Raw genomic sequence first — 129,564 nt, 5'->3', positions numbered from 1 at the left:
TATAGGTTGGTTAGCACTAGATTTGACTCGGTCAGTGTGGAATATCATCTGTTCCTGGAGACTTATTTTTTGCTATTTCTCTTATTGCAGCTTCTACCTCCCTTTTTAGAATGGGGTTCATCTTCATATGTCTCTTCTTCATATGTTTCTTCATTCCATGTGTCCTTCATGTTATCATCTCTTTTATATAACTTCTTGTATTGCATCGAGTGCCTTTTTATTCCTTCCTTATGTTGAATTATGTTATTTTTATTGTCATAGATCATCCCTTTCACACTACTGTACCTAAGTATTGCAATATGATTCCACTTTAACTATCATGACTGCATCCCGTGGAATTCTGGGTAATTCAGTTTCGCTTAGTTTACTTCAATTATTTAATTTAATTTAGGAAGCAAGGAAGAACTAGAACTCTCTGACCAAGAATTCTAAGTAGCCACCTCTAAACTGCAAATCCTAAGATCCTGTAGGACATTATTATAACAGTTAAAGTGGACAGTATGATGTAAAAGGGAATGTGAGACTTTTTGCATGCTTTGTCTCTTATCACTGAGATGTGGCTTTTCCCACTCCAGTAGTGTTCAATCTGAAGTAAAGTCCACTGGCAGATCTGCAGGCCCACTTTCAGGATACTTCATTCAGTTTCCCCCTTCCAACACAACAGTGGTCTGACTGGGAAAGAAAAGCCTCCTTGTATGTACAGCACTGTGTAAATTTACAGCGCTTTATAAATAAAGATTATTAATAATAATAATAATCCTTACCTGTCTCCCCTCCCTGCCAGCCATACACATGCTTTAATAATTCTGTATTTCAGAGGAAGAGACTGGGTTTCCCGGAGTTTGGTGATAGGTATCCCATTCCTATATCTCAGCACCCCTGTGGTTCATGGCAACTCATGACAACCCCTATAAATGATGCACCTCCAAGTCACTCTGTTATCAGCATTCCTGCTCAAGTCTCCCAAACCCAGGGTTGTGGTCTCTTGATAGAATCCATCCACTTGTAATAGGGCCTCCCTCTTTTCCTACTGCCATCTACTTTGCTATGCATTCTTGTCTTTTCTAGTGAGTCATGTCTTCTCATCATAGGTCCAAAGTACTCAGTTTAGTCGTCTTGGCTTCCAGGGAAAGTTCAGGCTTGATTTGCTCTGGGACCCATTCATTTGTCTTTTTGTTAGTCCAAGGTATCTGCAGAACTCTCTTCCTGCACCACAGTTCAAATGAGTTGACTCTTTACTATCAGCTGTCTTCATTGTCCAGTCTCACAAGTATACATAAACCATCCTGACTTTGGTATTCAATTATATATCTTTAGAACTCAGGATCTTGTCTAGTTCCTTCATAACTTCCCTTCCAGGTCCCAGTCTTCTAGTTTTTTGACTGCAAACTCTCTTCTAATATCTGAGTCAAGGTATGGAAAATCTTACACTACTTCAATGTCTTCATTATCTACTTTAAGTTTTATAAAAATATATATTTATATAAAATTTAAAGTAGATAATGAAAATAATGAAAATAATGGCCACAGATGATTCATATATTTTAAAGTTTATATAAATGTAAGTATATATTTATATAAACTTTATATAAATCATCTGTGGTCATTATTTTTGTTTTCTTAATATTCAACGGAGTAGTTCTGAATAGACCAATATAGCAGCCTCCCCACAATCTGTGCCTTCCAGATGTATTGCACTACAACACCTATAGTCTAGGATCTTGCCTGATTTAAAGAGGGTCTTATCATTGTTGACTTCAACCTGGAGGGATGGTACTCACCATAGAATCATAGAATCATAGAGTTGGAAAAGACTGCAAGGGTCATCCAGTCCAACCCCATTCTGCCATTCAGGAAATCTAAATAAAAGCATCCCTGACAGATGGCCATCCAGCCTCTGTTTAAAGACCTCTAAGGAAGGGGACTCCACTACACTCCGAGGGAGTTTGTTCCACTGTCGAACAGCCCTTACTGTCAGGAAGTTCCTCCTAATGTTGATGTGGAATCTCTTTTCCTGCAGTTTGCATCCATTGCTCTGCATTCTAGTCTCTGGAGCAGCGGAAAACAAGCTTGCTCTCTCCTCAAGTTGACATCCCTTCAAATATTTAACCTTCTCTTCTCCAGACTAAACATCCCCAGCTCCCTAAGTCATTCCTCATAGGGCATGGTTTCCAGACCCTTCACCATTTTAGTTGCCCTCCTTTGGACATGCTCCAGTTTCTCAATGTCCTTTTTGAATTGTGGTGCCCAGAACTGGACACAGTGCACAGGGAAGAGAGATTGCTGAAATTTTCCAATACAACCATCCTTTTTCCTTCCTCTTCTCTCAGTCACTTCCTCACCAGTAAGAGAGCCTTTATGAACTACAATTCCACTTTAACTGTCATGGCTGCATCCTATGGAACCCTGAGATTAGCAGGCATAGGTTGAATTCTAAGCCAAAGAGCGCTCATATGCCTCACTAGACTACAAACCCCAGGATTTCATATGATGTTGCATGGTGGTTAAAGTGGAATTAAAGGGTGTATTTACAATGCAGAAATAAAGCAGTTTGATATCATTTTAAATGTCATAAGTCTATCCTTCAGTCTATTCTGGGATTTGTAGTTTGGTGAGACACCATAACTCTGACAGACCAGACTGAATACCTCAAGAAACTACAAATCCCAGGACTCCACAGAATGGAGCCATGGCAGTTAAAGTGGTGTCAAATTGCTTTGTTTCTGCAGCAGGGAAGAGCTGACAGTGTTATAACTGTCTAGTGTGAATAGGGGAGTACTGGGATCTGCCACACAACCCAGTTATAACATTACTACTCCATTTTATCTGCCATAGCAGCATCTTATTAAATCCTGGTGTTTGACATTTGGCAAGGTACTAGAGGAGCTCTCTGGCTGAGAAATCTCAATAGCCCTCCCTAAACTGCAAATCTCAGGTTTGTGAAAGACATTGTCATGGCAGTTAAAGTGGAATAACCAAAAGTCCCTGGAGAGGGTTTCCCCACTCTCCCTTCTACCTTCTCAGCAAATATTTCCCTCCTTCTCTGAACTGATTGCTTTCAGAAAAGTTCTCTTCCCCTTGACACAGCTAAATGTAGAAGATCAGGAAAAACTCTCTAGAGAAAAGTTTTAAAGTCCCCAGCTATTGCATCATGGACTCAATGTAACTTAACATGTAAGGAAGGGGAAGAAGCAGTGGAAGGCAAAATTCAGACAGTTGGATGTATCAACGACATTTCCAGAGTGTGCGCTCTCTCTCATACACATATATACATATACACTACTGGAATGGGCTGACTGAATTGTTCATAACCCAGGAGATATGCAGGGAAATAGTAGTGACAATAGCAAAGTTGAGGGTTCACGTAAGTGCACAAAAGCTCATTCTAAAAAGGATGACATACGTGAATTTAAAAGTGGCTCAAAAGGATGGGCAGAAAATACAGAAGAAAAATAAAGACTTCAAAGACACCCCAAAGTTGGAAAAACTGGGGAAACCTGCCCCTCATGTCCAGAAGAATGACCTACAGAGATTATTTGACTTGATAGACTCTGCACTAAAAGTGGTCCCTCTTAAGGCAACCCAGAAGAAAGTATAAAAATTCGAAGCATAAAAGTATGTGTTAAGATCACCACCAACAGAAAGCTCCCACTGAAGTCTACGGCTGCATCTGCACTGCATAAATAATGCAGTTTGACACTGCTTTGGCTGCCATGGCTCAATGCTATGGAATTCTGGGATTTGTAGTTTTGTAAGATATTTAGCCTTCTCTGTTAGAAAGCTCTAGTGCCACAACAAACTATAAAACCCAGAATTTCATAGCATGGAGCCATGGTAATTAGTGGTGTCAAACTGCATTATTTCTGAATTCCAGATGCAGCCTCAGCCTCACTTTTCTGAGGCTGAGAGAGTGTGAGCAGGGATTCAGATGCAGACCTCCAGAGTCATAATCCAATATTCAAACCACTACAGCACACTGGCTATCGAGTTCTAGCCCAGTAGTAACTTAAAATGTTCACAAGAGCATTTAAAAATGCAGTTTAGATATCCAAGAGAAGGTGGCTGAAAAAAATCCCAAGGGAATATGAATCCAGCAAACAGAACAGCTCTAAATGTGAATGATTTTCAACATCTCTCACTCTTTGCAATGCTAGAAATTTGGAGAGTAAAGGAACATTTCATCTGGAATCTAGAATTCTTATTTGTGTAGGCTACCTCTATATTTTAAAGTCCAGTACAATATTCCCTCTTCTCACTGCTGCCTGATATGCTTATACTTTCACTAACAACATTTATTTCAATTCAGGTCAAGACAGTTAGAAAGTTAACAAATGACAGCAATATTGTTGACTATAACTAATTACATTTTGGGTAACAAGGGTGTAATAAGACTAGATTTTAAAAGCAATATTGCTTTGTTGTGGAATGAGTACCATCCTTTGTCTTCAAAAGCTACTTTTAAGGGCACTTTGAAAACATTTTGAGAAGATGTTTTCAATTGTTATGCCTAAACGTATGCAAATCACATTCAAAAAAGGAACAGAAAGTAATAGAAAACTAAAGAAGAAATCATGCAGCAAGTAATGTAACAAGTTAACCTTTCCATCACCATCAGGAATAATAGTACCAGGTTACTTTTAAAACAGTGCAATGACCAAAGGAACAAATTACTTTTTGAAAAGTAACTCTCAAAGCTTTGGTTTGAGACGGAACAGAGCGGCTTTTGCTCATATGCACTGTTGCCAGGAGTGTAGCTACAGAGTTACGGTAAGGACAAAATAAGGGCATTGGCCTCCAAACAGGAGTCCTGAAATTTTCCTTTGGTTCCTGCATTTCTAGCATTGCAGAGAGTGAGCCATTGAAAATCATTCACACTAGAACTCTTACATTGCTGTGCTTGCATTCCCTTAGTTTGCCCCTTTTCTTTGGATGCCTAAAAAGTATTTCTAAATTCTCAACTGAAGTTTTAAATTAATGCAATGCTAGAAATTTGGGGACTGAAGGAAATGTTTATTGGGACCAGAGTTCTTATTGGAGGATCAATGGCCTTATTTTGCTTCCCCTCTTATAGTAGACCCTGACTGCTGATATGCTTAGATGTCTGGATTGAAATTCCACCTATATATGCATCAAAATTTATTGTGGGGAAAAGTTTTTCGTTTTGTTTTTTACATACAGAGCACTGGAAGGGTACATCCATGTCAACAAACCTATTGGAAAGGGCCATAACTGCACAACAGAGGCCATCCTTGCATCCACAATATTCCCAAATTTGACCCTGGTGTCTCCAAGCTGCACTCTGAAAGATTGGTTTGAAATCTCAAAGAGATAAATGTTGCTCAGTGGACCAAAGTGGTCTAAGGCAGCTTTCTTCTGTTATCAAGAAAGAGAACTCAGGTCTCTAAACCTGAGCAACCTCCATTTGTACTGGGTATCTTACTGCCCTTATTGGTTAGCTCACCCTACTGATACCAGTGGTAAACCTTCTAGGCACTTATGCCATTAAGTAAGATATCCTCCATTGTAATCTTGTGCCACTTGTCTCATTTCTCCGTCTAATTTTTTTGACAGTAGCAATATAGTTCATTTGTAACAAGATGGGCTTTTCCTGCCCCCAAGGCTTTGAAAATCTGTGTGTCAGGGTACATTTCCTTCCCTGTCTCAAATTTTAAATGCAGTCAAGCCTGCAGCTAGTATTTTGAAGCTCTTGTTGGAATTGTTCAGTGGTTTAGAAACCAAGATCCCAAAGCCCACCTATCTGGCTAGGTGTCTCCATTGCTCTGTTTCCAATTGTGAACACACAAGAATTGCATGGGGACGTTCGAATGCATTAAATAAATTTCCTGAGAGAAGAGTTGGACTTGCTTTAACTTCATGGAATATTGACGGATCTGCTAAAATGAGACTGAGAGGAACGTGGAATGCCTCCAAATTCAATTACTGTTCCATAAAACAATGATTGGCTACAGAAGGTTGCATATTTCCAAATATAGAGGTTTCTTTCTTTCTTTCTTTTTGAAACCCACATTCACTGGAAAAGGAGAATAATTAGAGTGGCCATTCCTTGGAAGTGAAACTAAAATATGAAAATTTACTTATACGATGGGGAAAATCTATTAAATTGTCTACCTCATTGATATTAAATACTTTTGTACAGGCAAGGTAAGCTGCCCTTTAGAGATGAGATGACTTCACAAAAATTCAAATGTCAGCAAACAGATCTTAATGGCAAATTTTGGTTCTGAATTGACGTTCCAATTTTTGAATTAAAATTTGGTGACAGAGTATGAAGTCTACCTTTTTAACTGGCTAAATGAAGTTAATATAAAATGTAGCTAATGACATTGGAAATTGCCTATCAAACATGGCCACTTGTTGGTTGTTAATAAATGTCAGCTCTGATAACTCTAAGATATTGGCTGTTATTACTGTCAAATCTAGTCAAATATTTACTGTTATGCATAAGATACATTCAACAACTACTTGTCTGCTTTTAGACAATCAGTAGTGAAGAGATACTGGATATATATGTATTTAAATGTATGTATGTATGTACAGCAAATAGAAAGGAGACAAGCTCCATGTGCTGTCTGGTTATTGTTTTAAAAGAACAACTCGGTATTCCAGCCCCCTTTGAAAAGTGTTGTCGACAACTCCTGTGATTTTTGTTGAATGCCCTGAAGAAGGCCTGCTTCTATATAGGCTGAAACATTTAGGGCTTTTAAAAAACAAATAATTGACCATCTAACAGCATGTGGAGCATGTCTCTTTTCTGTTTGCTACTGCTTTTAGATATTGTCAAATACTGGATGCCATGTGTTAGTGGAGCTTGGAAAAATTACTTTGTGGACTACAATATCCAAAATTGATAGTCCATGCTGATTGTGGTCTAAAAGGCTATGAGGTATTTGACAGCAAGAACAGGCATAACTGTGTTAACAAAGCCTCTGACAAAGATGCTCCTTTTTACACCTGCCCTTCTTACTTTCTGTCAAGCTGGGAGGTTTTTTTTTAGCAGCAACAGCACTGCAAAGATGGTGAAGCAGGGCTGGAGAAAGACAGACTTTTAGTATCGGTTGCAGCAGCATGTCTACAGCAAACAATGCAATAAAGGAAAAAAAATGGGATTCTATTCTACCTGATCCTACTGCAGCTGTGTGTGCCTCCCTACAACAGTCAAAATAAACTGCAGATGCCTCCAGAAGCCCTTACTGAGCATGACTTTGAAAAGTCAAATGCAAGAAATTTTGTCAACTGTTCATTCTGTGATACATGTGAGGTGGTAGGGGGTGTTCAACTTATATTTATTGGACAGGTATGGACCCATCGGCCATATTTCCAGACACTAATACTGTCAACTGAAAGGTATGCATTGGTCTTTGAAGATGTCTGCTAAGAGTCCAAAATGGACATGAAGTTTAGATTTGAGGGAAGGCCAATGAGATTCCACCACAGAAATCCACTAGGTTAAACAGATAAAGACCAAAGACAAAATTATTCTATCAATGGAAGAGACAAACCACAGTGTGGTGCAGTGTTTGAATGTTGGACTATGACTCTGGAGACCAGGGTTCAAATCTCAGGGGCCATATAAACCCACTGGATGACCTTGGGCAAGTCACACCCTTCTGGCCTCAGAAGCTGGCTATGGCAAACCACTTCTGAAGAAACGTGCCAAGAAAAGCCTTGGTAGGGTCTCCTTAAGATCACCGTAAGTTGGAAATTACTTGAAGACACACAACAAGAAGATGAATCCCCTAAACTAAGATCCCCCAAGCTCTGAATTATGTAGAGCAGGGGCAGGAAAACTTTAGACCTCCAAACTGACCTCTCATAATGACTGGGGTTTTGAGTTGAACTCCAAAATACCTGGACAGTCAATGTTTTCCTTCCTCTGGACTAGACAGTGGAGTTCTCTAAAATGTTGATTCAGGCTGTGGTTTGAAGAAATGGGGCCCTATGCAGAGCTGAGTCATGGTCTGATGGAATCCAAGTGGGTTTCACTTAGCATCTTCAGGCTTAGCTTGTAGCAGTACTAGGCAGCTGAGTCCAGGAGCTTAAATCTCATACAATGCTGCATCACTCCTGAAAACTTAATTAAAAATGTCAGTTCCCAATGAAAAAGAGAAAAGGACATAAAGCCCACCAACAAAAATGATAGAAATAAAAACCAAGATGATATAGTATCCAATAAACACATAAATGGATTATGCAAACACGTTACAAAAAGTTAAAATTGAGACATTACAACTGTTAAAGTTGCCAAAATGTTGAGCTTTATTAAGTATCCTGAAAACTGAACTGGGAATTCTGATTTGTATATTTGGCCTTTTATTTGAAATTAATTTGACTGCACTGTTTAATGAACATTTGTTGTTTTTCACTTGTCAAATATTTTATTTTAATATAATAATTTTAAACAACCAAATTTAATAATCTTTTTTAGTAAATACACATGAAAAAACACATGATAATTATATGGGTCAGTGTCTGCAAAAACATTTGGAGGCTACTTTATCTTTTAACCCTGTCCAACAGCTGTTGGGCTTAAGGCTGTTAAACTGTTGAAAATCATCACAGCTAGGTTTTAATACTTAAACTTGGGAGACTCAGGTCTAATCACTGCAGAAATAATGCAGTTTGATGTCCCTCTAACAGCCATGGCTCAATGCTACAGAATCCTGGGATTTGTCATGTTGTGAGATATTTAGGCTTCTCTGTCAGAGACCTCTGGTGTCAAAACAAACTACAAATCCCAGAATTCCATAGCATTGACCCATGGCAGTCAAAATGGTGTCAAACAGCATTATTTCTGCAGTGCAGGTTAGACTACAATTTCAAACTCTTGCTCAGTCATGAAAATCCTGGGACCAGTTACTGTCTGTTGGCTAAACCTACCTTCACAGAGTTGTTAGGAGTATAAAATGTTGTAGTGGATGGCTGTATATTTCTCCCTGAGCTCCTTGGAGAAACAGTAGCATCCTAGCCTTGGGTTCTTTAACTACATCATAATGTCAGACTATCTTACTTGCAAGTTAGATGTGGGTGCATTATAAATTTCGTTGTTGTTGTTGGTGTTGTTGTTGTTGTTGTGTGCCTCCAAGTCATTTTTGACCCTGAGGTGAACCTATCACAGGATTTTCTTGGCAAGTTTCTTCACAGGAGAGTTGCTATTGACATCCTCTGAGGCTGAGAGAGTGTCCAATGTCACCCAGTGAGTTTTATGCTATAGCAGGAAATTGAACCCCAATCTCCAGAGTTGTAGTCCAATGCTAAAACCATTACATTTGTTTAATGAACATTATTTCGTTTACCCTAACACTGAGTCTCAACTCTGAATCTAACTGAATGTTAAATTTCTCTGCTAGTTACTACTTACATATGCTGGTGCCCATTTATTTATATCTCATGCATTCAGCCTCACAGGGCTGTCTCTACTATTAGAGGGAGTGAGGTGGCAGGCATGAGATGTCACAGGACATAGCTGCGTCTGCCCACAATCTCCTAAGGAAAGGCTGCTCTTCCACAATTCCTGTGTGCCATGCAAAGAAACTGTTGTCCTAGAAATGTACCAATTTCATATTGGTAGAACTTTGAAAGGTTCTGTTTTGGACTGCAGCACCTAGATTCTCTCTGTCAGCATAAACATTAATGTTTCCAGTTCTCAGAGCAATTAACCAGGCAGTTTTCAAGCCCTATACAAATTACCCAGTGAGATAAATCAGACTGTGTGTGTGTGTGTGTGTGAGAGAGAGTGAGTGTATAAAAGAAGGTGCATCTACACTGTAGAAATAAGGCCGTTTGACACCACTTTAACTGCCCTGGCTCTGCCTTATGGAATCCTGAGATTTGTAGTTTTACAAGATCTCGAGTCTTTTCTGCCAAAGAGTGCTGGTGCTCTAAACTACAAATCCCAGTATTCTGTAGGATGGAGCCATAGTAGTTAGTGGCATCAAACAGCATTATTTCTACAGTGTACAATAATGAGAGGTAGAGGTTGGCCCAAAGTGGCCCATTGAATCTCATGGCTCAGTGAGGACTAGAACTAAGATCTCCCAAGTTCCCGCCCAATACTTTTAACAGATACATCACATTAACTTTGTTGGGGGACTATTAGGCCATGAACTGTTGGCAGTATAGCTTCAAGCATTGGAACAGTAGGACTTCATATGTGGCCCTTGGGACTGGAGTCAATGTACAAGTCTCTCAATCATTCTTTTTGCATCAGACTCCTTTCCTTGATAGTGGAACAGTGGGTCAAGGAGTCCAAAGGACTGACATGGGAATTAACCCAGGCTAAGTAAAGACACCACTGAAATCTGGATTAGAGGGGCATATTTAGAAAGGATAAAACAGAAGATCTTAGCAAATGGGAAATTATTGAATTATGCATTTGAGAGAACTTATCAATGACCATATGTGCTTTATTGACTACAGCAAAGCCATTATAGATCACAAAAAGCTATGGAATGCTCTCAAAGAAATGGAGGGCCACTATATTTGACTGTCCTGATGAAAAACCTGTACTCAGGACAAGAGGCTGCCATCAGAACTGAATATGGACTTCCTGCTGGACTCGGTGACAATGGTGGATCGCCTCTAGGAAGGGTCCTGGAGATCCTTGTAAACATAAAAACAAAGCTACTTAATAAGGGGGTCCTATCCCTTGCAAAAGGGGGGGGGATTACCTTACTCTCAAAGAGCTCCGGAGCACCCGAAAGGCGAGACAAAGAGCTGGGAAATCAGAACTGAATATGGAGAAACAGAATGGTTTTCACTTGGCAAAGGGGTCAGGCAAGGCTGGATGCTATCACCCAATTTATTCAACCTGAATGCAGAAAAGATCACACAGAGAGCAGGCTTAGAATCAAAGGCAGTGGAACTGAAGATTGGAGGAAGGAACATTAACAACCTAAGATATGCCAACAGCAGTACTATTAGCAGAAACCAACAAAGACCTGGAGCAATTACTGAAGAAGTCAAGGAGGAAAGTGCTAAGGTAGGCTTACTATTGAACATTAAGAAAACAAAAACAATGGCCATGGAAGATCTAAAGGAAATCACACTAGATAATGAGAGTATTGAAACAATCAAAGTTTCCATACCTTGGATCAAATACTGCCTCATCCACAGGGTCATCATAAATTGAAGTCAACTTGAGGGCAGCTAACAACAACATTCAAAGAAGAAAGGGGTCCTTATAGTGCCTAGCAATCAAAGTGTGGGGAAGTTACTTGTTGGACTACAACCCTCAGAAGCTACCAAATAACAAGGCTATTGGGAGTTGTAGTATAAAGACTCATTTTTCCAAGCTTTGCTCAGAAGTGTCAAGGCTGGTGATATGTGAAAGAGCTGACAGATTAAGTAAAATCCAAATAGCAGAGTCAGCATTTGAAAGCCTTTGACTATTTTACCAAAGATGATGAAATACTTACAATCACCCTATGTGACCTTCAATTTCAGTCTTCTCTACTTAAAAAAAATGATGAACTACAAGCAGAAGCAAATGTTAAATGAAAGAAATAATTCATTCTTGTGATTCTATGTAAACCACTGGGTCGTTTTTGTTGATTATGCCTCATTGAGTGTCCTAATGGGGATGCTCCTTTTTTTACAAAGTCTTTCATAGCCATTTCAGTTCTGACCTGAAAATGGGGAGAAGAGATCAAAGTTTGAGAAAAGTTACTTTTTAAACTACAGAGTTTACTTTTTGTTTTCCTTGGATTCCCCAGACACCATAGTCAAGAGGCTGAAGGATGGCTGAGTATTGCATTTGTAGGAACTTGTCCAAGGAAGCCCTTCTGCTTTCAGGTCTTGAAAAATTTATTTTTTTCTGGACTATATTTCCCCCAAAATCCTCCTTCCAGCATCAGGTAATACGTCCAAGCTCTGGGACAGATAAATCTGGCATCACAGAGTAACACATGGAAGTGTAACTACAGAAGTCAAGAAGTCTGCTCAGAGAGTGCACCAGTTCTACCATCTTTGCCTTGGACTTCATGTGCCATTGACTGGATCAGCTATTCACACTAAACACAGACATCTCTGTGTGTCCTGCAAAACAAAGCATTTGATTAGACTGCCTTTGCCAGTTGGAAAATTATAAAGAAAGGGCAGTGGATAAGACTGGCTGACCTTCAAGTCAGATGTTAACAGCTTTGGACAAGTGTGGGATTTTTACACCCCTATCTGCAGCAAAATCTGATGTTTAGTGCCCTAACTGTGAACAGGTCATCCTTAAAGCTCTGAACATCCTAGGCAAAAAAAGAAAGAAAGAAAATGAAAAAAAGAAAGGGCCCTGGGGGAAATTGTACCGGTCCTAATCCCTTCTGCCATTCTGCATATTCATGGAACATTGTCATAACACATCAGGCAGTTCAGTTGGACAAAAGATCTGTCGGCACTCCCCCCTCCCCATTCCTCTGATGAGCCACGAGACAAATGCTGAGTAAACACTTGGAAACCATTCATTGGGCCATTCTCATACCGATGAGAAAGGCCCGGGTCTTTCTTGCAGACCCAGAGCTGCTCAACCTAATAAAGTACGGCCCACGGCCTGTGAAAAGAGTAGCCTATGAATGTTGAAAACATGGATTATCTCGTTGCACTCTCCTTGTAGCCAACAGTGCTTACATTTGGAAGTGCACTTGGTCTGACACGCAATTACAAAAAGGAGGGGTGGGTGGCACTGGTGATGGAGGTGGCAGACGGAGCTTGGAAAGATTACTTTTGGGGCTACAACCCCCAGAATCTCCCAGCTAGCATGGCTGCTTGAGCTGTCTAGGGGATTTTGGGGAGTATAGTTCCTAAAAAGGACATTTGCAATCTCTGACAACAGGAGCAGGGGCGATATTTGGGAAATTGTACCTATAGTTTCCTTGCTAATCCTTCCTCAGCAAGGAATAGGCCTCCTCTTGCTAATATGAAGCTGGCCAGGATTTGTTTTAGGAAGAATTTTGGGAAGCATTGGCCAAATGTCAGAATGGTCTCCTAAACACATAACCTGCAGGGTGCTTTATAAAATTTTGAACATTCTTAATTGTGGTTTGTCTTCCCAAGCATCTTTTGAGGCTGACCACTTTTATAAAGTGGAAACTGAAGAAGAGAGGTCAAATTGTGAAGATCATGGAGGGAAATCCCTTGCAGAGGTAAAATTTAAAGTCTAGTCACTCTAAACCCAGCCAAAATTCTCCTAATATTTTTCTTCATATATGAGTCCTAATTAGGTCACAGATTCAGAAATCTAGTTAATTCTGGAATTTAGGGAAGTTACATACTTGGACTACAAGTCTACAACTCCCAGAATGTCCTAGAATTCATGGCTGGGGATTTCTGAAAGTTGTTATTATAATTTTTAAAAATAATCTTTGCTAATTCAATCTTCTAATCTCTGCTTAATTTAAGAAGATCTCCTATTTTACATTACTTTTGTTCCAGGTCTTAAGTGGGCACAGTGTGGCCCTTCTGTTGTTGTTGGATTGCAGGTGCCATCAGCCCTAGCCAACATGGGCCATGGTGACAAATGTTGGCATTTGAAATACAACAACATCTGGAAGCCCACATTTTCCCTGTGCCTGATGTAGGAGCTAACAACCTACTATGCATGTCATAAAGCCCTACAAATTTATGTGTGTGTTAAAAAAAAATAGTTGATGGAGAGAGAAATTTATAGCAAGGAAATATGGCTAAACACCCTTTCCTAAAATTGCTCCTTTTTGTTATAAAAAGCAGCATAGCATCAGCACATTCATATTTCACAGGCACTTTGGCCCGTTACAAACAGGCCGTTTTGTGCGTGTGGAGTGTGGGGCAGTGCGGATGTGACGTCTTCGCTCAGCGCCAGGGCGCATAATGCGCCCTTTCCGCAGAGCAGGAAGGAGCTCAGTTTCGGAGCTCCTTCCTGGTTTGGTCCACTGGGTGCAGCCTTCAGACGGCTGCGCTCAGCGGACCAAAGGAGAAAGGGGCCAAGCGGCTCCTTTCTCCTCCTCCCCGCCGCCGCGGGGTGTCCTTGGGGCTTGAAGCCCCAGGGACACCCCTTTCCAGGCTGCAGGGAAGCGGCCTTTTGCCGCTTCCCCACTGCCCAGAAAGCGCTGGATCGGGGCCTCAGCGGCTGCCGTTCTCACTGCTGAGGCCCCGATACTCCGAGGAAAGGGCGGGTACAGCCTGCCCCAAATGGGCGGTCTGTAACCCGCCTTTGTCCCTTATATGCTCACATTACACCATATGACTAGGGATGCCCTTACACTGTAGAAATAATGCAGTTTGATGCCACCTTAAGTGCTATAGGTACATCCTATGGGATCCTGGGATTTGTTATTTGCAAGATGTTTAGCCTTCTCTGCCAAATAGGGTTGGTGCTTACAAAACTACAGAACCCAGGATTCTGTAGGATGGAGCCATGGCAGTTAAAGTGATGTCAAACTGCATTGTTTCTACAGTGTAGATGCACCCCTAGGCCTAAAAGAGCTATTGTCTTAATTGCTTGGCTATTTGTGATGAGATTTTGCTCTCTCATAGCACAGTTCTTTCTGAAATTATTTTAGTTTCAGAGGCAGTTTATCTGAAGTATTCAAGAACACTATGTCAGAAACACAAGCCCATATCCCTGTTTGACATTAATCAATTCGATTTTTCTTAGGAGGAATATGCTGTAGACAGCAACATAGACTGGGCAAAGCTCATAGCAATCAAGCATAAGTAGGAGGGATGTGCGTGAGATGCAGGTGAATTCCAAATTCAGAACTATTAGCAAGGTTACTTAAGACAGACGGAATGTGGAATCCAACAACACCTGGAGAGCCACAGGTTCCCCATCCCAGCCGAAAAAGCATTTTTATGAACAAGACTTACAGCACAATCCTACATAGGCCTGCTCAGAAGTAAGCACCATTGCATTCAAAGGGATTTATTCCTACACATGTGGAAAGAGGCTTGCCATTTTAAATTGCTTTGTGATAGGAATTTAAAGAACCAACATTGGTCTACAGTTTAACCCTGAAGTCTAATATTTGCAATTTTATGCATGCAAGCAGCATCCTGTTAAATATTTTCAAATGGTATGTAGAAAATCCTTCTCAAAACTGGAGACCTTCTATGTGCCACGACCAACTGAATGTTCAGCAGGTGGGTCCAAGAGAGAACACATTTGTGATTATGACACTTAGCGGTTCGACAGACCACCCCTAAAGGGTGGGCAGGAGCTGCCCGTTTTTGTCCGGACGGAGGCCGCAGCAGCCAAACCGCACACCCTCCCTCCTCAGCAAAAAGAACCCACCAAAAGAGGGTTCTTTTTGCTGCATGCGGTGGGTGTCATGAGTGCGCCATTGATGCATCATGCGTTGATGATGCAAGCATGGCAGCACGACGTGCGGATGCTGCACCGTGCTTGCGTCATCATGGCGACCCCTGTGTGGACAGGAAGCCATCATGATGCTGTCGCCACCACGCACTAGAATTCAGAACCATGAGGTCGCTCTGCAATCCCGAGCTCTAATTTTGGCCCGAGGCTGATGCTTTGCGCCACTCTGTACCAGGCCTTGATATCTAAAGTAACATCTCAAGTAGGGTAACATCTATCCTCAACATGTTTTACTCTAAGCTAAGCAATCAGCAGACTTCCTTTTTCCAAGCACTACTGAAAGAGATGGGATTGTTACTGTTTCCTCTTTTTTACAGTTTTCAGTCTATTTTAATTGTATTGTAATATCATTTGAATGCTACTGTGTAAAGGCCGGATCAGAGCTATGGCATAAGGCTGCTGCAGCCCCAATCCAGCTAGGAAAGGGGCGGCATCCCACTGCCCCTTCAGGGCGGTCTGTCGAGCTCCTCACTTTATTTTTTTCTCTATTTCTTTTTAATTTTATTTTTAAACCTTAAACTGCATTCCCGTAACTCTGGAATGGCATTAAGAATAAAATGTAAATTTAAAATTTAAAAACCCAAAAGACACACAGGATAGGACATAGGTCAGGGTTGAGGGGGAATATGGAAGAGAGCACAATGGCAGAAACAGCCCAGTCGCTCAGTTGCAGAAATGTGTGATAAAGGCTGAACTCAAACTGGTGTGTTTCCATTTTCATTAACTAACACAACTGTGGCAAGTTCGTTGAAAAATAAATAAGCCAACAACATCAATGCATAACAAATTGTAGCAGATGAGAGAAGGTTCAGGGCATTTTTTAAAAATGTTACTGGGTGTCCATTCTACCATTTGAGAGGTTCATGAGTGGAGGCTGTTCTCCTCTATACAATCCTGACATTCAGACTGTGTTGAAAGTGTTTTCCCCTCTCTTCTTTTTTTTTAAAGGAAGAGATCAATACAGAACTAGAACAGAACAGAACATTAAGATCCTAGAAATTTTGTTATCCTGTCCATCACTAGAAAATAGATGAATTAAAAAGAAGAAAAATTGCTAGAGTGCTTAGCAAAACTTATAAAAGTTGGCTAAAAACACAAGTGATCTTGTTTATTCACCAATATGTGTACTGTTTTCATAACAAAAATCATATTCATGTTTTACTATTTTGCTGTTTTATTTTTCCCGTGTTAAACTTATTGTTTTGCATTGTTTGAAAAATCTTTATACTTTCTTCCCCACCTTCAGTCCCTATATAGGAAAATAAAATAATAATAATAATAAATTAATTAATTAAAAGGGGGGGGGAATCAAACAAAAAGGACCCCACAACTGACCTGGGATTGTGTGTGAGAGAGAGATTTGTGAATCGTTTTTATTTTTGGTTTGGAGTAACATGCAGAAAACATTGAAACAAGGGTGGTAATCAACATGGTTCACATATTTAACTGGGTATCCAAAAGCTAAAAACTTTAAAAATGCCTTGGAGAGATTAGCTGGCTCTTCTGACATTATAATCTGTTATATAAGGAGACCTACTCACATCTTCACAGACCACTAATGTATCTGAGAAAACATTGCTCACAGTTCTGTCCCCTAATACTAGAGCTGAAAGGAACTTGGACCCTCCCCAGGAATCCTGGCTCCCACAGCTTTGAGCCAGATAGGACAGAGAGGCTCATAAGGATAACAAGCAAACCATCCAGTCAGCCACTGCAGTGCACTAAAGTTGCAGCTCTCCCTGTAGAGCCATTAGTAGCATTAGCAACCATTGTTGTTTGCTCAAGAGAAGTGGAGTTTTCTTAAATTCAATTGTCTGACTGTGAAGGAAAATAACATCCAAGTGGAGAGAGTTGCATTAAACACACACTTTTTACACAATGGTGTATCCCACCTCCTCTCCCTAAGGCTACCAACGCTTGAAATGATAATATTTATTTTCTTAAATAAATATCCAAATGGTGGGCTTCTATCTTCCGTAAAGGTAAACCAAAGCTTGAAGCGGAAGGCTTATTTCCTAGCCTGGAACATGAAATACTTGTGGCTGTAAAAGATACTTGGCCTTACAGCCAAACTACTGATGTTATCATAAGAGTTTATCACACAGGGGAAAATGGGAGTTTAAACAATGATTAAGCCATGAAAACCATGGAATTGACATTAAAATGTACTTAAAATGACATTAATGCAAGTGCTGTTATCCCATGAAGAACCAGGGAATAACCAGGCAAGAAACAGCAAAAAGTCATTCACGAGAAAATTCCATGAATGAGTTACTGTTGTTTCTTGCTTGCTTATTCACAGGATAATGGCACTTTAATCACGCTTTGTCTCAATGTCATGTACAGATTGCCCCTAAGGGGCAGCAGGATCAGGGCCATGGCAACCTCGCGCCGTGGTCCCAATCTGGCCTCTGCAGCTCCTTTTTGTGCCCTCTGTGTGGCTCTATGACACTGTTTCAGTGCTGCATCATTTGGATGCTGCCGGAGGTGCGTCATGATGGTGGCACACACCATCATAGTGCCATGGGGTGAAGTTACAGCAAGCATCGTCAGGATGCTGAGCCCTGACTCCACCCACAGGCCGGCACAAAGTGCCAGTCTGTACAGGCCCTCAGTGTCTCTCAGGATATCTGACATGGGAGACTGGGATTTTTCATCTTAACGTGCCAAGGACTAGTACCATATTTGTTCTCACTGATTACAACTGTTTATTTCTTTTCTGGATATTCACCATGAGTCAGCAGCTGATGGCTCACAGATGCACACCAGTCCCTTGACCACCACTTTGAATAGTAATCTAAATGGAATAAACACATCACTCCTTATTCACCTTTTCCAACTAAGAGCGGTAACTCATGTTTAAGGAGTCAACTGTGAACAGCATACATGTTGGAAGAGGAATGAAAAAAAATTACTTTTGTGCAGTCAATGACAAAATTTAATTGAACATGTTGACAGAACCCATGCTTTAGGTCAAACTTTTCAAACCTAGCTGTCTCCAGAGGCCTTGCAGTACAAATCTCATAATCCTGAGTCATCACTCAGATGGAGGGATTTGTATTCTAATTCTTTCTCATCCACTGAGAAAGGGTACTTGAAAATTTTTAAAAACAGCATATTTCCAAGAGTCCAGTAACAAAATGCTGGCACTATGGGATAACTATTAACAAGCCTAAGTGCCATTCTCTGTAAATCCCATGATTTCTTTTTAAAATGTACAATTTAATTAACTGACAAATTATTTTACACCAAGACAAAATAACCTTACCTACAACCAATTATCCCCACTACTAACAATAAATGTTAAATAATTAATTTTTAAACCTAGCATTCCAACCTCTGAATGAGTAACATGACAACTTCATAAATGTTACTATACTTTATGGCATCTGATTTAAGCATCTTTGATTTTAAACCATTTTGTTCCACTGTGAGGTTTGTGCTTTGGCCTTTATTCAAAGTGAAATAATGTACAGACCATAGAAATGGATTTTCTGTTTGTGGATACTCTGTGGTTTTCACTCAGGAAAATTGATTTAGGTGCAAAAATGCAGATTAAGAATATAATGCAATTGGAAAGGGCATGGGTGGTCTTTCCATTAGGCAGAAGGAGACAACCACTTCAGCCAGTAGATTTTAGGTGTCACAAAATTGCAGCAAACTGTAAGTCAAGTACTTGGGTATAGACACACTGCACAATGATAGCAGTTTGATACCACTTCAGTTGCCATGGTTACATCCTAGGGGATCCTGGGATTTGTTGAGCTAATTAGATGATAGCAAGTTACCCTGGAAAGAGAGGGACTGGGGGTCAAATTATGTAATCAGACATTCAAATTGTAAAATGGGGGAAAAGACCTCCACTTTCTAGATTAGAAAATAATTCTATATCTTTCACCAAACTACAAATATCAAGATTCCAAATGATGGAGTCAAGGCACTTAGAATGGTATCAAGTTGCAATAATTGGACAGGTGGATACTTTATGTGGCTTTTTTTTTTTAATTTGCAGAGTTGAAGAATGATACTTCTGGGAATTTCTGCCTCGTATGCTAAAATAACATGGCTCACTTGGGAATACTATATATAGGAGGGGATTTGCTGTTTTGCAAACTGCAAGGGTATTGGTTGGTACCTGGAAAGAGCTGAACATCTCCATCCCCAGCTGTTGTGATTCTAAAACTCAACACAAGGTGATCTGACCATGACAAGAGAGTAAAATTTCCCACTCCAAGACCACTACCTCCCTTTCCAATTAAGAAAACCAAGTCAAGAGTGTTTGCTGCTACATGGGATGAATCAAGGACATGTTAGAACATCCCAATGGCAGCCATGAAGTCTTGATTCAAGCATCTTAAAATGTATATTGAGGACCCCAAAGACTAACATATTGGGGGATTCTTGGCACAAAATCTGAGGCAAAGAAATGTGTCTCAGTCTCTGTTGATATTTCCAATGGAAGTTTAATTGGAATCAACTTTGTTGTTTCAATACATCACTCTACCATTAATTATTCCATTAGTCTATAACTGATGTGAGCCCATCCAACCATTGCTCTCAAGGACCTATAACTGAGACCAAATGGATATTATTATCTTTCAACTCAACTTGATCTCTGATACCTGAGCAAACATTTATCGCATGAGCCTTAATAGACATGGGCATGTCTGCTGTCTCTCAGGTGGATCTTGGATAAACAAGGTCAGCTAATCTCACATGCTCAAGTAAAATGCTGTCAGTCAACCCAGAAGGTCTTGTTCCAGGGTCAACTATGTTCTAAAGGCTTTCCAGGCTGAGTTTGACATGTCAGTCTCCTGACTTGCAAAAAAGCATTGTTTTCTCACATCAGTGTCAGGTATCTAACATTTGGGATTAGTTGTCAAGTTCCATAATATGTTGTTTTTATTATTTTTTAAAATGTACAATAAAGCAAACAAATAAGTTGAGATCATGCCACTCACCACACAGACAAAAGCAAATGCCAATTATATATTTTGTTCCAATAACACATTAAGTAGTTGCTATGCTGGGTGAAAGACAGGATATAAATAAAATGAAATAAATAATAAATAGTTCCAGGAACAAGTGCTTACGATACAATCTGTTGGTAACCTTCTCAGATGTAAATCCTGTTGGAGTAATGAGAATCACCTGGCCCTCCAGATATTGTTGGCCTACAATTCCCATCAGCCCCAGCTAATACAACCCAAAGGGAGGAATGCTGCATGATCCCCAACCACATCAAATTGAGTTACATGATATTTTCATTTAAATGGGTGTAGGACTGCATGCCAAGTACACATGATGTTTTCCTTTCTTGCCCCAGCAAAGAGTTCTGTGGCTATAGGAATGCACTAATTGTACCAGCCATTATTCTTAACATCTTGTTGGTTCTGCCATTGGCAAGCTAATTTTCTTCTTGAAATGATTCTGAGATCAGTTGTTATTGTTCATAATTGATTTTGAACAATCTTCTAATTAAATTACAACTGGTATATCAGAAGATTTAATGACAATCTATAGGTAGGGAGGATGAATAATGATATAGTCATGCCTATAAAAGCCAGTGTGATGTAATAATTTGCATGCTCAACTAGACACTCAACTATGGAAACACCTTGGGTTACCCTGGGAAAGTCACACTCCCTCAGCCTCAAATGAAGACAATGGCAAACCTCTTCCTAATAAACCTTGCCAAGAAAACCCAATAATAGGGTTGCCATAGGTCTGAGTCAATGTGAAGGCACCTAAATAATAATAATAATAATAATAATAATAATAATAAAACCTATTTCCTTTCAATACTTAATGACTAGTCAAGAACTAGGTGTGTCAGTTGCATGGATTACAAACAGTAGCTCCCCAGCAAGAATCTCATTCCATTCACCTTCTTAACATAGGTATTGCATCTATTCAGGTCTTAAAAACTTTACTTTTCTCCACTACAGCTCCCAGAATCCTCCAGCCAGTCTGGCCAGTGGATCTATCTAAATTTCATACATGGTTTACTGTGATCCAGGGTTGACCCCCATCCCATGTTTTCATCAGGTGCTGTCTGTGATATGAATTACTCATATCAAAAATAAGAGTAGAACTCAAGAAGAAAACACAACCAGTCATCATACTAAAATATGATCAATATCTCAACAGAATTTATTGACAATATAAGGAACATTTTGATTTGTGCTACTAAGCATAATATACAGAGTACCAGCTGAACTATGGTCTGAAGGCAAAGGCATAATAAAAAAAGAATGCAGACAGACACTTTCAATAGACAAGGAGAAAGAGAAGAAACCATGGACGACAGATAAAATGCTACAAGCAATAATGGAAAGAAGAGAAACAAAATAAAAGGGAGACAGGGACAAACTAAGAACCATGAATGCAACAGTACAATGTCTAGTGTGTAAAGCAAAGAAAACTACTACAATGACCAGTGCAGAGAAATGGAAGACAACAACAAAAAGGGAAGAACAAGAGATCTATTCCACCAGATCCGTGAAATCAAAGAAAAATTCAAAACAAGGACAGGGACACTGACAATAAAGATAACATAATTCAAGATCAGGAATGAATAAAAAGATGTTGGATGCAATATACAGAAAACTTATATAAAAGAAATGAAAAAAATGACAAAATTTAAAAACAAAAAAATAGGGAGTAGTCAGAAGTTCACTTCTAGTTTTGCAAAACAGGGCAAGTGTGTGTGTGTGTGTGTGTGTAAAACACAGAACATATTAAATATTATACAACCTTAAAAATTGGTGGGGGGGGAGGCCTGTTGCCTATTTATAAGGGGAATTGCAGTTGCTGCAGACTTCCAGGATAGGCAGTTTTAAAAAAAGCATTCTGGGGAGTCTAAGGAGTTCAGGTTGCCAAAATAGCCATAGAGGTCCACATGTGGCCCCCAGACTCCATTTTGCCCATCCCTCTGCCATATAAAGCAGATGGAGTGACATTTTGCCAGCATACTTATGTGCAAAACACCCTGTGCACCTCTGTGGTTAGTCACCAGCCATTTGGGTGTGGGCTGCGGGACAACACTGACATGGTGTCCACCTGCCACTGCACTGTCCATTACATGCCACATGCAAGGAACTACTGGAAACCTCCTGACACAATGTTGTAAAAAGTAGATCAGTTAGCCTAATCCCAGGTTATACCAGTGTGAAGCTCCAAGAAGATTCTGGCCAAATAATAATAATAATAATAATAATAATAATAATTTATAGCCCACCTTTTCATGGGGAATCAAGGCAGGTTACAACATTTAAAAACAGTGTACTACATATCAAATCTAGTTAAAATTAATCCCCCGCCCAACTGCCCATCCCTGATTATAAAACTAAATTAAATTATTTACAATATAAAAACATTGTGATCAACAAAGTTGGGGGGAAATATAAGAAGGACTCTATAATAGGAGGGAATCAGCTGCATCATGCTCGGAGAGGGGAGGCTAGCTTGGAAAAGCCTGCCGGAATAGATCCATCTTAACGGACTTTTAAAAGGCTGCCAGGGTGGTAATGTGGTGGATCTCCTCTGGCAGGTTGTTCCATAGCTTTGGAGCAGCAGTGGAGAAAGCTCTCTGGGAAACTGTGGACAGTCTGGATTTTTTAGACTGAAGTAAATTCTTCCCAGAGGACCATAAAGGGCAGGGCAGACAATATGGGAGAAGGCGCTCCTGTAAGTAGTCAGGACCCAAGCCATGTAGGGCTTTAAAGGTAATAACCAACATCTTGTACTGTGCCCAGAAACTAATAGACAGCCAATGGAGGGATTTCAAGACAGGTGTTATATGATCAGTTCTTGAAGAACCTGCAACCAGTCTGGCTGCCATATTTTGTACCAATTGAAGTTTCTGAACTTGGGATGAGGGTAGCCCAATGTAGAGCGTGTTACAGAAGTCGAGACGAGAGGTTACCAGTGCATGTACTACAGTTTCAAGGTCTCCCAGCTCCAGGAAGGGGCACAGCTGGCATATCAGCCGAAGCTGATAACAGGTGCTCCTGACCGTTGCACCCACCTATGCTGTCAGCTGAAATGATGAGTCAAGGAGCACCCCTAAGCTACGGACAGAGTCCTTCAGGGGAAGTGTGACCCCCATCGAGAACTGGTTGACATATCTCCATTCCCAGATTTGGGGTCGCTATAGCAAGTATCCCCGTCTTACCTGGATTCAATTTGAGTCGGTTTTCCCTCATCCAGTCCATTACCGCCTCAAGACAGGCATCCAGAGGAGAGATGCCATCCTTAGTCACTGCATCAATCCGAGACATAGAGAAATATATTTGGGTGTCATCAGCATACTGATAACACCCCGCCCCCTGTCTCAGGATAATCTCACCCAGCGGCTTCATGTAAATGTTAAACAGCATGGGAGACACCAGATTTTAGCTCTCTTTTAGAAGAGCAACTGTCTCCCAGCATCACCATCTGGAATCTGCCTGAGATATTTCTGTTTAAATAATAGTAATTCCAAATTTGCATCTCTAAATAAGTATCGTTGTTGTTGTTATTGTTGTTGTTGCTGTGTGCCTTCAAGTTGTTTCCAACTTATGGTGACCTTAAACTGAATCTGTCATGCAGCTTTCTTGGCAAGTTTCTTCAGAGAGGGTTTGCTTTTGCCATCTTTTCAGGCTGGGAGAGTGTGACTTGCCCTGGATCAGTGGACAAGCGAGCCTTCGAACACTGGTCTTCAGTGTTCAAACCACTACACCATGCTGGCTCTGTAAATAAGTATCAGCAGATTCTATTCAAATCTGTATAATCTTTTGCACCTATTTATAGGTGATGTAGTTCCTCTGATGATTTGTAGCTGGCCACTCTGCTAAACATGCCTTATTAATGCTAGACTAGGACTCTAGGAGACCAAGGTTCAAATCTCTATTCAGCCATGAAAACCTGCTGGGTGACCGTGGGAAAGTCACAGTCTCTCAGCCTCAGAGAAAGGTAAAACTTACTTTGAAGAAATCCTGCAAAGAAAACTATTCAGTGGGATCATCATAAATCAGAGCTGAATTGATGGCACATAACAACAGCAAACTGTATATGGGTACTACTTCTGCAAACCTATTTACAAAATGATTCAATATAAAATTAAAACAGCAATATCAAAGCCAGTTTTTAAAAAATCAAATAGTTAGAAAGCAAAACAAGCAAGCAAATAAAACAACACACCAGTGGATAGTATCTAAAGACATTGTCCTCATTAGCAAAAGGATACTTCAGTGCCTTAGCCAGCAATCATATTTTGCAACATGTGCAGACTCACTTTTCTGTTTTGTTCTGTTTCTGTTCAAATAAGCTTCTCGTCAGAAACTTTGTTTGACAGAATCATTACAAGCAGAAGTTCATGAAACACAGTAAAAGGAGCCCACCATAAAAGAGAGGGATGACCTAATGCTTAGCATCTTACCCCTTTCCCTCCCTTTTTATTAAGCAAAAGAGACGACAAGTATTGAGGCAGACTTAAAAGATTCGAAGATGTGATGACAGGTCTTATTCTGGAGAAGAAAAGAGTGAGGTGATGGGATTTTGTTCCAGACTAAATCTTTATGGCAGGTAAGTCTTCAATATGTAAAGGTCAGAAGCACAGAGCAGTTCATTTTAGAATAATAAAAAGCTTTTGACTTTATTAGGCTTTTACAACCTCTTTCTTCTTCTTAGAGAGACAACTAGAGGGCTTTGATTTCTTTCTTTTCTGTTTTTAATGGAATTTGGCTTGCAGAAACATGTGGTTCCCTATTTGAGATGTTGAAGCAGTTTTGCATTAGGGACACATTTTCAATTCTGTAGCAAATATTTGGACTCACCCAAAAAATGTATAAACACATTTTAAAAGATGGAGATCTGTACAGAACAGAGCTAAGCAGTAGTCTCAGAGATGCTGCTGGGGTTTTGTACAAGAGCAAATTTCATATACACAAGAATTTTATATAGGACTGATACCCTGTCGTTCCACCAATGTCTCCAAGGCTGCATCCACACTGTAGAAATAATCCAGTTTGACTTCACTTTAACCATTCGGCTCAAAGCTATGGAATTCTGGGAACTGTAGTGGCACCAGAGCTCTCAGCCAGAAAAGGCTAAATGTCTCACAAAACTCCAGTTCCCAGGATTCCATAGAATTCAGCCATGGCAATTAAAGTGCTGTCAAACTGGATTATTTCTGCAGTGTGGATGCAGCCCAAGAGTCTTTTCATAAAACAAAAATTAAAATTAAAGGCCAAAACACACAAAAAGCACAGTCTTTTGCAATTTTAAAATATTTCAGTTGGAGCTGGCATCCTATTCCATGAATACCACAGGCTATACAAGCTGAAAGCCAGAATGGTTTACCAGGTTCAAATCCCCACTTGGCCGTAGAAACTCACTGGAGGTGATCTGACTATGACAAGGGAGAACTGCTAACTCCATGTATTTTTGGGTAGTACAGAGGCATGATGAATGGAGAGAGATGGGGAACAGATGGGGAGGATACATTATTGCAGAATCTATAGGAGAGGTGTCCAGCAACTCTGTAAATATTATTATACTGGATCAGTTTGAGTCAGTGAGTACCGAGGATGTAGACAAGCTTCTTGGTAGTGTGAAGAAGACAACCTGCTCACTCGATCCTTGCCTGTCTTGGCTGGCTGTCCAGGGGGGAGATGCAACTAAGGTGCTATTAAGGCACATAATCAATATATCTTTTAGGGAAGGCCATTTTCCATCTAGTCTAAAAGAGGCAGTGGTTAAACCATTTTTTAAAAAGCCTTCCCCAGACCCCCTGGACAAAAACAACTACAGGGCGGTCTCACTTTTGACATTCTTAAGCAAGGTGATTGAGAAAGCAGTCATAATTCAACTCCAAGCAGTCTTGGAGGAAACTGATAATCTAAATCCATTTCAAACTGGATTTAGGACAGGATACAGAGTTGAGACTGCCATAGTAGCCTTAGTCGATGATCTCCGTCTGGGAATCGACAGGGGAAGTGTGATCCTGTTGGTGCTCTTGGAACTCTCAACAGCCTTCGATATCATAGACCATGGTATCCTTCTGGAATGCTTGGCAGAGTTGAGAATCGGGGGGCACTGCATTGCAGTGGTTCTGTTCCTATTTCTCAGGCAGATTCCAGATGGTGATGCTGGGAGACAACTGCTCTTCTAAAAGAGAGCTAAAATCTGGCATCGCTCAGGGCGCCATACTGTCTCCTATGCTATTTAACATTTACATGGAGCCACTGAGTGAGATCATCCGGAGATATGGAGCGGGGTATTATCAATATACTGATGATACCCAGATATGTTTCTCTATGTCTCAGACTGTTGCAGTGACTAAGGACAGCATCTCTTTTATGAATGAATGTCTTAAGGTGGTAATGGATTGGATGAGGGAAAACAGACTCAAACTGAATCTGGATAAGATGGAGGTACTTGCTATAGGGACCCCTAATCCGAGAATGGAGATAGGTCAACCAGTTGTGAATGGGGTCACAGTTCCCCTGAAGGACTGTGTTCACAGCTTGGGGGTGCTTCTGGACTCATCTCTACAGTTGACAGCACAGATAGTCACGACAGAGGAAGACCTGTTATCAGCTCTGGCTGATACTTCAGTTGTGATCCTTCCTGGAGCTGGGCAACCTAGAAACAGTGGCACACGCGCTGGTAACCTCTTGACTTGACTTCTGCAATGCACTCTTCATGGGGCTACCCCTGTGCCAAGTTTGGAAACTTGAACTGGTGCAAAACATGGCAGCCAGGTTGGTCGCAGGTACATATAGAACCAACCATATAACACCTAAGCTAAAATCACTCCATTGGCTTCCAACTAATAATAAATAATAATAAATGATTTATTTATAGCCCGCCCAATCACAAAGGATCCAGTGGGGTTACAACAATAAAAACACATAGAAAAATACAATAAAATTAAAAAAATGTCACTTCCCAATCCCCCATCCCAATAATCAGCATTTAAAAACAATAAAATACAATAGTGCTAAAATTATGGGAAGATTTGGTGGACAGAGCGATGTGAATCACAGTATACAGGGAGAGGAGCTAGGTTGGGAAGGCCTGCCAGAAGAGATCCATCTTAAGAGCCTTCTTAAAGACTGTAAGAGTAGAAATGTGGTGGATCTTCTCCAGCAGGTCATTCCATAGCTTCGGAGCAGCAGTGGAAAAAGGCCTTCTGGGTGACTGAAGTTAGTCTAGATCTTTTAGACTAAAGTAAGTTCTTCCCTGAGGACCTTAGTGTGTGGGACAGACAGTATGGAAGAAGGTGTTCCCTTTAGTTTCTGGGCACAGTACAAGGTGTTGGTTATAACCTTTAAAGCCCTATATGGCCTGGGTCCAGACTACTCGTGGGAGCGCCTTCCTCCATATAATCCACCCCGCACACTCAGGTCCTCTGGAAAGAATTTGCTGCAGAAGACGACCAGATTGGCTGCAGTAACCCAGAGGGCCTTTTCATCTCCACTCCTAGGCCATGGAACAACCTGCTGGAGGAGATCCATCACATTACCACTCTAGAAGCCTTTAAAAAGGCTGTTAAAATGGATCTCTTCTGGCAGGCCTTTCCAGATTAGCCTCCCATCCACTGATATTGATGGCCCCCATCTACTCCTAGAACAATAGAAGTCTCGCCTCCAATTAACTTCAATTTTAGCTTATATTTTTTCTTTTAATTACTATTTTATATTGTCATTTATTTTATATTGTTATTGTTTTCAGTTTACTATTTTTATGATTGGTAGGGGGGTTGGGGTAGGGGATTAATTAGAAATGTGAATTTTAATTGTATATATTATATTTTAATATTATTCTGTTTATTGTGACCTGCCTCAATCCGCAGGGAGAGACAGGCTATAAATAAAATATATTATTATATTATATTATATTATATTATATTATATTATATTATAATGGGACTAGAGGTATAGCTTCCAGAAATTGCAGCCCTGTAACAATTGTAGTGGGTGTACCTTAGAGGTGGAAGTTTTGTCTTTGCAAAGGTTATAAAATCAACCTTGTGAAACCTTTAAATTCCCATATCACTACAGAAGAGGTACTACCCAAGACTGTATTAAAGAATAAGTATTCTTGATATCAAAATTGCTGCTTTTAATTGTCTCTTTGGCAGCTGTGGTTCAAAACCATAGTGGTTACCACAGAACAGAAATTAATCTAGGAGGAAAAACTGAAGGTCTGAAATTAACACATACTAAATATTGCCTTTAAAGATCTCTGACAGAAGGTCATATACTCCCCTGAAATGAGTCATTTCAACCACATACTGAAGGCACATTTATTAAGGTCACCTGTGCTGTACCGCTTTAATTAAGGATGCCCTTTCACTAACTTATAACAAGCATGTCATTCAAACTGTAAATCATCAAATCATTTATTTTCATGCAAAGCTCAGTAAAGTTCGTGTTAGAAAAGGTCTCCGCCACCAGCAGCCCCAGCACAATGTCTTTCTCCAGAGAGAAATAAGGAAACACAGCCAGAAACAAAAGTGTTATTGTCTTTATAAGCAACACTGACATTTCAAATAGAAAAAAGAAACTATTCTCTTAAAAAGGAAACTTATCAAATAGCATTTTTTTTACTAGAACCTTATTGAAGAACTATGGTAGTATAAAAATAGTTATGCAAACAGTTGTGCTTTCTCGTGGATTGTGTAAATTGGTCTCGAGTGCAGTTAGTCTTCCCATAGACATGAACCCAAACTCCTCTCTACTTTTGATGAGGGGTGGTGGGTATGTAGCTAACAGACCTTTGTCCAACAGAGGAGGGCGAGGCCACTGCATGATTGAGTGGATAGCTGCAAGAGTCAGTGTAACTACATTGTGTTACACTGTTGGAGAGCCAGTGTGGTTTAATTGTTTGAGCATTGTACTATGACTCTGGAAACAAGGGGTGTAATGGGCTCTACATAGGACTGCCTTTGAAAAGTGTTCGGAAAATTCAACTGGTTCAAAGAGCTGCTACCAGGCTGTTAACAGGTGCCAATTACAGAGCCCATACAACTCCCCTGTTGAAACAGCTTCATTGGCTGCCAGTTCGTTTCCGGGCACAATTCAAGGTACTGGTTATATCCTACAAAGCCCTACATGGCTCAGGTCCACATTATTTGGCAGACCGTTTCTCCTGGTATGAACCTGCCCGGACTCTGAGATCCTCTGGAGAAGCCCTTCTCTCCATCCCAACACCTTCACAAACACATTTGGTGGGGACACGAGAGAGGGCCTTCTCAGTGGCTGCCCCTAGACTCTGGAACTCCCTGCCCAGGGAGATAAGAACGGCTCCTTCCTTGATGGCTTTCCAACAGCAGATGAAGACCTACCTGTTTAAACAGGCATTTAAGGAATCACTATAAGAACAGGCAGGAATGCTGGACTAGTTTAATCATTCTGTTTAATGCATGTCATTTATCTATTTATTTTAAAAATGTTTTAATTGTACTTTTTTGTTTGTTTGTTTGTTTTTTAATTGCTGTGAAGCCGCTCTGAGTCCCAGTCCTGGGAAAAGAGCGGGATATAAATAAATAAATAAATAAATAAATAATAAAATCCTCATGATCTAGGGGTGCTTTATTCCTTCTCCCTTCTAAACCAGCATTCTACTTAAGTTTTAGTTTAACTTTTTAGGGGAGGGGGAATATTAAATAAACCTCTTAGTGGCCCAGTGTGTGTCAAATTAGCTGTACACCATGTAGAATCCCACCTTCTTCATATAAGCCCATCTCTAGACACATCTTCAGTCTTTCTAAGCTTTTTTTTTTAGCCTGTAGATAGATCCCGAGCATTTACTGTCTCTTGGATTACCTGCCCTTTCCCTTCATATTTACTGCCAAAAACATTCAGGTCTTTCAAGTGTCCAAAACATTTCGGATACATTATTTTGTTGCAATCTTTCTAATAACCATGTAAGGTGTACTAGCACTGCCTGAATACTGCAGACAGAAGCTTAGTCACAGAATATTGCAGACAGAAGCTTAGTCACAGAGAACTTTATTTAAAGCAATGCATGTTTCTAGGGCAATGGCTAGACTCAATGAAGGAACTGACTATGCCAGCTAGACTGATGAAGCCTAGTCTCCCAAACACTGTGTTAAGGCAACTCTTTGTAAAGTTAGTCCTGCTGGTTGATGACTGACTTCAGCACTAGATTTGCTCTTATCTGCTGACCCTTATAACAACAAGAAGTAGAATAACCCTCCTCAAGTTTCAGTCTGGAGCCTCAAGGACAGGATATCTTTATGGCAAGAGAGGGCAAATTGTGGCCCTCCAGATCTTATTTGACTACAGTTCTCATCTGTCTAGCTGGCATGGCCAATGGTAAGCAATGATGTGCAGCAACACCTGGAGGATTAGAATATCCATTGCCACTTTAGGAATCACACCAAAGTACCCAAAGCTGCAACAAAAGTTTTGTCACAAGGAGGGATTTTATATTTTCATAATCACCACCTTGAAGCATCAAGCTGACCACAGAATTTAAAAAGTAATTCTGGCTCTGTAGATGCACTAATTAAATGTATTATATTCAGAATGATTAAATCTTAACAATAAAGGGTAGAGCATAGAATTCCAGTCACTCTTTACAAAACAAGCACTCCTCCTTGTGGCAAAATGAAGCACTGAAAGAAACTACAGCCACCTTTAAAGCTTCACCACATATTAGCACTTTCTTTGACAATGCAACCAGAGGGCAATCTGTTATATCTGTAGTAGCCAAGTATAAGGATCTCCAGGTTCTTTAAGAAGAGAAGGGAAAAGAAAGGGGGATAATCTCCTTTCAGGACATGGCAATTTCACCACAATAAAAAGTATGTCTGTAGTTTTAAACTTGTGCTCTACAACTGCTTTTGGCTGAATCTCCAAATAAGTCCAGATCAGGTCACATTGCTCTGAAGCAATTGGGAAATGCAGAACTCTAGCTGCATTAAAACAAGAAGCTGAACAGTGTGTCTTCAACACTACCATATAGAGAAAGTGCTAGAAAGGAAAGTTGCTGAACTATGGGCAGCTCTAGCTTCCATTGCAAGGCGAAATTCGCCAGTCTCAATGTTGCTGGGAAGAATGATGAACTGTCTATATTGAACAGCTTCTTTAAGTTCATAGATACATAGACTTTGTGCACTATGTAATCATAGCATTATGATTCCTCTTTGATTGCCACTGCTACCGCCTAAATAATCTTGGAATTTGTAGTTTGGTGAAACACTAGAGGACTCTGGCTGACACTACTAAGTACTACTCTCTAAAATGCAAATCCCAGGATGCCACATGGTAGAACCATGACAGTTAAAATGGAACTATAAGGTTATAATTGTATAGTATGAAAGAGTCCTTATCTTTCTTCAGCCTTCTTTTTCTCCTGTCTTCATCCACCCTTCCTAATGATCTCCCAATCTAGTTGTTTTTCTTTTCCCTTATTTCATGAGTTTGCATGCCTGGTTGTGCTGTTGTTCAGTAGTTTAGTTTAGTGTTAAGCAATGCACTTCTTTATCCCTTGACCCCCTTTCCATTTCAGCCTCATTTCTTTGGATTTCAGTTTCTGATGTTTTATTTTTTTCTTCACTTTTTGTCTTGAAATTGTAAGGGACGTGAATGACATGAATACACATAAGATGGCAACACAGCCCCAGAAAAGCAACACATATTTCTTTTTTGTATTATTATTATTATTTTGGTGGTTTTTTCAGGCTATGGGGCAATATTGTAGTAGAGTTTATTCCTGACATTTCACCATCTGTGGCTGGCATCTTCAGAGAATGCTGACATGGAAGAAAGTGGGGTATATGTGTGTGAGAGAGAGAGTGACCCTGGGTAGGAAGGAGTGGTTTTCCTGATTGATCTGTGTATTGTTTCTCTTTTGCCAAACCCTTCAGTGGAGTAGTACTATCTTCGGGATTTGCTTAGGGGCCACACCATGCTGTCCAAATACTTTTAGGATTGTGCCAACATAAAAGCAGCATGTAATGGCAGAAGTGAACACTTAACTCACTGTACATGTTTTATTGTAAGTTTCATAATTTTTTAAACAAAAGCTTTAAACCCTGTTACTTTGTCTGCAATTTGACAGGGTTTACTGTATATGCCCTGTATACTTGTGAATCCATATAGATCCTGTTTTAACTTCCTAGTAGACCTCAATGGGAGGCACATGGGTTTGGATTTGGGATCTGGATCTGGTCATACTAGGTCCAATTTAAAAACCCCAAAACCCCAATTCTCCCCGCAGTGATAAAAAGTGATCAACCTTTAAAAAAAGATTAAACACCAAAACATTTTAAACTATCCAATAGGAATATGTTAACATTTCAGGCAGATTAGCACAAGAAATGAATCTTCCTCTAGAGGAGGGGGGGACAGGAGTGATGGTATCAGTCAGTTTGGTATCGGTATCAATAGAGGGGGGGAGGCAATTGTGATGAATCTAATGAATCTAACCTAGTCTGGGAATATTCTACTGTCATGATCGTGGTGCCTTCTGTGTGCCTCCAACTGTTCAGGATAGATGTTAGATGAACATCTCACACACACACACACACACACACACACACACACACACACTTCTTGAGATTAGGTAGACTGCTTCTAACACTCATCCCATTCTTCCCTCCATGACTCCTGTTGTGTAATTCCAAACAAAACTAATATGTATTGGAACAAATTAACATTTGCAGATACAAATAGGAAATGAAACCAAGCCAACAGTACAGTTAAGTAAGTTTATTAAAGAATAGATAAAAAATTTCTAGGCAAAGAAAACAAGAATGCAAAATAGAACATGAAAAATCCAGTACCAGCAACACCAGTCTACTTAAACACTACACTAATTAATCTAGAACATCCAAGTCCCTTGCTGGCATTCCACAGACCATCTCACCTAGGGACAAATAACAAAAAAGCATTTACAAGGCTTTATACTTTATGATTAGTAACGAAAACAGGCAAAAAGCCATCAGTGACAGCCATTATCTTGGAAAGATAGTAAGTATTCATGGAAGGGCAATCTTTTCCTGAGAGACGGATTCATATGTGTAATTGATGGGAGGGGACAGCATGGTTAGGACCAACTGAGACCACTTTATCAGCCATTTCATGTTTGCCCAATTTTTAGAGCACCAATGCCACTTCTATCAACTACATGCTGGCAAAAATAATATACCAAGTAGGATTACTAGACTCATATGTTCACAGGCACTGACCTCTTAACTTCATTATAACTGGTGGAGATTGCATGGCAGTGATTCACAAGTAAGTTAGTTTCGAACAAAACTTATTGACATATCTCTCAGAAGCCTTTTTTTAAAAAAATGTTTTCTACTCTGGAATTATACACTGGTTTATTCATTACTGATAATGAGGGAAAAAGGAGAATTATTGTTCAGACAATACTGCTAACCTAAAATTCAATGTTAATAACATCGTTCTAAAACAGAAACAACTGCATAGCAAGGCGGCTTACATTTATTCCTGGTCATATCCTTAAAATCTGAACACTGCTCCTCTAGTACCAATACAAACAGAACTTTTGTTAATGGTTATCTTTATGAAAGGATCTTCTCAAAGACTTTGTTGGTAACTCTCAGTCAGTACTATACTGAAATATATAACAATAGCTAGGATCAGTGGAGCTCACACCAAATTCCAGTTGAGGTTTCCCTACACAGGGAAGTAGGTTGATAAGCAGTAAAAGTCACAATCCAAAGAGGGATTGTGTATTGCATTCTGCACATAAACTGGGGAGTTTTCAGGCTCCATCATCATGCATTTCAGGAAGCACTTTTCTGTACATGTCTTCAAGTCTTTTTGGATTGAGGCCTGAAGTTGATTCCACTAAATTCCTTTTCTTTTTCTTGCTGTGATGGACAACCACTTCAAATGGATTATATCTCTCCTTGGTAGAGACAAGCTAAAATTTGATTTGTGCCCTACTGGGCTGAAATACCGTAAATGTTATACACAACAGTACCCAATCAAAGTCTTACAGGTGGTCTTTAAAATAAGAGAGAGGAAAATTCAGAGTGGAAGAGGCAAAGGCCTAAATCCAGCATTATACTAGTGTCTGACTGCTTTCCTTCACCTTCAGAGCCCTCCGCACCATCCCAAACCCTGCTCAGATGGGATTCAGACCCCTGGAAGAGCTTCTGAGGATACAAAAGGGATATTGTCCCCTTCTTTGTTCTGTTGACAGATGACATTCTGTCATGCAATCAGCCTACTGGATCCACAGAGGAAAAAAAGAGGTACTTGGTCCTCTCCAGTGTCTACGCTCTATCACTCACACCCATTCAGTTTGCTCCCTGTATGGCAGCAAACATGTTCACCCTTGGAAGGGCCAATGTATTTTGGAAGCCCACCGAAGGGAATTGAAACCTGGGAAGAGGCAATTTGTAGTAGGGAAACGGCAAGTGGGTTATATAATCTCTGTCCCCTGCTAGAGTTGCTTTTCTTAAAAAATAAAAAGGTAAGCCATTGGGATTTTATTACCCATATTTACATGTAAAGCTTGCAAACTTGCCTCAGGTGAAGAAGTAAGTGTTCACTTTCCACAGCTCAGACAGAGGAAGTTAGGTTTTCTCTTTCCTACCGGTTTCCTTCAACATCCTCTGAACACCATTTGTGTAATACCACTAATGATTTATAACACTGTTTTCCCATCATATCTAGACTTTCTGATAATCTGATAAGATGACTAGTAGGTCTCTTCTCTCTGTGATATTGAAATAACTGATTTGTAGCGTTATATTACTTTACACATATGTATCTCTTCAGAACTAGTAAAAAGCAGATATTCCTGTCAAGGATGACAAGAAATAAAATGTTACTGTTCTGGATTTATAATAAACTGAAGTGTCTTTGTATTGGGAGAAAGGCGGGAATATAAGAAAAGAAAAGAAAAAATAATAAAAGTAGAAAGAGGAGAAACAAAAAAGGTTAAACAAATGTTTATATTTGGGATAGTGGTGATTGTGGATATCTCAGGCCATTAGGATAGGCTAGAACAGCCAGAGTTTCAGGTTCCACAACTTACTGAAGTTCATATTCTACTTCCTGTACAGGATAGAACAAACAGAGTGGAATGTATGTATTCTACAATGTATGTATTCTACAATAATAGATAGGGAAGGCTTCTCCACCAAAACACCCGAGTCTCTCCCTAAGGTATGCATGTACAGATCAAAGAATATTAAATCATAACTACTGGAAAAGAGAAATATTAGCAAACCACAGTAGCCTAAATCTGACATGGTATTGAAAGTATGCCTATGGAATCAAACTTTTTTCTCTTTTCCTCCTTTCCAGTAGCTATCCAAATACTAGCTTTGAAAGGTACCTATCCTTCTGAAGCAGGTTTTGGGAATACAAAGGCAGTGGCTGGTATAGGAATTCAGTGACTGCTGAGCACTGGATCCTGCCCATTATATCTATCAGGCACCAGGCTCATTCCTTTCTCACTAGATAACCTAGTTTTCAGTGTCATCCAAATTTATCGTTTAAAGCCATAATGAAGTCTCCTAGGGCATTACCAAATTGTAAATCACTCTGCACACAAGAAAGAGTTTTCTCGCGCTTTGTTTTTTTCCAGCTTTGCTGAAGAAGTGTGCAGCATGCAGATTTCAGTCACTATCAAGGACTACTAATATAGAATCAGGGATATATTGTTAATTTCAAAACAAGTTTTCAAACTCTGTTCCTAAAAGTCCAGAAAATGTTCACTATGGGGTGCAATAAGCAATCAGGAATAATGGACAATAAAAACTCATCCATAATTATTTATAATGGAGCAATTGCTAGGTCAAAATAGACCTTCTCAGTGCCCCACATGATTTGATAAATGCCAGCCAAAATCCTCTGCTCAGTGCATGGATTCTAGGAAAGACACATTTGGGTCTCTTCATAAACAGAACATAAGAAGTAAAAAATGAAACCCACTTCTATAGAATAAGACTGTGTGATGATCTGTATACTTGCCAAGAACAGTTGGCCATTTTTTCCTCTTCTCTTTTCAATTTTTTGGGAGTTAACAAAATAATACTGGGTATTCTGTGCACAAAAATCTAATTGTATGTTATTACATATTCTCACAAAACTTTGAACTTCTAGAAGAGACAAAGCAAGAAACACAAAGATCCACATGTTCAAGGCCAACTGCAGTCCCTTAATTATATTTTAATTAGATGACAAAATAAAATCACTAAATTCTATTATTCTTTGTGAGATATACACATAAACAGGAAGAATAATTCATAATTGTTAACACAGACAGTTCAAATGGCAGTTTGATACCCACAAAGAAAAATCTTACTGAACAATCTCAGGGGTTAACACTAAATAAGCATGACATTTTAGGTCTAAATCAAATTGTTTGTCCCAGTAGAGAAGACACACTGAATCTGTGGTAACTTCATTAAGTAAACACCTATATAAATTCAAGTGATTTTATAGGCTTATTCTAGATAAGACTAACAATTTGATTTAGGCTTTAAATTTTCCAGGTTCTATCCAGCATAATTTTAAAGTGAAAGAGTAGTAACTGCAAACAGATCTAAGTAACTAACTCCTGTGAGTTTTTTCCCTGTGTAGTATTTAAACTTAAGGAAGGTGCCATCAGAACAGCTGCACAAATATGTCGGCCATGGTTGTGCAATCTAGTTATCGATTTCTCTAAACCTAATTTGCTACCAGCACAGTACTAAATTTAAACAATAAGGATCTAATATATTTACTTATAAAATAAAGAGATTTCTTTTACATTGGTCAAACTATATCATATGTATGACTGAGTGAAAATGTTCCTCACATTACACAATTTTACTGGGGGAAATAAGCATAAAATATTTTCTTTCACAATATCTCAAACAAATACACTTCAAGTCAATGAATAAATAAGCAATTTTGTTACAAACCGTTTCATTGAAGAATTTTATCATGCAGCTAGAGATAAGTGACAGAGGAAAGTTGATATAATAGCTGCTTTCTCAAATTACCTGAACCATTTGAGCACCACAAATATCCAATGCCCAAGTTACTTGTAAATACAGAAACACCTAAAATAAATGTATACATAATCTGATAACTAAGTCCTAAATACACTTATTTGGATCCAACCTATGGCACCTAGTACCCAAAGAAATTAGTGGGTGTTAAATTACTAAACTTTTACATTGATTTCAATGAGATCCAAGTCCATTTGGATCTTAAACTGTAATCCCTGTAAACCTCAGATATTGCAGCTCCCTTTTCTCATTAAAAAAAGGAGCCACTCCATCCTCAAACTGGCATTTTCTGTTTTGTATGCAGGATGGTTTCCTCTTCTGAGATTTCGAGTGTAAAGAGAATAGGGATGGTGAAATGAATGGGTCAATCTCCAAGCAGCATGACTGATACTGACACGTCCTGTAAATTACTGATTAGCAACCAGATGATAAGTAATAATTGCAGAATTAAAAAGGTGTACTCTGTTTTCAGCTGAAAATGCTTGTCCTTCAAAACAGTAAATACCATGCGACTTTTTTAAAGTCAAAAAAACCTATGCAATTTTCTCTGTTTGGTCCAAAATTCAAAAACAAAAGAAAGAAAATCACTGGGTCATTTCACTCATATTTACAATTTCAATGTGTAGAATTCCAATAGAAAAAATAAGAACAAAGCTATAGCTTTTGATAGGTTTTTTTTTGGGGGGGGGGGCAAGGAGAAGAAGAGAGCCAGATGCTCTCTGGAAAAGAGCTATGTTAATAAGCACTTGATTACTAGCTTTGTTTTGCAGTTACAAGTTTTCACTAACTTCAAGTCAGTTGCAATGCATCAACTTAATGACAAACCATATTTTCATATAATTAACAATTTAAAAAACTGCTTTTAACACAGAAGTATTTAAAAAGGCATATCTGTCACCATTATAAAATGGACTATTGTAGCAGCTCTTAAAGCAAGATTCAAGCATGTTTGGAAACAGCATTCAAGTAGAGAACTAGCCTTCTTTATCAAAGATGTTCACAACTTTATCAAAAACCTGAAAGAGAAAAGACATTATGGAACAGCTTTTCTACATGGATTCTGTAAAAGCTAAGGTATTTAAAGACTTAAGAGTAAATTAGTGACACAATTGTTTCTTTCTTCTATGCCCATGAGGCCTATTCTGGAAACAAGTCTTCTACAGTGTAGAGGCAAACTGGCATAAAACTCAACATAAGGCAACTGGGGTGAAGACTGAAGTGAGAGTAATGACTGAACCAAGTTGGAAATGTTCTTATCACTGTCAATCCAGGCTGCTGAGGGAATACTTGCTGGAACATGTGATGTGACCAAGGCACTATCATCCATTCTCCAGAGCGGTTTTGTATTTTTCAAAATGTTTTAAGTGTTTTTATAATGTGATAGATGTATGCATGTGTTTGTTAAACATTCTTTTTTTAATGAAAGCATGTATGCAATGACAGATGGATGAGAGAAACAAGACTGACTGCTGAAGGAGTTTGTATTCACTGGTGTATATAAACACACAAATAAATCTGTCATTCTATCTGATATAAAGTAAAGCCTGCATCTTATTACTATTTCTATTTATTTCTATAGCACCATAACTGTATGTCTTCATCCTACTAACTGTCCCCTTGGTAGTGTCCCAGTAACATTGATCTGAGAATCTGTCATTTGCAGAATCAGTATCGGTCAACAGCATGGGGAATTTTGCTGCAGCAGAACTTACCTCCTTTGAAACCCTTTAGGCTAAAACACTACCAACCAATTTGCTGTTGTTGTCACAATTATTACGAAAATCTGACCACAACTCTGGTGGTTCTACATGATACAGGATTTGCTAAAACATTCTCCTGAACCACAGAGCCCTGCAAAACTGCCGTACTGATCACCCTACCCCTTGTCCACCTCTAATATGTAATGAGGATTGAAAACAGCTCCAAATCTTGCAAGTTAAGCTAGTAGAGAAGAAAAAAAACTTTCTTCTGCTAAGGAGGTAATAAGTCACCTGACATTGGCATTAGAAGTTTCCAATACCAACCTTTCTATTGTGCTACAGAGCCTATGACTAGGCTATAAGTTAAATACATTTAAATCAGTGGTTTATAAACATACATGAAGTGCTCAACTGTTAAATTCTTTCTGTTTTAATACAAGACCAAAAATAAACTGGATTTCCCCACATGCTCAGAAAATGTTGTTGTTCTTTGCCTTCAGACTGTTTCTGACTTATGGTGACCCTAAGGTAAACCTATCATGGAGTTTTCTTGAGCAGATTTGTTCAAAAGGGGTTTTGCCTTTGTCTTCTTCTAAGGCTGAGAGGATATGACTTGCCCAAGGTCACCTAATACATTTCCAAGGTAAAGACGGATTCGAACCCTGGTTGCCAGTCATTGTCCAACACTCAAACCACTACCCCATTCTAGATCTCAGGAAATATGACCAGTTTCAATCTGAGTTTCTGAAGTTCATCTGTGTTTACTGGACCTTGAAAGAAAATTTAAAACCAAATCTTGGTTCTTTTCTACTTACTTCATCGACAGATTTGGAAGCATCCACTTTCCTAACTTTGCCCATTTTCTTATAGAGGTCTATTATGGGTTTGGTAGACTCTAGATATGTATGAATTCTAGTGGAAGGAAAAAGAAAAGAATGAGACACAATTGAAAAGCATCAGAAAGCCAAATAGTGAAAGCCTGCATTGACACAGTACCTCTTCTCCAAACTTTCTCTGTTGTCATCACTTCTGCCACTGCTCTTCCCTCTTTCAAGGCAGCGAGTAATACAGATCTTCAAACAAAAGTGAAAAGAATTATCAGAACATGTGATAACAAGCAGTAGCAATTAATTCCATCTTAATATACAGCAGAAGCAGGCATAGACTGTGGCCTGAATGTCAACTAAGGCATGGTACAGACCTCCCAAAAAGGGAGGCCTGCAAGTGCCTGTTTTTCCTCCGCAGGGAAGCCAAAGCCACCAAACCGCATGGCTTCCCTGCGAAGGAAAAAGAACTCGCAAAAAGCAGGTTCTTTTTGCCCCACAAGGCGGATGTCACAAGTGTGTATACATGCAAGTGCATATACACGGGGCACCACCATTGTTATGGTACCGCACCATACTAGGGTTAGGAACCATGCAGTTGCCGTGCAGTCCCTTAACCCTAGTACAGCGCCAACATGGTGCTTTAGTGCGGTGTGTACCGCGCCATACTCTGTTGTTGTTTTTCTTGGTGTTGGGTTTTTTTTTGCACCACACAATATATAAAAAAGGCATTTTTTTAAAAAAAATGCCAAAGTCTAGCAGCAAACTGCTAAATGCAATCCTTCTATTAAGAAGGAAACTCTTTATTGACTTCATTCTTGAAAACATTTTATTAGCACATATTTACAAGGCTAGGAAATGTGTTATTGCAAACTTTTTTCAGGGATTTTCTTCCAGGAACAAGGTCTCCCTGCAATCTCATGCATTAGCTTCTCATACATTAGTGTCTCCCAGGTCTCTACAGACTCGGAACATCAACTCTTCCAACTCTAATGTTGCTGGCACTAGGGATACTTCTCCTGTGATTGTCTTTGTTTCTCCCATAGTAAGGATAGTGGAATTATTTTTATTTTATTAACTCATAATCATTTGTCTAATCTGTCTCTAACATACTGTAAGCACCCTTGAATTCTTAGGATTCATTCTAATTTACTATAGTGAGATATAATAAATTATCATTGTACCAGCCAAATGTAACTACTATACTAAACCATCTCATAAATATGTATCAACTAGAACAACATGAACACAAAGTTACAAGGTATGCTTTATATGTCCTTAAACAGCATATTCAAAAGAAAAAAAAATACTTTCTTAAATTATAGAATCAGAGTGAAGGGTGGAATAGGAGGTTGCTAAGCTCATTAATGTCACTTGGACATCAGCACATCTTGCACAAACGTCTTTGTTACTGTTTGTGGCTACAACAACAAAAGAAGAAAAATGCTCTCCCAGATTCTACAATTCATTCTTTCTTTATTTTTTGTAACTAGGACTTAATGGGACAAATTTAGAGGATTATTTTTCTAATTTGTAAGATAGCTGTCAATAGCAGATGAATTAGTTACAAAACTATCTCGCTTTCTGGAGGACAATCCAATTCACCTGATTATCACTTAAGTGATATCCAATATGCAGCAGAAAAGAGAAGTCAGCAATGAAGAACTATTGTCACTTTTCACAATATACAATGAAGTTTCAAGTGTATTGATATTGCCATTACCTCATTATCACAATCAAAAAATAGAACAAAAGATACATCTGCTTTTCCATCCATTGTTTTGTTCCAGCCTTGAAGATTGTCTTCGTTTCTGGGAAATCCATCAATTAAGAATTTATTCCTCTGTACATTGGCAGCCATAGTTTCATCCATAGCCTGGTGGGTAACAGAGAGTGGAGATGAAAACTCAATTGTCCATAATTACACTAAATATGAAGAAAACAAAAAGAAACAACCAATCCACCAATCAGGGACGTAGCCAAGGGGGGGGGGTTTCTTGGGGTCTGGACCCCCCCTCCATTAGAAAAATGAATGGTGTGTGCTGCTGCGCCGCCGCACTCAAGCCCCATTATAATGGTGGCACTTAGTCTGGACCCCCCCTTCCTAAAATCCTAGCTACATCCCTGCACCAATAAATAGAAACTTTTAATTTCATCTGCAACAGTAATACAAAACACAGTAATCTTGAAACCTTAAAAATAAATTTGCACAGTTTTAATGATATAAACATACTGGTCTATTGAAAACAACAACAACATTAAATTGGACAGAATTTTACAAGAAGAATGACTCAAATGGATTTGAACAACAAACACTCCAAGGATGAAATGATACACTTCATTTATAGCCCATGTGTACTAATGAATTTAAACAATTAAATGCAGCATGCATGAATATAAAACAAGTTTACACACAAGAAAATAGTAACTCCTACTCAACTTTAGTGGAAGTCCTGTTCCACTTTAGCACCTGAAATAGCAGGTCACTTCATTTCAGAGTTCCAAATAGACATCGTGGTTTTAATGCAAGGACTCCTGTTCATTCTGTTTTACAAAACTTTGGATGTCTTCCAAATGACTTTAATGTGGGTATCAATGAACAGCTGGTTAATTTGTTTAATAGCTGTTAAATCTGTGCGGATTTAGGTGACATGTGTAATAGTGCTGCTTTCTCGTATGACTCCTGCCAAATTTCAATATGGCAGGACAAATTTCTGCAGGGATTTTATACAAGGAACTTTGAACTTTAAAATGAGTGTTTTGAACATAGCATACAGTCTAAGAGGGTCCTCATGTAAATTCCAAATATTTTTTATGACAGGTACAGATGTTAGAAAGTTATAATGATCATTTTATTTTTTTTAAAAAAGCAGTATTGAAAGATGTGTTTTTTTCTGGCTTTCTGCTCAATGCCGCTGTGCCCATAGTCACAGAAACAATAAAGCTGATTGAACAGAGTCCAAAATAATGTTTCAATGTCTCTCTTAAAGCACTATTAAATGTAAGATGTTCCCTAAGCAGAATATATAGCTGCTTGTGTTTTATCCATTGTTTTCTTTCCCTGACATTTACCTTATACAGAGAGCTTGAGGGAGGTGCAAAAATGTACCAATTGTATTTAAAATGTCAGTGGGCCAAACGTTTTAGGATAAACTTGCTTTCATCTGGACTACAAACACCTTGGTTCAAGAGATATGGGATATCTCTGGAAAAAAATCTTATCATTCAGGCTTTATCCAGAACACACACACCCAATCAATTTAAAAAATGATCCACACATTGAGCCCTTTCCCCGAGATTGTGAAATTATTAAGAGAAAATATTATTTCATGAAAAATTTAAACCATCCATGTTTTAGTTACTAATAAAAGGCATACAAAGGGCCAAAACAGACCAGGAAGAAACACTGGCTTCGGAGTAGCGTGGGGGCATGGGGTACACACAACGCATACCCCAATGCCATCCCCAAGCTGGGCTCGTGCTGCCCAACTGACCACACAGTGGACGGTGTTAAGGTGTTTCTGCGGTGCAGCATTTACATGGGTTGCAACACATAAATGCCAAAAAAGCTACCGCTGCAGCAGAAAGGGCATCTTTTTTCCACCCCAAAAAAGGAGCGTTATTTTGCTGCTTCTTTTGGGGGTGGAAAAACTCTGGATTGGGGCTGTCTGTTTCAGCCCAAAGTTTAATCAAGCTGCACTAGTCTTTTGCTTTAGCTTTACAAGGAAAAATGAACATCTTACCCTCTTTAGCAAGCTGATTGTTATTTCAACAGGGACAATCTTTCCATCTTTAATATAATTTTCAATAAGCTCTCCATATTGTGAGCCTGGTCTCTTCCTTTCATCTCGAAGAAGGTCACCTGCAGAGAGGTGGGTGTAACCATATTTCTAGAGGAAAACAGACACATTTTGCATATTTAATTAAATTTAATCAACATTGCATATAAAGATGATCTGGAAACAGTAAAAGTCAAATTACAAAGAACATAAAGTTCAGAGAGCATTTTCTTTCAGGCTTTATAACCTTAATTACAGTCTGTGTACTAAGTACTCTCATTATAAGGACTCATGCTGGGAGTAATGTCTAAAGTTTTCTTACCCCCTTCAATGGAAGCTTTCAAAAGCCTACTAGTCCATACCTCTCCTGTTCTCTCAAGACTGTCACATGTCAGAAAACCTTGTAAAGCATATTGGATTTCCATCACAGCAAAAACACTTGGGGAAAAACAACAACTATACAGTCCTATCTGGATGTCAAGACTAATTCATATATGCATCAAAATGCTATCCGAAAACATCTTTCTTGTTTTGTCAATATCACTGCATCCCAGAAAGTAATACAAAACAGACAGCAAAAAACGGCAGGAATTGCAATGTGAGATATTATTTATAATTTTATTTAAATTTCTACATGCTACGTGGTTTTCAGAAATAATGCATGAGGATCATATATAACAAAAAAATCTTAAGTATTTTATTCTTTATTCTAAAAGAAAATGTTCAATAATCATTTCTTTTGAAAAAAATGGCTTCAGAAAAAAACAACCAGGTTTTACCCCCAAATTTTCCTTCCTGCCCCCACCAGCCCTTCATATCTCCAGCTACTGCTCTAAAAATATTACAGATTGCTCTAAATTGTGCATAGGAATAATGTTAAAAAGTTGGTATGTTAAAAAGAAATTCCCTGAGTAATTCCTACCAGGCTGCAAGCTAAATCAGAGCTTCTTATAAAAAGCTTTACCCAAGAAAATTGACAAGAAGTATTTCTGTCTGCAACTGAAGATTATGTTTTTATGTAGAACACACTGAGAAAAAAAAATCAACCTCAAACCTCCCAAAGCTATATTTAGCACTTTTTTGGAGATTATAATGACTACAAGTGTGTAATCTGACCCAGAGCTCAGCTTGCAGACTCTGGTTTGACTGATATGTATAGTACACCCTTAAATAAGTTTAAGATGCAATTCTGGGCACGCTTCCTTCAATATTCTGGGTGAGGATAAACTGGCAAAGCAACACTGATTAGAAATCCCCCCCCCCCCCAAATTCTGGTAAAACAAATTCTTCCTATACTCATCATAACACAGTACAAATAACACATCCCTAAGAATATGTACAGTATGGGTGTGGTTTGCAGCTTTATAACTGTGTAGTAAGTATCTAAGATCATCTGACTCATCCTTTATTTCCCACCAACAGAATTTCCTTGTAAATAAAGGTTTTTTTAAAGTGATAAAATTATTTTTAAATAGTTGCTACTCCTTTCAAAGTACTCAGATCCTGGATTTTGATAATTGGGAGCTGTAGCACTGGACACTGCTCATGTATGGCATAAGCATAGATCAAGTTACTAACTGTGTGATACATCTAAGACTTCCCCCCCTTTCATTCTCTAGCTTTAGCCTACACAACTAGTTGTTATTGTGTGCCTACAGCTTGCTTCTGACTGAACGTGTGTGATTTGCCCAAGATCAACCAGTGGTTGTCCACGGCTGAGTGGGGAACTGTTCCCAGAGTCATAGTCCAGTCCTCAAACCATTACATCACACTGGCTCATAACCAGTAGATGCACCATATCAGAGATTTCAAAGAACGCTACTCCTACCAAACCTTTTCCAGCCCATACTGTATCTCCAACCAAAAGCGACAGTTCACAGACTCTCTAAACTCTAACCAAAAGGAACACAGCTGAAATGGAAATGCTGCTCTGAGAGAAGCATAGTTAGTCAGGTAATGAACTTGAAATGGGAGTAGAGGAGTTGAGTGACATCACTGGATGCAATTTGAGTTTTCTTTGGCATATACTTTTGGGAGAGGCAATCGATGTCACCTGATGATGTGGGCTGTAGTCTATGACAGCTTTTATCAGATAAAACTTGCTAGTCCTTGAGGAGACACAAAAGTGACACCTTTAAGGTATCTTTTTCTTTTTGCTGCAGCACACAAACATAGCTAAACCCATAGAAATGGATGCATTTTGTAACCTCAGACCAAGGTAGCCAAAGTATTGCTTCCTCCCTTAAAAGCCCGCTTAAGACCTGAACAGACAGGCCAAAATAAAGCTGCTTTGGGCCACTTTGGAGGTATGCTGTTTAAATGACACACACATCTTAAGAGACCAGAAGCTGAGCCAAAGCTATGTTCAAGTCCTTAGGACTAGAGCATGGCTTTGGTGTGGCTTTTGACCTCTTAGGTGTGGCTTTTGACCTCATTTAAACAGCACACTTCCAAAGTGGCCCAAAGCAGTTTTATTTTGGCCTGTCGGTTAGGGCCCTTAGTTACTGGATATATTCGTCAAAGGCTCAGCAGCAGGTGCCCTTATCTTCTGAGGTGAAGCCACATTTTATGTGTGGCGGTGCCTGACTGGGAATACTTTCCCCTGAAGCAGATGCACTTTCCTTTTGGTTGAAGAAAATTAAGCATGTTCATTCTCACATGCCTTTGAGGTGCTTGCTCTGCCACAAATTGTTGTTGTTGTTATTAGCATTTATTTACTGTATAGAGCGCTGTAAAGTTCGCACAACACTTTACATAGTAAGGGTCAAATAAAATAAGGAACAAAAAAGAATAACAACCTGCCAAGCGGCGTACAATCTAGAACAACATATCCCACCTCTCCCTACAGATCGAGACAGGTTACAATACCACAAAAATAACAACAGAATACACAATACGTATAAAACCAATTCTACATAATCCCCTACCTTAAAAACAAATTAGGAACAAAAACGACAGCAATATAAAATACTAATTAGATCTGCTTCCGTGTTTGAAATTCCAAAGCACACTTTCCTCTGAGAGCTGTGTCTGCCTCTCTCCAGCCCAAGATATGGGCCCCATTTGCAGAACGGTCGATCCACAAACGCCAGTCTCAATGAACTACTGGCCCTAACGATAGCTTCCTCAGGGTCTGTATTTGTGGATAAATGATGCCTTGCGTGTGGTTTTATCATACCTGCCAGACCCTTCTTCCTGTTCCACTGTGCAAATAAGGCCCCCATGCAGACAGGCCAAAATAATGCTGCTTCAGGTCACATTGGAGCTATGCTGTTTGAATGATGCATGCGCCCTAAGAGTCCAGAAGCTGCGCCAATGCCACGCTCCAGTTCTAAGGACCCTTAGGACGCAGGCATCGAACGGCATACCTCCAATGTGGCTCAAAGCAGCTTTATTTTGGCCTGTCTGCATGGGGCCAAGGCGGCTTAAACAAACTGATCCTATAAGGGTTTCTCAGGCAGCTCAGAGAAGCTTTGACTACTGCCTTCCCTCTGAAATATAGCCTATATGGCACCTGGTCTTCGTTGGTGGTTCCCCCATCCAAGCAACCTGCTTAGCTTCCAAGATCTGATGCCTCTGGGGTATTCATAGACACAAAGTGGTGAACTGGTTTGAGTACAGGAGACCGGGGTTCAAATCCCACCTCAGCCCTGAAACCCACCTTGGGCAAGAAGTCACACTCTCTCAGCCTCAGAGGATGGCAAAAGCAACCCCCCTCTGGAGAAACTTGCCAAGAAACCCCTCATGATAAATCCTCCTTAGCAGTGTTTCTCAGCCTTTGGCTCTCCTAATGTGTTGGACTCCAACTCCCAGAAGCCCCAGCCTCCTTGCCCCAATGATCAGGGATTCTGGGAGCTGAAGTCCAAAACGCCTGGAGGACCCAAGGCTGAGAGCCACTGCCTTAAAGACACACAAAGGCAACAACCCACCCACCCTCCCAGACCAAAGACCATTGAGGGGGATGGGGGAAAGAACTACAAATCCCATCATCCTTTGCGCGCTGGCTGAACCAAGAGAGAGGGAAAAGACAGGGAGAGACAGACTCCTTGGAGTCCCTTACCGCCACAATGCGGGCGCACTGCGTCCCCTTCCCGGCCCCAGGGCCGCCGAGGACGAAGACCACCAGGGGCTTCATGAGGAGCAGGAGGCGCGGAGGGAGGAGGGATGCCGGGACCAGAGGGACTAGATGAGGAACCAGAGGAGCCGAGAGGAAGACGCAGCAGCGGCGGCGCCAGGACATGCGCCGCTCTGCTCCGGCTGAGGTGGCACCAGGAACTAGGGAAGCGCTTCCGGCTGCCCCGCCCTCCCTCCAGCCCAGAGGGGCGGGGCCAGAGGGGAAGGGGCGGGGCGTCCTGACAGGACCATCTTGGCCCCGCCCAAAGCGCTATTCTTTGGTAAGAATACAGTGGTCCCCAAACTGCCCTTTAAGGGATTTTTTTGGACTTCAGCTCCCAGAATGCCACGCTGTTGGCCAACACGGCTGAGGCTTCTGAGAGATGAAGTCCAAAACCTCAGATTTATGACAAACCAAAGACATTTCTTCAATACACAATACACCGCTGGGCCCCACATTAACTCCAACTCCCAGAATTCCATGGCCTTGATCCAGAAAAGAGTTAAAGAGGTCTCAAACTGGATTATTTCTCCAGTGTGGATGTAGCCCCTATATAGGATTGCACTGTTATAGGCTTGACCTGGAGTTAACAGGCCTCTCCCAAAAGCAGTACATTCACAATTGCAGCTGAGGAGGCCTACATCATGTTTCTATGGCAACAAGACGAGCCACGCCCCCTTCTGGGCTCGTTACAAGACTGTACACCTGTGCGCATGCGCGTTAGTGCAGCAACCGTTTGAAACGAGGCCGCCTTTTTAAACATCCCTCCCACGGGCGGTCGGCGCGCAGGTTACCACCAAGGACGCGACGTGATTGGTTAGTTTCACCAGAGGCTTCGCGATTGGCTGCCGAGAATACTATAGGACCGTTGATTGACGCGGCGTGAACCATTCAAAGAGGGCAGAGGGCGGGGAAAAGTGTTTGTCAGTGTCTCTGATTGGCTGGGACTAGGGAGAGGGCTGAGGGGCCGCTGATTGGCCGGCCGTGCCGCCATTTGGAGGCGCCACAACAGGGCGGAGGTAGGAAGGCGGTTAAAGTGCCTGTATTGGCAGTATCGAAAACGCCTGTGTAGTGAATGGAAAGGTAAGGCGGCATCTCTTGCCTTCGGGCCGAAGCGTTTCCTTCGCGTCTCCAGCCAGGCTGCATCCGCACTGCAGAATTAATCCAGTTTGAGACCGCTTTAACTGCCCCTGGCTCAGTGCTATGGAATCCTGGGAGCTGTAGTTTTGTGAGACATTTAGCCTTCTCTGTCAGAGAGCTCTGGGGCCACAATAAACTAGAGTTCCAGGATTCCATAGCATTGAGCCAGGGCAGTTAAAGCAGTCTCAAACTGGATTAATTCTGCAGTGCGGATGCAGCCTGCTGTGTCCTACCCTCTTTTTTGTTGTTTCTGGGGAGTTCTTCTATTGTCTTAGGCATGTTTTTTGTCTTGGGAGGGTTTCCTTTCCCTTTAAAGGCTTTCATGACCGGCATCCATAGTTTTTTTGTGGGTTTGGGGGGCTCTTCCTGAGGTTTTGCCAGTATCTGTGGCTGGCATCTTCAGAGAATGGTGGCATGGGAGTGAGTGGGGTATGTGTGTGTATACTGTGCAACCCTGCGTAGGGAAGAGTGATGTCCATATTAATCTGTGTATTGTTCTGTTGTTCAATGGCCAGAACAATACACAGATTAACATGGAAATCAGTTTTCCCTGTGCAGGGTCACTCAGTGTGTGCGTGTGTGTATATATATATATATATGTGCCACTATTCTCTGAAGGTGCCAGCCACAGATGCTGGCAAAGCATCAGGAATAAACTCTTCTAGAGCATGGCCACAGAGCCCGAAAATCCCACCAAAAAAGCATGGATTCCCGTCTCTTTATGCCAGGGCTAAGCTGTGTCTTTGACAGGCGAATGTTCAACAGGTGATGTTCTCCTTGTCACCCCTTTTGTCACCTACATCGCTTGTGTGGCTAAAACAGGGTCTATAGGCGCATCGACACTGTAGAAATAATGCTGTTAGGTCCAGCCTATGGAGTCTTGGGATTTGCCATTTTACAAGGTCTTTGACCTTCTCTGCCAAAGAGAGCTGGTGCAGCCTCACAAAACTACAGATCCCAGCATTCTGTTGGATGGAGCCATGGCAATTAAAGTGGTGTCAGACCGCATTATTTTGCAACCCTGGACAGCTGGTCTTAATTCTGGCTCCCGCTGGGACGTTCCCCATGGCTTTGACTGGTGGCTGTGGGGAGGACCAGACAGGCTCGCTGTTGAGAACTGACTGCACTGTTTCTAGGTGAGAGCTTGGGCTAAATGAAATTGATTACCTGTTGATTAAACAATTGCACCTGAGTTGCCAAGGCAATGTGCCAGTGTAGTAATACCCACGAATTGTCAACAACAGAAGCGTCTGTTGAATGAGAGCCTCAGTTTAAAAGTCACAAGTGTTTACTTAAGCATTTCTGTATCGCTTCCCAGCCCAGAAGAGCTCCCAAGGTGATGAATAAAAAATAATAATAATGCTAAGATTAAAAACATTTTAAACACATTAAAATATGCCTAAAGGTAGCTTAAAAACAAGCCTATAATCCAGTTCTGAAACAGTTAAAAAACAGCAGTGTCAAACATTTAGTGTCATACAGAACAGCACTGTTTTGGCTGCCCACTAGAAGCTTAAAAGAGATAGGGAGTTAGTACTGCTACAGTGAATGGCCTGTTATGGGTAACTACCAACCTATCTTCTTGAGCTGTTGGGAGTGCAAACAGGGCTTCCTTTGAAGACCTCAAATTTCTGACAGGCTCACATGGGAGGAGGTGGTCTTTTAGATAACTGGGCCTCAAGTCATTTAGGACTTTGTAAGCCAACACCAGCAGCTTGAATTGAGCTTTGAAGCAAATTGGAAGCCAGCGTAGTTCTTGCACAACTGGTTTTACGTGGTCTCCAAAATGATTTCCCTAAGAAGGGGTGTGGCTGGTGCACCAGCTGAAGTTGAGCAAATACACTCCTAGCCATTGTTGCAACCTGGCTTTCCAGGAGCAGTGTTGAGTACAAGAACACCCCAAAGCTCTGATCTTTCAGAGGGAGAGCAATCCCATCTATAACAGGCAGTGCTCCCAATCCCAGGTTGGTTTTCCTCCTGGCCAGCAGCATTTCTGTCTTGTCTAGATTAATCACCCGCATCCAGTCCTTTACAGCATGCAGACAATAGTTCAGTACTACCACAATCTCCTTAGCATCAGTTGTAAAGGAGAGATAGAGCTGAGTATCATCAGCATAGTCCTAAAACTCTGGTTGACCTCTCCCAACAGCTTCATGTAGATGTTAAAAAGCATAGAGTACAGTATGAACCCCTCTGGAAACCTACATGCTAATGGCCATAAGGCTGAACAACAGTCCCCCAGCACCACCATCTGGGAACATTCAGCCAAGAAAGATCAGAATCTCTACAAAGCAATGCCCCCAAGTCTCATATCACCTAAATGACTCAGAAGGATACCTTGGCTGATTGTATCAAATAACACAGAAAGATCCAGGAGCACCAACAGGGACTCACTCCCCCTCTAACTCCCAGTGTAGGTCATTCACCAAGGCAATTTCTGCCCCAAACCAGGCCTATACCCAGATTGGAATGGTCCTGGTAGCTATTTCATCCAAGAAAGGCTGGAGTTGTGTTGCCACCACTCACTCTACAACCTTACTTACAAAGGGGAGATTAGAGACTGGTGGATAGTTATCTAGGGAGGCGGGGACCGATAAAGCTTTTTTCAACAAAGGTCTTAACAACTGCTTCTTTGAATATAACTCTCTTTCAATGAAGCATTTATAACCACCACCATCCAATTGGGAAGTCCTGGCAGCTTTAGTTAACCAGGATGGGCTTGGGTCTAGCAGATCCTAGCCAGTAGCCTCAGCTCTCCAAGCAACTTGTCCCCCTCATGTTGAATAATCTGAATTTCATCCATCAAAACCAGATGAATATGTGTCTGTTACTTCCCCAGGCTACCTTCAATGTGGAGTCCAAATCAGAATAAGCCCGAGCAGTTTTCTCTGCAAAGTATTTAACAAATTTAGCACAGCATTTTTCTGAGCGCTCCTCCTTAGCAGTCTGAGTAGCCCTTTAACTGCCCAGAACAGCTGTGCTGTTTGACAGTTGATGCGTTTCTTAAATAAACAACTGGTGCAAAAGCCATAGTTGTGAATACCTATGTTGAAATCTCCAGAAACACCTTGAATGTGTAAGGTAACTTTATGTATTTCATTATGAAAACTGACACTGATCGTGGTGCTTGAAGCAAATCCTCATAGAAAGAACAGACATTTATGTAGGTTTCTTATTTGGTCAGATGTAGTCTTTCTCACAGTGTCTTGGAGGACATGGGGCACTCTTTCCCACCCACTACAGATTTGGTGCTGACTCACAATACCTGGGAAGTCTTTTGGGTTATGGAGAAATGCTTCGAAGGAAGACTGAATAAGGTTGTAGTATGAAGCACTGATAGGAGAGCTGAGAGCAGGCAAAATGGGATCTCTTGGGCTGCCTTCTAGCTGTCCAGCCCCTCTTAGCTCTGGAATGGTTATCATTCAGACTTGGCAATTCTATATGATGAATGAGGCAGCCGCCCCCAATATAAACTAGGGAGGAAAAAATTACCAAGAAACTTGACCAGGATGATTTTGCCAGAATGCAGAAACTGATCAGTGCTAAAAGTAAGTTCTGGGTGGTTGCTTTATTTCCCTCAATTTAAAGCTTGGCCACTGGCTAGGATATCACTCGCTCTCACATGAATCTCTTCCACTGCAGATGTGAAAGTAATATACTATCCTGAGCACTTATGTGAAAGGGTAGAACACAGTAGCAATAATTTAATGCTGGGTTGGTTGGAGATGTTCCATTTGCACCATTAAAGCTTTATGTTGTACAGTAGGGGTTCCCAACCTTTTTGACTTGCTGAGCCCTTATTTCTGTGGTGGAGACCCTAAGAGGCCTACCCTATGTCTTACAAGTTAATGGTGTTTAGGAGTAAATATAAGAATTTATTGATATTATTTAATTTCATTCAATTTTTATTTATTTCATTTCCCTGGAGTGGCTGTGAAATACCTGGGAAGTATACGCTGAGCCCTAAGGGCTCCCTGGAGCCCTGTTAGAAAATAGTAGTATTCCTTATTCAAAGACAGATGGATTTTAATGACTTATAGAGGCTAGCTCTGGTATTTGTGCACTAACTGTGCAAATCTTGATGGGCTAGAAAATTAGCTTAGGTGTTAATGACTTGGTAAATGAAAACTTTGGGTGTTAAAAATGTATTCGTGTGCTAGAGTATCAGATTTTACCATTATGTGTTAGGTTTATTCCTGTGATGTTATTCTTATTTTAAATTTTCTCACAGGGTGACGTTCTCAGAGTTGATCTATTCAGCCTTATGGATCTAATTTCCCCTGTACCTCACAATCAAAGGTAGTATTGTAATAGGCTTTTTCACTATCAATAGAAATATAATTAACAGTCATATTACATATAGACCTGGGAGTATTTATATCTTACTGAAGTCAGTGGGTTTAGCCATGCCTGTGTCTGTTTTTGTTACAGTGTGACAATCTGAGGTATTTGGAGAATTTGATGAGTAATTAGAGTGCATGAACAGAGCAGAATGTTTGCACTGAGGTTCTTTAAAAGCTGATACTCCTTTTTAAATGTTGATATAGCAGGTGAGAAGATCTGTTGTTATGAAGAGTTTGAACTCTTAAGGCATTTTGTTGATGATCAGTAGAGTCCTAAATACATTACTAAGACAATGTTCCATTGATTCCTGAAACTTTCCAATAAGGGTGTGTAGTCATGCAAAATGATACTGAAATGTCTGAACAAGAGTTGGTGTCTATGTTTAGGGTATTATTGTAGATTTTAAGTACAAGTACTAAACTCTACACCAGGGTTGGCTGGTTTAAACCAAATATCTTTAAAAAAAATCACTCCCTTATTAAAATTAATTATTCTCATATATATATATATATATATATATATATACACACACACACACATATATACACACACACACACACACACTTGCTATTATCACTATTTTTCAACCCTCTTACTGGAACAACGATGCTTGTTTGTATTAAAACATTTTAACAGTTTATTGGCAGTTGTTGATTGTTAGACCAGTATCCAGTGTCAGTTGCTTCTTTTTAATTACTCTATTTTAAAATGCAAGGAATGTAACTTAGAAACAAATTCTTCAGTTAACATAAGTTCAACCAAAACAACTACCAGTAGTTTTAAAAGAGCACTGGTTTAAACAAACAAAAAACCTGTGGTTTTTTAAACTGGGTTTTTTCCAATTCTGCTCCATACTCATTGAAAGGTAAGAAAAGAAATACAATTTATAGTAATGTGGCCTCTTCTCTGAACATGACTGTAATGAAACTTGATACTCTGAAGTTCAAAACTCATTTGCTGTCTCCCTTTCCACAACGTTAGTTAGATAAATGTGCAAGGAAGGAAAATATATTGCCAAACTTCCAGGAACTGGCATGTCAGTATCCTTAGACTTTTAACTGCTTATTATGAAAGGAGAAACTCACTCTTTCCCCATCCCCAGAGAGGGTATAACAAACAAATTTGGAGGAGGAAAAATTGGTGATGAACACAAATGACTGTTTTTCAGACCAGGCCATGATTTACGGCCTCTTTGTAATGAAGCCTCTCCTGTAGGACTGAACTAGTGAAATAAAACCCATCTCCATCACCTATTGCTGGTGCCAAGAAGTACATAGTGCATAGCACGTGATGCCTAAAGCAAGGGTTTTCACACAGTATTTAGTAGCTTTGCATAGTCAAGAATTGCATTCAAACATTATATGCATAGTTTATTAGAAACATGGAGTTGGAAGAGATCTGAAGGGCCATCAAGTCCAACCCCCTGCCATGCTGGAATACATAATCAAAGCACCCCTGACAGATGACCATGCCTAAAGAGGACAGTGCGTGTACTGCATATATGGGATACTGTTTGTATGTGTAGATGTAGATATAGGCCCGTTACAGACAGTCAAAATGTGGTGTGGCGGCGGCGGTACTAGGGTTAGGGAGCGTGCACCATGCAGATGCTCCCTAACCCTAGTATGTACTGGTGGAGTCAAAATGGTGGCACCCTGTCTACACAGTTTTGACACTGGCGCACACTTTTGACATTGGCGCACTCGGGCGTTGCAAGCGCGACACAAAAAGAATCTGCTTTTTGCGGATTCTTTTTTTGCCAGTGGGAAACTGTGCCGTTTATCTGCTGCAGCTTCCTGTTGGCAGAAAAGGAGGTGCCGGCAGACTGCCCTTTTTGCGCAGTCTGTATCCCGCCATAGATAGATATACACACATACATGCATATACACTGAGAGAAAAGGAGAGAGAATGAACATGCAGTACTGCCTGTTCTGGTCATTTGTTTAGCAACTGAGCAGAAAGTATTCTGTTACAAACATCTTAAATTCTAAAATGTCAAAACAATTAATTCTTTAGCAGTTACACATTCAAAGGTGATGTGAAGAGACTGCAGTTTCTGATGAAGTAAGAGAGTGAATATGGCTCATTCCTTTTACACTTTAAAATAATATTTCTGCCTTGTCATATTAAGAAGGTTTGGTATATGTAAAAACATTCTGTCTGCTAGGCTTCAACTATGCCCATTTCAAATGTAGTAAATGTCTAATTGTTTGTTCATTTTTCCAGAGCTGTTCTGGAAAAGATGGTGCCCTTCAGCTTTCCTCCATCAAAATATGCACTTTGGAATCCATCTCCTATTGGAGAAAGTTCTATATCTCACCTGACTTATTATAGGTATGATTTAGCTTATTGTGTTACTGATAAGTATGACATCAGGTTTAAAAGCACTGTATTGGTTTCTGATCACTCTTCCTCCGTCACTTGCACAGGACCTTTTCTGCTTGTCTTCCGGTTACTGATTTAACAATAAAATCATAGTGTCATGTCTCCAGAGCATCTTTGATGCTCTTGAGACATATATTAAGTTAAGATTATATTAGGTTTTCTGTGTATTAGTTTAAGAGGGGAAATACAGATCTATAGCTTTAAGAAAGACAAGGATTGTGGGAAATCCCAGGGTTTTATGCTGTCTCCCTCTAGTTAGTTTCAGTTGTGTAGTAAGATTTCAGCCAAGTCAGACCTGGAGAGAGTATTTTCCTTTTACAAAAAGATAAGTCCACAAAGGAAGAAAGATAGTCCTCAAAGAAAGATAGAATACATCAAGAAGAGAGCAAGGTATTTAGAAAGGACTATAGTAGGGAAAAGAAGAAATCAGTTTTGTGTTATTTGTGTTTATAACCAGTAAAGCTTTTGAAACTTTAGAAATTTGTGGACAAGTCTTTTGTTCTGGCTGTGTTCCCGAGAGCCATAGGCCTTACTACACCCAAAGTCCATAGCATCGCTCTTGGGACAAAACACATAGGTTATCCAAAAAAGGTGTAATGGTATAAATGGTATTTATAACTAGAATGAATAAAAGATTTCTTTAAAAAGGCATGTCTATGATGGTAGCTTTTGTTTTCTGTAGTGTGACATAATTATGACGAACACCAGATTTTCTGCCTGACTTTGGTCCACATAAATGCAAAGATAAATTGTGGGTCTTTCCTAACTTAATGCCTAGAAGAGCTATTTCACCTTTTTCTGTTATGATCAGATTTTCAGCTAAAACAGATGGCTAGAAATGATTGCAATTCACTGTGGTTCATTTAGAGTAAAACACATATAAAGGAACAATTTCAAATCCCAGCAACTTTTCCTAAGTTACTTAGTCATTTTTCCCTTTCATGGCATCTTTGTTTTTCTGTTTTTATGGATCTTTTTCAGTTCACATGTTGCTTCTGTTGTGCGTTTTGTTCTAGAAGATAGTTGAAAGTCCTAATGTAATTATTTGAGGCATAAGTAATTCTGCTGTTGAAATTGTTTGTCTCTTCAGAAACCCTAAGTTAAACATGACTGAGAAAACACTACGACTTGCCCATCGTCATGCTAAACAAAGTCGAAGAAACCTCTTCACCTGTTTTCTAGTTGGAAGTCTTGAGACAGATGAAGGTAATTCATTTGCCAAAGGCCCCTTACCAGCCATTCTATTTCTGACTGAATCAGTAAAGCATACAGTGATACATCTTGGTTATATGATTGCCCCTTCTGCCAAAAAATGGCATTTTTGTGTGAGCATATGAAATTGCCTTATTTGTCAAATCAACAACATAAGAGGAAGTGGACTAAATGGGTCTTATTGACTCTTCCAGCTCTTAAGATTCTATGATGCTCTGCTCATGAGTAGGCAGCTGTGACTCTCCAGATATTCTTGGACTGCATCTCCCAAGAACCTTTACCATAGAGTATGCTAATGTGTGCTTATGGAGGTTGCAATGTCTGAATGGCCACGTTGCCAAATGCAGATTAGTCCAAATACTGTCTCTTATGTTTGCCAGTAATTTTCAGGGACTTGGGAGGTTTTCCCAGCTTTTCTGCCTATGCTCCTTTTAAACTAGAGATTCTAACATTTGGATCCTGAACCTAGTGTGTTTAAATAATGTGCTTTACTGCTAAATGAACTGCTAAATAATGAGTAGATATAATTTCATATAGAATGCTATTGTTTGTATGTGGGAATCACGAATAAAATTTCTACAAAACTTTTGTCTGTGAAGCTTTTTTTTTTACTTTGGAGCTGCCATGTGTTTTAGTTCCTTTGATGAAAAAGCTGATTGGAAAATTTTTCACAGATATGAATCCTAGGATATTTTCTAAGGTCTCTGTCACCTGTGTTGCTGAAATGATACAGAAGAAAAGGTCTGGAAGTGAAAGGCAGTTTAGGCATTGTTGCATAAGAGGAAGGGCATGGCCTTGATTGAAATGACCTCACCTTCTTGAGTAAATCATTACTCAGATAAATACAGTGGGCCCTCAGTACCTGCAGGAGTTTGGTTCCAGGACACACACACACACGCAAAAAAAAATGGATGGTAAAGTCCCTATTTGAAATTTAAAGTACCTGCGATTGACTACAGCCAGGCCAAGAAGCGATCCCAGGTCAGCAGCGATTGTAGCAGTAGCATAAAACATCTAGATTGCTGGCCAGATCACAACTGCAGTCACGATTTTGTAGTATTTTGAGCACTTTTGAACCTGAATTATAATATCATATAGTTCGCCCACGTCATACACAGGCACATTATACACTGCTTTCAGCATACGCTAAAAGCAGTGCTGCTTCTTCAGGTGCTATGCACCGGAAGAAACAATGGTGCATGCGCCACTGCCACAAGCACAAGCCCCATTACTTGTAATGGGGATCGAGCATACATGCTTTTTCTTTTACGTGGGGGGGGGGGGGAGGCAGAAGGGATTCCCCACATAAAAGAAGGGTGCACAATACTATTGATCCAATTAGTCAAGTATTAATCTATTCCAACTAGTATTGACTCCAAGGTTTCAGGTAAAAGTGGTTGTTTTTTTCCCTTCTACCTAATACTTGTTTTAACTGGACAAGTCTGGAACTGCTCTAGCCAGCTGTCCCAGGCATTGGAGGAGGGGCCAGGAGAGACTATATGCGAGTTCTGCCTACCTCCAATGGCAAGCTGTCCCATGCATCATAGGAGGAGGTAGGAGGGCCTCGCACACAGGCTCCCATGGCTCCTCCAATTGCGAATAACCAGATTCTCCAATGCCAAGTCTGCAAATGTGAAGAGCTGACTGTAGTGTATTTTAACTGATGTTTCTTCTGGCACAGATGGTGAAGGCATATTACTAACAATAGACCGTTTTGATCCGGGTCGTCAAGTAGCTGGTGGTTTGGAGAAAATACCTACAGCTCCTCTTCCTGGAGATTTTTTGATTCCATGTACAATTAATTTTGGATCTTCATCAGGTGATGTCACAGTGCACAGTTCTCAAGATTTCAGCTTGGCTTTCAAGGTATAATGCTTCAAACCGTGCTTAACAGTATATTTTCTACACGTGTTCTATGTTGCAGTTTTGTTGTCTTGCCTTGTTAACATCCAGCTGCTGTTCAAAATCTTTCCAAGACCAATAGTGCTTATACACCATCATACTACCTCCTTGAATCTGCTCCCTGCTAATGATACATGTTTTTATGCTATAGGTCCTTCAACAAAATCTAAACACCCAAGATTGTTTGGATCCTTCCAAATTGCTGACATTGAGAGTTCACATCTCTTCAGTAGAAAATATGGACAACCTAAATTTTGAATTTCACTGGGCAGCTGTAACATTGGCTAATGCCCTGAAATGCACTCCTGTGAAGTCTGTTCCAATAATTCCTACAGCTCTTGCTAGAAACCTAAGCAGCCACATGAATATTGCCCAAGTTCAGGGGACTTGCAAGTGTGGGTGAGTTATGCTTTATAGTAATTCAGTGTGAAAATTCATATTGTTCATTGCAACTTTGGTTCATTTGGTTTAGGAATCAAATATATCAATCCATTCTCTCTGAGAAAACTTGGAAACTAGTATGTTGCCTCTTAAAATTATACAAAGGCGGGTTATAGACCACCGCTTTGAGGCGGTCTGCCGCCGCCGCCGTTTGCTCCGTGCGGGAGCTGCAGCAGCCACACCGCACGGCTCCCGCGCGGAGCAAAAAAGGAGCTCCAAAATGGAGCTCTTTCTTGCGGCGCCTCTGTGACGTCGCGAGGCACCGCTGGCGCATTCGCGACGTCATAGGCGCCGCGACACGTCTGGACGCTATGCGTCCGATACATAAACATGGCGGCCCCCATGTGGAAGGTGCGCCGCCATGTTGTACGTATGGAATACGTACTAGGGTTAGGGAGATGCGGAAGCACCGCCCCTTCCTAACCCTAATACTTATTCCATACGTATTTTTGGCCATAGTGAAGTTAATCTTTCCTGAATGTTCCATGACTGTCTATTCACAACTAGTTAGTAACTTCATAGAATGGTCTGCTGATATATAAAGACAAATCAGTGTATTGTTATTGCTGTTCTCACCTTCAGCTTAATTATTATTTTTATACACGTTACACTGTCTAATATGACAATTTTTACAGGGATGACATTTAGGGCCCATGCAAAAGCTGCTAGAAGTTGTTCAGTGGAAGTAGCACCTTGGGCAGGAGTTACAGTGTGCAAAATCTGCCCACCATCAGTTGCTCCCATCCTTTGAAGAATTTACATATCAATATTACAGTGTTGTTGGAAATGGCTGTTACAGAAATGTTCCACATCATCGCAACACAGAAATATTCTGAACAGCTGTAATATTACAATTGATTTATGATTAACTTTTGATCACATTAACTTTTCAAATAAAGCTGGGTATACATATAGGCCAGTTCAATAACTTTGGTATATATGTAAACTAAAGACAGATCCTGTGTCACAGGCTATGATGTATAACTTTGGTGCTATATTACTAACACAATACACTACCATGTTAAGAGAATTGCAATGACCTGCTGCCTGACACCACATAGGGAGAGGCGGGATATATATAAATAAAAATTATTATTATTATAAGATGTCACGTTGTACAACAGGGCCTCCTACTGCACAACAGGGCACCCAAGTTGTCCTGTTGCACAACAGGATCTTCATCACACAGCTGGGCACTGTAAAAGGTGGGGGCATTGTTCCAGCTGGGTGTCCTTGGCTTCCCTCTGCTCTCCCTTCTGGATTGCCAGTGCCATAGTCTCTGTTGGAGCTGTTGCATTCACCCCTTGTGCTGCCATTAGGCAACAGCAGCCTGTTCTACAAAATGCTGTAGTGTTGTACATCACTGTGGTTGTGCAGCAGCTATGCTGCTCACTTCACTTGTATAGTGATCCCAGTGGTACTTCTGCAGCAGTGCTCTTCTTCAGGGAATACAACTGTTGCTCAACACTGTAGTTCTAAACTGCACAGTTTTATGCTGATTTACAATTTACTATGTCATAAATTCCCAAAAGGATTCTAGCATGCATTCATATTCCCAATCTGGTATTGAGAATTGGTGTTTCCATCCCATGCCTGTGAAGAGTTTTGTGTATGACAGAAAATGTATGTAGGAACATATATTAAATTGCTTTACAAGTCTCCTGTTAAGTACCTTTCAGATTATGACTAGTGAAAATGTTAGCCTCATAATATTTAATTTAGCTTTCAATTGCCTTTAAAAAGTACCACAGATAGATTTAAAATATCTCGAGAAAAATACTTTCTCTCTTTCTTGTAGTTATCTTACAATGGACCAGACAAGGAAATTACTTCTAGTTCTGGAATCTGACCCTAAAGCATATACTTTGCCACTGGTAGGCATGTAAGTATTTAGACATGTGAATCCTTTTCCCAGTATTGGTTTTTTTGTGGGTTGGTTTGTTTGTTTGTTTGTTTGTTTTTTGGTATGTGTTCAACATTATGTACAAAGACAAACTGTTAAGGTTAATATATTTTCAGAACATACTTAGGTGATTTAAAATATAGTTCAGTTTAGGACAGCTGTGACCATCAGAGCTACATGAGTCTGTCCCTGTTGTGACATTATTGTCTATTGCAAGTGCTAAAGAATTTTATTTTTCCTTCCTTTTTAGTTGGCTGAGTGGGATATCTCATATCTATAGTCCACAAGTCTGGGCATTTTGTCTGCGCTACTTATTTAGCAATTCAATTCAAGAGAGGTGACTATATATTTTCATTACACTGTGTGCATGTTAGAGGAAAACTTCTTCTTTCTGTTCTGTTGTCAGCATTTTGTTTGTTTGTTTTATCAGGATTATAACCTATGTTTATGTTTTAGAATTATAACATCCAAGATGCTATATCTTAAAAAAATACAACAAATGATTAAAATAGAAAGCTAAAACATGAAAAAACCAAGGCTTTGTGACGAAGCAGAATGGATGCAGTATTATTAACCACCTAGGTCAGAAGTTCTCAGCCTTTGGTCCTCCAGCTGTTTTGTACTTCATCTCCTGTATTCCCTGATCGTAGACTATGTTGTCAGGGAGCTGAATCCAAAATATCTCAAGAACCAAAGACCAAGAACCACTGACATAGGCAAAAGCATCTGGAGCAGCTGAGTTTATATACTAATTATATTAATTTTAAGTGGCCATAGGTTTTTTTAAAAAAAAAACATGATTGCTGAATCTTGTTCAACACTAATAATTTGGTTTTTATTCTGTCAAAGGAAGTTAAATGATCTTTGTCATATTTGCTAGATAATTGATCTGCCAGTGTGATGCACTGATGATGAGAAATTTCTTTTGTTTCTATTGTCTAATGTATGTTGTTCTGTCTAGGGTGTCTTCAGAATCAGGTAGTTTTCTCATTGTGCTTTATTCTCTGAAGCATAATGGGCCAGAATTCTATGAATGCTTCCCTTGTGGTGGATGTACCGAACTAGGTTTCCAGCTACTTACAAGCAAGGAGACATTACATCTGTTCAAAGTAAGTTACTTGCATGTTGGAAATATAATTGTGAAGTGGCAGTGGTCAATGCTTGAAAATGTTTAAGGAATGGAGATGCATTTTAAAATTATTCCATTTATAATTTGTATATATTTGTATATTGAAAGACTCCTGTAACTGCACTGTGTTCAGGAAGTTTGTATTGAATTTTCTTTCACAGCTAGCAGCTGCTTTTTAAAAATCACAAATACTTCTTCATGAGTCTGTGTGGTGTAGTGGTTAGAATCTTGGACTACAAGTTGAAAGTTCCAAATTCAAATAGTAAGATATAATGTAGTATTATAATTAAATGGAAAGGATTTGCTTTATTTTAAGTTTAACCTTAAACATTATCATCGTATGACAACTGAATACTGTCTGTGTATTCTGTGCATAGCTTGATTATTATTGTTCTTTAGGAGAGAAAAAAGATGTGATGTGTGGAAAGCTTTCTGTTACCGAAAGGAATAAATACAAGGGCTTTGCATTTATGCTGTTTGAAGAGTAATTGATTTATTCCTACTTCAGTAGGATAAAAATGATACAAAACCGGTTTTTAGTGTGACTCTAACTATGATGGTGAAAAGCATGATCTCCTGTTACGCCTCTCCATGTATACTTTAGTGTGGTTGCTAGAGATTTGCAGTGTCTTTTGATTTTCCAGCCCTTATCTTAGTTGCGTATGTGTGACTACAGTAATAGTTGTCTTACCCATTGTGAATCTTCCTATGGAAATGTTCTTAGCAAATAAAAGATAGCCCTAACATTTTTGTTAGTTGTGGGTTCTTACCAGATTTCTAGGTGAATCTGGAGGTAGTTTTGCAGTAGTTATTGAACACTGCACTTAGTTATTGCATCTATTTCATTTCAGAATGTTGAGCCTTCAGGTAAATGTCCTATCCAGTTTGAACTGAGTTCAGAAAATAAACATGCAGAAATGGAGTTCTTCAGCAAAATTTTGAAAAATGTTTCTATTAGCAGGTGAGTCATTTTTCAGACATTTATGTATACTGTACTGTAGAAATACATTTTTCTATCAGTATCCAGTTCTTCATTTGAAGATATTTCTTCCATGCAATAACATATTTTCAACTAGAATAGTTAATAGTTACTCTGTCACATTCAGCATGATCTTAGAAGCATGTCCAGCATATTTCAGGTTGCACAGGATAACCAGAGGTAAAGATATAGAATCTTAAGTTCTTGCCATCTGTAAGTTGTTGTTAATGCCAGAAAATATGTAAAAAGTGTTTTGTAAGTCTTGTTTCCTCAAAACTTTTGTCTACATAATTGCACATTTTAGTTAACTCTTAACTGTTATTGATTTGCTAAGTCAAAGACTGCAGTAAGAAAACATGCTTTTCCCTTTTGACTAGTATGACTGCAATAATAGTCTAAGGGAATCCACAGATATAATCCTCACCTTGAAGTTCATTCTGTTAGAAAGATGAAATGGTCTTTATGTGTCATGTGTAGCTTGCCTGCCAGCAGCTGCAGCTTTGAATCCTTATTATTTGCAAAATTATTTACTTTAAATGTGACAGGGATATTAAATTGATATTTCAGATCTTTATGGTAAATTATGTTTTACAACAGCACAAATTTCAAAACTTTTTTTAGCTTGTCTCAAAGTACCTCTCCCAATAAACTGTCTGATCATGACTCTGGTGTGGAAGATGATACATCTCCAAGACTATTTCCCAGTCCTTACCCAGTGAGTCAACAGGTAATTCTAAAGCTTTTATTTCAGGAGTTTAGGGGAAGAAACAATTGGTTTTATTATACTTTTGGATAGCTGATAGGGCCCAGGTTCAGCATCTATATTATCTGGCTGATGTTATGCCATCATCTTGCCACTAGGTTGTACTACAGTGCTATTAACCCTTTATTTCTACAATACATCTTTCAGATTAATTTAAGAAAAAGCTTTTCAAGAGGAGACATATTCTGCTGTATGAACATACAAGGCAATAAACCAGCTCAACCATAGCCTAATTATTTGATTTAATTTATTAGGGATGTTCTAGCAGTATATCAACATAAGAGGGAAGCAGAAATAGTGGTTGAACTATACAGATATGCTTATTAAGAACTTAAATGACTGCTAATTGAGATGGTATTGATTAGCTTAAGAAGGAAAAAAGCTGAATACAAAACTAAAGAGTCAGTGCATGTTTCTTATATAGACATCATTAGCTCCGTTATTTGTATTTTGTATAGTGAGACACACTGAATACAGGTATATTCTAAACTAGCACTTCTTTCTCATTATCCCTGTTTTAAATTGATCCACTTGTACATCTTACTTCCACACATGTATGATAGCGTTATTTGGGTTTATACTGGCCCTTTCCATGGATTCCTTATTGTAGAACTTTGAAAGATGTCATACTCAAGGCCTCCTGTTTCCTTAATAATGAATTGTAATTTGCATGTTTTTCATGCTTTCTCTTTCTATTGATTTTATATCTATAGTGTAGGAAAATATGTTACTCAGTTGCTGAGATGAAAAAAAATATTCGGATTAAATTAGTAATATAAGAAATACATAGACTGGATAGTTTTGCATATGTTTTACATCTAAATAATTTGGTTTCCAGATAACAGAGATCCAGCCTTCAGTACCTGAACTATCAATTGTATTTGATGGTGGTCCTACAGAATTGGTTCCAACACCAAAACATGTCAAGATCACAGATAAAAAAAATAAACCTCCATTTGGATATCAACCTGCTAAGATTACATGTCCTGCAAAGCATCCCCCATGCCAACTCCAGAATTCTGATTGTGGCAAACACACATTTAGTGGCTTTGCCAGAGAATCTTTTCCAAAGGAATTACCAAGGCAATTAAAACAGAAAATTCCAATTTTAAAGCCTTGCAAAAGAATGCAACCGCCATTACAACAGCAGCCCAATGCAGTCGGATTTCAAGCAAGGAAGAATTTTGAATCTACTTCATCCTCTTCTTCAGCATCTCCCAACACATCTCCTCATCAACTTGGAAAACCTGAAACATATTTGGGAGGTGGTGATGCTGCACAAAGGAAAGGGCAGCTTCCAATTAGTGGACCCACAGAATCTAAATCTAAGCAGTCTCCTGTACCTTCCCATTCCCCCTGTCACAGCTGTGGGCTGTTACCTCCACATGTGAGAAGCCCAGTGGAGCATCAGATTCCAATTCAACATCCACATTGTTGTCCTCCATGTGTCTGCAGCTGTCAGCTACACAACCATATGCAATACACTCCAACAAATGCTTGGCAAGGAGTCTATAAAATGGGTTCCAGTCACACACCTGAAATTCAGTCAGGTAGCACCCAAGAAACTACAGAGTTAATTGGCCATCAAAACATGGAATGTACTGATTCTGGCTGCAATCTGGTATCTGCCAGTAGTAGCCCTATGAACCTAGGCCATTATGGAATAATGGGGAACTGGTCTCCTTGTAGCGATAATTTGGCAGCTACACATAATATTTCTTCTTCTGAGGACTCTTGGAATGCACAGTCTCATGCAGTATGTTCAAAAATGAGATCAGATAATGAAATGATGGGGTTATCATCAGATATTTACCGAATTCTTACTGAACAAGACAGGCAGATCAAGCTGCTACAAGCTCAGGTTTGTGGGGTTCCTTCTGTGGTTCCTTAATATGTTTATAATTTATTTAGAATATTACAGAAACAACATTGTCACAATAGGCATGATATTATCAGACTAAAACTTGCTCCTTGTGTACACTGGTGCTTTTCTTCAATCTCCTCTTAAGGCAAGTAGAAACTTCAGGAGATTAGTATTATATGCTTTTTAACTATTTTTCATGTTAAACAGTGACTTAACAGTTATTAATGTTGCTAAGTTTACAGTCAGTTTAATGAGCCATTAACTTGCTTGGATTTAGGAATAATGCAGATCAGAAGCCAGCTAGATTGTAATAATGAGACTTGCATTTTTAGTAGAAGTAACTGCTGATCTATAAAATCCTCTATATACATAATTAAATTTGCTACCTTCCATAGTGTGAGGAAATAATAGTCTTTTCTTCATAAGAGGCAAACTGTTGACTGTGATTTTTACTGCACTAATTGCTTTCCCCATTTTTATTGTTATCTCTGCAGTTCAAATAACACTGATCTTACATGGTTACAGATCCAGCGGCTTTTAGAAGCACAGACGCTTCAGTCCTGTTCCACTAAGGCTATAGCAAGCAATAGTTTACAGTCTAAGGAGCAGCTAGAATTTGTTGCCATGGAAACCCAATCCTCCCCAGTGTTACACATGAAAAAAAGTGTCAGCATTGCAGTGAGCACAGGTAATGGCTTGTACACTTTCTTGATTGACACTAATAAGACAGCAGTGGGGAAATGCTAGACACAGGGGCCATTTTGATTTGGTTCTTTATAGCCAGTTATACTGTCTTATTTGCCCCAGTAAAAAAACTGTACAACCAATTGTGGGTCCTCCAAACAGACAGCACTGTGTCAAGGCTGATTTCTAAACAGTGCAATCATACTGTTTCTTGAGGACTGCATGTGTGTAAATTGGTTTGTTTGTGATGAACATGAAGTACTTTTCAAATATTAAGCAACTTTTTGGAATCACATGGTTTTGACCTCATCTTAGTGCAATAGCTTTCACCTTGCTAAGAAAAAGTGTCTAATAAGATTGCAGAAATCTCAGTTCATTTTTCAGTAAGTGGTGGCTCCAGTCTTTTGTGTTTATTGCTCCTATTAGGACATGACATTTAGTGTTGCAAAGAATTTTAGGTTGCAAGAGGCACAATCTAATCATGATGTGAAATTGTACATGAGTGGTATGTTATTTTCACTTTTTTGCTCCTTAGTGTTATGTGTACATAGGGTTGCCATTAGTCCAGACCTCCAAACCGGGACAAATGTAGGACAAAATTTTCAAATGTAGGACCTTTTGGGGGGGGTTTCCTGCATTTGAAAAAGAGCCTCGCTGAGGGGAGGATTCCTCCTCCACCTGGGCTCCGTTTTTGCCGGCGGAGCACAGGCGGGGAAAGAAGTCTGGCCTCGGCAGGCGAGGCTTCTTTCCCTCCCTCGGCTCCAGCAGAGCCAAAGAGGGGAGGGAAGCCCCCCCCCCCGCCAAAGGAGAGGCCTACAGAGGCCTCTCTCTCTTTCCCCGCCACTGCTGTTGCAGACTTTGCAACAAAGCCCTGGGGCAGGGGAAATCCCAGGTGCGGGGCCAACCCGGGATGGGACCGTGCGGACCCGCCCAAAACCGGGAAAGTCCCGCCCACAGGCGGGATATGGCAAGCCTATGTGTACAGCACTGACTAGTTGGTAGCTGCAGCAGTTGGTACAAGTGATTGCTTACTGGGCTTGAATCTGATGCACTTTTATTATTGAAACAGCCCATGCAAACAGGGTGCTATACTACTAATTTTGCCAAATTCAACCAAACTTTCTTTCTGTGACCTTTTTTAGGTGCTAGCTTGTACTTGAATGCCCCTTTGGAAAGAAACAAAGATTCTGTGATGCAGGATGATGGTGAAATTTCCAATGAAGATATTAATATTTCTATGAACACAGAAAAAGACAAGAGTCAAACAAGCATTGCCTCATCATTAAAAGTTGTTGATATACCCAGCTTTGTAGATAGTGTCCATATTGTTGAAGAAGGACCTAGTCAGCATTCTGTTGAGCTTCGGTAAATATTCTGTTTTAAATTACTTTTTGACTTCCTTCAATAATCTTTGCATACTTCTATCATGCAGAATCTCTCTGATTTTATAGGATTTACGCTTGCACTTGATTTTACTAGTATACAGTTGCAAATATGTTTCTACACTTCTAGAAATCATTCCATATTGGCTAGCTGCAACCTTTTCTCTCTGTCAGCATGAGTATTAGTAGAAGAAAGGTGATTACTTGATTTGGCTTGGCTGAACTGCTTGTTTATATTCATATTAAGTATTAGCTTGGATACAAAGTCCTCTCACACATGTTTTTAAAATTGTACAGTGTGTTGAATTTATTTTCTTAAAAATGTATGAAAAGGGTGAGTCCAATTTACTGTTTCCATCATAGCAACCGCTCAAAATAAAGGCAGGGGCAATGTGCAGCCCACCACAACTGGTCTTAGGTCCCTAAGGGTCCCCCAACCTTCTTCCAAAACTTATATGTTAAAGCCATTTTATTTGCTTTAAAAATTCACCCCACCTGTGCTTTTGCCCCTCTCCCCAGGCTATTTTAGACCCATCAGAGGCCCTTTTCAACCAGGAAGCAAACTGGAAATTGAATAGGAAGAAAATATAATTGAGCAAGAGATAGATGGTGGAACAGCAAGTAAAACAGGCTTATCCCCCCCCCCCCCCCAAATAAACTCATAGACTAAGATTGTGTGTAAAAATTGTGTCTAAAATTATTTAGTGGAGAGAATTTAAAAGAAGAGAGAGGACCCTCGACCCAAGCCTGATGGTTACCCACCCCAGATTAAATTGCATAGCAACTAAACCTACATAAAAATATGGTTATATCCAATCAAGTTAAAAGTCATGGCTTATCTTTAAAATGGATCAAAATAGTGCATGTAGAAAAGAAGTAGAATTTCTCTCATTGGGTGCCTAGCAGCTGCAGACAACTAAATACTGAAGTAGTTAGTCACTGACTAAGAAATGTTCAGTACAAGCAGACCACTGAATGAACCCTAAACTTACTTGTTTTACATAGCTATTTTACTTCTTGCAACTGTAAGAGGTTACTTATAATGTGAGCCTCTTGAAATATCAATGTGATTTTGATTTATGTCTAAGATACACATTCACTGATGTTTGGGAGCTCATATTCTAGGAACAATTCATGGGCATGCATGACTTAATTATTCAGGCAGTGAATTGCTTTATAATACCAAAGTTACAGTTGTCAAGGTGACTTTTAAATATTTAGCTTACATAATCTTGCTGAGGAGGATAAAAATACCACCTCTAGCAGCAATTGATAACCTGTATTGACTAACTGACACTGTATGTGATCTATATCTTATCTCTTTCAGCATATACAATTGATTGCTTAGAGCTCTAGCACTTTATTACCTACATTGTTCGGGGAGCATGGGGGTCACTTCATGACCTAGGTAGCATTTTTGCATTTATCATCCTTGTTTCAGTCCTGATATTTAAGCATATGTTTCGGGGATTGCCTGCAAATGTGTTTTAAATTTCATCTAATTAAGGAGTAGTCTGTACCAGGGCTGGCAAAATGTTGTTCTCAAGGTGCAGGGACAGCAGTTTTGTGTGTTAGGTGTCATCTCCTAAAAAATTTGAAAACTTTGAAAAGTGAAACTAAAAGTGTCCTCCTGTCAGCTTGTGATTTTGATCCCCCACAAATATTTGCAGGCTTGGTGTGAGCTAGTAGCCCACCCCTGATCTACATAGTCAGGTTAGTGGTACAGCAAATGTCCAGTTGTTAATTTTTTTTAATCATAGTCCAGACTGCTTCCCTCGGGGAGGTACTTGTATTTTTTAGCATGGTAAGTAATACAGGGTATTTTTCTCATCTGTTGAAGTCACTATAGCTTGCTTTGTAGGATGTGATGGGCCATCAAGATTCCTCTTGCTTATTGCCCATGGCATTACTATTCCCATTTCTGAAATTAATACCAGCATCAGTCTTTGTTGGGAGGATTTGTAGGACAGCTAAAATTGGGCAGAAGGAGGATATATTATTCAGATATTGTCATTTAATCTCTGGCAAGTGGGATGCGGCAGCTAAAAAAGCCAATGCAATTTTAGGTTGCATCAATAAAAGTATAGTGTCTAGATCAAGAGAAGTAATAGTGCTACTCTATTCTGCTTTGATCAGACCCGACTTGGAATACTGTGTCCAGTTCTGGGCACCACAATTCAAAAAGGATATTGAGAAATGAGCATGTCCAAAGGAGGGCAACTAAAATGGTGGAGGGCCTGGAAACCATGCCCTATGAGGAACGACTTAGGGAGCTGGGGATGTTTAGCGTGGAAAAGAGAAGGTTAAGAGGTGATATGATAGCCTTGTTTAAATATTTGAAGGGATGTCATATTGAGGAGGGAGCCAGCTTGTTTTTTGCTGCTCCAAAGAACAGGACCTGGAACAATGGGTGCAAACTACAGGAAAAGAGATTCCACCTCAACATTAGGAGGAATTTCCTAACAGTAAGGGCTGTTCGACAGTGGAACACATTCCCTTGGAGTGTAGTGGAGTCTCCTTTCTTGGAGGTCTTTGAACAGAGGTTGGATGGCCATCTGTCGGGGACACTTTGATTGAGATTTCCTGCATGGCAGGGGGTTGGACTGGATGGCCCTTGAGGTTTTTTCCAACTCTACGATTCTATGATTTTAAGGATTGAACTAGATCTTCCAAATTTATGTCTCTTTTTTAAAAAATTAAAGTTTTTGTCTATATAGTCATCTAAATAAACACTAGATATGTACCAGAAGGAATTCCAAAATTATATATAACTGCCTGTGTAGAATGGACCCAAACAGTTTAAAGAGTTTGAATGTATGCAGGTACATGAAGCCATCGTAGTTTTCCATGAGGAAAACATTTCTGATTTAAAATGGAATATATACCCTCTTCAATATATTAAACATAATATATGTAGTACACTGTAGAGCAGGAGTGGGTAAGCTTTCAGCTTGCTTCTGCTTTGGTATTTATTAGAATGCTGAAGTCCACCCCTTGGATCAAGTGGGTATTTGAACATTAACAATTATAGAACTGGTTCTGTGTGCAGGTTAGCCTATGAATGCCAGATATTGATCATAGAATTGCACTGGAGGAGCTACAAATGCCTGGTGGAGTATTCTCTCCAGGAATCTCTAGCTCCTTCAGTGTGACTTTTGGTTAAAGTTGACCATAGAGTTTTGGATGGGGGTTGGGGGACCCATTGTGACCTAAGACCACTTGTGGTGGGCTTCACATTGCCCCTGCTTTTATTTTGAGCAGTTGCTATGATGGAAACAGTGGATTGGGCTCACCCTTTTCATACCTTTTTAAGAAAATAAATTCAACACACCATAGAGTTGCACTGGAGGACCTAAATATTCCTAGAGAGAATATATTATTAAAATCTGTGAAAAATCAAAGCTGCAAAAGTCAAACCTGCAAATGTGGAGGGCTGGTGTATTTTTTTTACATTTGTTTCATTTCTATACCACCTTCCTCCCACAATAGGGTAGGAATGTGTAGTCATCACAGCCACCTTCCAAATCCTTCCACACAAAAATCTACTAATTTCCCTCCAAGTGTTCCTTATCAGCAACTTAATTTAGGAGAGACTTTAAACCCTCCCCACCACCATCAAAAAAGCACTGTTGATGTTTTCAGATAGAAGTCTGAGATACTTTCTTTTCTTCTGTAAATCATTTGGAGATTTACCAGTATATTCTGCTCAAAGTTTTCCAACCCCTGTTGCAGAAGCACCTTTTGATTTTAAGTAAGAAAGTCTGTCTCTCCTGCCAGTAATAAAACGATACATGAGACACTTCTGTTGAATGAAGCTAAAAAAATGAACAAAATATTTCTGATCTATAAAACCTGGAACTAGGTGGAACATCTTACAGTACTAGGAGTTTCAAAAAGTCTGAGATATAGTCACTTCTCTTCTGTCCCAAAGACAAGCAGACATTGACAATTTCATTTACTGCTCTGAATTATCTGCTGACTTGGTGTTGTCTGCTTCTTGCAGTGGGCCAGCTGCTACAGGGATAGCCCAAACCTCTCTACTGAATGAAAGTGTTAGCATGTGCTTACAATCCAAACCATCAGAGGGAACTGATAATCATTTGGCAGCAATTAATGAACAAAACATTGAAAAAGTCATGAATACCTTACCAAATGTCCCACTAGATGACCAGAAATTTTACCAGGATATACTGGTAAGTGTTCATAAAGAACCCTTTCAGTTTAACATTCTTATTTAACCAAAGTTTGCTAATAGCATTGGCACATAAATTGTTTCTCATTTTTGAAAAGGACAGTGGCTTGCTCATCAACATGTATCTATTTATGTCTCCACATTTTTCTCTAAATTCTTGAATAGAAGGTATAACTCTCTTGTTTCTAGCATTCTGTGATAGACAGTTCTCTGCATTTTATGTGATGCATAGCTAAGACAATATGTGGCACAACAGGAGGTAACATTTGCCTTGCATTTATCAAAAATGAAACTGGATAATTAAGAAGTTCATATATGAGCACATGATTGTCTCTGAAAGACTGTATATATAAAAAATAAATGTTGATACATAGGTTTGTGGAGTGCTGCTTGATTTGATCACCTTTGTAAATGCTATGCATTTAAAAATTATTCAAGGAAAACAAATGTTTAGAGGTTTCCTTTGAAAGAAGATGGTAGAAGGGACATTTGAAATTAGTATAGGTATATTCCAAGGTAAGCAATGTTGATCTAGAAATTAGTTAATTCAACTGTTTAAGTGTCTTTACACCCCAAAATAGCTGCTGTGATGAAGGGATGCTTATGTTACACAAGCATTGAGTCCTAAGCTCTTAATTCTCACAACCCTGTGATTTTCAACTTTATCAAAATAACTCTGACCATGAAGATATTGACAGTATACCAGGGGTTACTCTTTTGTGCGCTTTTACTTTGATTCGCTTATTATATTTCTCTATAGGGTCAAGTAAATCATTTCTTGAAGGCATCTTCTGAAGTAAGCAGTTCCTCTGTAAAAGAGGGGGTGATCAGCAATGAATGCAGCACTTCTTCAAAATCAAACAACCCTAAAAGAGATTCAACACCTGACCCTGTCCCGAAAAATAAAGACAGTGTTTTGAATGCAACCTTGAAGCAGTTAAAAAAACTTGGAGTAAATTTTGACTCTCCTAATCAAATCAACACTGCTCACAAAGTAGAGAATGCCAGGTAAGTGAAGGGGAAAGATGATGCACTAGTAGTTTAAAGGGGAGGAGGGGCAAGCTCTGCTCTCCTTGTATTGGCAGACTAAGGTGCGTTACAGACGCACCGAAGGGGCGTGCTAGGGTTAGGAAGGGACGTGTTAGGGTTGAGAAGGGGCGTCACTTCCTGATGCCCCTCAACCCTAGTACGGACCGAGTCCGTACAAAATGGCGGCGCCCATCCACATGGGGGGCGCCATTTTGATGTCGCGCGGCAGAAGTGACGCCACGAGTGCGCGACTAGCACCTCACGGCGCCACTTACAGGGCCCAGAAACGCCATTTTGGTGCTTCTTTCTGGCTGCACCCAGGAACCACGCAGTTTGGCCGCTGCAGTTCCCGGATGCAGCAACTGGCGACGGCGGCAGACCACCCGTTTTGGGCAGTCTGTAACTTGCCTAAGTCCCAGCACTCTTGGTTTCCATGACCAGTGGTGAAGGATGGTGTGAATTGATGTGAGGAGAGATCTATTGTGTGAGAGAACTTCCTAAGGAAGTTACTTAGATCACATGATCTGTTCACCAACTTACAAAGGTATTTATTGCCCTGTAATTTAGCAGGACCAAATGGCATGCAAATAGAGATAGAAGACAGTAGAGATGCATGTAGGAAAATCCTATTTATCTGAGGAGGGGGAGAGAGAATGCAATGATTTTCCAACAGCACTTCTGGTTCTCCTAGTATGCATCTTGGAGTTGAAGGGTTTTAAAATCGTAACTAAATGAAGCAGTTGACTTTGGAGTCCATGAGGGGATGGAGAGGTGAATAGGTAGGAATAAGCTTAGAGGAATGAAGGTTGATAAATGATAGAAAAAGATCATTACTCTCCTCTAACCAGTCCTCCACATAGGTACTAAGTAAGATACATGGGCACGTTACAGACTCGCTGAAGTGGCGTGTTAGGGTTGAGAAGGGGCGTCCCTTCCAGACGCCCCTCAACCCTAATACGGACCGAGTCTATACAAAATGGCAGCGCCCGTCCACACAGGGGCTGCCATTTTGACGTCACGGATGCATAGCATCCGGACGTTGCGTGGCAGAAGTGACGCCGCGAGTGCGCGACTAGCGCCTCACGGCACCACTCCTGGGGTCGCTGAAAGAAGCGCCATTTCGGTGCTTCTTTCTTGCTGCACCCAGGAACCATGTGGTTTGGCTGCTGCGGTTTCTGGACGCAGCAGGCAGCGGCAGACCGTCCGTTTTGGGCGGTCTGTAACTCGCCATGGTTTAGCATTCAAACAAAAAGCCATTTGCCCATTTCTGTAAATCCTGAATGTTAGCCTGAGCTTCTTGGGCAGTAAGAATACAATGTAACAAGTACAATGTTACCTTTTGCTGCCTTTTGCTGTTTTCTTTCATGCAATATTATCCTTAAACTCAGATGGACTTCCTTTTAATCCAAACATAATTCTCCTCTCCATCAAGCTCTGTTGAAAGGTGTGCTTCAAGAAAACATAGTTTAAGAGCAAACCAAACGATTTATTCCTCTTGCAAAATCCCCTTGTTATTCACAAAGCCCAGTCATATTTTATAGCTTATAAGAACAGCAGTTAGTCTCTTGATATTAGGAGTCAAGCTTCTCTAAAGATACATATCTAGCAAAATGTTCATGCTTATGAGACTAGTATCTTCTTAGACGTTACAGTGCTGAAGAAAAACAGAAAATGTGAATAATATTTATAGTTTATGTCCTGATGGCACTATCTAATAATAAATCCCAGGCATAGGGAACCAATGGCCCTCATTGTTGGATTACTACTATTGTCTAGACCAGCATGTCAGAAGTCATCAGGAATATTGGAACTGCAGCCCTCCAGATGTCAATGGACTGCATGTTCCTCACTTGTCAAATCTTTTTAGAGAATGTGAATTACTACTCCCCCCCCCCCCAAGTTTCACAAATAATTATCATAAAATCTTACAAGATTTTTCTGCAGGTGGCATTTCTGGAGTGCAAGATATTAGCTACTTTGTAAATCTGCAGATTAATTTACTTTTAAGAGGATGAGCTTCACGCTATCCTCTGCTGCCCTCACACTATTCTCTGTGCTGCACAGCTGTGAAGAGTTTAGAATAACCACAACATATTATGATGTCGGAACCTAAATAAAGTGAAGTTGATTTTAACTGTGGAAACAGCTGAACTTCATACTTCTTTTCTTTTCATTAACTACAGTTAGAAATAACCACAGTATTAGGTTTGAACCTGACATTAAACTTTGATTAATCCCAAAATGGAAAGTAAAGCTAAATTGGTCACCTGGACTTTATTTGCAAACTACACCTGTGTCTATGACGATACATAATTATATGGCCACTTGAGGTAAAGTAAAATAGATAGAGTTTGACTCTGCTGTACGCTCCTCGATTTGAATTTTAATAATAGTTAGTAATTGTGCTGTACAATTATTATTTTATTGGTTTTTATTATTTTATATTGGTCAATGACTGAATAAACTGATTGATTGATTGATTCGCCAGTTGAGGATGAAACAGCATTTTATGAGAACTAGTAATCCCACTAATGATAGATTAGATAGCCATGTTCTTGTGCCTAGAAAATGAAAATACAATCAAAGGATTCAAATGTGTACAATGCATAGAATACTGAAGACTTGGAATATTACTCATGTGGTCCATGGGCTGCATGCTACCTTAGGGCCCCAAGGGGCCAACATTTTTTTTAAAAAAAAAATTGCTCCAAAATGTCTTCCAGGAAGGTGTGTGGGCATTCTGCCACATTTTTGGTCTCTTGGACCATTTTGGGGGCAAGAAATGCCTTTTTTTTTTTAAGGAAGTAACTTCTGGTCACTTACTGCTGTTAAAAACCCTTTTCTGGGCCTAAGATTCCTCACGAAGGCCACAAACTTACCAGAAATGTCCCTTGCTCCCCTGGAAGGTCTTTGGAGAGTGTATAGTGTTTGGGGGTGACAGTGTGAGGGAGTGGCTTCCCAAGGTTTCCTAGGATCTAATGCAGCCCCCTGGCCTCCCACAGCTGCCTGCCTCTGGCTTAAAGAAGTGTATGAAATTATGTCAAACATTGCTACAGTCTACTAGTTGCAGAAGTCAGTTGGTATGTATGTTACAGTGTGTGAATGGGTTATATATTCTGTGAGAACCTATATAAGGAAGGGTGGAAGGCATTGCAGCAACACCAAAGTGACTTGCAGCACCATATCTTTTACAGTATTTTGACAACAATCAAAATAGTTTGACAACTGCTTTGACAACAATCAGTCAATGTAGTCTTGATAGTTTTATTTTCACCTGATATCTATAGGTAGGTGGAATAAGTTTCATGTTTGTTTTACTGATTTAAGCTATCTTATTTTCTTTCTCTTACAGTATAATGACCTGTATTCATCCTGAAGCAGTAATTCCAGGCCTAAACTACATTTCATTTGCTAATGTTGGCACGAGTGGCTTAACTCCCAATGGTGTAGATCTGAGTATGGAGGCAAATGCTATTGCTCTCAAATATTTAAGTGAAAATCAACTGTCACAACTTTCTCTGAGTCATTCAAGTCAAAAGGATTCTTTGACTTCATCTTTACAGACTCTCTTGCACACTAATACAGACAAGACCTTTGTGGGTTTTGGCTTAATTTCCCCAAGCAATATGTCTTTTGCAACCAGAAAATACATGAGGAAATATGGGCTCTTACAAAGCTGTGATAGTAGTGATGATGATGAACAGCTGACCGATTATTACAGAAGAGAAGAAAACTTAAATCCTGTCCTACAGCTGGATTTCAGCCCTGCGATAGATGGCTTAGCCTGCTGGAAGGACCCTTCTGAAAGAATTGGCAGAAAAGAAGTTCCTCTTAATCTCATACACCATGGCAGTGAACATTGTAGTAGTGATGCGTCAAACTCAGAAGGCCCCATATTAAGAAATGTTACTAATGCAGTCCTTCCACTCAGAATTCTTCATCAGTCAAATGAAAGTTCAGAACCAGTTTTAAAAGACTTAAAGCCAAAAATGAAACTTGTATCTGGAAAAGCAGAGTTTACACAACATCCTGACAAAGAGAATCTGAATGTTCAGATTGTACCTGAAACACCACAAACGCCTACTGTTGATTACATAAATCAAGCAGACAACATGAATTCAGTGGGTACTTTTCTTGATGTACAGCAGCTCAGACAGTTGCCAAAATTATTGTGATCTTTGTTTTATTGCTGTCTGCAGGACTTTTCAGTATCAGTTTTGTCACAGTTCAAGAGCATCTGTTGGCTAAAGATCTCTGAGAGATGTTCTGGTGAAGGCTTGCCATTTCATCTTGGCCAATCTAGTTGCCTTGTACGATATTAGCTATTACATGAAAGACATGTTTACACCTCTGACATATTTCAGGTATCTTGCCCTAATGTGAACATGGCTTGTGTGATGTGATGTATGGTGGCTTCATGAGTTTTAAAAGGGGACAGGGTGCAACAATTAGTGTTGAAGCAGACAATGAATGTTTGCTACTCAGTTGATCTTTTTGGATTCACCTAAGCATTAGTATAATGCACTTCATTTTATAGCTCTGATTTTTTAAAGAATTTAAAATAAAATGAGGAAGTGGCTTTCAATTTCAAATCATGAAGCAAAACCAGCTCAGCAAATATCACCCATATCTTGGGTTTTGAATTTGTATCAAATATAAGGAACAAATGTTTCATGCATTGTTGGTCTGTTCAATTGGATTGTCCAAATAAAATGTACTATAATCTTTTCATATATGAACTTATTAAAAGCAGGTTTTTTAAAATTCATTTCTGGTCTGGTCTGTTGCATCACTTACCGAAATGGCTTTGAATCATCTTCCACAAAGAGGACTTGTGGAGTCTGGCCAAAGGGCCTTAAACAGTGACTTTAGTGGTGACACTTGTCTTTCCGTTCAGGTTCTTCAACTGCGCTGTTGGAATGCTTGGGGTGTTATTTTGCAGGTAGAATCACACTATCATTGATGAAACCCAACGGACATACCTTGGCCTGTCCTTGTCTAATGGTAATGGGTACTTTTCCATTTGTGCAGCCTATGGAAGTGGACAGAATCTTTGGAGAGATGACAGCCACCAAGTGTTCTACAACTTTTCCATTTCATTAAAAAAGCTAGCGGGAGATTGGCCACATTATTATTTCTTACCCACGTCTCCCTATGGAACATTAGTAAAGTGTGTCAGTGGTGGAGGGAAACATCCTAAAGTGCGTTGTTTTTTGATGCTCTCCACCAACCATAAAATAAAACCCATAGAAAGTTGGATTAAATAAGGGCCATGTTATTTGACGTATCTTCTATTTGAAACCTCATGCAGATCCAGCTGTGGTCAGGTGTCTACCCTAACTACCTCAGCCTTTTCTTGGGCAAAACCTCTGAGCCCCAAAGGCAATCCAGTACTTGGACTGAGCCCCCTAAACTTAACCCCCTCCTTTGGGGATTTGTGGAGCCCTAGTGGCACAGTGGTTAAATGCTGATACAGCAGCCACAAGGTTGTGAGTTTGCTCCCAGGCAGGGCTCTAAGGTCCACTCAGCCTTCCATCCTTTCATAGGTAGGTAAAATGAGTACCCAGATTGTTGGGGGCAGTTAACTTACAGATTATAAACCACTTAGTGAGTGCTGAGTGTACTGATAAGTGGTATATAAATGTACATGCTATTGCTATAAAGGTGAAATAACTGGGGGAAGACCCTTAGTTGGAACATTTTGTAAGGTTTTTCACTTATCTTTCCTTGTTCTTCTTTTGGACTTCGTTGTAATTTAATGGGAGTTCTAGAAGCCCCACATACACATACTTCTACATGCATGTGTGTATATACATGCACACACCTGCTCAACCCCCACTAAACCACCATTGCATTATTTGTTTATTAGTGAAGAAATAAACAAAGCAAGCAGTTTATGAAATCTTATGCTAGACATTTATTTCTTTCTCAAAAAGCTACAGGATTCCTTCTGGTAATTCCTTTCTATGCTAATATACTAGTTGAAGGCAAAAATGCACAACAGCAACAAAATATTCTGCTCGTGACCCCATTTACTCTACAACCTCTCAACACTACCAGTTATGATTTCCACACAATAAGAGTAAACATTTTAAAGAAAACCTACCCTTGCAAAAGGAGAGGATAGTTGAAGGGGGCCCATATGATAAACAGGAGAGCCTTTGTGATGTAGAACTTGTTAGAGGGTTGCTGGTATCTGTGAGGGAGCCCTGGTAGCACAGTGGTTAAATGCCTGTACTGCAAGCCAAAAGGTTGTGAGTTCAATCCCTTTCTCAGCATGATCACCTTACAAGACTGCTGTCCAAAACTGGATAAATATAACAAATAAATGAATAATTTATAGGAAAACACATCAAGCATGTGTGGGAAACTCCACATGCTCTCTTAATAAAAACTCCTCCCTTTAATCTCTGAAATAGGATGCTGGGCTACCCATGGCTATTCAGTGGTGTTGGTGTGTATGTGAGAGAGAATGCTTCTGCACTTGCCCAAGTGTTCTGGGGCGATCCAAACAGGCGTGTGAGAAGATGGCCAGACCTTAATAGACTATGCACCTCACCCCTATCACATGCTGCATTATGATACCCTGTGCCACACCCAAAGCCTCCTGGTCCCTGTTAGTGGAGGCCAGTACCCTCCCTGCAGTGCCTTTCACCACACTGGTCCAGGTATGTATTCTCTGCTGAAATAACCCTGCCTGAAAAATACTATATTGGATAATTAATGACTAGTTTCCAATATTTCTTCTTCAGCCATGGCCCTGGAATATCTAGTGGTATGATAACACTGCCTGCAAAACACGCTGCAGAAATAATCCAGGCTAACACCACTTTCTGCCATGGCTCAATGCAGTGGAACTCTGTGAACTAGTTTTTGGTTCTCAACTAGTATCTGTCATACATAATGGGCTGGAGGAGGGCATTGCCAACTGAAGCTTAGCCAGATAAGACAGAATTCATAGACACTGCTGTATTAGTCTGGAATATCAGTATACAAAGAGATCTTGCAAATACATCCGAGGAAGCTGATCAAGTCAACAAAAGTCATACTACAACTTCTTTTGCACTGTTAGTCTCATAGGTACCGTAAGATCTCTTTGCATACAAATAATACAGAGGTACTCTTGGTCAGTCAAAAGCAGATCAGGTAATAAGGATCCAACCTGTGATGGATAGAGATACCCTGCCCTGGAAATGCAAGTTTGCAACTTGGGTGTACTCCTGAAGTCAACCCTGAGATTGGTGGCACAAGTTTTAGTGGAAGCCAAAAGTACATTGGCAGATTTAAGACTTCTGCACCAACAGATACAGGCCTCACATCCTGTAGTTTGGGATTTACCAAAGTTAACCTGGTTAGGCTGGATGATGTTGGCATCTCAATGACCTAGGTTTGATCACCAGCTGCAGGACCCTGCAGTCCATTGCAGCTTCAGCTGAGTGAAGCTGTCAAGTTAGTGATACCTAACAAGCGTATATGGTGACTTCCACATGGCCACTTTGCTTGTCTCTGCTAGAGGTCCTATGGTGGCTTGAGGCACTGATGCAGATGTGCTCTTTGGTATGGACGACTAAGTTTCTAGTGGTGACTTCACCAAGAATCCATGGCAGATAGCAATTCAGGGCCTAATCCACCTGATAGGAATGGAGACTGATGCTTTCCTTGAAACACCATATCTGGGAATGGTGACATCCTGTTTGGACATCTATAATGTGCTCTGTGTGGGGCTGTCTTTCAAAAGTGTTCAGAAACTTCATCTGGTCCAAAAAGGTGCAGCCATAATATTTACTGGGCTTGTTACAGGAAATACACAACTTAGTTGTTAGAACAATCCTACAAGTCTGTTTGTTGGCATAATTCAAATTGCTGGTACTTACCTATAAATCCCTCTGGTATGCTTTTAGGCTATCTGAAAGATGGGACCTTTATGTTATCAGTCTGTCCACTCTTAGGAAACTTCAGGGGAGGCCCTTCTCTCAGTCCTGCCATCCTGGTGGGAACATGAGAGAGGGCCTTCTTTGTGGCTCCCTCCAGGCTCTGGAAGTCTGGTTTTGGATTTCATCTTATTGTCTTGTTTGGCTGGTGAAGACAAAAGCCTTAGGGGAATTGTTTATAATAAGGAAAGAGCTTTTGCTCCATGGTATGTTGTTATCATTTGTCTTTTAAATGATATTATTAATTGTGTAGATTAATTATATTCCAATAAAACTTTTGTATGTTTTTACCTACGGTATGTGTTTTATCTGTGTCTGTTTGAAATGTTTGTAAACCCAGTTTTGAGGAAAACACAGGAAAAATTAAATAAGTGACAACAAGTAATGCCAGTATGAAATATCTGGGTTTCTGGTATGTATTTTGATAGGATTATTATATTGCTAAATCTTGAAGTTTCTAGCAAGGATGTTAATTTGAAGGATTATTTCATCAGAATCCTATACGTATCTGCAAATAAATGCAGTTAATCTCAGTAAGATTTACTGTTAGTTAGATATGTATAATATTCCACCATTTAGCTAAGAAGAAGTAAGATTTTATGAGAACTGGTGCTGAATTCATTTCTAATACTGTTAATTAAAAAATCAGATGTCCAGAATAAAATGTGCAAATGCAGTTAGATAAGATAAGGACTGTTGCTGATCAGTAGTACAACATTGACATCCAAAATACACTGCAGAAATAATCCAGTTTGAGACTGCTTTAACAGCCCTGGCTTGGTGCTAGGGAATCCTGGGAATTGTACTTTATTGTGGCATCAGAGCTATTTGACAGAGGCTAAATGTCTCACAAAACTACTGTTCCCAGAGTTCCCTGGCATTGAGCCAGGGCAATTAAAGTGGTCTCCAACTGGGTTTTTTTGTTTTGTTTTGTTTTTTGCAGAATGTTTTGGTCCAGGGTTATACTTGTTTAAAATTATTGTGTTGATGGTGTTAAGTATGCTTTAGATTAGGAAGTAAAAATACTATACCATCACCTCAGTTTCTGCTTTCCTACCCTACTTGTGGTATTTTCTGACACAATATTGCCATCTCTTGACTTCTGTTCCATTTTAGACTTATGTGGATCAGGTAATGCAAGGGTGAGAAAGACACAGCTTTCCAAATGTTGTCAGACTGCAGCTTTCATTAAATTTCACTGCTAGCTATGCTGGCTAGGGCTTCTGGGACCTGCTGTCCAACATGTGGAGAGTCAAGCAATTTCTACACCAGAGATGATTTGCCATCTTACAAAAAAACCCTGTCCAGAGAAGAGGTTTCATTGAACCTCTTTAACTCTGTGTATGAGTGCCTTCAAATCCCCACCCCCCAATGCATGGCAACTCCATGAATTTCCTAGGGGTTTCTAGAGCAAGGAAGAGGTAGTTTGCCAATTCCTTCCTCTGGAGTGTAGCCTGCAGCACCTGGTATTTGTTGGGGCATGTACCATAAAGGTACTAACCAGGGTTGACCCTACTTAGCTTCCAAAGTCAGACAGGATCTGGTGCTTTTAGGATATTTAGGCAAGCTTATTTATAAATTAAATCCAGAATAACACCAATTAATATTGCATACTGTGCTGGTTCAAAATTTGGTGAGCTGGAAGTCCTAGTTCCCAGAATTCCATTGCTGGAGGTGCTAGTTCCCAGAATTCCATTGCTGGAGGTGCTAGGATCAGTGTTTGTTTCTCTCATGTAAAATGTACTCATACATACATAAAATGTATGATTCTATGATTCTACTCAGATATGTCTGATCACACCAAAGTGCTAGCAGCTTTAATTTCAAATGTATGGGTTCTGACTGGGGCTAATCAATGTTCAGCTTTAAGCACTCTGCACTTGCTCTGAGTAACATATTCAGGGGTAGCTCTGTTGGCCCTATAGCAAAGTACAGTAACATCCAAAATCCACAAAACAGTGATACATTTATTGGGTCAAGCAAAATACACATTATACATATTGCAAGTTTTCGAAGCTCCACTGGCTTCTTCATCAGGCAAAGATGTTAACAACCAAACAGGAGAAAAAGAAAGAAGGAAGGAAGGAAGGAAGGAAGGAAGGAAGGAAGGAAAGAAAGACTATCGTTATGACATGAATTCGCATAGCTGAACTAGGAGTCACCCCGGATCTGAGCTGCAAAAAGCCCGGTGTGATAAACTTCCATGTTAGCCATAGTCCTGCATTTGGTCAAGATGCTGTGGTTGTTCTTAGTTCAGAAAGACCATGTTAGCCATAGCCTGCATTTGGTCAACATGTTCTGGTTGTTCTTAGTTCATATGTTATGGAAAGGTATTCATGCAGGTGGGCTCCTCCTCCTTCTGGCCATGTGGATACTGGGAGTTTCAGTCCAGGAAATAAACTTTATATTCCATTTGCAAGACAAAAAGCTCCTGCCTTTGAGATCCAGTTTGTCTCAAATCCTTTCTGAGGCTACAAGTGTGCTAATGGAATTGAAAATTTATTTCCTGGACTGAATATCTCAGTATCCACATGGCCAGAAGAAGGAGAGGCCCACCTGCACGAATACTCTTCCATCACATCTGAACTGAGGGCAACAACCACAACAACATCTTGACCAAATGCAGGGCTAGGACTTAAATTGTTATCCCCCCCCCCCGTGTCATTTGTAACACCTTTGACTGATGAAGAAGCCAGTGGAGCTTCGAAAGCTTGCAGCACGTACAATGTGCATTTTGATTGGCCCAATACAAGTATCCCGGTTTTGTGGCTTTTGGATGCTCTGAGTAGCAATTCCTTCTCCGTTCCAAAGTTAAGTGAGAGTTTAGTCCAGTGGTGCCCAAACTCTGGCCCTCCAAATATTCTAGACTTCAACTGCCAGCTGGGCCAACAGTCAGGAATGCTGGGAGCTGACATCTGGAGGACCGAGGTTTGGGAACCACTGATGACTTGAGCACATTTCTGTTTAAATCAGCATCAAGTGAAGGAGTGGGGAAGTGGTTCCTAATCTTCCTCCCCGCCTTTCCCTGCCAGACTGGCTCTGACGTTCTGGTTTCCTGCCAAGGGAAGCGATGCTCGTGTTTCCTGAATGTATATATAACTCCAGGCACAGGGACAGTCGTGACTATTCTCCATGCAGCATTTCCAGCTTCCCACCAGAGTCGTGAGATGCTCCTCTTGGGCAAAGCCAGATCATGCCTCTTTCCTCAGATCACGATTACATTGAGCAGAGGAAGAGGTCTTGAGCAATGTCCATCCCTGTCCAGGGGGACCAGAAAATGCCCTCATTGCAAAATGGAGATCATCCCAGAAACATGGAGGGCCTGGGCAAATAAAAAAAAATCCTCCGCTCCAAATCACACACTGCAGGAATAATCCACTTTGAGACCGCTTTAACTGCCCAGGCTCAATGCTAGGAAATTCTGAGAACTGGGAGACATTTCTCTGTCAGAGAGCTCTGGGGCCACAATCAGCTACAATTCCCAGGATTCCCTAGCACTGAGCCAAGGCAGTCAAAATAATCTCAAACTGGATTATTGCTGCAGTGTGTTTTGGGCCATCCACAGTGTTTTCAAGAATGTTGTGCCTGAAACAAAGTTGGTGGCCCCTGAACCATCGGAAAGCAAAGGTGTCACTATCTCAGCCACCCATGAGAACCATTTGGGAGCATAAATATAAATGCATGCTGCTTAGGCCTGCTCCAAATGGACAATTTGGATGTGGAGTTTAAATATACAGTAAATGCGTGCTGCTTAGTCCTGCTCCAAATGGAGGACATTCCGGAATGCTTCCCAGACAGAAGGTGGAAAGGGAGGACGTTTCCTGGAAAAGGAGGATCTCTGGTCATCTTGAGCCCTGTCTGTTTAAACAGCTCAGCTTCTTCAAAGGGAACGAGGCCAATCTGCTGAACATTTGTCTAACAACCATCCATTCAAAAGCTGGGATCTTTCAAGGCTCTCTGCTCCATCAAGGTGGTCCCTTTTGACCTCAGTCGATCCCTCCTGGCCAGTCAGCTGCAGAAAAGATCTGAAGGGCCACCTTCACCTCCATTTGCCCAAAGCAGAGATTTAAAGGGAGATCGTGCCCTGTGATGGCCCCAGAACCTCTCTGGGGCTGACCCTAATCCATGATCCCCTTTCCTTGTCCTTGCAACGAATTGGTGTCACTTTCAAAAAGCAGCCAGTGCAAGGTGAGCACCACATGTCCTAACCTCAAAAGAGGAGAAGGCACTGCGAAATGTAGGGCATTCAAGAAAAAAATGTAGGCATGGCCACACAAAAGCTAAAAATGCTAACATAAATTAATTCCATATGGTTGGTTTACAGCTGTATTGCATAGCTTGCATTTTATGATCCTTGCAGTATTTTTATTTTATGTCATTTTTACCGTTTCCTCCTATTTGCAGCAAGGACAGGCTGCCAAGTAGACCTATGCCTCGAATGGGCTTCTGTAGCGATGCTCCAAATGGAGGGCATTTTGGAATTCCCCCTGGAAAGAAGGGTAAAATGTAGGACATCTCCTGGAAAAGGAGCAACTGTACTCAGGATCAGGGGTCTCATTTTTGTCCTAATTGTAAACACATACACTACTTGGAACAATGTACCCTTGCTGTTTGACTGGGTGGCCCTTGCGGTCTCTTCAAACTCTATGATTCTTTGATTCTATCTATCTATGTTGTTGTTGTTGTTGTTGTTGTTGTTGTTGTTGTTGTTGTGTGTCTTCAAGTCGACTTATAGCGACCCTAGCAAGGCGAACCTATCCTGGGGTTTTCTTGGCAAAATTTGTTCAGAGGAGGTTTGCCATTGACTTCCCTTGAGGCTGAGAGAGTGTGACTCCCCCAGGGTCATCCAGTGGGTTTCATGGCCAAGCTGGGATTTAAACCCTAATCTCCAGTCCACCGCTCAAACCACTAGGCCTCTCTATATAAGCATAGTCAGACTCAGGATCAAAACTATAGAAAGGGATGTAGTTCCTTTCTTAAGAGATCACAGAGTCGTAAGTGTGAGGTTCTCTGTTTGGAGCAAATCTAGACAAAATTGTCACACTGTTGTCTTCAGAAGGCCAGCCACAAGTATGATCTGGAGTGCCTTCTCCAACGTAGTATCCTCTGGATATGTTTTACTACAACTTTCCGAATCCTCCATCTGTCGGGGATTCTGGGAGACGCAGTCCAAGGCAGGAAGAGGACACCAAACTGAGGAAGGGCAGATTGATCTTGAAAAGGCCTTTTTATAAATCTAGGATGCATCTACAATGTAGAAAGAATGCAGAATTTCAAGTTTGATACCACTTGAAATGCTGCATCTCCATCCTATGGAATCCTGGGATTTGCAGTTTTAAACACTCCAGGATTCTGTAGGATGGAGCCATGGCAACTAAAATGGTGTGAAACTGCATTATTTCTACAGTGCAGACCACTCAGATCAGAAATGGGCGACTGAGGCGGATGTTTCTGGACTGCAAATCCCACAATCCCTCACCAGGGGCTATCCTGGGGAAGGCTGCTGGGAATCGTAGGCCAAAGGATATCTGCAATCCTAGAAATAAAGACATCTGTACAATAAAGGGGAATGAAGAAAGTGCCAATGGGGGCAGTACAATTCTTATTTGGGAGAGTAATGCCCTTATCATCCCCATAGGTATATAGGACTATACTCAAGAAATGGTGGGACTGGATCTGGTGAGGCTGCAATTTTAATTTAAATTGATTGTGTGCTTATTTATTTAATTGTGGCATGGTATTAGTCCCTGCTTTTCGAAGCAAATCGAAATGGGTATTGATTATGAGGACAGAGCCAGGCAGGATGGGATGCAGTCTTCTGAAAAACTTCACTGACCCAAGGAACGGCCTTGATTCTTATTGCTTTGAAGGAGAGAAAGAACTGCCATGCAAAATTTAACAAACTTCTGAAAAATCTCAAGGCATTGTAATGGTGATCAATGAAGGTGCTGCATGGGAACCTCAGAAGGCTCCCGTCGTCGTTTTGTTTTATTTTATTTGATGGTGGGATCTCCCCTCTTTGAATCTATCTCCTCTCCCTCTGAGGAAGAAGTCTACAGTGCATTTGCAAAAAAGCAGGAGGGAAACAGTTACTCCAAAGCAATTAATCGCAGAATAGAGGAGGAATGAAGTGGATGTCATTGCCTAAATACTGTCCAAGGTTGCCCGATTAACTAACAGCGGTTTGAGTGTTGGGCTACTAGAGACCAGGATTTGACTCCCCACTCAGCCATGAAACCCAGTTGTGCAAGTCACATTCTCTCAGCCTCAGGGGAAGGCCAGGGCAAACCTCTTCTGAACCAATCTTGCCAAGAAAACCCAACGATAAAGTCGCCTTAGGGGTCACCTTTAAGTCGGAAAGGACTTGAAGGCGCACACAACATGCGATATTATGCTATATAATATGCTATATTATGCTCGATTATTATGCTATGTCATGCGTTTTGGATTTTTTTTGTACTTTGTACTTTTCTATGTATTTTTTGACTTCTTGTATCATTAATATATTGTATTATGTTTGCTGTGATGTAATTGGTGGGGGCGGGTGTACTTTGTATTTTGCTCCCTTTGCTTTGTAATCCGCCTTGATTCAGCAAGGAAAAGGCGGAATATAAATACATCATATTATTATTATTATTATCATCATCATCATTATTATTAACAACGATATGCCTCCTGCCTTTCTCTCATTGTCCCACTCTGCTTAGGAGCCACAGCTTATTCACTACTCAGTTTGCCCATTCCCAAAGATAGTGGGCCCCTTCCCATGAAAAGATTTAACCGTATTTACTATATTAGGCATTATTGTTATTATTAGTGGATTTACACTTTGCCAGGTGCTCTTAACTGTAATTTTGGATCCTCAATGATCCAGATTCCATCCAAGAATCAATGAGGCAATGTGGCAAACCATCATCATTATCATCCTTATTAATATATAATATGAATGGGCTTTTGTCCCTCTCTGCTGCCTCTTTTCCTTTCTTTTCGCTCCATCAGAGGCCACATTCAACCCGGCCTGCTATGAACAATGTTGTTTGACTGGGGAAGATTTTAAATATCAATTTCCTTTGTCTCCTAAACTGCACCAAGCAGGCAGCTCCCTTCAGTCCCTGGCTCTTTCCCCCCCCCCCTTTTAAAACACACACACACACAGAGAGAGAGAAATTTCCTCCTCCTCTTCCTCCTCGTATCTGGACCCGTTTTATTTTGGCTCATTAAATTAAATTAAGAGCCGGGGCGGTGTTCCCTGTTTAATACACCGAAGTGTGTGCTTGTCTGTGTGTGTGAGAGAGAAGCGGAGATGGATAACAACCTCCAAGAAAGCGAAGAGAAAGGCCTCGTTATTCAAATGTGGGCAGTCCTGGTGCATATTTTATTACAACCCCCCCCCCTTTCCCCCTATAATAGTCTCATCGCTCTCTCTTTTTGCAAAAGCGCCTCTGAAAGCGCAAATACACACAGTCTAGAAAAGCTATAAGGCATGCATTCCAAAGTCTCTCTCTCTCTCTCTCTCTCTCTCTCTCTCTCTCTCAGTCTGCATATCCTTGCAATAATTTTCCGCTTTCCTTCGATAAAATTGCCAAATAATAATGAATCATTTCATAAATAATGGGTTTAAGGGCTTATCAGGGCAGGCGGGCCAGGGCGAGCGCCTTATCTCTCTGGGCCACCTTGCTCCAGGGTTCCGCTCTCCATACTAAAGAGGAAACTGGACTGGAGCAGGCAAGGAGGGACACATCTCTCTCTTCTCTCTCTAGTCTTTTTACAGGGAGGAAAGAGAGGCGGGTTTTGTTTTAGATTTTCATTATTTATTTATTTGTTTTAAGAAAGAAAAGCAAAAACACACATCTAGCCGCCACGAATAGATTCCCCCTCCCCTCCCCAAATGGCTCCAGTCCTTTTCACCCGTGAAAAGCCAAATGGTGAGTAAAGAGAGAGGAGGTTTATTTTCATTTCATTTTTTTAAAATAGAAAGAACCCAATATTATTTATTTTCTCACGGGTTTCTCTCCTTCCTTCCCTCCCTCCCTGCCACCCCCTTCTGCGTTTTTCTTTTGCGTCGGGTGTTTGTGGGGAGTCGCAGGTTCAGACAGGGATACCATTTTTAAAAAAATAAAAATATAAAAAGGTTGCCTAAAATAATTTGGGTCGTTCCTAAAATAAAAGAGCCTCGCCCCAATGTGTGTGTGCGCGTGTGTGTGTGTGCAATGTGTGTTGTTTTACAGCCACATTTAATATTTCTCACTGAAATATTTAATAAGGAAGGAGAAATTCCAAAATTACCCGTGTTTTAGTATATAATAAGATAGATTCCTATATTAAGATTATAGGAATGGATGATAGATTAATGTAGATAATATATATTAAAATAGATTAATATATTAAGATAGATTGCTATTTAGATAAATAGATAGATACATAGATTGATGGATAGATACGAAAGAAAGAAAGAAAGAAAGAAAGAAAGAAAGAAAGATTATTTGGTGGCGAGGCAGCTGGTTTCCGTTTGCCAAAGGCCAGGCCATTCTCAGCTGTGCGAGGTGAACAATAACTGAAGGCCGCCATCTCCAGTCGGAGCGGCTGTTTCCTAAACCGCTTTGAATCCGGATCTGTGCTTTTACAGGAGGCGAGAAGATTTTTTACTACTATGTGTTATCAGGCCCCTGGTTTCTAATTCTGCAGAATAAAGGCGATGCGATCAGGGGTAGGCTCCATGGTATATTACATTTATTCCAAATTTACGCATACCGACCGGGGAGTAATTCCCGGCGGGTTCAGTGGGGATTACTCCCGAGGGGATGCATCCCCCTCCAATGGACCATCGCGCATCCTTACGCAGACCTGGCATTGGTGGTGGTGGGTTTGAGGTTACCATATAAAGATTTTTGCGAAGGCAAAACCCAAGAGATGAGGATGGCGCCCTCCCGACCAGGCGAACAAAGGCAGGGCTGGCGGAGGAGGAAGGCCTCCAGCTTTCGAGGGATCCCCCATTTCTTGGCTCGTCTCTCCTCTCTGCCAAAGGGAAGGGAATTAAATGGGGATTGCGAGAGGAAAGGCTACCTTAAGAGGAGGCTGGAGGAGTAGTCCTTTCTCTCGGCAGATACACAAGGAAGGGGCGCTGGGAAGCCTCCGAAGGCCCGCTGGGCATTTGGGTGCCCTTGCCTGCCTTTTGGGGAGAAAAGGAAAAAGAGGGTGGCTAAGGGGAGCCAGCACACACAGGCACATGCTCTAGGAAAGGGGGAATATATAATAGAGAGATGGATCAATCGATAGATAGATAGATAGATAGATAGATAGATAGATAGATAGATAGATAGATAGATAGATAGACGCTCTTACTTTCCAAGGATATATATATATATATCTCCTTGGAAAGTAAGAACATCTGTCTATCTATCTAGAGAGAGACACACAGAGAGAACGCTATTTGTGCTACTAAATAATCCAGACTCTGATTGAGACTTTCCTTTTCTTCCAAAGGAATATATATCGAAGAAAAGGAAACGGAGAGGGAGAGGGAGAAAGAAAGAGGGAAGAAGGGAGAGAGAGGGAGAGAGAGAGAGAGAGAATGCAATCTGTACTAACAATAATCCAAACAATGATTAAGCCTTTTCTTCGAAAGGAAGAATACACACACACACACTCACACCCACACACACACGTGTGTATATATTCTTCCATTCGAAGAAAGGGAAAGGCTTGATCGGGGTTGATATATATATATATAGCGAGCGACAGAGAGAGAGAGAGACAGACAGACAGACAGACAGACAGACAGAGACAGACAGACAGAGAGAGAGAGAATGCTATTTGTACTAAAAAATAATCCAAACAATGATTCGACGTTTTCTTTTCTTCGAAAGGAAAAATACACACACACACACACACACGTGTATATATTCTTCCTTTCAAAGAAAAGGAAAGCCTTGATCAGGGTGTGAGTGTGTGTGTGTGTGTGTGTGTGTATATATATATATATAGAGAGAGCTATTTGTCCCAAAAATAATCCCATCCTTTCCTCGAAGTAAAGGAAAGGCTGGATCGGGGTTTGTGTGTGTACAGAATGAGAGAGCGAGCTATTCGTGTTTTTTTAAACATCCTGATAAAATACAAGGCGCATTTGAATCTGGATCATTTTAAAAGAGAGGGACTTTCCGTGTTGTTTTCAGAGCACTATTTCTCAGCTTGACAAAAGTCCTATAAAATTGGACAGTCTTCTTGCTAAACTTTTCTGCAGAGGAAATGGGCATCAATGTCCAGAATCCTGGTTATAATAGTCAGAATAAAAATATCTCCCCTTTCCCACCATTCCTCTGATCCTGAATGTTTTCCGATAAAATCCCCCCTCTTTTCCCCCTCCAGGATAGTGTTTCCTTTCTCCCCCTCCTTTTTCTTCCCTTCTCATTTCAGAGATCGAAGAGCCAAGAATAGTCGAGGAAGCTTCTTCTTACTGTTCGTTTGTCGAAGAATAAACACAGATAATGCACTTTAAAAAAAAAGTCAGTTTCCTCTAGTCGACATATTTGGGTTTAGCCATGTTTAATTGCCGGAAAAAAACATCAAACAGATAAAGACTGTCTTCTGAGATAGAAAGCGCTGTGTCTTTGTTATACATTCGGGCAGATAATTGAGATTAGTATCAAATACAAGCATCACGGCCCATAGTCCCGACTAGAGGAAATGCACCAAATAACTGGGTGAGGGAAGCCCTCTGAATGTTAGGTTTTCTCTAATTCGGATTTGGGATTCCGATCCACAATTATACCCAAAAGGATTCCAGTGTTTGTGTGTGTGTGTGTGTGTGTGTTTATAGATTGGCAGAGAAATAATCTGGAGTACACGATTACAGGAATATAGGATTGCAGGTCCGAACAGTCCCATGTATATGGTTAGTGCAACAACATCCCAAATCTACAAGACAGTGATAACTTTATGGGACCAAGCAAAATGCACAAAATACAAAATCTCTCTGAAGATGCCAGCCACAGATGCTGGCGAAACGTCAGGAATAAACTCTTTATAAAACATGGCCACATAGCCTGAAAAACCCCACGAAAAACTATGCACAAAATACACGTTGCAAGTAAAATATATGCCGAAGGGGCATGGTTCACCGTAAATCCTGGTGAAGAATACGACAGGTGTAGTTTCTGATTGTGGCCAAGAAGGGGTGTGTGTGTGTGTGTGTGTGTGTGTGTGTGTGTTTAAATTGGCTTTTTAAATTAATTCCCTGTTTTATGAATGTCCTGGAATTTAAATTTTGAACTGTGGGTTAGAACAAAATGATTTGATTCTGTCTCCAAGGTACTGATTATGAGACTCCTGAACCCCCCCGTAAAATAAAAAGGGCTGACAAATGTAAAGATAACAACGAATCAGGAGGAAGAGAGGTTATTTGATCGCGGCGCCTATGGTTACAGCTATTATTGTTATTATTATTATTATTATTATGCTTCATAAATAAAGGTTAATAATAATAATAATAATAGCATCCCAGTTGGTAGACTTCTCCAGGGGACTCAAGAGGGATAAAGGAGCTTGTGGTTTCAAATAGTTCCGCCCTAACTATCTCGGGGATCGGGGCTTCCTTGCTAAATTAAAGGCCCTCCAAACACAACGTAGTGGTTTGAGTGTTGGATTTGGACTCTGGAGAGCAGGGTTCGAATCCAAACTCGGTCGTGGAAACCCACTGGGCGACCTTGGGCAAGTCACACTCTCTCAGCATCAGAGGATGGCCACGGCAACCCTCCTCTGAAGAAATGTGCCAAGAAAGCCTTGTGATAGGTTCGCCTTAGAGTCGCTATGAATTGAAAACGACTTGAAGGCAAACAACACACACACAACACACACAACTACATGCCCACAAAAGGGGAGGGAACAGAGAGCTAAGGAGGGAGAGGAACAAAGAGCCAAGGGAAAAGGCCGCCTTCCCTGCCTAAGGCGAGCAAAGGTTGTGAGAAGTAGGGGCGCTGACGCAAGCTTCTAGATCACATTGGTCTCAAAAGTGGACGACTAGACAAAGAGGGGGGTTGTGGAGGGGACAAAGCACCCTAAAAGGAGAGGCGGGGTTCTGTGAAGACGGGAAGAAATAGTGCAGTTTGATACCACTTTGAGTGCTTGTAGCTCCGTCCTACGGAATCCTTGGATGAGTAGTTTTACAAGGTCTTCTCTGCCAAAGAGTGCTGCTACCTGACAAAACTCCAAATCCCAGGATTGTGTAGGATGGAGCTCTGGCTGTTCGAGTGGGGTACAACTCCGTGATTTCTACAACGTGGATGCACCTGGCAAGGAGCCTCTCTCTGCAGACCTTTGCCGCCTCAACTACAGAGATGGGAAAAGGGGGATATTTGGGGGTGCATAAGGCGAGATGGAAGGCATTGCCTCGTACTCGCTCTCTACTTGGCGTCCATATGAGAGATTATAATTTCCCAATATGAGGGGGGGGGGGGTCCAAAGTGCTGCCTTCCTTCCAAGATGGACTGCTCTGCTTGAGGATGGCAGTTTTCATACAGAAAATAAGAAATTTCCATCAGCTGGGAAAAGCAAGAAGGCTGCACTCCTAAACAGGCTGAATGTGACACAGAGTCAGGTCCTTTTTGCCCTGCCTAGCATATTGCACTTTGATGACACTTGGTCTGCCAGGGTTTCAATCCCAATGGATCATAGGATTTGGAGTTTAGGGAGGTTTGCTTAGAATTTTTAGGCGGGGAGCTCTAGTTCCTCCCCCAAACTATAGCATCCAGGACGTTGTCAGGGCAGTTAAAAAGGATACAGAGCACTCTAATTGTGTAGTGGGAAAGAGACCCAGATATCTCAAAGGGGAGAAAAATCTCCCTCCCTCCCTGCAGGTTTTCCTTTTTGTGTGTTGTTCCTCCCACAGCTTTTTGGGGTTTCCAAGAGGGTTTCTCCCACCCTTTTCCCAGAGCCAGAGCTATGGCTGACCTTCCTCCATGGACTGACAGAGAAATAACCCGAAATTCACGATTACAGGAATACACGGTTTCAGGGTTGAATATTGCTGTGTATATGATTAGTACAATAACATCCCAAATCCACAAAACAGTGGCACAAAGGTGGGGCCAACCAAAATGCACAAAATATGTGTTGCAAACAAAATGCATGTTAAAGGTAAACCCTGATGAAGAATATGGCAATCACCCTGAACTGTAGTTTCTGATTCTGTCCAAGAAGGGGTGTGTGTGTGTGTTTGTGCGTGTGAGAGAGCTGGCTTTTAAAATTCCCCAGTTTATGAACCTCCTGCCTCCCTCTTCTCTCTTGCCTCCGCGATTTAAATCCATGGTGCCAAATCCCACAATCACACCGAATTAAAGCCGCTTTCCTTCCTTAGGTGTCTCCTGCGATTTCTTGCAGAGATGGATGGAAAAGAGAAGAAGAGCACACAGGCTTTGTGGAAATAGGAGATAACAGGTTGCTGTGCTAAAGAGGGGAATTCCTTGCCTCCCTTGGAAGAATGTCACAGGATTGAATTAAACTGATAGGAAGGCAGCCAGAGAAGGATCCCGAATTGCTGATATATATATAAAATAGGCTTCCTCATATTCTCTGCTGTTCCCCCTCACATACCTGACCCCCCTCCCTCGCAAAAAGACACAAAAAGCACCACCTCAAACCTGCTTTTGTTCCAGTGAAGAAATCTTTTCACACTACAGAGTTATAGCGCTATGACCCCACTTTAACAGCCATCGCTGCATCTGAGCGTTCTTGAGGCTTCGGAGCAGCCACGGAGAAGGCCTTCTCCTCCATTGCCACACAAGATATATCTCTGGGGCTATGGAGAGAAAGACTTCTTCCAGAAGATCTCAAAACAAAGACAGGCTCCTATGGGGAGATATGGTCTTTCAGACAGCCTCGACCCAACCATAGAGGGCTGTATATGTTATAAAACCACTACAATGCGATGTACAGTAATGGTTTTTGAGCGTTGGGTTACGAATCTGGAGACCAGGGTTTGAATCTCCACTCATCCAAGGAAACCCACTGGGTGACCTTGGGCAAGTCATACTCTCTCAGCTTCAGAGGAAGGTCAAGGCAAACCTCCCTTCTGAACCAGTTTTGCCAAAAAAGCCCCGTGATAGGGTCGCCTTAGGATCCCCTTAAGTCGGAATCGACTTGAAGGCACACAACAAAGTTGTAACCAGCACTTTGAAGTGTGCCCCAAACCCAAACAGTGAAAGTGTTGCAAGATGGGAGGATTTCCATTGGGCTTGATGTATTTGGCTAGCTCCTTATATCGGTTTGAGCCCTGCGTCCCAACATCATATTTCAGGGATAAAAACCACATCCATATCCAAGCTGAAGATCGTTGTTGTGTGCATCCAAATCATTTTGGACTTGTTGAGAACCTATCATAGGGATTTCTTGGCAAAAAGACCAACCCATTTTTAGTATTACCTGCAACGGGGGGGGGGCATTTCTCCCATGAAATCCATGGCCTAAACATGCAGTTCGCATCTTTCAGGGCACCTCTTGGCACATTTACTCAGAATTTACTCAGAATTAGTAGTGATGCTTATGGCTCCCAGAGAAGTGTGCATAGGATGGCCAGCTTTTAGGAAGTACATGAAGCTTAGAGAGCCATTTTAGCCTGCAAAGACCTGGCTAGTCTCAATTAGAGCAGACCCACTGGATCAATGCATAAAATGGTGGGTCAAAATATGGATACATCCCATTAATTCAACAAGGAAACCTAGGAGAGAGTTGAGCCACCAAAGAGATGAGGTTTCCAACATGTGTTTTCTGCCTCCTGGGGGGGACCTGCCACTCGATTCAATTGTAGCATTATGATTCCCTTTTAACTGCCATGGTTTCGACCTAGGAAATTCTGGACTTTGTAGAGATACTGGATGGGTTTTCTGGCTAAGGGTTGTAAATGTGTTGGTGCTGAGTACCTCCAAGTCGTTCATATCCATGGTGACCCCAACACGGGCTTTTCCATAACAGGTTTATCTCCCAGTGGGGTTTGCCTTAGGGTTCAGCATTAATCGGAAAGGACTTGAAGGCAATAACAATAAACCCCCTGTTAAGTTCTTGCTAAATTAAATCGTATGGTGTGAAAGTCGAGAGCCAGTGTGGCACACGAAAACAACAACACTGTAAAGTTCTAGACCATTCAAGTGTGAAAGTCGAGAGCCAGTGTTGCCTAGTGGTTTGTGCGCTGGACAATAGATGACTCTGAAGACCTGAGTTCTAATCCCGGCTTGGTCATGTAAACCCAATGGAGGACTTTGGGCAACTCACACTCTCTCAGCCTTAGAGGATGGCAATGGCAAACTCCCTCTGAGCAAACCCCCACGGTAGGGTCGCCACAAGTCGGAAACAACTTTAAGCCACACAACAACAACAAGTAGTTCGAAAAGGTCCCCAGGCTTTAGCTAGTAGACATCACTGCCGTCTTATGTCTTTTTTTAAGGGTTAAGACTGCAAGGATCTACACCTTGAAAATCTAGAGCCATTCAGTTCAATGGGGTTTACTCTTGAGTAGAGTCTTGTGGTGCCGGTAATTTCTTTAAAAAACCACCCCAAGGCGGCCCTGCAAAGACAGGAACGGATTTCGGAGTTCAATTCCTTCAGCATCCGTTATTATTTTCCTCTCCGCCGCCGAGAGAGGTTTAGACCTGAAGCGTGAAATTAAACAACCCGCAGCTCAGCGGAGAAAACCCGACGGAAATAATTACGTTGCACTTAAGCGGTCTGAAATATGGGGCTTTTTTCCTCTTTCTTCCGCCTTCTTCCAAAGGCCCCTGTTTCTGGATGCTTTATTACAGTGTGTATGGCTTTTGTAAATGGACCACAGGCAGTTCAAGTTGCAATCCTAACACACGTTTTAAATTAGAGACCAAATCTTATCCTATGTTTAGTGGGCCTTGCAAAAGGTAGCAAATCCCAGGAGCAAAACCTGGGTTAACCTTCTTGTGTTAAACAGGTTAACTTGGGTCAAAAATCCATCCTACTTCCAAGAATTTCAAAGGTGTGTGTGTGTGTGTGTGTGTGTGTAGAGAGAGAGAGAGAGAGAGAGAGAGATCTTGTAGCCCCTTTGAAACTAACTGAAAGAAAGACATTGGCAGCATGAGCTTTCCTAGACTTCAGTCTACTTTCTCAGATGCATTTGGAAATGCAGTATTATTAAAAGAAGCAAAATTCACTCTTGCACATGGGGAAAGGGAAGCAACGTGCAGCCCCACCTCCATCCCACTGCATCTGAGGAAGTAGACTGAAGCCTAGGAAAACTCATGCTGCCAACTTCTTTCTTTCAGTGACTCTCAAAGGTGCTACAAGATCTCTCTCTACAGACTGATTCTACAGACTAACTCGGCTATATCTTTGATTTCGTGTAAATGGGTCAGGTGTCTAGACTTTTTTGGCTCCGGCTGGGGAAGAGCGTTCCCTTCTTTCCAAAGAAGCTTGGGCAAGTGGCACTCTCTCAGCCTCAGGGGGAAGGCAAGGGCTAACCTCCTCTGAACAAGCCTTGCCAACAAATCTCTCGGAGACGACCTGAAGGCACACAATATCCACAAACACAGGCGCCCTCCACCTCCTGATGCTATCCAGGCTATTATTGTCCGAGGCCAGTCTAAGCGAGTGGAACATACTAACCTTGTGAATCTAGTCACAACACTATTTTCCCCAGGCTTTCTCCTGTTTGGTTTGGGACATCTTGCCTGATAAAGAAGCTGGTTGAGCTTCGAAAGCTTGCAACAAATATATTGTGCATTTCGGTTGGCCAAGAAAGGTATCACTGTTTGCTGGATTTTTATTTTCCCAGGCTGGGGTGACATCTTTCCCTTTTCTTTCTCCTCGGTTGTGATAGGATTTCTGTTCGCTCCTAATCTGGCCTGTGATGGAGCCTGGAAGAGGGGCCTCATCCCCTCCTCTCACATAAGACTCAGATCAGGCAAAACGGGGCCACCGAGACTCCTATGTAGCCGAGCCCCTTCAGGAACTATTGATAGGATTATTGATTATTATTGATTATTCAATAAAAATTACTATTTTGGTATTGCTTTCATGGTACTCCAGTTGTTACCCGCTTCAGTTGGACGACGGCGACGCCCCAGAGGGAACGGATATCTCTACCCCAAAGGAGGACAAGGCACCGTAAAATAGAGGACATCGGGGGGGGGGGGGGAGGAAGCCATGGCCACATATAAAAGCCGCCACATACAAATCATGGCCGGCATCGATAGCTTTTTGGTGGGTTTTTCGGGCTCTGTGGCCATGTTCTAGAAGAGTTTATTCCTGGCATGTGTGGCTGGCATCTTCAGAGAAGGCTGGCATGGAGGAGAGTGGTCTGTCTGTCTATCTATCTATCTATCTATCTATCTATCTATCTATCTATCTATCTTCCATGTCAGTCTGTGTATTGTTGGGTTGCTGAATAGCAAGGCCAAGTATATATACCCCCCTCTCTCCCATGCCATGCTGGCGAAACGTCAGGAATAAACTCTTCCAGAACACGGCCTCGTAGCCCGAAAAACCCACCAAAAAGATCCTCGTCGGACTGTCAGTCCCTGCTCTTTATAATCCCTGCCCCAAAGGGAAGGCATTGTGGGATTCTTCCTGGAGAGAAGGCGGCAATGGAGGACCCGTCCGGGGGAAAGGAAGGGCAATGGAAGCCTTGCTGGGTCCTTCCTGGGGGCCCCTTGGAAGTCCCCCCACTGAGCTTGAGCCTGGCCAGCCTCTCTCTTGCCCGGCCAAGGGCCACGTCGGAAGGCGGCGCTTCCTCTCTTGCTCCTTCTTCCTCCATCCCTTTTCCCTTTTGCCTTTCCCTCTTCTGCCACCGTCTCCTTCCTTCTCTCTCTCTCTCCTCTGCCCCTTCTGCCTTTCATCTCCTTCTCCTCCGCCCTCCCTTTCCCTCCCTCCTTCCTGCTCTCCTCCCTCCCTCCCTCCTTCCCCTCCTCTCCTCCGTCCTCCTCTCCGGCCTCTTTCTGCCCAGGATGCTGATGGAGAAGCCCCCCGGCGACCCTCCGAGGGATGCGGCGCCTTTGGGAGCCCAGGAGGAGGAGGAGGAGGAGGAGGAGGAAGAAGAGGGCGAGGGGGGAGGGCGAGGGGGCCCTTCTGGGGGAGCCGGAGCTGGGCCGCCGCCGCCGCCGCCGCCGCCTCGGGGCCGTCCCAGGCGGGGCCCTCCTCCTGCTGCTGCCCTCCCCGGCTCTGCTCAACGGGGCCTCGGCCAAGGAGGCGGGCTCCCCGACGGCACCGGCGCCGGGCCCCCTCCCCCCGGGGCCCCTGATCGAGCTGGGACGCCCGGGGAGGGCCTTAAAAGCCCCAGAGCCACGCCGCCAGCAAGAGCCCGGCATCCGGAGGAGCACCAGCGCCAGCAGCAGCCCCTTGGCCCTCGCCCTCCTCCCCGGAGCCGGCCCTGGATCGCCCCCCGACAGAGAAGCAGCAGCAGCAGCAGGAGGAGGAGGAGGAGGAGGAGGGAGCACCGGCAGCAGCCTCGACGCCCGCATGGTGCAGCTCAGCCCGAGCCCGGCGCCCGCCCTGCCGCTCCAGCCGCCCGCCCGAGCCATGCTCTACGGCCTCCCCGCCCCCCTCGCCGCCCCCGCCAGGTCCGTCCCCCCGACTGCCTTCCCGCCCGAAGCCCCTCCGACGTCCCACCGGGAACCCACCGGGAAAGACAGGCCCGGGACAGCCGCCCCCGACCCGCTTCCTTCCTTCTCTCTCTCTCTCTCTCTCTTGTCTTTGTCCCCTCTTGCATTTGTCGCTCTCTCTTTTGACAGAGGACAGCCCTTGCCTTGCCTTTCTCCAGTTTCGTTTAGTTGCCTCCTCTCCGTTTTTCCTTTCTTTCCCCTTCCCCCTTAGTTGGTTCCCCCTCTGGGCTCTTTCTCTCTTTTCCTTTCCTTTCCTTTCTCCAATTTCCTTTAGTTGCCTCCTCCGCATATTCCCTTTCCTTCCCTTTTTCTCTTTCTTATTCCAACCTTCTCTTCTCTCTCACCTTTCCTTTCCTTTCTTCAATTTTGCTTCAGTTGCCTCTTTCATATATCTCGTTTCCTTTCCTTTCCACTTAGTTCTTCCACCGTTCCTTTCCTTTCCGCTCCCTTTTCCCTTAGTTGGTTCCACTGTGTTCTCTTTCTCTCCTTTTCTTTTCCTTTCTCCACTTTCATTTAGTTGCCTCTTCCATGTTTTCTGCTTCCTTTCCTTTCCTTTCTTGCTTAGTTTTCCATCCTCTATTTCCCTTTCCTTTCCCTTCCCTTCCCTTTATCTCTTTCTTCGTCCAACCTCTGTTCTCTCTCTTTCTTTTCCTTTCTCCAGCTTTGCTTCAGTTGCCTCCTTCATATCTTCTGTTTCCTTTCCTTTCCACTTAGTTGTTCCACCTTCCCTTCCCTCCCCTCCCCTCTCAGTTCTCCCCTTTCTCTCTCTTTTCCTTCCCAGTTTCCTTTTTGTCCTTCCTTTTTGTGTTCTCTTTCAGAACCAAAACTCGATAACGGAATCCCTTCTTGTCTTTCCCTCTCATTGAGGGGCCTGAGTTCTACTAGGAACCGTGTTGTTGTTGTTGTCGTTGTCGTTGTTGCTGTTGCTGTAATGGCCGATGTAGAAGCGGTGTCTGGATGAGCTCCAGAGACTGCCACATGAAAAGAGCAGGCCTTCCCAGCAAAAGAATTCATCCCTTTCTTTGGAGCTAACTACCAATTAGATAATTGTTCTTTTTCTGCAGACGGGGCAAAAGTCAGGGGAAGTGCCAACATCCAGCGGCTCATCGCTATCTATGTAGACATCCTTTGTAGCATTTACAACACACACACACACACCTTTCTAGGAAGCTCTTTAAAAATGTTGTTCATTTTGGAAATTTATTTCACCGAAGAATTAAAACATCTCCTACCTTCGGATAGTCTGGAAGGGTTTGTTACTAGTTCTGGCACAGTGATAACAAACTGCACCAAAGTGACAAAGGAATTACTTGTTTTTCTGGACTTTTCCCTCTTTCTAGATTCAATCTCTCTCTCTCTCTCTCTGTATGTATGTATGTATATGTGTGTGTATGTACACACATACATATAATCTATGTAAAGCTTCTGCTGGTGGAATAGGGAGAAAATATTTCCCACCAGAGACTGTATAAAGTGTTGAATAGGTGCTCTTGGGTGTTTTGCCACAATTACTTAAATTATTGTGGAGGATCTTAGATTTTTTAAAAAAAAAATTTTTTTTTTTGTTGCCATCAGAAATGTCATGCAATTTAAATGACAAGTCACTTCTGTGCTATGCATGAAGGCTTTGTAAAAGCCACAGCCCTGTTGAGTTTGTCCAGGTTAGCTGATGCGACAACGATATCATGGAATAAAATACTTTAAGACGAGTTAATATCCCTGTGATTTAAAAAGAAAAGAAATAGGTTGCAACACGCCCCTTAATTCTTCTCTTAGATATACTTTAACAGCACTGAAGGCAGGTGTATCAGATGAATGGATTTTAATGGAAATGACATCCATATACATTTGCTTAGAATTGCAGTTCTGGTGCTTTGTGTCTGAGAGCATTTATATTGTAGGTACACACACCGCAAGCACTTACCACATGCAGCACACACAGGCACACACCCATAACAAGGAAATGAACCTTTGTATATACATTGTCTATTGAAGGGACTACATTAATAATGTACCATAGGCTTTAGTGGTGTTCTGCTGAGTTGGACCACCTGCATGCCCCCCTCATTTTGTTGTTTTTCTGCTTCATGCTTTGCAGTGGTTTTTTTGGAGAGCCAGACAACTTCTCAATGTACAACAACCGAGTGAAAAGAAGACCATCCCCCTATGAAGTGGAGATCTCTGATGGTGAGAAATCCCCCTTTCCCCCCCTCCTCTATGGTTAGGGTGATTGTTGGAATATCCCAAATCTTCTGGCTTATTTCCCCACAAGTGGGACTGGCAACAGTGGAGTCTCCTGTTTGGGTCATTCAGACATGCCCTTTTCTAGAACAGCCCTTCCTCCAGCTATAAGCTCATATTCAATTCCCCCCAAACCATTTTAGGAATTGTAATTTTTAAAAATCCCTTTAGGATTTGCTCCACAACCTAAACAAATAATGGCAAATTTGGGGGTTACCCTAAGTGCTCTCTGTTGTGTGAGTAGCTGTGGTCCTTTTTTCAATACCCAAAGAACAATTGGCCATTAGTATATATTAATTAGCTGTTAATATACAGGATGGCTAAGGTGGGAAAAAACAGTGGTGGTGACAATGACAAAGAAGATTATGCATATGTTCAGGATTAAGTATGAAGAATTTGGAAGCTGAGAGAAGACAATATTCACCAAGTGCTTTGTGGCTTTTCCAGTGCTGGTCATAAAATTTCATTTCATGGAGCTGCTATTGAAGCACATAATATTCATATTGCATACGGATAATAAGAGCAATAACTGTGTTGGGTGGTTTTTATTCTATTTTGGTGTGGATCTCCAAAGTGGGGTCAGTAGACTGCAACCATAGAGATTCCTCCCTTACCATGAAATTTTGTGCTGAACTGGGAGACAAAGCAGCTTTGGTTTCTGGTATACATCCCCCCACACTCCTGTAATGCAACCCTTTCCCTTCCCTGTTGCAATGGGCAGTTTTCTGCACTGCAAAATTATATTGCTATGGTTTTAACTGCTGTAGCAACATCCCAAGGAATCCTGGAATTTGTATTTAAGGGGAAGTATTTAGCACTTTCAGCCACCAAACTACAGGATTCCATTGGACAGAGCAATGGTGGTTAAAGTGGAATCATAGTGCTATAATAATGGAATGTAAAAGAGCCCCATAAAAGGGGGAGAGGCACTGACTGCAATCAGGAACTAGGTAGCTGCCCCACAGTATTAAATTCTAGATGAGAAAATGTTTTATGAGTTGGAGAAGGGAGGAAAATAGGATGGAGAAGCCACAGTCAGCTCATCTCTCAATTCTGTGGTTGATTTCACCATAAATGACCTGGATGACAGAATTGGGAGCATACTTATCAAATTTGCAGATGACACCAAATTAGGAGGAATAGTTAATACTCCAGAGGACAGGACCAACATTCAAAATGATCTGAATAGACTAGAAAGCTGGGCCAAAGCTAACAAAATGAAATTCAACACAGAGAAATGTAACGTACTGCACTTAGGGCAGAAAAATGAAATGCACAGATATAGGATGGGAGACACATTGCTGAATGAAAGTACATGTGAAAGAGATCTAGGAGTACAAGTAGACCATAAGTTGAACATGAGTCAACAGTGTGATGCGGCAGCTAAAAAGGCCAATGCAATTCTAGGCTGCATCAATAAAAGTATAGTGTCAAGATCAAGAGAAGTAATAGTGCCACTGTATTCTGCTCTGGTCAGGCCCCACCTGGAATATTGTGTCCAGTTCTGGGCACCACAATTCAAAAAGGACATTGAGAAACTGGAGCGTGTCCAAAGGAGGGCGACTAAAATGGTGAAAGGTCTGGAAACCTTGCCCTATGAGGAACGACTCAGGGAGCTGGGGATGTTTAGCCTGGAGAAGAGAAGGTTAAGAGGTGATATGATAGCCCTGTTTAAATATTTGAAAGGATGTCACATTGAGGAGGGAGCAAGCTTTTTTTCTGCTGCTCCAGAGAACAGGACCCGGAACAATGGATGCAAGCTACAGGAAAAGAGATTCCACCTCAACATTAGGAAGAACTTCCTGATAGTAAGGGCCGTTCGACAGTGGAACAAACTCCCCCGGAGTGTAGTGGAGTCTCCTTCCTTGGAGGTCTTTAAGCAGAGGCTAGATGGCCATCTGTTGGGGATGCTTTGATTTGGATTTCCTGCATGGCAGGGGGTTGGACTGGATGGCCCTAGTGGTCTCTTCCAACTCTATGATTCTATGATAAAAGGAGGGTGAGAGCAGCTTCCAGCAGGTTATAGGCAGCCAGCTATACCAGCCACATGTAAACAGTTCTCCTCTGGAATTGATTCCCATTATGGAATTCATCACAAATATATTTTCTTCTTATCGGTTTGATTTTACAGTTATACATGACAACAGAAATAACAGCAAAATCAAACCAATAAGAAGAAAATATATTTGTTGCCATGGGGTATTTTTGGGACCCAAAGGCAGGTTCTATGACTAAAGAAACTGATTTTATAAAGACAAAGAAACAAATACTGGAAGTGGTGCCAGGTTTTTCTGTAGAGGTTGGTATTTGTAAGTTAGGGTTCAGTTAGTGCAAAAAAGCATGTGTGTGTTGTAGGGGATGGGGATGGAGGTGCCAATTAAATTTTAATTTCAAGACATAGCATTGTGTCTTAATAGCATTCTGTTGCTCTTTCTGCTATATTTGTTACCTTCGAAAACACACTGAGAGGGTAAGGCTGAAATACAGATAGCCACATACACACCTCTCCCCCCCTCTCTCTCACACACCAGCACTGTGACCCATGGAATAATTTAAACCAAGGGTGGGCAACTGTGCTAAGAGTCCATTTTTGCTCCCATGCCTTCAGCTGGTCACAGGGATGTGTCTCAGTCAGACTGGAAGTGGTATCACCTTCTCTTCCAGGCTTATTGAGACATATCCCTGTGGTTGGCTAAAGGGTGTTGTTGTTGTTGCTGTGTACCTTCAAGTTGTTTCGGACACAGGGCGACTCTAAGGCAACCCTTTCACAGGGTTTCATGGCAAGATTTGTTCAGAGGGGGTTTGCCCATGCCTTCCTCTGAGACTGAGAGGGTGTCATTTGCCCAAGGTCATCCAGTGCGCTTCCATGGCTGAGAAGGGATTCGAACCCTAGTCTCTAGGATTGTAATCCAATGCTTAAACCACTGCATCACACTGGCCCTCCTGGTTGAAGGCATGGGAACAAAAACTGAGCCTTTGCACAGTCGCCTACTCCTGCTTTAAATTATTCCCTGGACCTCATATCACTTTGACTTTCAACTGAAATTTAGTGAAGGGGATGTTTTGATCTATGAGAGAACCGGAGGGCATGTTTCTGTGGTGGTTTGGCCATTTTCCAGCTGATTCTGGAAACCTTGGGGAATGAATGTAAAAAATGAGGCGTTGGTGAGAAGCATGGGGGAATCTCCTTGGGGGCTTTGGAAGACCACAAAACAGGGCTTGATGCAGCATACAGCCCTCCACCATCACTTCCTCCCACCTCTGGGGTTGCTCTGAACTGAACTGTAGGGTTGTTTGGTGGCACAGTGGTTAAATGCTTGTATTGCAGCCACTCACTCACAAACCATAAGGTTGTGAGTTCAATACCAGCTAGGGACTCAGGGTTGACTCAGCCTTGCATCCTTCCAAGATCGCTAAAATGTGTATCCAGCTTGTTAGGGGCAATTAGCTGACACACTGTAAACCGCTTAGGGAGCACCTAAGTGTACTGATAAGCGGTATAGAAATGTTTTTGCTATTGCTATTGCTACATTCTGCTTGGTTTACATCCGTTTGAAAATGTTAACTTCAAGTCCCAAAGTAACAACTTTGTAGAATCTATGGAAATCAGGCCTGTACAAAGTTGACCCATTAAACTAAACACAGATTCTTGACAACGCTTCAGTAGTGGTCTTAATCAGGCAGCAAAATCAAGGTTTTACTGCTAACAATGGTTCATGCATGGCAGCTACACAACATTTGCTGAATCACACGTTGTTCAGACCTGGACTAAATGAAGTACTAGTGAGGATGGTGATGAGGTTTACTGATGTGGAGTAATAATTTGAAGTAGGAATCTCAGTTAGCAACCCTGGGAACCAGGGTTATTTGTCCATGATCTTCCTATTTTTCTGCATGTACTGATTCTTTTTTGTTTGTTTGTTTTAAGTCATTCAATTGAACTAAAAAAAAAAAATCAAAAGAAAATCCCAGGTAGAGAAAAGATCCAAATATCTGACTTTTTTCAGCTTCTGAATTTTAAAAAGCAGGTTTTATATTTTCCCAATCACCCTGTTCACATATATGGGCAAAGTCCTTTCCCCCTCACTCCTATTTCTCTGTAGGTATTTTGCTTTATATTCTTCTATTAATATTTGCTATATGTGTTAACAATGACCTTTAACTAGCTGTGACGTTATACCATAGACTCTATGAATAAGCACATCATTTTATCAAATGTAACATTTGGGATAGGGATTCATTTATTCCTAAATTGAAACTACTGCAGTTTATATATAGATTGGATGTCATTTGGGCAGCTCATTTTGAAAAGCAAAGGCTCTTTGCTAAGCTGTTTGAGCAGTAGGACTGATCTTCAACGAAGAAAATCTTCCATTTAAAACAAAACCCGTATCAATATCAGTGATAATTTAGCTCTGAGCTTTGGCCTGCTAAATGGGCGACATGTCTGTTGCAGTAGGAGACAAACTACTGTAAGCATGTTCATGCACTAATTGTGGTGCTTGCTGTGTTAAACATGCCATGTGTGTTGTGCGAGATGTATCTCTCCAAGCACTAGGAGTTGGTGCCTGTGGTTGACTGTGGCCACCTTTGTTGTTGTGCTTCCACCTCACATGTTACATGTGAGAATATCTGCGGTATTGAGTAATACTAGAAAAAGGATTTAAGGTGCCAAATTAGGATCATATCCTTGAAGGCACACAACAGCAACCTTAAAGACAATGCCTCTCAGGCAAAGCTCCACGCAACTTCTGGCAAGTGTACCTTCCTGCGGAAGAGGGTTTTCTCGTTTACTTCAGCAAAGGAGAAAACACTTGTGTGCCCAATCCTTTGCAAACATAGAGCTTTCTGTGCCATTAAATTTAATAAAAAAAGAGTTGCCTGAAAAGATAGACAGAACGGCGCCTCTTTCCATGCCATGTATAGGAGCCAGTTGGACCAGCAGTCCAGGCTCTACTACACTTAAGGGCAATAGGCTAATCTAGGGAGTTCAGGGTAGGCTGCACATATAAATAGCTCTGTCCTCCAACAGATTTTGCCACTGCTCCATGTGCCTTGGCATCTCAGCTTGCCTGAGGGAGCTCTCTTATTCTGTAGGGCTAGTAGACAGCAAAGCTCTAGGAATGGATTAGAGCAACAATATGAAAATAAATGTCATTTTAATGCAGCAGGAAAGGTCATACACTTATAAAGAAAAGATGTTGCAGTAAGTACATGGGAGTTAATCTAGGAGTGGCAATTGCATTTGCTGACTTGGAGGTGCTGGGAGCTTCCAAGCTCTGATTCATAATGATTTTAAGATACCTATACTAGATGTACTTCCTTTGTTTTTAATTTGGAGTGAAAGTGCCAAATGGAGAGTTTTAGAGAAATAGACTTGTGGGATCTCTATTTTGTTCTTCACTAGATGCCCAAGAGCCACCAACTATAGCCTGGTGCCAGAATAAGGAATTTGTTTTGATTAGCAGAAATGAATAGAGTTAACAGTGCTTCCAAACATAAATCTGCTTCTAATCCCCCCCCCCCCACTCATCTTCATTTTCATGGTATCATGTAAAAGGAAGAGCCATTTTGTTGTTGCTGCGACCACACCATCAGGAATCAGAAATCTTTGCTGATCTGTTGCAAATCATCCAGAGACATAACAGTATTTCCCTATCTGTTTTCTGCCCATTTCATATCTAGATATCTATGTAACAGAGGAATAGAACATGAGCTTAAATAAACACATAATCAATAATTCTGTAGTTCAAAGTGATAAAGTACCTGAAGTTGCCAAGCATAGTTTGCTATTATATTACTTCTTATTTCTACAGATTTGCCAGGCAGCGATTATATTCTTTAGCATAATGGTTGTGGACTAACATTGCAGACTGGGTCAGTCCCACATTGGAGGCTGATCCTCACTTTAAGGCCACTTATGGACATGATTGACAACCAATTCAATACAACTATGCTAGATTTTGTAATTATGAGGGCTTATGACAGAACATTGAATGAGGCTTAAGTCTGTTTTCTGCAAATTAGGTTAAAAAGGGCAAAATATTCTCCTAGTCAGAACATTTCTGAAGTAAACAGTTGACAAAATAGGACTAAATCTTACCAGTGAGTTAGGAATACTAGTGAAAAGAAAGGACGTATCTATTTCTAGTTTAACTAATATAAGCAATATCAATTGTAGTATTTATGCCTATTCAGGGCATTCGGTAAAAAACATTTGGCATGGATAGAAAACTGCATTAAATTCATAGGGTGGAACTGAATGGGAATATAACCATGCATTATTAGTCTGGAATAGAGAAACACCTCTGCCAAGCCAAATGGGTGTCAGACCTTGCAAGTCAATGATAACAGGAATGTTGATGAATCACAGAATCATAGAGTTTGATGATTCTAGTCCAGTCTCCTGCCATGTGGGAATGCATAACAAACACTTCTGAGAGATGGGCCATCTAACCTCTGTTTGAAAACCTCCAAAGAAGAAAAGTCTATTACACTCTGAGGCAGCTAGTTCACTGTCAAACATCTCTTACAGTAAGGAGGTTAGTAGAAGTTCTTAATGTTTAAGTGAATTCTTTTTTTTTGTAATTTGAATCCATTGGTTCATGTTCTAATCTCTAGTGCATCAGCAAACAAGCTCACTTCATCTTTTACATGACATTCTTTCAGATATTTGATGGGAGTTACCATATATCCTCTCTGTGTCCTCTTGTCCAAGCTAACCATACCCAGGTTCCTAAGCCATTCTGCATGGGGTTTGGTTTCCAGACCTTTTACTATTTTGGGTCCTCTCTTCTGGGCAGATTCCAGCTTGTTTATACCCTTCTTGAACTGTGGTGCCCAGAATTGGGCACAGCATTTCAGGTGAGGTCTGACCAAAGCAGAATAGAGTGGTACTTTCCTTGATTGAAGTAAAGAGGCAAAAAGTGTGAGCTGGAAAATTAATGGTTCAGTTATCAATTCAGCCACAAAAGGCAAAGGAAGCAGCACTGTTCCATAAATTTGAAAAGATTCCAAAACCCTTAGTTGGATATACCATTATAACAGGGATGGGAATCATGTGGCCTTCCCAGTTTGTGAGACCACAACTTCCATCATTCTTCTCCATTGGCTAGATTGACCAGGGCTGCTAGGACATTGTCTAGCTATACCTGGAAAGCCACATAGCTTCCACATCTGCTAACCCAAATAGCACAAAATAAACGCACCAGATCCCATCTGAGCTTGAAAGCTAGGATAGTTAGCCCTGGTTAGTAGTTGGATAACAAATAGCAGGTACTCCAGGTTATATTTCAGAGAAAGGAACTGGCAAAACCACCTCTTAGTATTTCTTGCCTAAGCAACCCCTAGGGAATTCACTGAGTCATCATAGGTCAACAAGCAATTTGAAGGTGTGTGTGCACACACATGTGTGCCTGCACACAGAGAGAATAGAGTTTTTAAGAACTTGGGAATATTAACTCCCAGACCCTCTTATAGTCATTCAGTAGTCCAAATCAGTATCCTTCCTGAGCGCTGCAAAATAATGAGCAATCTTTCAGGTTCTCTGGAGGTCTTTAAACAGAGGCTGGATGACCATCTGTCAGGGATTTCCTGCATGGCAGGGAGTTGGACTTGATGGCTCTTGTGGTCTCTTCCAACTCTATGATTCTATGATTCCTGAACATTTCTGATTTTAACAAGACAATGCCTGCAGTAGTGATGTGGAAAAAGAACTCAAAGGGCCAGAGCACCAGGAGATCTTTATTAGCAGTCAATCCACTTCAGCTTTTCCATTCCCTTTTGAATTTACCAGTAATCCTCACAATATCAAAATGGCTGCAGAATGGATTTCCCCAGCAACCATATATTGTTGTGAATTCATTCCACTGTAATGCTGTTAGACCCAGTGATTTTAGAAAAGAGCTGTTCAGAACTGCTAGAACTGGTTTGTTCATTGAGACCAACACAACTGCTTGCATTTTTTGGATTTCCCTTGGGGACATGGCAATAGGATCTGATATGCACATTGGCTAGCACACTACTGCATGTGCCTAAAGAATGGGCTTATTCTAGAAGGATCATGTGCATGAGGTCTGTAAGATCCCAAAAGTCCCTTCCTCAAAAATAGAGGGACAGGGAAGTTATAAAATGGCTCCATCATGTTCTGAAATCAAGAATGATAATTTGACCATCCTTGATTCTGGAACATGATGGAGCCATGTCACAGCTCTGTTGGAAATGCTGAAGGAAATTCTCATCTTAAGGGTAGGACATGATGACCAATTAAGTGTCTTTAGATTTTGTTATCTGACAGCCTTGCTTAGTATTGGCATGGCAGATAGCAACATTAAAGTGCTGTGATGATCAGTAAAATGTTCCTTGGTGAGCAGGGCTTTAGGCAAGCTGCTGTTTGAACTGAAATTCCTACTGTGACCACAATTAAACTCTCTGACCTGAAGAGAATACAGAATCAGACATTATCATTCTAAGTAGCAGAATCATCATGCCACAATGACAGGTACAGGCAGTTTCCAATTGCACACCTGAGTAGAATGAGATTCTAGAATTTATCTGGTGATATAATGACATTTTAAAATGAGAAAGCAAAGAAGGACACCGTTTTTTCCCAATTAAAACTTTATTTGTCAGCCATTCTCTTGCTTAATTAGAATTCTGTTGTTATAAGGGCATCACACTGCATTCACAAATGAAGGTCATGAAATTTATGTTTGTAAGTATTTTGAATATGCAGGATGAATTTTATTTTGGATCACCTCTGTTTGGTATTTCTGTGCTTAGGGTATTCAGTGTCAAGATGGTCAAGCGAAAAGAAGATCAAAAAAGATTGAACAATAAAGAACAGCCCCTCCCTCCATATCCAAATTCACAATACAAACTTTGCTTGATTTAATCTGTTTTACCTATCATTTTGCTTTATGGCTTTAATGGCCAGGCATGAGAAAACTTACTAAAAGAAGCTAATCAACTAGCAACTGAAGGACATTAGGTTAGAGCAGCCTTTCAGATGGGCTGACTATAACTCTCATCATTCCCAGCCACCACCGCTGTTTATCATGCTGTTTGGGAAATAGGAAAATTGAAGCTCAACACATCTGGAACTTTAAGTCAGGTTAAGTGATTTTAGTCTGAATGTCAAGGTACTAAACTCATTTTGGAGATAGAGTTCAGGACTTTGGATAGCTCCTTTAACAAATCAACTAAAATCCAGAAGGGATTTACCAGAGGCCATTGCTTGCAGTTCAAAATTAAAAATTTACTGTTCAAAATGTACTGTTAAACATGGTCTTACACAGTCCTTCCATGAGTCCAGTCAAAAGAATTCCTAGATACATCTTTAGGATGCTCCCAGATGAAGGCCTCCTACCATTATCATTTCTACTGTTTCCTCCCCATGGTAAGAAAAAAAAAGGTAGAAGTATTGGTGGGAAAACACAGGGTCTTGCAAGTGGTAAAACGCCCTGTTTGATGGAGAATGGTTGTAAGATCAAAGCCTCATCTGCAGAATCTGAAGGTTTTTCAGATGTACACACTAGCAAGGCAATCCTGGCATAAATTTCTTAACATATGATCATTTTGAAGAAGACGTCCATTTTCAGATTTCAAAATAATTCTTACTAATATAAGCAGGTGCAGAACTTGAAAAAAATTATTTCTTTGGATTACATTTCCTAGAATCCTCCATACAGACTGGGGAATTTAGGGAATGGTTGTCCCCAAATGCAACTTCTCCAAGTTCATAAGTGATCTGGCTTTTAGTCTTGCTGACCAGTCGAGTCTGTGAATACATTAGGAGGTGTTTTCCTTGAGCTTTAATTCACATTTGTCTAGATCCAACATCAACACCGGAAATCTTTAGGCAGCTGCCAAGGCCCCAGTCTTCCAGCAGGTCCTAGATCTGCTAGTCACCATTTTGAAGTTTCCACAGTGCTTGCAATTTCAACTAAGAACCACAATTTTAGTGTCCCCAGAATGTAACAGGTGTTTGTCAGGTGCATTTAAACTGACCTCAAAAATCTGATCAAATAAATGTACAAGGAGGGGAAACGTGCTATCCCTGACTCCTTCCTTTCTATTTCCATTATTTTCTACATAAGGAGAGTAACTTCCTGAATGGAAATTCTTCTCCTATGCCTGAAGTTCTTCATGCAGGTTAGTACCTCCAATACAGGAGACTGCCCTCATCAGAAAATTGCCCTTTACATAATGATGAATATCAAGATGAAAGTGGGATGGGCTAGGAACCTCATATTTATTTTATTCACTTCTAGAAAGCCTACTTAAATAGAATTTCAGTGAAATTTAAAATAATGGCTTATAACCATTCACCACTGGCACCAGATAAAGTAGTGGTCCACTAATGAAAGAAGGTTATTTCTAAGGACCCTTTTCAAGGCTAGAGTTGGTGCTGCTATTGACAGTTCTCTTGTATTGGAGATTAGACAACAACCCGAAGTACCTCTTATTTTAAGGAGTTTAACAGAATTTTTTTTTTAAAGCCTCAGTAGCTGTATTTTTCGCAATTCCTCTCCAGATATTCCTTATTGCTTTCCCACTCATTCACTCACCCCAGTAGGTTTTTACTATAGATGCTGATAAAAGAAGCCAATTTCATGGCCAGGCGAATGATGTCATTTAAGTCAATTGTGTGTGGTTTCTCAGTCTGCGTAATGCATAATCTGTGCTGAGTAGTGATAAATGTTGCTTACAGAAAAGAAAGGAGAATGACATTTGCTGCTGCCTTCTGCTTTAACATATGGTGATTCTTGCTCTTATGCACAGGGTTGAACTGGTCGCCTGGGTTGGCATCGGGAAGGAAATTTCCCCTGCGGCACACTGGCAGACACCGGGGCTTTTTCGCCTTCCTCTGGAGCATTGAGCAGGATCATCTGTTAGGATCAGGTGGGCGTATCCCACACGATCAACTTCCTGCTTTGATTTTAGGGTGGGCTAGCTGGTGGCACACAGTGAGGTATCTTGGGTCTTAATTCCCTTGTGAGGCCCGCCAAACACGGGAATCCAGAAAACCAGCATATTTGCATTTTAGCATTGACGAGGCTGTGTGCAAGTTGCTGGTAATGTTTTTTTTTTGTGTGTGTGTGTTACAGGGTTGTTTTCAAGGGTGTCTTTACACTAGTGGGAAGTACTTGTGTGTGCACAATGTAGCATACCTACATGTCATTGGTCTCACCTACCTATTACTTTGAAAACCCACTCCTGAATGACCATATGAGGTGGGTTGGTAGGGGGGACTGGTAAAAATTGGGTGCCCCACATTACATATGATGGTGTTTTCCAGTAAAACAGAAGCACTCATTGGATTCATCCCTTAGGCTATGTACAACTGTATCCCTTTTTGTTTTCCAGCCCTAGGCCTCAACTGCAAGAGTATTTTGCTTTTAAGGACCCAAATGCTCTCAGTGTATTTATCACATCATGCATGTTAGATCATCCAATTAGATGGCATTTAGACCAGAGATAGTCCAAATAATATGCCATATATTTTTATCCCCAGTGCTTTAACTGAACAGCTGAAAAAGTATTGAAAGATACATAAAAATGACAGTACTTAGTATTTTATGTTGTGTTTTTGCTAAATGTTAACATATTCATTGTTAACATCCTTACAAGCTCTTATAAAAGGTTGATATGATTAGTCCTATATTATAGATGTGAGACTGAGAAAACAGTGGTTTACCTACCCTAGTGAGCTTCAAGTCTGAACTTAAATTTTTGCTGGAAGCTCCCAAAATATGACCTTAATAATTGCAGTTCTTGAGCTTTAAAGAGACATTAAGAAAGCTTATGAGGTAAAGTAACAACATGGCTCAGTTTATGATCTTCCATTGTTGTCTCATTCTCACTGTTGATCTCTTCTGGATGCTTGCTTGAATACAACATCTGTGCTGTACAGCTGCTCTTGCCATTAATTCTGTAGTCAAAGTCCAAACTTAAAACTGTAGAGAAACAACAAACTAACAAAATCCTGTTGTTAGTTTCAAGAGTAGACTCGCATTATATCAACATTTATGTAAATCAGTTTGACTAATGTCCAAAACACACTGCAGTTTGAGACTGCTTTAACTGCCCTGGCTCAATGCTATAGAATTCTGGTAACTGTAGTCTTGTGAGACATTTAGCCTTCTTTGTTAGGAAGCTCTAGTGCAGGGGTAGACAATCTTTTTGAGCCGGGGGCCGGGTTGCTGTCCCTCAGACAACTGGGGGGGCCGAAGCCAAAAAATAAATAATTAAATATTTTTTTAAAAAAAATTAATTATATAAATAAACCAGGACAAATGTAGGACAAAATTTTCAAATGGAAGACACTTCTTTTTTTAAAAAATGGAGGACACGCAAAAAAAATTGCTGATTTTTAAAAAAATGTTAATATAAATGCATGTTTCTGAGGCTTCTATAGACAATTGCCCCCCAAAGGCCCCGGCGGCAATCAGCGGCGGGACCGGGCTGGGGCCAGTCCCAAGGCCTCGCCGGGCCGCATCCGGCCCACGGGCCGCAGGTTGCCTACCCCTGCTCTAGTGCTACAATAAACTATAATTCCCAGGATTTCTTTGCATTGAGCCAAGGCAGTTAAAAGAGTCTCAAACTGGATTATTTCTGCAGTGTGTTTTGGACCTAAGTGGTTATGCTTTAGTTGTGTTAACAATAGCATTTAACCTGTTATGATATAATTCTGGTTTGTGTCTGTTGAAGATACACTTACAGATATTAATCACAAACCTAATTCTTCTCAACCATAGTACTAGGAATAAATCTTGGGACATCTGTACCAGGCAATGTACACATGTGTAAGGAAACAGATGGACACACAATCCATATCTGAACAGTCTGATTTTTATATAATGAATTAACACAGACATATATTGCATCCTAAGTCTATGAAGGTTTTCAAGTTAAACAATGTTAATCTAAACAAACAATTAGGAAGACAAGTGGTTTCAAGGAACATCTGCTGTGAAAACTTTACTGATAATCTCTCTACAATGACAACTATTAGGCACATTAAACTTAATTTTGAGAGGCAGGGATATGTATAGCTGGAATAGAATATAATGGTTTAGACCGGGAGTGTGAATTGTGTTGCCTTGTAGTTGTTATTGAAGGCAGTTCCTATCAATCCTAACTAGTAGAATCAATGGTGAAGAATGTTGGGAGCTGCAATTCACAACATGTGAAGGGCTGCATGATTTTCATGCATGGTTCAGACACAGAAATCTTATAATTCTTTAGATCAAGGCATGCACAAGCAGAGTCTAGTTCGCATAGCAGAGGGCATTCTTAGTACCTTGGTTCCAATGTAGTCTTCTGTATTTCCTGGACATCTGCTCTTGGTGTTCAGAGAGTTGTCTGGAATGGCATGGAAAGGGCTGCATTTGGAGAAGGGAGTTAGCAGAAAGGGTGGCCATCTTTGAATTTCAATTGCACTAGGCAGCTTTGGATTAAATCAGTGTTTTACAGAATGAGATTCCTGCTTTGAAGTGAGCTATTGTTGAAATGTGGGCAATGAATCCCTTTTCTGATAATGTTGCACATTCCAAAATATCAAACACTTGGCATTATTTTAAAGAGAAACAAGTGAGCTATGCATGCCACAGTGTGAATTGTTTTGGATATGAGTTATAAGAATAGCTGGTTTAAAATAGAGTTGTAAATCTTCATAAATTTTCTTCTCTTGGACAAGAATGGATAATTTATATATGTTTCTCCACACTGTGAGAATGTCCTCAAAAACTGTGCAGTTTTTAAGGATCATTCGCAGTTTGGGATTTATACTGCCATAAATCTTTTTTTAATGTAGCAAATTGCATAGACTGTGGAGAAATGTTTTCTGCATAGAAAGTCATGTTTTCTGCACATTACCATTTTTGCACAGAAAAAAGGCATTTTCCACACAGAATAAGTCCTGGAATATGAAGATTCACATCCATCCAGGATTCTCCTTGACAGAGAAATCCCCTTTTCACCTTGGATTCAAATATTCACAACTGTTCTTTTTGTCTTTAGTTTAAATCATGTGTGAACAAAACATTTTTTTTAAAAATAAGTCTTTCTTTTGCAACATAAGGATAATGAAGCAGCAAGTTTTAGCTGGGGGCAATTATCTTTTAAAAATATTACATGGACATTTCTTTCCTTGCAGATGCATTGATTGCAGACCAGCTACATGCACTGTAGAAAGTTCTGGTGTTTTACCAGAAATAATGGGAGAGGTATACACCAAGCTCTTAAGGCAATGCTTGGAAAAGTCACCTTTTGGACTACAACTCCCAGAAACCTGCAGTAGCCCTCAAATTCTTGGAGCTGCTGTTAATTAAAAAAAAAAAACTTTCCCAAGCCAGATTGTAGTTTGCCCTGCATCATATGGGAGGAATGAAATGGACATCTAATATTTATCTTCCATTTCTATGCTGGCAGATATATGCATGTTATCTTTGAATACCATGCTAGGTCTGCTAAATATCTACTGCTTAATGGGCCACACAATTTTTGAATCAGAGCCATTTCATTCAGTGTATTGTATAGACTAATATGCTTTCTATTTTTTGTCATTTTTAGGTCCTCATACAAAGGTGGTTCGTAGAATATTTACAAATAGCCGTGAGAGGTGGAGGCAGCAGAATGTCAATGGGGCTTTTGCTGAGCTCCGTAAGCTGATCCCAACCCATCCACCTGACAAAAAGCTCAGCAAAAATGAAATCTTGCGACTGGCTATGAAGTACATCAATTTCTTGGCCAAGTTGCTCAATGACCAGGAAGAAGAAGGGAACCAAAGGGGCAAAGTAAGCAAAGACACTGGCATAGTGCAAGAAGATCTTCTTCAGGACATGCTGTCTCCAAACTCAAGCTGTGGAAGCTCATTAGATGGAGCTGGAAGCCCAGACAGTTTCACTGAGGAGCATGAGACATTAGATCCTAAGCATACGAGAGCTCTCCACCATTCTATTCTTCCTATTGAAAGCAACACACAGCGATGATGAACCTACAGAGAGGCACAGGCAAGCCCCTGGATACCTGGTATTTGGAATTTATGCATGTCCTTCCCTCCTCCTCCTCTTCAGCTAAAGAATAAAATGGGTACTTCTTAAGTTTTCCATTCAGCCTCAACAATCTGAGAAAGGACAGAGCAGCAGGATGTGAGAGAATAACTGGATTAAATGAAGTCCCTCTTCCTTGCTTCAGTCCCTGATGCAGCATCAGCCTGCAAAGGTTGTTTTGTTACTAGTGTGTTTTTGAAAGATTTAACACTGTGGGCTTGAAATATGTAGGTGGCTCATCATAGATTTGTACCAGGTTTAGAAAAGATCTGACGCTTTGTCCTTGTTCAGATTACCTCTGTTTCTGCCTTGTGTTGCCCCACTTCCCTCTTTTGGTCAGATCAAGCATCTTCCTTCCTGTATGTACATCCTTGACCATGGAAACCCTTAAAAATAATTCAGGCTGTGTGGTGGTATTTCTCCCACAGCTCTCATGGTGGAAATTTATGCAATCTATCTTTGTTCTTCAGACAACAGCTTTGCCTTTTTTTAAGGAAGAAAGGGAATACCCCCTGTGAAGGAACAGTTAACTTTGTGTTGTGGCTTTGTTTTGCTTTCATTTTTTTAAATATAGTCCAGTTTTGGATTGTTTGAGATCTTGTATTTATCACATGGAATTCTTTTTGTTTAATGCCAGCTTGCAGTATCTGCTGAAGTTATTTTTATTTTTTAAAAAAGGTACATCAGCGTGGAGTCTTGCTATCTAGCTTCTGACAATTCATCACAATGTTTTCTTCTGACATGGGTGAGCAGTAGTATTTCTTTGGACATATTGTTTTGAGGTTCCTTGTTTTATTTTTTCCTGAAACAAGAGTGATGAGAAATTGTGTGTGTGCATGTGTGTGTGTGTGCATACAGTCTTATATATAGAAAACAACAGTTCAGAAATGCACTTTTGACTTGTTTGGGTTTACTTACGTAAAAGTTATCAAACACAATCCACCAAGAATCATTTATCTTAGCTGGTCAGAACAGCTGAGTTGCATGCTTGGCTCTAGAGGCAAATGGCCAACTGTGCTGTACCATGGACCCATGAGGGATTTTTATAGGCGATGCCTCTGAGCAACTGCTCAAAATCAGCTGTTCTCAGTAGCTTCATGGATGGAGAGCTCCTTTGCATTCTGTTGTACAATTTATCCCTATGGTTGTGTGTTTTCTGCAGTGTGTGCCTTTACACGTACCTGCTCTGGCCATTTTGCATACACTGATTCAGCTCAAACACTTAACCCAGCATAAGGTGGCCATAAGATGACCATCATAAGGTTGCCACTGGGAAGCCATTTTGTTTTCAGAAAATAAAATGGCTTGGGAATCCAAACAGCTTCATAGAAAAATTTCTAATGAAATGCTGAATGGTTTCTGATGTGTGTGAGATTGTTGGATGTCGTAAAATATTATTGCTTTGGGCAGACAATTTTGGGGGAAAAGGAAAAAGGATTGTGTTTGTGTTTAATTTTGTATGTGTGTGTGTGGGGGGGAGAGACAGAGAAAGAATGAAAGAGAGAGAGAGAGAGATTGTTTACCCTGTTGGACAGCAGCCCCATAAATACCCAACAATAGGTGCTGTAGCATTGTCTTATTGCTGCTACATTTGAACATCTCCCTTCAATTTTTTTTTTGGCTGGAAAATATATTTTTATTAGCTGAAAATAACAACAAAAAGAAATCTATAGTCTGGAAAAGAAATGTGAAAGTCAGAGTAAATGACTTGTAAAGCATTGAATTCTAATTCCTAGGCTGTAAGGATAAATATAAAATACAATTTAGTGTATAAACCCCATTGAACAGAGTGACTCACTTCTGAGTAACTAACCACAGGATTCTGCTGTTTGTGTGTTTCACTCAGGCACTGCTTTGTGTAGCCATCATCATTACACCAGGTTTGGAGTATTTTCTTCCAGACCAAGATGTGCTTTTTCATTGTTTACACAGACTCTTTTCCTAGATAAGTATCTAAATGGGCAGTTGAATGCAGCTTCATCTGGCTATTTAGCTAACAAAGGCTGTGGCACAGGGTTGCCCATCCATCAATAAAGAGAAGATTGGAATTTATCAAACTGCTGTGCTAACAATATGTAGGGGAGCAGGAGAAATGCACTACTTTTTAAATGCATTGGTCTGAGATGGGTGCATGGAGGTATGTGTACCTCATGCCATCAAAAAAACTGAAACCTTCCTAATATTGACAGCACTTCCTTGAGAACACTATGACAAATGTAGACCTGATCAGCCTGTAAAGGAAACCGAAGTTCAAATGCTCTTCTTCATGGAGCAAATGATGCTTTAATTTAGCAGCCTTAGTAATTATAATAGTTACAAATTGGCCAGAGCAAAGACAAGAAGATCAGAATGTACTGATAGACCTCTGGGTGATTAGCAAGGGTTTTTGTTTCCCAATGGTTTGACACTGGCTGTAACAAAATGTCCCCCCCTCCAGTCAAGCTGCTAAGTCACTTGTCTATACTAATTCAAATGTTGACATGTACTTTTATTAAACAGGCAAGGGAAATATGTGGCCCTCCAGATGTTGTTGCACTGGAATTTCCATCAAGTCTTCAAACTTGTCTATGATGTTTGGGGTTGATAGATTTGTAAACAAACAGAATTCCCCATCCCAAATTTATATGCAGGTCATCCCACGTTATGGCAATAGGTTACTGGTGTCTCATGAGCCACCATTTCACATCCAACTGTTGTTGAGGAACTTCTGGGGAGAAAAGGCTGTTCCCTTTTCCCCATCACAATCTAGCTCGCCCACATGAAAGCGATAAAAATACATCTTTCTCACTGATATAGTAACTGATGTGATAGTTTCTGACAAATTATTTCCCTCCCCCATGAAAATGCCCTGCTTTTGTAGAAACTGTTTTATCTGTACCAATACAGAAACTTGAATTCTATCATTTGATGTATGTTGACATCAAAAGTGGGTGGGGGATCAATTATCTGTTTTGATAGTTTCACATTTATTACCAGTCTGGTGGCACAACAACATGTGGATACCTTTGTTCACGCTTTACTTAAGTTTTCACATTATATTCTAGATCAGCCTATTTTAACTTGGCGGTGCCCTCCAGGCAGCATGGAAAATGGGGTGATGGGAGTTGTATTCTAAAACATTTGAGGGGAAACAGATTGGGGAAGGCTGTCCAGGATGGATGGAACAATTCCCATTTTATCACTGCTGATTAACACCACTGCTCCTTACATTCTTTCCTTATATAAAGGGAATGGTTCTCTTATTCTAAAGTATGTTGGTTGGGACACAATATATTAGACAGTTTACTTTTTAAATGTGACAGAAAAAAAGCAAAATATATGGTACAAATAGCTGCCCTAAAGACATAATTGAAATGCTAAGGTTTCTGAAAGATAATCCAGCCATTTTAATGGAACGGTGTAAGGCACATTCAAAAGGTAGTGTCCCTTCGATGTGCATGTTAAGGATTGCAGCTATATAGACAATTTTATGTTTATTTAGAAGAAAATCAACTGAATTCAATAGGGTTTACTTCTGGGCATGTATACACAGGATTGCGCCCATACTTAAGATGTTAGTGGAATGCATATGAAGAGGGAGGACATGTTGTCACTGAAACTGCTAGAGTGACAAAGCAAAACAGGAGAAACAGCAAAAAAGCAATGTTAATGATTGATGTGTTAACCATTCTTTATTTTGGTTTGCATTCTGCTGCACCAGACTAGGTATCAATTCCCTCCAAAGTAAAAACACAAAGCGCAACCCACAATTCTCCCATGTATGTTTGTTGGTACTGGTTCATGGCATTCACTCAAAAAACGAGAAACCATTCTAAAAAGGTATGCCAGGAGTTTATATTAAAGAGTCTCAGTTGGGCAGCTAGGTTTGTTTGTTTTTGTAGATTTTAGACTTAATCATCTTGTGGTGGTAATGATGGGGTGGCTTTTCCTTCTAAAGCTTAGATAATAATATGTGTTACTTAACTTAAATCAGAGGCTGGACTCCTCTTGGTGTATTACACATGTATAACTTCCTTTTTGAATGAGGTCAGATATTTTTGTCCATATTTTTATCCATATTCCTTTCAAGATCATGGAAGCAGAGTTGCATATGTGGTACCATTGTGCATGTGCATTTGGTTGCACAATTGGTTGTGCATTAAGTTGCATAATCCATTGTGCATCTGATTATGCAATTTTTAACACTCAACACAAGGGTTGAATAATTCTGCACATATAATTCTGCACATTACCCTATGCAAATCTGATGTTTGATCTTGGCCGGAATGTAATTTTGCAGGCCTTGATGCTCATTCCCTATAGTAAGATCCTGGACTTCCTTCCCTCAGTCTTTCTGATAATAGCTACATCTATGATAAAGCAGTCTTTCAAACTACAGTACTAGCATTATGATTCCACTTTAACTGGCATTGCTGCATCCAATGGAATCCTGGGATTTGTAGCCTGGGGAGGCACTATAGATTGTTGGCAGAGAATGCTAAATGCCCCCCTCCGAAAACTGCTAACCCCAGAATTCCATAGGAACAAACAATGGCAGTTAAAGTGGAATCAAAGTGCTATAATTGTGAAAGGACCCAACATCTGCTTTTCAATTATAAACTAAGAACAAGGAGAAGAAAAATGACATGTGTATCCCAACTCACAGATAATGTTTGTGAGTGAGGCGTGGGGTGGAGAACTTAAAGGGGAAAAACACATTAGGCCTGATCTTGTGCTGAAATGTGCATGACCTACTAGGAAGTTGCTCAATGGAAGTGTACTAATAAATAAGTAGCAAGGTTCATTTGATTCAGCACATTTCAAGATGTGTGGAGGCCACACCATGAAACACAGTGCATCTCCTTTGGTTTCCGTCTGCTCTTCCTTCCTTTCTCTGCCTTCCAGAAGATCTCTGTAGAGATGGCTCAAGGAAATTTTATGGATCAGTGCATGGGGTTACACACACACAAGCATGCATGCGCCCACACAGAGACACGGACCCACTTCCAATCCATGTGAGGGCAGGGAACTGTCTAATTTAAAAAATAAATAATTTGTAAGCCGTTCTGAGAGCCTTCGTGGCTGAAGAGAGGAGTATAAATACTCCAAATAAATAAATGTGAGAGGATGGTACATCCCATGACCCTTTCCAAAAATGCAGTCTCCTTGTTGTCTCCCAGCACCCCTATATCCAAGATCTGTTGATATGTACTTTAAATTGTGGTTTGGATGGTACATCTTTACTTTCCCACACTTCCTTTCTTACCTGCTCTGTGTCTTGTTGTATATAACACCTTCGAAATGTTAAGTTCTGAAGAGGCAGCACTTTTGGTCAGTGTTGTACTATGTGATGGATTTATTTCTTTGCTCACTGTGTTTTTCTGCATTTTATAGCAGAAGTTAAGTAACCAGAACTGGTACCTTTTTATTCTTATTACCTTTGTAAAGCCCACAAGGTGATGTGCTATTTAGAAAACACATTTGTTGTAATGTGTATGTATATATAAATAAATATATATATATAATGACTATATTGAGGATATTTCTAAATAAAGGTTTACAAATCAACAGTCTCTAGTGCACCTTCTTTTGTCAACAAAGGGCTGAAATCCTGCCTAAGAGGAATTAGGCCTTGTCTCCCATCTCCCATCCCCATTTTTACCCTTGTATGTTGTTTTATAGTAATGAAATGATGTGTTTAATAATAATATGTAAACAAACAAACAAACAAACCACCCCACAGTTTTCATGCTTGTTGTCCACTGATTTCAGCCATTAACTGGCCAGTGGAAAGTGGGCTGTGATAATAGAGAAACATCAGCTGTATCCCTATAGCTGGAAGATTAAGGTCAACCTCCAGGAGATCTGGAGCACTCCTGGGAAATGCGACAAGATGGTCTCATCATTGTGCATCTAGCTGCAGCAGGAGTTGCAGGCCTGGGGTTCACTTTTATCCCTCTGGGCCTCAAGAGCTGCATGGATGAAAAGCAACAACAACCAAAGTGGCCAGAAGGAACTTAAAAAAATGGTATTTTTTTATATTAAAGAGTATAGAGAGTCAGAACTATTTAAGAAAGAATAAAATGTTGCATCAGGAGGCTTCCAAGAGCAGCAAATGTTTTGTTCTTTTTGTGGCCAGAAAAACATTGGGTGGGGATTCTGGAGGTGTTGAGGACCACAGAAATGTCCTGGTGGGCTGCATGCATCTTGAGTTCACTCTTTGCCCACCACTGGATTATAGGGACAGAACTAGATGCTCCTTCTCCACTAGCCACCTTTCCAGATACCAGTAAATGGCTACGTCCAGGAACCAAAAATGAAAGAAATGGGTTTTAAGGGGCATTTGGTTGCTGCACAAAGGATGTAGTAGCATCTTCCCTCTGTAACAACAGCAAAAATGTTAATGTTTTTTTTAATGGCCACCTATTGTTGTTGTGTGCTTTCAAGTTGTTTCCAACTTATGGCAACCATAAGGTAAACCTATCATGGGGTTTTCTTGACAAGTTTCTTCAGAGGGGAATTACCGATACCATCCTCTGAGGCTGAGAGAATATGGCTTGCCCAATATCACCCAGTGTGTTTAATTACCTCTTACCTACAAGGAACAATTATTACAGGCCAGCCTTTGACAGCACTTTCACCTCGGTGTAGGACTCTGTGGAACTGGCTGGCTGAATAATTTGGTGGCAATAGAACTGAAAGCTAGCATGTCATAGTGGTTGAATGTTGGACCAGGACTCTGAAGACCAGGGTTTGAATACTGGTTTGATGATGTAAATTCTCTGTGTGACCTTGGTTAAGTCACTCTCTCATCAAATGTTAATGCATCATACAACTTGCTGATGTCTATCTACATATATACAACTACAACTACTGCTCTAAGTTTTGAATATGTGACCTGCATATGTGAGGATGTAATCACATTGAAGAGGCTGTGTTTGGTAAAAGGTGGAAAGGCATACTCTCTGGCCAATGTTCAACATGTTGGATAAAATATTAGAGTGCTTCTCAGTTCCTTTAGAGGTTTCACCTTAAAAAAAGAAAGAAAGAAAGACTACTGAATCTCCTATGAGAATTTTGCTAGAAATTCCCACCCAGACTTTTGAAGAGAGATGTCATCAACAGCCAGACCTCCTTTCTACCTGTATCAAATATGACAAACTTATATATCCTGTTTTTTAACCAGAGTCAAAAAAGAAGGAAAAATAGTTTTCTTCTTTGCATTTAGAAATGTTTTTTTTTATCCCCAACTTTATCTGTCATAGAGAGCTCTTAAAAAAAACCTAGATTTTTTTTTGGGGGGGGGGAGGGAGAGTACAACTCCCACAATCCCCTAGCTAGAACAGCCAATAGCTGCACAGAGACTGTAGCTACATTGCAGAATTAATGCAGCTTGACACCACTTTAACTGCCTTGGCTTAATGCTATGGAATTCTGAGATTTATGAGATATTTAATCTTCTACAATCTAATTTGCATTGAAGAAATAATGCAATTTGACAGTGCTTTAATTGTCATGGCTCAGTCCTACGAAATCCTGGGTTTTGTAGTTTGGTGGCACCAGAGCTCTCTGACAGAGAAGGCTATCTCACAGTACTGGAAATCCCAGAAGTCCATAGCATTGAACCATGGCAAAGGCCAATGCAATTCTAGGCTGCATCAATAAAAGTATAGTGTCTAGATCAAGAGAAGTAATAGTGCCACTGTATTCTGCTCTGGTCAGGCCCCACCTGGAATACTGTATCCAGTTCTGGGCACCACAATTCAAAAAGGACATTGAGAAACTGGAGCGTGTCCAGAGGAGGGCGACTAAAATGGTGAAAGGTCTGGAAACCTTGCCCTATGAGGAACGACTCAGGGAGCTGGGGATGTTTAGCCTGGAGAAGAGAAGGTTAAGAGGTGATATGATAGCCCTGTTTAAATATTTGAAAGGATGTCACATTGAGGAGGGAGCAAGCTTTTTTTCTGCTGCTCCAGAGAACAGGACCCGGAACAATGGATGCAAGCTACAGGAAAAGAGATTCCACCTCAACATTAGGAAGAACTTCCTGATAGTAAGGGCCGTTCGACAGTGGAACAAACTCCCCCGGAGTGTAGTGGAGTCTCCTTCCTTGGAGGTCTTTAAGCAGAGGCTAGATGGCAATCTGTTGGGGATGCTTTGATTTGGATTTCCTGCATGGCAGGGGGTTGGACTGGATGGCCCTTGTGGTCTCTTCCAACTCTATGATTCTATGATTCTATAATTTAAAGTAGTGCCAAAGTGCATAAATTCTGTAGCGCAGATTAAACCTCTGTCAGAGAGCTCTGTTGCTACAACAAATCCCAGGATTCCACAGGATGGAGCCATGACAGTTAGAGCGGTGTCAAACTGAATACATTTTGCAGTGTGGCAACAGCATGATGGGGCGGGGTTCTTTGAACTGTATTTTTAGAGAGTCACTTTTTGAAGCTCTGTTTTTGACACACAAGGTGAGGAATGCAAATTATTTTCAAGAGACAAAAAATAAAAATTATTTTCCTTCCTTCCTTCCCTTTTTTCAAAAATACGTTTTATTACACTGATAAAAAAAACGAGATAGGTTAAGTATAGTCTTAATAGTGTCAGTTTTCTGTGTCTGTATCATTAATGGACTTTCTATAGTCATTCATTCAATTATGCATCCCGCTTCCAGTCATTCCCCATCATCATGATGGAAAGCCCTTCATCTCCTCATTAATATACAGAAACTGCAATGGGAACAAACAGTTTATTGCTTTCTGACTCTGTTGAACACATCCCTCTTACCATATGCTACTCAAGAAATCTGCCAGTTATCTCCCTTGCTTTGCGTTTTCTCATGGCAGGATAACAGTTGTGTTGGTCTGCCAGGCTCTAGGGAGAAAAGACAAAGCTGAACCTAAAATATGAAGGAATCATCATTCAAGGAGTTGCATTCAAACCCCGCCTTGATCCCAAAAAGTCCCTCTGCTCATATTGAAAGGATTCTCTCTACATTTAGACAGTCCTATCAGTTCTGTCAACCTATGCGTTGCATTTTTAGAGAGCTGGACAGACTGAAGGTCAAGGAAGGGTAGTCCCCTTCCACTAGCTTACCACCTAAATCTGCTTCAAAATACTTTGGCTGTCTAATAAACAGAAGGTAAAGTTTCATGACTTTTTTTTTTTTTAAAAAGACATTGAATTGACAGTGGCTGCATCTACACTGCAGAATTAATGCTGTTTGACACTGCTTAAACTGCCATGGCTCAATGCAATGGAATTCTGGGATTTGTAGTTTTGTGAGATATTTAACCTTCTCTTTCAGAGAGCTTTGATGCCAAAAGAAGAGGCAAATCCCAGGATTCCATAGGATGGACCCATGACACTTAAAGTGCTATCAAACTGCATTAATTCTGCAGTGGCAGCAGCCAGGATCTGATCTCCAAAACTCTTCTGAAGCAACAAAACAGGAAGTTTATATGAGGTAACAAAAGACGGAGTTTTAGCAACATGAATACAATGACAGGTGCATAGAGGAATGCTTGAATTTTCCAGAACTTATGAATTTGGGTTGGGTGAGGGATGGTGTCCAGGAATGAGCCAAGCTGCTGCTGGGAAGTTAGACAGATGTCCATATTGTTTGACAAAGGTACATACCTCCATACCTCTGCACCTTGCATGTGGTGCAATTTCTGTCCAGCCCAGAAAATGAAAGAGAAACCAACAAGTGTCAATGTGGATACTTGGACTGGTGGAGCCTCCATGGAGCATGCCCTTTGAGGTTCCCCAGACAAGCAACCATCAGTTCTGCCCAACTGAATCATCAGTTGCCAATCAGTACATCTTCTTGGATGTTCAGTGACACAGTCTGCCAGAATTGTCCTGAGCCAAAGGTACCTTTGCACCTCCAACCCTGTATGACAGCATCAGCTGGAGAAATGCTTCCAGAGGGAGTGTAATGCCACCCTCTCTTGTATATGGTACATATATGGAGAAGGACTCCTTTGTCAGATTTTAATTTCAGCTCCTAAAAGCCTAGTTCAGCATGTTTGCTGAGAAGTCCAGTGCAAGATAGAGACCAACTTTCTGACAAGGCAAAAGAACTGAATCAATTCTAATTCACAGTTCATTATATTTATTAAAGAATTAAGTGGAAAGAAGTTGAGAAATAGGTAGTTCTTTAAACACACACACACACACACACACTTATGTGAACAATCTAAATCAACAAGAATAACTCACCAGTAACATGAACCAGGCTGCATCTACACTGTAGGGATAATCCAGTTTATTTAAGTTTAAGGTACTTACTGTTGAATCCTTGGATATGTAGTTTTACAGGGTCTTTTGTCTTCTCTGCCAAAGCATGCTGGTGTGTCACAAAACTGCAAATCCCAGGATTCTGTAAGATGGATCCATGACAGTTAAAGTAGTGTTAAACTGCATTAAACTGTTGAAGACAAGCCCTCCCTTCAGCCACCATCTTGCGGGGAGAGAGGCAGGCTGGCTCCAACTGCCTACCTGAAGAAGACAAGCCCTCCCTTCAGCCACCATCTTGCGGGGAGAGAGGCAGGCGAGCTCCAACTGCCTGCCTGAAGAAGACAAGCCCTCCCTTCAGCCACCATCTTGGGGGGAGAGAGGCAGGCTGGCTCCAACTGCCTGCCTGAAGAAGACAAGCCCTCCCTTGTATTGTTTTTAAATTGTATGGGTTGGTTTTTGTATTGTTGGGCTATGTATTGGTTTTGATGGTGTTTTTGTAAACCGCTGTGATCTACAAGGAATAGCGGTCTAGAAATAAAATTTCATTCATTCATTCATTATTTCTACAGTGTAGATGCACCCTGTCTGGAGGCTTCTCTCCCATACCCTGGTGGGAGCAATCCACATATGGACCAGCACTACTGTGAAGACCCCTTCAATATTATGATTTGGGCATGCCTGGAGAGGTGCGTCCATAGTTTCTTTCAGTTACATTGGTCCCAGCTATTAAGATCATTCAGCCTATGAAGTAGCATTTTGAATTGTTCTTGGAAATTGTGCTTTCATTGCAGCCAGTGAATTTATTTAAGAATAGGTGACATACTCACTTGCCCCAGTTAGAAAACACTTTGCTACTTTCATAATTGATTACAGTTAGCAAAAAGTTTTCAAGGATAGACACATAAAGAGCAAGTTATAGTAGTCTAGCATTCTCCAACCTGGCACACTCCAGGTTGCTGTTCCACAACTTCCTCCATATCCAATCAGCAAGGCTCTCCAGATATCTTGGATCACAGTGTCCACCAACCACACCCTATGCCACCACCTATGGCACATGTGGCAATATCATATCAAAATTCCCACTTCCCCAAGGGTATGTGCTGCCTACCAGAATCTTCTATTGGGCCCACTTCCTCCAAGTTCTCTATAAGGCTATTCCTTTTATATTAGCTGATCTCTTAACTTTTAAGCTCCAACCCTGCTAAACCTCTGGTAGAGTGACCATGTGGTAGGTGGGTTTATGTTGAACAAACAATATCTTGGCTAAGGTCCTACAATGCTGGGAATGCACAACATAAGTACCTGTATGTGGAGTTAACACCTTGACTGCACCACACAACCCTTGTGTTGAATGGCAACATTGGGCAGGAGAATGTGTACCTAAGATGCACAACTAAATGCCCAGCTGGAAGAGTATGACTGCCCATTCTGCAGGGCCAGATGGACAAGCATCTGCAGAGAGTATACACCTAGGTATGTAATGTCTCCTCATGCACCACTCTGGTTTTGCAACCATGAATTAAATGTGGATATTGTGCATTGGACAAAAATGTCCAATCCCTTCTTTAAGGAAACTTACACCTGTATATGACAAGAATCTGCCCAATATATTTATAGATCTTTTATTTCATTTTAATAACAGGAACTGGTATCCTGCATTGCAGTTATGGATTCATAACCTGCTCCATACTCAGGTATAGCATGCATTCATGATCATGGCACTATTGCTACAGTCTTAAATATCCCCACCCTTGGTAGCCAGCTTACACTCTGGGGAGCTCTGACTGATGGAAATCTGTTCTGCAGGTGATCGGCATGCAGCAGCCTGATGTTTCCATGCCTTTCCAAAAGTGAGCGAGGTTGACACACACACACACATACAAAAAGAGAACAAGGACCCCATTGCAATTCCTAATCACACCACAGATTGCTGGTGAAATGGGTTGAAATTGTCATCCTGCTATAGTCACCAGCAGAAGAGACCTTCATTGCTTGGAGCAATGCTGGCTATAAAAGTAGGTTTGGGGGGTATGGCCAGGAGATGATACTTAGTTATACAGTAGTAATTAAGAGGTTGTCCGCATGGGTCTAATAAAATGTCTTCCCACTGTTCTCACAAGAACCAGTCCGAATGATGTAGGGCCTAAACCCTGGTTCTGGTACAAACTGTCCAGATGATATTTGGCCAATTCAGCACTGAACAAGAGGTATAACAACCTTAAAACGTTTTTTAAAAAATCGCCTTTTGCCCCAGATCTTCCCGGATGATCTGGTACCCTCCACTGGGTGGCTGTTCACACTCCACCACCCAGCACCTCCTTGAAGACTGTTGTGCTAGAATTATGTGTTAGAAAGCTCTAGTACACTTCCATGAATTACAGCA

The 129,564-nt window shown here is 40.8% G+C and overlaps 3 protein-coding genes across 3 annotated transcripts; 2 read left to right on the top strand and 1 right to left on the bottom strand.

The window, feature by feature from the left end:
* Positions 1-33,072: 33,072 nt before the first annotated feature.
* On the bottom strand, positions 33,073-47,935 carry LOC149316258 (UMP-CMP kinase). Its single transcript, XM_089515096.1, has 6 exons — positions 47,725-47,935; positions 43,629-43,775; positions 41,609-41,761; positions 40,058-40,134; positions 39,877-39,973; positions 33,073-38,377 (listed from the first exon to the last, which is right to left on the bottom strand). The coding sequence occupies exons 1-6, from the start codon at positions 47,902-47,904 to the stop codon at positions 38,336-38,338; spliced, it is 696 nt and encodes a 231-aa protein (XP_089371222.1). The 5' UTR covers positions 47,905-47,935; the 3' UTR covers positions 33,073-38,335.
* An 850-nt stretch (positions 47,936-48,785) lies between these two features.
* STIL (STIL centriolar assembly protein) lies at positions 48,786-77,871 on the top strand. The gene is made up of 17 exons (XM_089515095.1): positions 48,786-48,861; positions 53,150-53,217; positions 55,489-55,596; positions 56,738-56,853; positions 58,541-58,725; positions 58,913-59,160; positions 61,001-61,084; positions 61,356-61,442; positions 62,067-62,214; positions 63,086-63,195; positions 63,835-63,940; positions 64,815-65,837; positions 66,366-66,528; positions 67,667-67,889; positions 71,910-72,099; positions 72,859-73,106; positions 76,480-77,871. The coding sequence occupies exons 2-17, from the start codon at positions 53,183-53,185 to the stop codon at positions 77,300-77,302; spliced, it is 3,897 nt and encodes a 1,298-aa protein (XP_089371221.1). The 5' UTR covers positions 48,786-48,861; positions 53,150-53,182; the 3' UTR covers positions 77,303-77,871.
* A 21,181-nt stretch (positions 77,872-99,052) lies between these two features.
* On the top strand, positions 99,053-117,571 carry LOC149316256 (T-cell acute lymphocytic leukemia protein 1 homolog). The gene is made up of 5 exons (XM_089518299.1): positions 99,053-99,430; positions 99,479-99,627; positions 101,768-101,856; positions 112,693-112,812; positions 116,485-117,571. Exons 1-5 carry the CDS (start codon positions 99,053-99,055, stop codon positions 116,901-116,903), a joined length of 1,155 nt encoding a protein of 384 aa, XP_089374425.1. The 3' UTR covers positions 116,904-117,571.
* Positions 117,572-129,564: the final 11,993 nt, after the last annotated feature.

The sequence above is a fragment of the Sceloporus occidentalis genome, unplaced genomic scaffold, assembly GCF_023333645.1.
Source record: "Sceloporus occidentalis isolate IW3139 unplaced genomic scaffold, rSceOcc1.0.p SCAF_3, whole genome shotgun sequence".
In the NCBI taxonomy this organism is placed as follows: domain Eukaryota; kingdom Metazoa; phylum Chordata; class Lepidosauria; order Squamata; family Phrynosomatidae; genus Sceloporus; species Sceloporus occidentalis.
Note: the sequence above shows the minus strand (reverse complement) of the source record. Positions and strands in the feature narration are given on the sequence as shown.

Excerpts from the sequence above, each read along its gene's own strand:
- LOC149316258 (XM_089515096.1), bottom strand. The coding sequence starts at position 47,904 with ATGTCCTGGCGCCGCCGCTGCTGCGTCTTCCTCTCGGCTCCTCTGGTT. Across the intron at positions 40,135-41,608 it reads TTTTTGATTGTGATAATGAG|ATCTGTATTACTCGCTGCCT; the intron begins GTAATGGCAATA and ends TTTTGTTTGAAG. Across the intron at positions 39,974-40,057 it reads AGAGAAAGTTTGGAGAAGAG|AATTCATACATATCTAGAGT; the intron begins GTACTGTGTCAA and ends TCCTTCCACTAG.
- STIL (XM_089515095.1), top strand. The coding sequence starts at position 53,183 with ATGGATCTAATTTCCCCTGTACCTCACAATCAAAG. Across the intron at positions 63,196-63,834 it reads AAAAATGTTTCTATTAGCAG|CTTGTCTCAAAGTACCTCTC; the intron begins GTGAGTCATTTT and ends AACTTTTTTTAG. Across the intron at positions 63,941-64,814 it reads CTTACCCAGTGAGTCAACAG|ATAACAGAGATCCAGCCTTC; the intron begins GTAATTCTAAAG and ends TTTGGTTTCCAG.
- LOC149316256 (XM_089518299.1), top strand. The coding sequence starts at position 99,053 with ATGCGGCGCCTTTGGGAGCCCAGGAGGAGGAGGAGGAGGAGGAGGAGG. Across the intron at positions 99,431-99,478 it reads CCCTCGCCCTCCTCCCCGGA|GGAGGAGGAGGAGGAGGAGG; the intron begins GCCGGCCCTGGA and ends GCAGCAGCAGGA. Across the intron at positions 112,813-116,484 it reads GGATCATCTGTTAGGATCAG|GTCCTCATACAAAGGTGGTT; the intron begins GTGGGCGTATCC and ends TGTCATTTTTAG.